Source organism: Chelonia mydas, chromosome 1, assembly GCF_015237465.2.
Source record: "Chelonia mydas isolate rCheMyd1 chromosome 1, rCheMyd1.pri.v2, whole genome shotgun sequence".
NCBI classification, from domain to species: Eukaryota; Metazoa; Chordata; order Testudines; family Cheloniidae; genus Chelonia; species Chelonia mydas.
The window spans coordinates 216,770,872-216,886,033 of record NC_057849.1 but is presented as its reverse complement, the minus strand read 5'-3'; the positions used below and the strand labels follow the sequence as shown (position 1 = coordinate 216,886,033).

General features: G+C 43.7%; 1 protein-coding gene across 2 annotated transcripts; it reads right to left on the bottom strand.

Annotated features, from left to right (window-relative positions):
* Positions 1-10,771: 10,771 nt before the first annotated feature.
* On the bottom strand, positions 10,772-114,046 carry PRMT8 (protein arginine methyltransferase 8). Of its 2 annotated transcripts, XM_007055634.3 has the most exons (10): positions 112,811-114,046; positions 58,726-58,911; positions 55,422-55,577; positions 46,457-46,520; positions 36,248-36,390; positions 35,739-35,826; positions 28,498-28,613; positions 19,575-19,725; positions 13,252-13,373; positions 10,772-12,080 (listed from the first exon to the last, which is right to left on the bottom strand). In XM_007055634.3, exons 1-10 carry the CDS (start codon positions 112,883-112,885, stop codon positions 11,997-11,999), a joined length of 1,185 nt encoding a protein of 394 aa, XP_007055696.1. In that variant the 5' UTR covers positions 112,886-114,046; the 3' UTR covers positions 10,772-11,996. The 2 variants fall into 2 exon arrangements, with proteins under 2 accessions (XP_007055696.1, XP_043382735.1); XM_043526800.1 differs by lacking the exon at positions 55,422-55,577.
* Positions 114,047-115,162: the final 1,116 nt, after the last annotated feature.

Below are 115,162 nucleotides of genomic sequence, written 5' to 3'. Positions count from 1 at the left end.
TGGGGATATATGTCTGATCATTTGGGATTAGAAAGAAGCTCCACATATGGTGAAATGGGTTTTCAATAACCTGGATGGGAGCCAAGGGCTGGAATGTCTAATGGGGACTGTGTTTGGCTTCTGGTTAACCAGTGTGCTGCTGCAGAAGCTATTTTGTTGCTGGTTTGGTTAATCTAATTATAGAGTAAACCACCGGCTCTGGGGATTGCCTGTCCTATTTCTTGCAGTCTGCCCTGAGATTGGCATTATCGGTGTGGTCTATCACAGGGACTCAGTCACAACCATAATTACAATATAACAAAACAATAATTACATAATGCAGGCTGTTGAAACTTCTCCTCTAGTGAGAGCTCATTGAAATCTTGGGTATGATCCCAATCCTCACTGGAGCCCCTTTGCACCATCTTAAAAGGCCAGAGTGGTATAAAAAGGCTCTAGAAAGGAAACCCGCAGCGGCTGCCATAATGTAGACAGATCTCCAGTGCTGTCTAAATTACAACAGGGGCTTCTCCAACCCCCAAGCTGCCCAGGATTGGGATGGTGCAATGATGGTTTGAAGCCACTATGACACCTTCCTCCCACCCTGGCTGCAAGCTTTGTGCTGTGCCTCTTTGGGGCACGACAAAGAATCTCACTCTTTCGTGTAGGCTACATTTGAAGAAATTGTGTTGTAATTAATATGTTATTAATGATCATTATATCTAATTGTAATGATCATGGAGGCATTAGTCCTGGCCTCGATTTCAGAATGAGTTGAGCTGCCAGAAGGGGCCTCCAGATCATCTAGTTTGACCTCTTCAATATCACAGGCCAACGCCACCACCCAGGACCCACACACTAAACCCAACAACCAAAATGAGGCTCAAGTAAATGAAACCCACAGGAGACTAGATTATTATGTGCCCCAGGAAGAGAGTCGGAGGGACTCCTGAGGCCCCTGCAATGGCAGGGAAATGATTAAGTGAGATATACCCAGATAATCCTGGCAAGTAACCTGCACCCACAAGCTGCAGAGGAAGTCGAAAAAACCCTAGGGTCACTGCCAATCTGACCTGGGGGAAAATACTTTCACAACCCCATGTAGGGGGATTAATGAGACCCTGAGCACGTGAGCAAGAACCAGCCAGCCTAGCCCCTGAGAGAGAGAATGCTTGGTGCCACTTCAGAGCCCCTGACTCAACCTGACCAGAGTCCCATCACCAGCCATGGCCATCCTTGATGCTTCAGAGGAAGGAAATAAGAAAAAAACCTCCCAGAATGCACTGGGTAGAAAAATCCCTTTCTGACACCGGCCAGTGGCCGTCTGAAACCTTGAAGGCTGAGCTTTAGGAAAGTATGATATAAACCAGAATTGAGCCCCAGGGCTGCTTAGTCCTGCCCCACACCATCACAAGCAATCCCATCATACAATTGCACTCATAAATTAGTCCAGCTGTCTCTTAAGTTGTTTGCCACTGTGATGTTGCACCCCCATAATGCTTTATGGAAATATGCTTATGAAAGTAAATATGACATAACTGGAATATGTTTTAAGCTAGATATGCCATGTAACATCTCTGCAAAGATTAGGATGAATATATCCAGTAGATCATATTTGTCTGCATGTATCATTTTTGTATTCGAAGTTATGAATACTGGCTATGTACTTGTTTAATATTAAGTAGCGTTAGTGAAGCAGTTGGTCAGCTTCCTGAGAAAAGACTATTCTCAGTAAGTGCCCAAACAAGAAACACTTAAGCTAACAATGAACTTGGAGATGCCAGTCCACATCTGAGCTTTCCTGGGAATGTGGCCTGGCAGGAAAGGAACTGAGTCATGCATGGACATGTGACTTGCCCATGTGACTCCAAAACTCCATCTTGGAGCTGGATTCTGGATAGGAGAGAGGAGACGGTCTCCACCCACAAGAGAAAGTCTATTTAAGCCCCTGGGAGACCCCTCCATTTTGTCTTCAGCTGGCTCAAGAGATAGCCTCTCCACCAAAGGATACCTGAAAGAAACTGGAACAAAGGACAGTTACCACAGGGGTGCGAGTGATTGCTGGACCCAGACTAGAAGGAGCCTAGTCTGTAAAAGAAGCTTATTAGAACATCTCTGAGGATGAGATTTCATCTGAAATCATTTTCTTACTGTATTACATTTAGACTTGCGTGTTTTGTTTTATTTTGCTTGGTAATTCACTTTATTCTGTCTGTTATTACTTGGAACCACTTAAATCCTGCTTTTTGTATTTAATAAAATCACTTTTTATTTATTAATTAACCCAGAGTATGTATTAATACCTTGGGGGGGGGGGGTCAAACAGCTATGCATATCTCTCTCAGTGTTATAGAGGGCGAACAATTTATGAGCTTTATGTATAAGCTTTATACAGGGTAAAATGGATTTATTTGGGATTTGGACCCCATTGGGAGCTGGGCATCTGAGTGTTGGAGACAGGAACACTTCTTAAGCTGTTTTCAGTTAAGCCAGCAGCTATATCGGGACGTTGTTCAGACCTGGGTCTGTGTTTGTGGCAGGCTAGCATGTTTGGCACAACCAGGCAGGGTTCTGAAGTCCCAAGCTGCCAGGAAAAACGGGCTCAGAAGTAGTCTCGGCACACCAGGTGGCATTTCCTAAGGAGGTTTCTGTGATCCAACCCGTCACAGCCACAACAACTCCTATTGGAAGGTTGTTCCAGAACTTCATCCCAGTGATGGGAAGAAACCTTCTTCTAATTTCTAGCCTGAATTTGTTCATGGCCAGTTTATATCCATTTGTTCTTGTGCCAAGATTGTCCTTTAGTTTAAATAGTTCTTCACCCTCCCTGGTATTTACCCCAATGTATTTATAGAGAGCAATCATATTCCCGCTCTATCATTTTTTGGGGGATACTAAGACAAGCTCTTCCAGTCTGCTCTCATAAGATAGCCCCTCCATTCCTCTAATCATCGTCACAGCTCTTCTCTGCACCTGTTCTAGTTTTAATTCATCTTTCTTGAACATGGGTGACTAGAACTGTACACAATACTCCAGGTGAGATTTTACAGGGCCTTGTACAATGGCATTAATACTTCTCTAGCTCTACTGGAAATGCCTTGCTTAAAAAAAATCCTAGGATTGCATTTGCCTTTTTCACAGCCACATCACACTGGTGGTTCATAGTCATGCTGTGATGGATCCACTCACCCAGGTCTCTCTCCTCCTCTGTCACTTCCAGCTGATAAGCCCCCAGCTTGTAGCAGAAATTCTCATTATTAGGCCTAAGTGCATGACCTTACACTTTGCACTATTGAATTTCATCCCATTTCTGTTACTTTAGTCATCAAGGGCATCCACACGTTCCTGTTTAATGTTCCGAATCCTCCTCTGTACTGATGATGTCTCCCATCTTTCTATCAGCAAATTTCATTAGCACACTCCTACTTTTTGTGGCTAGGTAATTAATCAAAACATTGAATAAGACTGATCCCAAGACCGATCCTTTAGGAACTCTGCTAGTAACCTCTCTTTAGTCCGATAATCCACCTTTCAGCACAACCCATTGCCTTCTCCCCTTTAGCCAGTTCCTTATCCATCTTACAATGCTTCCCATCCACCCTGAATAGTGGTCCAACCTCATTCTTCTTTATGCTCTTTTTATTTATATAACTAAAAAACCCTCTAAATATTTAGTTTAATTCCCTACATTTTCTAACCGCCATGATGAAGCTTTCTTTGCTGACCAACCCCTTTTTCCGTTTCCTATAGGCTCTCTGCTTACTCTTAATTACCTTTTTGACGTGATCATTCATCCAGCTGGGTCTGGAGCCTTTTCCTACAAGTTTTTTTCTCTTTCTTGGGATGCAAATGTCAGACAGATTTTGCATAGCTGATTTGAAGAAACTCCAAGCCTCCTCCACATTGTCTTGAGCTTGTCAGTACTGCTGACAACTTTAACAAATTCCCTTAATTTCCCAAAGTCTGCCATTTTGAAATAAACACAGTTAATCACCTGGTTTTGATTATCCTTCCATTTCATTTAAACTGAATCAACTCATGATCACTCGATCCAAGGTTATTTCCTCTGACCAGCTCTTCTATGATGTCCTCACCACTAACTAAACCCAAGACTAAAACTGCATCACCTCTTGTTGGTTCAATGATTTGACAAAGAAAACTGTCATCTATCACATCCAGGAATAAGTGGGCCCTATCATTATCGGAAGCTTTTATTCTCCAATTTATGTCCAGGAAGTTAGTCTCCCATTATGACCCAATTCCCAAAAGTATTTATCTCTCTTTTAATATTAAGGAGATCTCTAGCACATCCAGGTCCAACCTGGAGTTCTATAGCAGGCTCTTAATACAATCCCAACAGAACCTCTTTTACAATCCTTCCCCAAAGTGATTTTGACCCAAACAGATTCTATTTTGTGCATACTATCACTTCTTATTTCTTTACAGTTTATTGCTTCATTGATGTACAACACTACACCATCACCTTTACTTTTATTTCTATTTCGCTTAAAGAGCACATGCCCCTCTATACCTGTATTCCAGTCATGAGTGCTATTCCACCACGTTTCTATAATCCTTATAATATCTGGTTTTACACCAGTAGTTCCAATTCTTCCATTTTATTACCCAGATTCCTTGCATTCATGTACAAGCATTTCAGTTGTTTCCTTCAGACCTCAACCAGTTTTCTAGCTTGGGGTATTCCATTATCCCTTACTATATCTTCCTTTAGCTGAATTTCCTGAACCTGTGTATTGAAGCCAGGTGTGGAGATTTCACATGTCTCTCCCAACCTTCTCCGCTCATCTGCTAGTTTAAAGACCTTCTTATCAGTTGTGCCAACCTTTATCCCAGAAGGTTAATACCCCAGATAATCAAGTAGAGTAGGTCAGTCAAGAAGAGTGTTCTTTCCTTAAATGTCTCCCACTGGTCATTCATCCCAAATCCTTCCTCATAGCACCAATCCTTGAACCAACTATTAATTTTCATTATCTTGTTATGCCTTTGCCCAGCTTCTCTAGGAACTGGGAGTATTCTGTTGAAAATCATGTGAGCTTCCACTTCTTTAAGCATCTCACCTAGCTGAGTGTAGTCATCCTTGATCCATTCCAATGGGAATCCAGCAGGACTGTCATTCATCCCAACATACAGCAGAATCGGGGGATTTTTGCCCATTCCCATCAGGATCCTCTTCAGTCTCACATCCACATCTTGTGTCCTTGCTCCTACAAGATAGCAGACTCTGCTGTTTTCTGGATCTGGTCTGGTGACAGGCCTGTTGATTCTTCTGAGACTGGAGCCCCCAATCACCTAGACCTGTCTCTTCCTGATGTTGATATAAATCTGTTTTATGTTCTTTTTTGCAGTCCCATCCTCATTTTCCTTAGGCTCTGGTCCCTGGTTATCTCCATCATTTCTTCCTCTCTCCTGCAGGGACTGGCTTCTCTTCTTTTCTTCCTTGCCACCCCATCCTCTGCCTGTTTCTCCTTCTCATTCCCCAGTAGAATAAATCTATAACTCACTTCAATTTTACCACTACTTGCTGGTCTCTTCCTCTGCTTTGTCCTTGTGGTCACATTCTTCCATATCTGCTTCCTCTTCTGGCAGTCGTCCTTTCAACTTCTGTTAGTCATATTTTTCTGTTTATATTAGAAATTTTGAATATAAATTGGAATAACAATAATACTGACCTCATAGGACAGGCCAATTAATTGCTGTTTGTAGAGCACAATAAGACCTTTTAAGGAAGATGCCATATGCAAGACCCTGTCTTGCAAGGTGATGAGCACTACTTGAAAAGTACTAGTTGCCCTCAACTTTCTTTGTATTCTTTGTGAGTTGAGAATGCTCAGCACTTCATGGGAGGTTCTCGGCATTCTGAAGAATAGGGCCATAAATGCATGGTACTCTTAAAATGCCTTTTTGGGGAAAAGAGCACACCAGTATCCCAGATCAATTTAGTGGGATCCTGATCATCACCCTGGACATTTGCCATTACTGGATAAGAAAATCATTAAAGGCCTAATCCTGAGATGTTGGAGTGAATGGGAGTTTTCCCTTTGACTTAAGTGGGAGCAGTAGCAAGCCTTCATGTCATAGCAGCATTTGAATAGCAACACACATTTCACTGCTGCTAGCTGAAGAAGGTGGGCTGAAAGGGGAGCATACATCACTTTTTAAATTCCATTTCGAGCACTGGTTAATGGCATGGCTATGATTAAGTCTTCCCAGCTATTTCTGTTCCAATATGTTCTGCCAAATGACAATGTCACATATTCAATGAATGCAGAAATTTTTTTTATCAGTGGATTAAAATGTTATTAGCAACACCAACAACTTGAATCCTAGTCAATTTTTAAAAAAAAATGAATAATAAAATAGTTTCAGGTGCAATGTCTGCTTGTGAATTCTCCTGTCAATTTTTGTGGTTTTCCTATTTTAAAAAAAGGTTTTGCTTTCTCCTGTTGCTGTCTGAAAGACCCACCACAAACAGCAGGCGCAAATGACTATACACAAAAGCCAAAATCCTCAAAAGTATTTAGGTGCTTAACTCTCATTGAAATCAAAGGGAGTTAGGCCTCTAAACTCCTTTGAGGATCTGGGCCAAAGTGCTGGTCAAATGCACAAAGTAAACAATCTGAGCAAATATTTTCCTGGTCAATTGTAGTCAGTACAGTGGTTACTCGTGAAATAGTAAGTGCATCCCAATATGCATTGGGGAAACAGGGACAGATTCTGATCTCTTTCCAGTGTTTTCCCCAGGAATTGAAATTAGGGGTGGGGGGTGTTCAAATTTACAGGGGGCCGGGGGTGTCAGGGCCGATGAGGGGTGAGACCGTGAGGATGAAGGTGGGCTGTATGGCACCACAGTAAAAACTGAAAAATGTTTCATGACCATTTTATTAATTTTAAAATTATCACACAAATTAAAGTTGGCTACTCAAGCTTTCTATGAAGCACTACATCTACATCCTTCTTGGTTTCTTGTTATAATTTTGCATAACTCTGTTAATGAACTTCTTGAATGCAATGCATTCATCTTTGGTGGCTTCTCATGTGTCCAGTACTTCCATTCCTTCCACTGATATGCTCATTAGTTCATTCACATGATCAGGTAGAAGGCGACTTCTTTCAAAACACAAAATTCTATTCAATGATGAAAAAGAATGCTTAGCTGTAGCTGTTGTGACTGGGAGTAGCAAGAGATGAATTCCTACTTCTTTCAGCCCAGGAAACAGCATAAAGATCTGGTCGAGCCATTAGTGAGGATAAAAAAGAAGTTGAAGTCAAATCTTCATTCATTAGTCATATGATATTCCACTCTGTGTTCAAATTCTCTATTCTGTCCTGAGAACATGGCAGCCCCATTGCTGGTAGTGCCTCACTCCACTCAACTGTCAGTATTTTATAAGACAGGGATCTGTAAAAGCTACGTAGAGGTTGAGTAGAATCTAGAAGTCTCTGTTATAGATTTTTAAGAATCAAGTCTGTGTACTTTTTCAGTTGTCTTAACAAACACTTCTTGTCCCCTTCACTTAAGGATTCAATATAAATGCCTTCATTAGTCAACTTCTGGACTGAAGTCTTTGCTTCTTCCAGTACTTTTTCAATGGATAGCTCTCTGATTGATCCAAATGTAGCTTCTGGACAAGCTTTGCTGGACAAAGATCTACTACTGTTGTAGCAGATGCCTAGATGGCATTGTTTAATGACCCAATTGGTTTCAACAGTAGACTTACAAGAGAGAGAATGGCAATAGTCTTCTCTGAATGTAGTAGCAAAAATAATCCACCAGCCTCACTACTTAGATCCATCCCATCTTGGTAGATGCTTTCCAAAGCCAGTAATAATGGCTGGAGTAATTTTAAGACAACAGCCAAGGATCGCTCATGAGAAAGCCAGAGGGTTTTCCCAGGTTGAACTAATTTGAACTTCAATCCCAGTGTATCTTCTATGTTTTCCAAGATATTCAGTCTTTTTGGACTCTTGCTGAAAAAAGAATATAATGAAGACATTAAATTTCTAGCTTTTTAAAATGTCTTTTGAAGAGTCTGCAGCTCATACTAGTGCCAGTTGGCGTACATGGCCTCTGCAGTGTGTATAGGAGAGACTAGGGTTACACTTTTCTCTGACCAAAGCTTGTGCTTCACCATGTCTTCCAGAGAAGTTTGCAGATCCATCAAATGTACAAGCAGACATCTGTTTGGGGTCCAATTGACAAACATTTAACTCTTCTAAGATGTGGGTTGTCACAGATGCAGCCAATCTGTCTTCTATAACTTGAACATCTAGAAATGCATCTACTGGCCTACCGCTGACATCAAGATAATGTACACAATGACTTAATACTTGATGACCATTTGCATTGGTGCATTCATCAGCCATGTATGCAAATTCTTTTAATGTGGTGAGAGGGTTCTTCACTTTTTCAACTGTTGAGTCTTTCATGGTTGCAGCACATGCGTCTAGCCAGTCAGTTGAGTTTCTTGCAGAAAAACAGTGAGCATTTGCTGGTCTTGTTCGGAACAAGTATTCAACTTCAGGATGAACAAGTGAAAATGCACTTAACGTTGGCCTCCAGTTTGTAGTGTGTGGTATCTCTCGCCTAAATTGAAAGTATGATGCCACAGCCATGTTTGTTCACATGAACTGTGTTGTGTCTCCAGCATTCTTAATAGCCTCTTTAACACTCACCGGTGTTGTCCTTGGTCAGTGGAGACTCAGAGTTCAGAGGTGCTTTCACATGAGTTCACCTCCCAGGTGAGGGGCAAGAAGGCACCTTGCTCATTCCTCCAGCTGCTCACTGTTCACTCTGGCCACTGTTGTTCGTTGGGCCACCGTTCACTCCATCGCTCTGTTGCCAACGGCCCTGCGCCGTCACCTTCTGCTATCACCTGCCACTGTGACCTCTGCGAGTTGGCCTCTTGAGGTTTCACCCAGCTCTCAGTGATTTCAGCTGAGCTCTCAGTGGGGGAACCTCGCTGCTAGTGCAGACTGGGCCGTCTCTTCCACAGAAACACTGTCCCACAGCAGGTCTAAGCACGTAGACCTGATTATCAGTGATTTCAGCTGCAGTGATCACTTAATGCAACAAAAAATTATCTATGGAGCCTAATCAGCTCTGTCTTTAAACAGTGAAGAGGGGCAGGTCTATTAGTACTTGTGACTCAGGCAGACCATCAAGCAAAACACCCGTCCCCATCCTCTCTCTTGATGCCATCAATCAGCACAGGCTGAGTACAGTTCTACTGCCCTTTACTCCTACAATAAGAATAATAACATTTCTTTACCCCCCACATTCAAGTGATTTGTAACCCAACCCCAGCCAAAATCTATCACTCTGTTTGCTGGATACCTAGGTAGATTAGGTGTGAATGTAAATACAATCTGGTCCTGAAGCCTTTTCCCCCAGGCCCAAGCTCATCACTAGCTGTCAGGGAGAGCTCATTTAGACTTTGCTTACAAATCATAATTTGAAATTATTAGGTTGGCCAACATCACCAAAATGAATGCACTGACATGGTCATAAAAACAACAGCAGTATAAGGAAGCTAGTCTATGTTCATACCTTTCAAATCTATTATACTTTTTCAGATATACATATTTAATACACACTTTAAAAGCATATAAAAAGTGTATGATAAATGTTTCAATTTCAATTCAAATTTCCACACAATCACTAAATTGGCAACACTGCATGTAACTAGTTCACAAAACTGCGGGGGGGCTGGGGAGAGGAAATTCAGGGGGGGTGTAGGGAAATCCTTTTCTCTTTCCTCACCTTCAGAAGTACTTGACTCCAAGAATAGACCCACTTAGACAGGACTCTTTGAGGAGTAAGGTTCTGTATGCTGGTGGACTCAATAACCAACCTGGGGAAAATAATTGGCCATACCTATATCAGTTCATAGCCCTGGTCTCAGGGCTCTGTTTATTCTCCAACACAAAAAAAGGAAATATGGAGTGAAAAAGTGACAGTCCTGTTGCCAACCCCCTAATCTCTGGCAGTTTAGTAGTCAAGGCCTCCACCCAGGCTACAGGTGTTCACAGGGCCTCTCAGGCCCTCACAGTCCTGCTACAGTTACAGGAGATGTTCTCCCAGCTCTCTCCTGGTCCCAAGCTCCCTCATGGAGCTAAGACCTACATCTATATCTCCTAGCTAGGATTCATCAGACCTAATCACCTGATGCTGCCCAGCTGAGTCGGATGATATGGACTCCTCTGCAGAATCAGGCAGGCTGCTTCCCAAACCCCTTGGTCCTAAAAGGGGCAGACCACCCTGTTACAGTACTATTCAGGGTGAGTAAAAACATCAGCATCTGGCTCAAAGAAAACAGTAAAAATGGCTTTAAAGGAATCATAATTAACTACAGAGTGAACAATTTGTTTTACTGCCAAATTACAGTTTAATTTCATTCTACACAGATACCATGTACCATGATCCCAAGACCATAATCTTTAGACCATAAGAAAATGGAAGTACTGTACATCTCTCAGATGAAGTGAAAAACAATAGAAACATGTCTAAAAGGTTAAAAGCAGACAGTCGTTACATTGACAGAACAGGAACCTAAGAAAAGCTTACGGACAAGTTTACACCTTCAGCACTGTTAGCTTTTCACAACTTCTAGCCTGTTTCGTTTGCAGCTGATAAAGAAATTATCTCAGACAGAAAGCTAGTCAATTTTATCCAGTACATCACAAGAACATCTTTTTGTGCCTAATACCTTTGGTGGCTGGAAGACGTACAGATGAAGATGATGATGCAACAATTTAATAAATTACATGTGAGTAAATGCCCAATATTTATATATAGTAAAAAAAATGGATACATACATCTCAAGGAATATAAACAGTTAAAATATTAACTATAAGCTGAATATATTTAAAGTAAAATAATAAGTGGAAGGGGAAAAATAAGCTACAGACATCTTCATAATACCAGAAGCCACAGATTTTTTTAAATAAACATTACCCCATTTCAGCAAAGGCGATCACTGCACTTTTGAGACTAATATTTGCACTTTAAAGTGACCTGTCCAACACCAACACCAACCCCCTGTTTATTCAGAACTAAAATGATTTTGTATTAAGATGGTTACTGAGAGGTAAACGGAGATGTGACATGGCCAACAAAGCATGACTAATCTACCATTTTGAAAGGCTTCACACTCATCATATTCAAATACTGTATGCCAAATTTAAGAGGGTCTCATGCAAAATCCAGCTACAAGAATTCATCACAAAATGTTCCCAAATGATGAAAAGTTAAACTTGTTTTTTTAAATAACTGACAGATGTCCATCTGTGAACGGGACAGAAATCAACACTGAAAGTTAGAGATGTATGTTTTCCAACTGATTTTCTGTTACCTTCTAGCTCACACTAACAATCAATATGTAATATTCCCCGAAGCTAAGTGGAGGGCAGTGAATGACAGCTGGAGCATCTGCCTAGGTAGATTAATATCAGAGCTAGTACAACTAACTTTCTATTGTTGCTTAATGGGAAGAAAAAACTAATCACAAAAACAAATTCCTATTATGAAGCAATAGAATCCTTCTGATGTACAACATAGTTTTATATTTATAATATATTTATACTGACTATGATCTCAGTAATGCTATCATGACAATGTGTCTCAGTGGTCTTCTATTTTAAAGTAATTGTCCTAATTGCCTGTAGCATGCAAAGCTTGGAAGAACCAGAAATTCACAGTAAGTAGTACAATTTGATTATGCATCTTCTGCCATCCTAAAATTAACCAGAGTACTGAAGACTGTTTGCTTATTTTGCCTATATAATTGACAAAAGTTATGGTTCTGTATACTGTACATTCATAGCAGGATCCCATCTCCATGTGGCACCAATAGGAAGGATCAGGTTACCAACTTTCCACCAGAGTACACTTTCTAGGGTCTAATGTAATAGACCTGCAAACAATTGTTTCTAGCTTGAAGTGCAGTGGATCAAGATTTGGTGCAATTCTTCTCTCTGTCTCTCAAGAGATTCTTTTGCTAGCGCATTTTGTAGTCATTAGATACAGACGTTTCGCACAGCTGTCCTTTAAAATCCAAGTCTACTGTAAAATCCAGGTCACGCTGTAATGAAGATTTAGACATAACATGTAAGTAAGACTATAAGTAGTTTTGTGTGCAGATTTGATTATCTTTACTCAACCTAAGAAAGAATGCAGACTCAGAAAGACATGCACATAGTGTTCTTTTTACCAATGAAGTATGAGAATAAATGGCCCAACAGCATTCATTGGGTAACCTACAGCAGCGGAAGCTTTGTACATTCTTCTCAGAGGTTTCTTTACAGGCTTGTTGGAAATTTACCAAAATAGCTGTTCTGGAATAACTATTCTAGAACAGTTATAAACCCCTATGTGGGGACACTTATTCTGGAAAAGGAGTGGGTTTTTTTTTCCAATTTAGCTTAATCCACTTCCAAATGAAATTCCAATTTTCCATCAAAAAATAGTTTTAATGGAATATTTTTGGCCCGCCCTATCATGGACTAGCCCAACACCCACTGAAGTCAATGGGAGTTTTTCCAGTCCCTTTCCTCTGTTTTGGATTAGGCTATAAGGGTCACATTTTCAAAAGAGTTCAGCATCCACAATTGGGGCCAGATTTTCAAACCACGCTCCGCTCCCAGTTTAGCACCCAGCTGAGGTAGGAAATTACGAAAGCACTCAGCAGTCAGCAGCTGCCACTGAGAAAAATGGGACCTGCTGCCTGCTGAGATTATTTGAGAATTGGATAATTTAAGTTAGTCGCCTATATGCGAGCTGAGTGCATATGAGAATGTGTAACCCCTTACCTAGGGGCCCAACTGGGAGCGGCCCGATGTTCAGTTCTTGTGAAAATATGGCCCAACATGCATAACTGAAATAATTATGCCTGATCACCCACCGTTGAAAGCAATGGGAACTTTATCACTGATTTCAATGGCAGTAGAAACATGGCTTTCCTGCTTATGTCACAAAGTGAGAGCCATAAACCATACAGAATACACTGTACAGCTGACTTGACACTGCATTTGGAACCTTCCTTTTTTTCCTCCATGCTGATTTTTTTTTGCAATTTTAGCAGTGCAACATTAGCATTGTACAAACATAGTTATCTGCATCCGAATTCAGGTTATGAACCGACTACCTGCGACTGGTCATGAGTTCAGACCCTTTAACAGGCTCACTCTGTTTACTCTTGTGTATGGTCCAGCTAGCATTACAGCCACAAATCAGAACCAAGGAAGCCGACCTACCACATTTTTTGCATTTGGTTTCATGGATATAGTTCCATAGATTTCTTCGCCTCTTCTCACAGTTAGGTAGTCCTCTAAGTAGAAGACCGTTTGCTTCCAGTGGGTATATGGAGCATCAGGGGCTACAAAACAGATGTTGGCATTTATATGAATTCGGCATTTGTGTCTGTTCTATGAACAGAACATTATAGACTTTGAAATATTGGAAAAAAATCCCCTTCTCATGGCAGATTTCAACTCAGATACTATGACACTTGTATGGCTCCCACTTACCGTAGTGTAATTTCACTAACTTGGGTGGACTTACTCCGAATTTACATTGGATATACATTGGTGTTAGTTGGAAGTGAATCAGACCTCACTTATAGTGCCTTTTACTTAAAGCTCTCAGAGCACTTACAAGAAAGATAAGTATCATTATGCAATTTTCAAGGTGGGATAACTAAGGCACACAGAGGCTAAGGGCTTGTCTTCACTACCGCGCCACATCGGTGCAGCTGCAGTGCTGCAGGTTTGCCGTGACATTATCGGGGATACTGTTCCTGACGGCTTGTAGTCCATTACAGACCTAAAAGTTGCAATTCTTCAACAAAAAAATTTCAAAAACAGACTCCAATGAGAGACTGCTGAATTGGAATTAATTTGCAAACTGGACACAATTAACTTAGGCTTGAATAAAGACTGGGAGTGGATGGGTCATTACACAAAGTAAAACTATTTCCCCATGTTTATTCCCCTCCCCACCCCGTTCCTCACATATTTTTGTCAACTGCTGGAAATGGCCCACCTTGATTATCACTACAAAAGGGTGGTTCCCCTCTCCTTGCCCTCCCCCCCACACTGGTAATAGCTCACCTTGTTCACTCTTGTTACAGTCTGTATGGTAACACCCATTGTTTCATGTTCTCTGTGTATATAAAATCTCCCCATGGTATTTTCAACTGCACGCATCCGATGAAGTGAGCTGTAGCTCACGAAAGCTTATGCTCAAATTATTTGTTCGTCTCTAAGGTGCCACAAGTACTCCTTTTCTTTTTGTGAATATTCTCAGAGATTTAGAATTCTCTCCTGTTCCCAAAGCAGTTTACACTGAATGACTATATGCCGATATGTGATCCAAAGCTTATCTGTTACAGGGTGTCCTTTAAGATGATTCAATATCTCAACCATTTTGATTTCTTAATTTCACACACACATCCTTCTAATGTATTGATGGATCTTTTTTCTACCCATCAATTTATTGATGGATCTTCTTTCTACACTTCTTATTCCCCTTTGCTCCTTTGGCTAGCACTAAAGGCCGGACCTTGCAACCTGCCCCCTTTGAACTCCATTGGCTTTGAGGGACTGATGGACCTGGCCCTTACTCATTCCACTGTCCATATCTTCCCCCTGAAAACTTCAACAGAATGTGTTTGTCTTCCTTTCCCCTTTTGCATTTCCTGTATGGTTTTGAAATGTTATTTTCACATCTTTTGAGAAGCCCCTTGTGAACCTGCACTGGCTCCTTTTTATTTCTTGCATTCTTCTAGTTCAGGGAGTCTGCTGCACCTCTAGGCCCTGATCCAAAGTCCATTAAATTCAACAGATCTTATTAACTTCCTTGATATTGGGAGCAGACTTTCTCTTAGGCTTCTTCCATACTCATGGATTTGAATATTTCCTGCTATTGCATTTTACTCTCTGTAAAGGTAAAATTTTCAAAATTGCTTAAGCCCAGACCCTCAAATGTACTTAGGCACCTAACTCCCATTGATTTCACAAATCTGGACCTTCAGAGCCTAAGTCTCACTGAATTTCAAAACGTTTAGACTCCTAAGTCAGTTTTGAAAACGGGACTCGGGCTCCTAAGTCACTTGGGCACTTTTGAACATTTTACCCTAGATTTTTTGATTTCCCAAGTTTGCATTCATAACTCTGATATCCTTGTACCACACTACTTGATGATTTCCATGAACACATTCCTTACTAGGACAACTATCTGCGTTCTTGGGCAAGTCACTTAACAGAGTCTTAATTAATATTTCCTTTCTCTCACTCTGTTTCTCTTGTCTATTTACACTGTCCAATTTTGCAGCAGAGACTGTCTTTTACTCTCAATCACAATAGTACCTACAGACCCCAGTGAGGCTATGTCTACACTGCCCCACCATTCAGACTACAGGGGTGTGTTGCACTATAACTCCCCCTGCTGGACACTGCAGTTCCAACCAAACGATTCCTATTTTGCATTACTGTAGTCCTCTTTCAAGAGGACTATGTTAATGCGAACTAGGAACCTTTTAGTTCACACAAGTAGTGTCCACAGGGGAGTTTCAGCGATGCACTTTGGTGCGCATTCCTATTCACACCCTCATAGGCTGAACTGCAGGCCAGGGCACTGAGATGCCTTGAGATGTCTATATAACACCTAGCACACTGGGGCCCTGGTCTCAAGTTGTGGCCCCTAGGCACTAAAATAACCGATCCCATGAGTCTGTTGGTACCATTTTAAGACCCACCTTTCCTCCCAGCTCATTAGCCTCATGGCTAATAAAACAATCAAATCTAATGCGAAAAGCATTCTCACTTCCTCCATCATTACATCTATTTTAATCTCCCACTTCCATGGAACTAAAATACAATGTCCTGCTTCTTCCTATTAGCTCTCATGGGACCCACAGATCTCTCTCTCTTCTCACATACTACAATGTAAATCAGGAGTAACTGAAGTCAATGGAGCTACACTGGTGTGAGAGGAGAATCAGATCCAGAGAATAAATTACCAACCAAAGGATGGGAGCAAAGAGCATGGATGAACAGGAATGTATGTGAAAATCTACAATAAAAAAAGGCTGGCATATGGAGCTAAATGCCCTTTTCCTGCTCCTTACTTTTCTTACACAGATTATCTACAGATGCTGCCTCTCTGAAATACTGTGCTTGTAAATGTGTTTTATGCATTGTAATCAAGAGGTCTGATTCTGCTGTCACACTGGTTTTACCTAGTATAATTCTGTTGATTTCAATCCAATCACTCCTTATTTACCTCGGTATGAGAGGAGAAGGGCCAATGGGTCTGTGGAAGTGTGAAAGATGATCTTCCAAAGTAAATGAGTCATATAAACCATAGCAATATTTTTCACATATATTTTTAAAACAATAAAAATGTTTTTCAGACTTGTATGTGATACTGTATTTAAGGACCCCCCCCCCCTCAAAGCCATTCCACTGAAAGCTGAAAACAGCAGAAAATGCCACGGGGGGTATTTATAAAAAGAAAACAGAAAGAGAGAGAGAGAATTTTTTTCTCTGGTAAATGAGTCTTCGTGTTTCTTGGTGAGCCTGGGTCAATAACACCAGGCAGAGATGAGAGACACTTAAGAATTCAGGAGTCTTTTTGCATGTCTATCAGTTGGTTCATAGCAGCCAGCTTCTCTCTTTCTGCTAAGAAGAGTCAATTTAAATTGCTGTTTGCTGGAGACAGTGATATGTGTTCAGTGTGCTCTTCATAGTAAAAATGCAACAGTCTCTGACAAGCCAAATTGAGTTTCTTCCAGTATTATTATCATGCATTCACTGAGATCACATTAACATAATCAAACTAATGACATGATGAGAAAGATGCTGAGACCTGGTCTGCTCACAGATTTTGTACCAGTACAACAATTTTGCTTAGGGGTGCAATTTTTTTTTTTATTTAGCTAAAATGGTTGTACCACCACAACCCTGAGTGTGGTTCTAATTATACCAGTAAAAATGTGGCTTATATCAGGAGAGCTTATTCCCCTTCTCTTATGGGAATATGTCACTATATGCACCTTTATACTAGTATCTATACCGGGGTGGGCAAACTTTTTGGCCCGAGGGCCACATCTGGGAACAGAGATTGTATGGCGGGCCATGAGTGCTCACAGAATTGGGGTTGGGGTGCAGGAGGGGCTGAGGGCTCTGGTTGGGGGTGTGGGCTCTGGGGTGGGGCCAGAAATGAGGAGTTCAGGGTGCAGGAAGGAGCTCTGGGCTGGAGCGGGGGAATGGGGTGCAGGGTGTGTGTGTGAGGGCTCTAGCTGGGGGTGCGGGCTCTGGGGTGGGGTTGGGGATGAGGGGTTTGGGATGCAGGAGGGTGTTCCAGGCTGAGATCGAGGGGTTCGGAGGGAGGGAGGGGGATCAGGACTGGGGCAGGAGGTTGGGGCATGGGGAGAGATTGGGGCAGGGGTGCAGGCTCCGGGTGGCTCTTACCTCAAGCAGGACCATGCCACTGCTTCCAGGAGCCGCGTGGAGCCCCAGCTGGAGCACTGGAGCGGGACAAGCCCCAGACCCTGCTCCCCAGCGGGAGCTCGAGGGTCAGATTAAAATGGCTGGCAGGCCAGATCCGACCCGTGGCTGTAGTTTGCCCACCCCTAATGGGGGCTGACCGGCTTAACTATATTGTTATAATTAAAATGGTAGAAGTTATGTGTATAGCAGAGCTGGGTGGGAAATAATTCTCACTTAAAGGGAAACCTATCATGATTTTGAATAATTTTGCGTCCTAAATAGGGATGAAATGTAAATCTCTCTAAAGTTTTCACAAACAGACAATCCAAACTTTTTTTGGATTGGATCAAACAAATCAATTCATTTCCATAATTTAAAAACATTTCATTTTGATTTCAACTTTTTTGTTTTTATTTTTTACCTTTCTTTAGTATGAATTAACTACAACTTTGAAACAAAAAGTCATTCTGAAGAAAAAACAAACCTTATTGTTTACAAAATGTCAAAATGCAACATTTCAACAATTTTGAAATGTTTATTTATTTATTTTCAAAGGGTTTTTGAAGTGGGAGATTTCTCAAAACCATTTGTCAAAAACGACTTTCTACAAATCGGCCTTTTGTGATGAAAAATGTTTCATCAGAAAATTCGCAACCAGCTCTAGTGTGTAGACAAGTCCTAAGTTATGTAGTAACTCTTCCTCTGACAGCTTCCCACACTCATTAGACTAGTTGGATGCTGCCGCATGCATGAGTTTGGATCTAGATCCATGCCAAAGGATCTTAATTAATCTCTTCTCTGTTTGATTTGTCTCTGGTAAAATTTCTAAATGGAAACATCTTAGGGCCAAATAAAGTCTGACCCGGCACAGATGCGCTCTGGGGAAAGAGTGCAGGGACTTCCAATCATCCGTAATGTTCCTTAGAGAAGACTGACATAATTTGACCGTCTGTGCTCCCTGAGCTGAGGAGAGTGGTGTGTCTGAATAGATGGAAGCATGTAGTCATTGATGCGCAAATCTATCAGGCAAATATCAGCCTATTCACCCATTTTAAAAAAAAATGTATACTAATGATGTGCCAAATACCTAAATGAGGCTAATCAGCATAGCTCTATTGATGTCTGTGGTTCTCTGCCAATGTACACCAATTGAGGAGCTGGACCAGTGTCTCTAGTTAATGCAAATTTTTTCACACACACACACACACTCCATTATCATTGGGGCACATTTAAATTTGCACTAAGGCTCCTTTGCTCTGCTCTGGTTATAAGTTACATTTATATTAGGGATGTTGAAAAATTTATGTCAAAACTATTTTTTGACAGAAAATTGGGTGTTTGACGAAACAATTTTTCACAAGTCTCTGATTGTTTTTATTGTAATTCAAAAAAAATTAATAACGAAAAAGCAAAAAAAGTGTTCAGTTGAAAACTAAAATATTTTTATTTGGGTATTCCACTGAGGTGCCTCATGGAAGTCGTAGTTCAGTAGCTTCATGTGGCTATTCTCCACTATGGTTCAGGCTATGCAGCCAGACTTCATTATCCCATGATGCCACACCTGCTGTCACCAAGAGGTGAAATCCTGGTGCATCATGGGAGATGTAGTGAGACCTGACAATTCACACTATAGAGGAGAATGGGTGCATGAGGCACTCAAACTACAACTCCCATGAGACACCACACTGGCATTTCAGAATCGAATTCAGCTTTTCAACATAATATTTTGCTTTTTGATTTTTCACCAAAAAGTCAAAATTTCTGGTGGGATGGGCATTTTCTGACAAGATCTAAGTTACATCCACTTTAAGGCCTGCCACAGCTGCATAATGGTGTCTCAGTGCAAATGACAATCTGGCCCAATGATATTTTGGTATCCTGTCCTTTAAATACAGTCAGTCAATTATTTGATTTTTTTTTTAAAAAAAAAATTTATACTGGCTAGGGCAAGACCGTGAACTCCTTACTCACTTTGGCGAGCAGTTGTTCACAAGAATAGGGCTGTTCATCAATGTGAATAAAGGATTCACATTCTTGCCTTCAGGATTATCACACAATGGAGCTGTGGCAATAAGGAGATAGTGTACCTGTTGAAAATCCCATTTTCTTGTGGCACTTTGTAAATTCAATATTAAAATAGGTGACCAAGGCATGAATGTAATCGTTGCGCTGAATTTGGAGGCAGAACGCAGATGTAAAAGCCAGTTCTTCAGTCTTCACTGTATAAATATCCACTTCCTGCATTGAGGAAAAAGAGTAAGCCATTTACATAACAGAAGTCTGTATGTCTTGAGTTGTCTTGACTAGACTAGGTGAGAGGATCTGTTTAACATGTTGAGTGATGTATTTAAACATTTTATTTATTGCTCAGCAATGTAGGCTACAAGCGGCCCATTGCTCTGTAAGAAATCAATGGCATGTTTGAGAAGAATAGCATCCACGAAATCAGCAAATGACCCAGAAGGGGGATCTTACAACCAGGCAGCCAGCTAAATAACTCACTAGCTCAGCAGAGAACAATGGAGAGGCCAACCAGTGAAAGGGAATTTGCCCTGGGGGGGTTGCAGTAGTTAGAGAGAAACAAGGTAAGAAAATATGCTTTGAAATATGGAGAAAAAGTAGAAGAGGGAGCCTTCAGGGCCCAATTGCGAGACCCTTACTCTCTCGTGTAATTATTACTCAGCATGAGGAAGGGTGGCAGAATTGGACCCTTAATAACCAGCAGAGGACAGTTAATATTACTGTAGGAGTGGGCATAAGCCTTAGGGGTTGGACAGAAATCAGACTTTGGACTTAAAAAAAGGAGGCAGGGCCATGAAAGCTGGCAGCAGAGACAGCAAGAAAATTAAGCCATAACACATCTGTTTACCTGGGTCAGGCCTGAGAGGAGATGGAAGGAGTTTTCATCACTTGTAAGAACTGCACACAGATATATAGCTGAGTGAATAATGCAGAAAATATGCCATGAATATTCATTTGAATTTTTAAATTTATTTGCTTCGGCCATGTCTGGACACATTGTAATGAACAACCCAGCATTGGCAGGGTTGTGAGTAAGATGAGTTCATAGACTTTGCTACCTCTAATTTCTACTTGGCAACATGGTTAAATTTGTTGATGTCTAAGGCCTCTTCTGTGAATTTTGATTCGTAAGGGCATCTTTTTTCACTTTTGGATCCTCTTCACAGAAGGGAATATGCATTAGCTGTGTAGAGCCAAATAAACAGAACCTCCAAAGTAGGTGACATGGTCCCACTTCCCCCGATCATGCTTTCTGACCTTGTATCAAAGAATGGATTCCAAAATATTAGGCACAGGATTTTTTTAGACCACAGAAGAAAATTATCTAAGTATTAATATGGCTTGAATGTGGCATTCAACAACAAAGATGCAGTCTCCAAGACAGTGTGCTTATGTTGATGCTCAAATCAGATCTCACGCTTCAGGGCATAAGCTGATTGCCTCAGGAATCGGGATGAATTCTCCCCACGCATGTACAGCATTGCACAGTTGTTTGGGATGCTGTATTATGCATGTTCATTGTTTTCCTCAGAGGCATTAAATACTGGACACTGTGAGAGGCAGGATACAAGGCTTGGTATACAATTGGTTATATCTGATGGTATGGGATAGCCTATATTTCAAATGGTGCATTTAATTATATCCCTGTAAGTACATCTGCCTTCACTTCCTCTTTTGTTGGTGACCAGGTGCAACTATTTGGTAATGAGTCCAATACACCACTTCATATCAAAAGGAGGAAAATCAATTTCAACATTAAAATAAAGAAAAAGACAGAAACAGTTCATGCATTCTGAGACAAAGTTTGTTCTACGCTACGGAAGTCTGAAAAGGAAACATATGGGCTAGATTCTCTTCTCCATTACATCAGTGTAAACCTGGAGTAACTGGATTGACTGAAGCGGAATCACTCTGGATTTATATCAGTATAATGGAGATCAGAATCTTGCACATTTATACAGAATACAATTCTATATTTTGTCAAGAATGCTCAATAATATAGGAGAGGCATAGTAAGACAAACAGAGACAGACTCAGCTATTATTCAGAAATGGATTTCTTTGCATTGACCACACAATTCATAGGTTTTTCCAAGAGGATGAAAACATAGGGTAAGAGGGCCTGCATCTTTAACAACAGAGCTCTAGTTTTGGCTTAATATATTGGAGATATTGTTTAGGAACAGTTCAACCATATGAAGAATGTATTCTGCTTCCAAGGTCATGGAGTATCTGCCATGTGGAGGCATTGAATTATCTGTCACATGTTTATAAGTGGTATAAATGAAAACTGCCTGACTGCTTTAAAGTGCAGTACTTCTCTGAAAAGTTATTCTGCATAAAAGGCATTGCAGAGGTTCTGCGTTTATTGTCTCTTAATAATGCCTTTCCAAATATGATTAATCTGCAAGTAAAAATATCCCTGCAAACCCACCTGCGATGTCCTTCTCCCTTATTATTACAGGGTACTGATGGCTTTCACCCAAAAAGAAGTAGCAATTTTGGATGCATCAATTTTTGAGTGTCTGACTTGAGACAACTTTAAGGGTCTGATTTGCAGAGAGTGCTGAGCATCTGCTCTGTGTAAATCAGACCCTAAAAAGCGTCTCCAGGGGGGACCCAAAAACTTAGGCACCCAAAACAACTAATCACTTTTCAAAATCTTGGCCAAAGACTCTGCAAGCCAAATTGAGCCTTCAGTGACAGCTGCAGTTCCATTGTCTTCAGTGGATTTGCAGATGTAACTGACTGGAACTTAGCATAAATTTTTTGTTGTTGTTGTTGAAGAAAGACTAGAATCCAGCTCCCCCTCTCTGAGCTGCATTGGCTCTGCAGGGTGAAGCAGAATCAAAATCAACAAAAAAAATTATTTTGTCAGCAAAGTTAGTAAAAATGTCTCTGGAAATCTACAGGGAACAAAAATACTGGTAAGGGGGTGCCAATTTTACAGTCATTTTTTCAGAGCAGAACCATACTTTAATTTGCCATGCAGAGTAGGAGATTAAAAAAAAACTGGTATTGATTAATTTGTACAATTTTGTACTGACTCAATCCCTGTTCTTGACCTCCATTTCAGCTGCCACAAATTCCTATACTAGATGTGTGTCCTGCTTCTCAGCCAAAATCCCAGCTGGCTGAATGCTAATTTTGCATAAAATTAGATGGAAAAGTCATGCTCCTCCACACTTCTCTCCAAATTATTCAAAAATGGGGCATAATTGAGCACAAGGCTGGTCCAAGAGCCCTTAATTGTAATAAAGTGTTAAACTGAGAAACAGTAAGAGTGATAAACACAGCAGCTAACTACCTCGGATCAGATTGTGGCTGGAGGCCTGTGGAGAAGCACAGAGGGGAATAGGGGCATAAGGAACCTCCCCTGCTATGTGTCCCACTCAGTTCTTGTATGCAGGAGTGTGGAAGATTTGGTTTCTGCCACAAGTGGCACTAGTCACCTCAAGAGTGCGTGATGGGTGTGAGAGTAATTAGAGGGGAAGGAGCAGGAATCACCCTCCCAAACTTTCAGCTTGGAGAGCAGGGGACAGCAATGCCTCCCCCTCAGCCCCTGAGCTTTTGGCTGGCTGTGGAGCGGAGGCTGCAGCGCAGGAAAGAAGGAGAGTCTGAGGGTGCTTTGTACAGCTGTCTCAGTGCTCTGCAGGGGTGAAAGTAACTTAAAGGACTTACCGGTACTGGAGTCCTGAGCAGGGGCATGGCCTCCACCGGAAGAGGCAGGGCCTTTAAATCACCTCCGGAACTACCAGCTGCAGGGGCGGCTGGGAGCCCCGGGGCTCAGGGGTGATTTAAAGGGCCTGGGACTCCAACTGCCACTACCGCAGAGGAGCTCCAGGCCCTTTAAATTGCCGATGGAGCCCTGCCGCCGGGCTCCGGCAGCGCTTTAAAGGGCCCGGGGCTCCAGCTGCTGCGGGGAGCCCCGGGCCCTTTAAATCACCACAGGAGCCCCGCCGCTGGGGCTCTGGCAGCGGGGCTTGGACGGGGCTTTAAAGGGCCCAGTCTCCCCGCAGCAGCAGGAGCGCCAGGCCCTTTAAAGTGCCGTCCGAGCCCCGCTGCCGGAGTCCTTTAAATTGCCAGCCTGGGGAAGCCAGTCTGGTGTGGCACAGCGTACTGGCTCTTGCCAGTACGCCCTACCAGACCGTACCGGCTTACTTTCACCTGTGGTGCTCTGTCAACCCTGCCTCCATGCCGGCCTTCCAAATAGGCTCAATAACAGGAAGTGGCTGCAATTGTAGTCTCATGCCAGCAGGGCCCTCAGCAGTGTCATTCTGCTGGGCAGGCAAGAGCCTGCAGCTGTGGCTCCTTTCCTACCTGGGGTCCTCCCTTACCAGCTCTGCAGGAGAGACGAAGCCTGGCCAGGACAAGAGGGTGCAGCACTGGCTGATAGCAGTTTCTCCTTTCACTTCTACCTCCCCCTGCCAGACACACCCCCTTTAGTAGTACAGACAGGGGGAGTGCAGCTATGGGGGGAATTAGAGGAAAGGAAGATGGCAGGATTTTGGAAGAGGGAAAGAGAACAGGGCAGGAGGCAGTTTGGAGAAGAGAGAATGAAGTGTTTGGGGATGAGGGTGGAGAGTGAGGTGAGATTGAACGGGGGATTCATGGAGAGGAGAAACTGGAATCTGGGGGAGGAAGAGAGAGGTGGTGTGGAGGAAGAGGAAGGAGACTTGAGGAGTTTGGAGGAAGGAGAGGAGTCAGAGAAGATTTCACAAAGAGGGGTCTAGAGGGGAAGGAGGAGAAACTAGGGAGTGGAGGCGCAGCATGCTGTCTGAAGATGATTACAGGATGGAAGCCAGGCAAAGGTGGTACCACAGCAAGAGAAGTGGAAGACAGCCAAAGTAGGTGCTGTGGGTCTTGTTTTTATTTTTAAAAGGAGTGGGGAGAAAGGAACTTGTGTTGGGATCCTTCTCGAGTTGTCTCCTGGTGCTGAAGGGGAATGGTTCAGTCCCTCCCACAGACTCCTTGGGGCAAAATCACTCTTGCAGCGTGGGGATATGGGCAGAAGCGCATTTGGCACGTGGCCAAACTCCCTAGGCACTTAGAGGCATTGTGCTTCCTTCAGGCTCATTGCTTCCCAGAGCCCTCTCTGGGGATGTGTGACTCCATGCAGAAAGTATTATGCCCCTGCCCTCTGAAAATCAGGTCCCCCTTTTGGACAACCCAAAAATGGACACACCACAGATCATGAGACACTTGAAAACACAAGCCAGGTTTTTTGTTACCACTGTGTACTCTCATGGTTCGGTACCCCAGTGTGTGTTTTAGGCATTAGCCCCTGCATGAGGAAGACCTGCTGAAAAGGCTGTGTATGTAGACTACGGGTTCTCAACCAGATGTCATGACCCTCAAGAGGTTGTGAACAGGTCCTGGGGGTCATGACAACCTACCTTATCTTTATGAGTAGATGGGAGATAAGCCTCAAAACTGCTGTGGGGTCCCAAAACTTTTTTATGGAGTCAGCATATGGAGAGCCACCTTCTCAGTCTGCTTGCACCCATATTTGTTCAGCCAGCCTTTTACTACAGTTTCTTAAGGGTTTTTTTAAAATCTCATAGAATCATAGAATATTAGGGTTGGAAGAGTCCTCAGGATGTCATCTAGTCCAACCCCCTGCTCAACGCAGGACCAATCCCCAACTAATCAGACATCACACAGGAAACAGTTCGCTAAATATACCCCTATATAAAGCCCACCTTGACACCTCCTGTGTTCTCACTGAGCAGATTGTGAGTTCAACAACTACTTTAGGGCAAGAGTCTGAGACCTTTACTCACATTGAGTAGTACCTGACTTAGCTATTAGTTCCATTGATTCCAATGGCGCTATTATAGAATAAGGCACTCTTCAACGTAAGGGTGGAAAAATCAGGCCCTTAGATAGTCTAGCATAGCTCCTACTAAGCGTGTTATGCTTAGAGCCCTACCAAATTCACGGTCCATTTTGGTGATTTTCACAGTCATAGGATTTTTTAAATCATAAATGTCATAATTTCAGCTATTTAAATCTGAAATTTCACAGTGTTGTAATTGTAGGTTTCCTGACCCAAAAAGGAATGGGGGGAGGGGAGAGTAGCAAGGTTATTGTAGGGGAGGTTGAGGTACTGCTACCCTTATTTCTGCGCTGCTGCTGCCGACGGCGCTGTCTTCAGAGGTTGGCAGCTGGAGAGCAGTGACTGTTGGCTGGGAGCCCAGCTCTGAAGGCAGAGCCACCACCAGCAGAGGTAAGGATGGCACAGTATGGTATTGTCACCCTTACTTCTGTGTTGCTGCCTGCAGAGCTGGGCCCTCATCAGCCGCTGCCACGCTCCAGTCGCCCAGTTCTGAAGGCAGCAGTGCAGAAGTAAGGGTGGCAATACCGTGACCCAATTAAAATAACCTTGTGACCCCCCCCCCAACTCTCTTTTGGGTCAGGACCCACAATTTGAGAAACGCTGGTCTCCCTCCGTGAAATCTGTATAGTACAGAGTAAAAGCACACGAAAGACCAGATTTCATGGGGGAGGGGGGAAGACCAGATTTCATGGTCCATGATGTGTTTTTCATGGCCCTGAATTTGACAGGGCCCTAGTTATGCTGTAAAATTTCCTTGGGGGACTAAAGCTTGCCCTCAGGTTATTGACACTGTTTCCCCAGGTGGGGGCACTATTCATTGATTCTAAAATCTGCTAAACCCTGCTGAATGCATGATGCCTGCTGCTCAGAAGGCATGGTCCTCATGACAGATGCAAGTGGGTGGACTCTCTCAGAGGAAGGTGTTATATAAGGAAGAAACATTTGTAATGTTAGGTGAATGCAGAATTTATTGCACCTTATGTTTTGAAAATAAGCAGTTAAATTTAAGACCACTCCAGAAAAGTTCACAGAAGGGGAGTTCGCTTTCTTTCTAAGGGCTTGTCTTCACTGCAGTGTTGACTCTATGTATAACTTAAATGTTGCCCATAGCTCTACTCCTGTGCGCACACACAGATCTCTAGCTCAAACTAAGTGGTGCTTTAAACTCAAGCTAGCGGGCCTGTCTGGGGATGTGGGTTGAAGCCTGAGAGCTGCTGAAATCGAGTTAGTAATGCAGTGGGGACTCACCTACTCTGTGCTGCTAATCCAAACACTCTGGGCAGCTAACTGGAGAGGCATTAACTTGAGTGTAGAAAATTCTAGCTAACACTGGAGTGAAAAGCCTTAGGACAGTGGGTTTGTTGCTACTTCTTACTCCCCCTCTCCAGTACTAGCCTGCATAGCACAAACTTGAATAGGAGCAAATTTAAGACCAGCAACTCAGTCTGTCTTTCTATACCCTGTTGACTTCAATGAGTTTTTGCTAAAGGTTTTAGATTTGGGCCAACAAACATGCAGCTGTCACATGATACCAAGGAAATCAAGCTATTCAACCATATGTTCTTGCACTATGTATCCATCATTTGTTTAGTTCATTTAAAGTTCATTTTAGAGTTATATTCCATCTTAACTATCGTGTGTGCAGTAGCCTATTTAGCTAACTTTGTTTCCTGTGTGCTATGATTTTAAATAACTAAGGCCTGTGCTTTCTACAAAGCCAGCCAGCCATCTCATGTTCAGCTGAGTGCAGATACAGCAATGCACACGCTGTGCTCCTGCATACAGCTTTTACTTTTGTTCCTTCCTGTTTTCATAATCTGAAATATTATTCAGATTTAAGTAATCTGTTTGCTCTTTGTTTATAGAAATACCCAGTACGTTGCCTCTAGCCAGCCAGAGATACAGATAACAATAGGGAAAGTAGAATTGGTTCATGCAAACCATTGCTCATGCAAGTAGAATTTATTCATGCAAGTAGCCCTATTGAACTCCCTGGGACTATTCATGGGAATAAGGACTACAAGGATTAGCCCTAAAAAAGGGGAATTTGAGAACTTCTATGCCATGTGTTATACAGAAGTTCCAACTATATGATCACAGAGGTCCCTTCTAGCCTAAGGACATCTCTTCACTAGTAATGTTAAAGCTCTCCCAGCACTATAAAAAAAACCCACCTCCATGAGGGGAATAGCTACCTGCGCTGGGCACGCAGCGCTGGTGCACGGTCTACACTGCCACTTTACAGTGCTGAAACTTGCAGCGCTCAGGGGGTTATTTTTTTCACACCCCTGAGCGAGAAAGTTGCAGCGCTGTAAAGTGGTAGTGTAGAAAAGGCCTTAGAATCTATGAACTACCATGGATTCTCAACCTGGGGTTGTGACCAGTTGTCAGTGGGTTGTGACCACCCTGCCCTTCACATATTGCTAAATAGGAGCTGGGTCACAGCTATATCCAAGCTAGACGGGAGAAGAGTGCTGGGAGGTTCCAGTATGAAAAAGAGTGAGAACTTGGCTACAGAAATCATGTTGACAATTTAAGGCCAAATGCAGATCTCATACACTGGGGTAAAACTGGAGTTATTCCAGCAGAGTTAATATCATCTGGTGCCTTAATCTTTTCACTGTAACTTGAATCCATTTAACACCTCTCCCCAGTGGCTTTTCATCTCAAATTTGCAATATCTGTTCACAGGGAGGAAGAACAATTAAAATGCATATCTAAAGATATACAATGTCTCCATTTATCCAGTACTTGCACTGATTACCCCCTCCCCCCTAAAAAAAAGATTTATATTTAATTTGTGCGAGTTTGAAGGTATGTTTGGAGATCCATTTATAGCAGCAGCCAGATGAGCACAAAATCCCACTCTCAGGTGACATCTTCCAATTTGGGTAGTACCATATGTGACCAAGGTATTAGTATTCATGTTTAGCTGAGCTGATGACACCCGACATGAGCAACATGCTTATACTGAATATTATGAAAACTAAGATTATTTTCCCTCTTAGTTTTATCACATTCCATACTGATGGTATCTGCAGCTTGTTAGCAGCCCCAAAAGATAGTGTTAAAGAAAAAATAATGCATCTCCAAAGAATGCCACAGTAAGTGTTAAGCGTTCACATTTAAGTACATTTGGAATTACCAAACCTTTATTAAACACGCATTGGTCACCACTTGCTTTGGATCTACTATGTCGACCAGGGGCTCCTTCATGGCAACATCTCTAATACAGGTCATGTCGAAGCCATACACATTCTCCCACCCTGTCAATGCAAATGGATGTGTCAAAGGTGAGAAGTAATACAAAACAAATAAATAAATCTTTTTCACTTTGCATAGCTGCTTTTGTTCCAGAATCTTAAAGCATTTCACAACCGATTAGTTAACTTTCACAGCACCCCTGTTAAATAGGTAAGTGGCATTATCTCCATTTTGCAGATAAGGCACAGGAAGATCAAGGCAAACAATTTCAAATGTGGCCTCTTGTTTTGGGTTCCCCAATAATTAAGACACCCAAGAGTCCTTGTGGCACCTTAGAGACTAACAAATTTATTTGGGCATAAGCTTTTGTGGAATATAGCCCACTTCATCAGATGCATGGAGTGAAAAATATAGTAAGCTGGTATAAATATACAGCACATGAAAAGATGGGAGTTGCCTTACCAAGTTGTCTTACCACATCTTTTCATGTACTATATATTTTTACTGGTACAGACTAACATGGCTACCCCTCTGAAACCAAGATCAGTGGCACTTTTAAAGACTGAAGCATTTAAATGGGTTGCCCAAAATCACACAGCAAGTCAGCCAAATTGTTGTGAGTAGAACTCAATAATCCATTCCTGGATCCTTGTCCCTTGCTCTGACTTCTAGATAACATTTAATCTCGTAGGCCCTGATCCTGCAAAAACATGATCCTATCCTGTCAGTGGATTAGTCATGAGAGTAAAGTTATGCATATCTTTAAGTGTTTGGAGGATCAAGACCTTAATGCAAGTACATCATGACAGATTGCCTTCTAAAAAGCTTGCAAGCTGAGTTGAGCTCACTGGGTATTTGAACTGTTCTGATGACTGTACCAGTAAGTGCCTTTTATCTTGCTGAGTTTCCTTCTCTGAACAAATGATCCCCTAGGGGGAAAGTACACTGGCTCTGCTCTTATGGTTGACGTTTCTTTGTGAAAAAATACAAAGAACTGTTACATTTTTGGATTTGTTTTTTTAAACCAAACTCACATTATACCCTCCTGAACCAGATGAGTCAAATTCCATTAAACCACAATGCCCCATTAAAAGTCTAAACTGAAAGTTACAAAAGTCATGTGGGCTGCAGTATGTACTGGGTAGATGAATGGCTGGAAAAGTACTTTGAGCATTTAAAAATATTATTATGCATGAGAACAAGCAAAGTAAATTGGCAAACCATGGTAGGGAGCAGATTTGCAAAAGCTTCTCCTCTCAGAGCACAGCAGTTGAGTTCTTGGAATTCCCAGCAGGGTCAGAATTGGCAGCAATAGTAAAAGGTCAGTAAGTATGATTCTAAATTGCAACATATTTGGCAAAGATTCTTTGGTAATGGTTTCCTTTGATGGAGCTTGCCCACATTTTGGGAGGTGGGGGTGACCCTGCAAATCTTTTTTCTTTTTCCACCCTCTTGTTGTGATTTCTATCCTTACTCACCCAGTATTGGTGTGTTTCCTGAAAGCCCCAGCTCCTTGAGTCACGTTACTATAGGAGAATCTCAGCTTTCATTTTAAGTGCCAAGTTTATAGCCCTCATGGTTCCATAAAAAAAGCTGGAAAATATGAATCCTAAAGGATCACAGATCAGAAAGCAAATACTCCCATTCCCCCCAAAAATAATTATTTTTAAACCAATTTCATGATTTGGAGCGGGGGCGTGATTTCTGAGCACCTTCTGAAACACCCATCATTGCATTTCGCATGTGAGAAACTCTGGTTCCCATCCCAAGAAGAACAAAGTAATGGGGAGAAATAAAAGTAAAGTGAGATACTAGGGAGGAGTTAAAGGGGAGAGAATAGTGCAGTGGGAGAAGAGATTGGGACAGAAAGGAGTAAAGAAGACAGAGCAAAAAACTGGTAGTATAAATAAGGAAGAAAGGTGATATCAGAAAAGAAAAGTGTTTTGAAGGAAAATAGGCTTGCAGGGGTGGGGGAGGGCAAGAGAACCAGACACATTTAAAAGGGATGAAAAAACGTACAGACCCATAAATCAGGGGGAAACAAGGACACTGAATATGCCTGAAGAAAAGACATCAAGAAATAGAAGGGAAAGTAGAAAACAGGATGGAAAGAGAGGGTAAAAAAGTGGGAGAGTGCTTTTTTGGGTGACAGGAAGCAGGTTTTGTTATTTTACATGAAGTGTCCTTCATACAGCATTTTGTAACTATGATTTTATGGGATTTTGTCTGCTTCTGCAACCAAAAAAAAAAAATCTGAAAATATTCCTGGCTTTGGACAAAGAGGAGATGACAATTCACTTTGGATGTTATAGATCAGTAGTTCTCAACCAGGGGTATGCGTATGATGACCAGGTGTCCGGTTTTTGACCGGAACACCCAGTCGACAAGGGATCCTGGTGGCTCCAGTCAGCACCACTGACTGGGCTCTCGACTGTCCAGTTGGCAGCACTGCGTGGCGGGGCTGGCAGGCTCCCTGCTAGCCTCTGTGTCACGCGGCTCCTGGGAAGCAGCCGGCATGTCCGGCTCCTATGCTTAGGGGCGGCTGAGGGGGGGTCTGTTTACTGCCCTGCCCGCAGGCGCAGCTCCCATTAGCAGGGTCAGGGCAGGGGCCAAACTTGCGCGACTCATGAACGCTCAGCAGGTGGCTTTGAGGGGTCATGGCGCGTGCCTCTCCCACTGCTACCGGCCCACTTCTCCTCGCGCTTCTCCTGTGGCTGGGCTCGAGCTGCGGCGCGTGCCCTGTAGAGAACCATGATCAGTCACCCCATCGCCGGCACTTAGGAGTTCGAGGTATGTATCCCTGTCTCCGAGTGCTGGGAATGGGGCTGCTGGAGGGGAGGGGAGGAGAATGAAACAAACCCAGCGCCTGGCCCAGCCACCTTGGGGAATTGGGGAGAGGCCCGGCCCAGCACTGCCTCCGCCCCGGCAGCACCGCCCCCCACAGCCTGGGACAGTCCTCCTGAGTCCACCACTGGCCCCAGCAGCCCCAGACTCTGGGCAACTCCTCCCCACCAAGCCCTGCACCCCCTCCCCCTCACTGCATCCCTCCCTGTCCAAACCCGCCACACCCCATCCCCCCATCACTGCATCTCTCTCTGTCCCACCCCGCACCCCCCTCCCTGCATCTCTCCCCCATCCCATCCTGCCCTGCCCTCCACCCCTACCCATCCCATCCCTGTACCCCTTACAGTGCTCTCCCACCCATCTCTCCTCCTCCCAGAGCTGCCCACCATGTCCCTCACCCCCTACAGCCCTGCACCTCATTCACCTCCATACTCTGCTGCATTCCCATTATGTCCCTATACACCCCTATGACCCCCACAGCCTCATGTACCTGTAACCTTACGTCTCCCCTGCATCCCAAATTCACCTCCCATGCCCTGCCATACCCCTTCCTCTCTCCTTCACTGCTCACTCTCACCCCCACCCTACTCTCGTCCTTGGTCTCTTTCCCTTCCCATCCTCTCTCCTCCACCACCACCACCCCAGCATCTTTTCCCCTCCAGCCCACCCTCCTCCCTTCCCAGCTGAGTGATTTAGGCAGCCCCTGGAAGAGAGGAGTCCTCCCAGGCAACATCATAATCAGAGAGAGAAAATAAAAAGGCAATAAAACTAGACAGTAAAACTCAGCCAGCAGCCCGGGGCCCAGGCAGAGCAGAGCCTTTTCAGTGCCAGGCGACCAGCCTCCGGCCCCTTTGCGCTGGGGCTCAACCTTCATGCCAGGCACAGCAGCACTGCAGCCCCCTGGGCGAGGGGCCCGCAAGCATGGGAAGTCTCCTACAGTTAAGGTGACCAAGTGACAGTAGGAGGGGGGATGGAGTGAACTGGGGGCAGGGCCTCGGGAAGGGGCAGGGCTGGGGGCGGGGCAAGGGTGTTTGGTTTTCTGGAATTAGAAAGTTGGCAACCCTAGGTATGCATACCCCTGTGGGTACACAGAGGTCTTCTGGGGGGTACATCAACTCATCTAGCTATTTGCCTAATTGTACAACAGGCTACATAAAGAGCACTAGCAAAGTCAGTGCAAACTAAAATTTCATACAGACAATGACTTGTTCATACTGCTCTATATGCTATACACTGAAATGTAAGTACAATGTTTATATTCCAATTAATTTATTTTATAATTATATGGTAAAAATGAGAAAGTCAGCAATTTTTCAGTATTAGTGTGCTGTGACACTTTTGTATTTTTATGTCTGATTTTGTAAGCAAGTAGTTATTAAGTGAGGTGAAACTTGGGGTTTGCAAAACAAATCAGACTCCTGAAAGGGGTACAGTCGTCTGGAAAGACTGAGAGCCACTGCTATAGGTGACCCTTGTAATGGGCCCAATCCTGAATCCTATTTGTGGTGCTAATGACTCCCATGGAGCTCAGTGGGAGTTACTTGTATCCTTTGACGGAAGAACAAGGGCCCCCCCAAGACTGCACTTAAGTCAGAAAAATCAAGACACTTTTTTTTTGGGGGGGGGGGGGCAGAGGGGAATTGTCAAGTTGTTAGACTGGGATGAAGCCGATAAGGAGGAATTGTGTGTGTGCATCTGACTGGTGATTGAGCCCACTGGTTCTCTTCCAAGATCCTATATACCACATGGCCCTAATGAGTAGAGCTGGTTGGAAATTTTCCAGTGAAACTTCTTTTTGCCAGAAAAGGTCTTTGCAGCCAAAACAAAAATTTCTATGAAAATTTTTTAGTAAATGTTCATGCAGTTTTTTTAAAACCTTATTGAAAACTTTTGTTTTGGTGGGGGGGCAACTCACTCTTGCTTTTTTAATTTGCTACCCTGTTTTTTCAAGTAAAATTATGGTTTTCCCCATCAAAATGAAATGAAAAATTATGTTTAGAAACTTTTTTCATAAATACATTTTGGACAAATAAAATTCATTTTTCAAAAATGTGAAATATATATTTTTGACCAGCTGTACCAATAAGCTTTCACAGTTACAGTGGTGGCCACTTGTAAAGATTTCATGTTCCCTTGCAAACTGTTAACGTTATAGCTGTACTCACTATGCTGAGAATAGGGAAATATATTTGCTTTCCACAACAAACGCTCTGTATAACTTTTCATGAGTGATGTACCCAGATAGTTGGATGCTAATATCTAAACTGTATTGTTAAATCTATTCACCTCAGAATCATAGAATATCAGGGTTGGAAGGAACCTCAGGAGATCATCTAGTCCAACCCCCTGCTCAAAGCAGGACCAATCCCCAACTAAATCATCCCAGCCAGGGCTTTGTCAAGCCTGACCTTGAAAACCTCTAAGGAAGGAGATTCAACCACCTCCCTAGGTAACGCATTCCAGTGCTTCACAACCCTCCTAGTGAAAAAGTTTTTCCTAATATCCAACCTAAACCTCCCCCACTGCAACTTGAGACCATTACTCCTTGTTCTGTCATCTGGTACCACTGAGAACAGTCTAGATCCATCCTCTTTGGAACCCCCCTTCAGGTAGTTGAAAGCAGCTATCAAATCCCCCCTCATTCGTCTCTTCTGCAGACTAAATAATCCCAGTTCCCTCAGCCTCTCCTCATAAGTCACGTGCTCCAGCCCCCTACTCATTTTTGCTGCCCTCCGCTGGACTCTTTCCAATTTTTCCACATCCTTCTTGTAGTGTGGGGCCCAAAACTGGACACAATACTCCAGATGAGGCCTCACCAATGTCGAATAGAAGGGAATGATCATGTCACTCGATCTGCTGGCAATGCCCCTACTTATACAGCCCAAAATGCCGTTAGCCTTCTTGGCAACAAGGGCAGCTGAGTGAAATTAAGGGCCACCTTAATTTGGGTTATTGCTGATTATGCACTGTATGTATCTTTTGACTTTTAAAAACAAACTTTGTATTTATGGATAATCTAAGCACTATACCCAGATGTACAGACACTCTTTTCTTAACCTGTGTATTATATACTTTTTTAACATGAGCTTTAATAAAAATTTTAAATTTCACCTGAGTGTTGCCTCTAGACTACCACAACAAACTTCTAGGCAGTCAAATGTGTAGATTTTTATGGTAATTGCTCTAGATAGCACAATGGAGTGATGCAGTTTTTAACAAAATCCCAAACTCTAAAATCCAGAAAGTTCATATTTAGGGAAGATTACAGGTGGTTGGGGTTTTTTTGGAGGTGGGGGAACAATTCAACCTACAACGTTGCTATTCATGTTTTTCCCCTGCCTCTTAATACAGTGTTCGATACTAATGAATTTTTCTTTGTGTTCATCTGGATATTGTATTTGTGACCTAGTGCCCACACTCCGTTAACTTTCTCAGCAGCTTCTCTTATAGCAAGACTTTGCCAGAGGGGAGCTTGCAGCAGTGTGGCAGGATTGCTGCTCTCCTCGGGTGCAAATAAACACTGGATGATGTAAAACAAATACAGGATGAAGAATGACACCCCACCACCACCACCTTCCTACTGCAAAAAATAGATTGAAATTCAAGGAGTGAGAGCTATGGGCTTGATAGAATGTGACAATGAAATCAGGGAGTGTCGTTATATAAACAGAAGGAGCTTGTTTCTCATCTCACTGACACAAGTCTAATTCAAGAGCAATTTAATTTAGTTCAATTGGCCTGATTCTGATCTGACACCTGGTTTACACTGGTGTCATTCCATTGACTTCAGTGCAGTTTCTCTTGATCTATGTCACTTTAAGGGAGACCAGAATCAGGCTACAATAAAGATGTGCTTATACAAAATGCTAATATCAGCAGGGGCAGTATGTATTTTCACAGCCACGGAGGCTGATAAAACACCTAGCAAGCAATAGCTGTAACTTTTGGCCATATGCTCAACTGGTGTAAATCAGCCTAACTCCACTGAAGTCAACAGAGCTATGTTGATTTACACACCTGAAGATCCAGCCTATTAAAACGAACAGTCATTCTTAAAATGGCAGTGCATTTTCTCATTATTTCATGCAGTTTGCAAATAACACACCAAGTGTAAGAAAGCCACCTGAGGGTTTTGTTTTATCTAACCTCACACTAGTGTAAATCAGGAGTAACTCCAGTGAAGTCACACTGGTGTAAAATTAAGATAAAGTGAGAGGAGAATCATGTCCAATGTATCTATTTTAAACAGTCCAAAAGGCTACTCTATAACAATGTGAATGGGGAAATAAAAATATTTTCATGGAGTTGATTGCACAGGAGGAATGTATTAGACTTGTACTTACAGTGAATTTTGAAGTCCTTGTACTGTCTGTCTTCAATTGCTACCACGTACAAAGCAGCCCGGTCTGGAAACATAAGCCCTCCAGGTTTCTGTTGATGAATTGTGGGGAAATGGATCTCGTAATCTATTCACCTGACAAAGACATCACATTTTGAACTGCACATACAAAAACCAGACAAGCACCCCCCGCATGCCTTTATTGTTCTCCTTCAGATTTTCACATCGGCTTTTAATATCTCAGAGATTCTTGCACCCTGGGGCAATGTTGTTAGATAAATAGAGTCGATTGGAATTGTACCACCTGTCACTCAAAAGCAAAGCTTACCTTTAAAATTAAAGGTTTCCCCGTTTACTGAGCTCCCCATGCTAATCTTTCTAATAAAGCCTAAGAAAGGGCACTTGAACGTAACTGTGTCTTTTTGATGCTGGTGGTAGTAGGAGAGGAGGGCTTGCAACTGGAAAATAAATGACCAGACCTCCAGCAAGGAGTATGACATGCAGAGCACCTACCAGCCACTTGTCTCGTGCAAAGATGACTGTGTTTAGCATTGACTCATAGAAAAGACAGTAACCCATCCATTCACTGATGATGATGTCTACTTTATCCTCAGGCAGTTCAACTTCTTCCACTTTACCTTTAAATATTGTGATTACTGAAAAAAGAATCCAAAAGAAATATGTTTCACATAATAAAAGCCTGATTAAAAGTAACTCACTGGTGAATGTCATTCTACCCTTGCTTTTCATTTTGATTTAAATATATGGACCTGATTCTCCTCTCTCTGCAGTGCAGATCAGGAGTGACTCCACTCAAGTTCATGAAGTTACACGAATAAGAAATAAACCAGTATACGGGAGAAGTGGGTCAGGCCCATGCAGTATACAATAAACAGAGAATCATTAGGGTATGTCTACAGTGCACACTCCTTTCGTCAGCAATGTAGAGTGCATACACTACGTCCTGTGTCCTTCCCCACTCCCCTGCTAGCATGGGTATAATTACCAGTGCAGATGGTGTGAGGTGCTGCTTAGGCAAGTAGAGTAAAGACATGCCAGACCCTTAGTGTATGCATCCTACATGGGGCTTTCTACATGCCCAAGCAGTGCCTTTCCCCTTTTTTAGCTGTGTAGTGTCCAGCTGCCTCCCTGCTGCTGGAGCCTGCTTTCCCCCACCACAAGGAGCTGCTGAAGCCTTTCCCTGGACAGGGAGCTACACACCGTAGTGTGGATACAGCCTGCTTTTCACTATGACGTGTAGCCACACGTACGGGGTGCGGTGTAGATATACCCTTAGTAGCAATGTAAAGGGACGCTGTCAAGATAAACAACATATATTTCAAAAAACATTCCTTACCTGTTACAATATCTTCGATTACCAGCCCTTTGGAAGCTGGCATATGTCTACGTCTTCAGTAGTGGGATGTAAAGAATTCATCCAAAACCCTGAATACACCCAACCTCAGGCTGTGTTTGGTTTCTAGTACTATTTGGCAACTCATCAGCCCAAGTCCATCAACATTCATGGAGTTAGGAGCTGTCTGATCTCACATGGTTTTGCCATGTGTTTATCTTCGTTGACTTCAATGGAGTTACTCCTGATTTACATTGGTGCATGTAAATGAGATCTACATTGGGCATGTTGCAGTTTACACAGTTCTAGACCCATCCCCACTACCCTGCCCTCTCTCTCACAAGCACATTCCCTTGCCCCAACCTCAGTCTGTCCCTAGCTGCCTTTTTCCAGACCCATACCCAGCTCTGTCATAAGGGTTTCTGGAAGCACAAGATGTCTTCCACCCCCATCTTCCATCTTTGAAAATGCTAATATGTCCCTCACTGCCACTCCCAAATTCATCAAGGTCTTCAAGCTAGTAGGCAAGAAATGATTCAAACCTCCATCTCCACAAAGCAGCAGAAATGGGCAAACAATCCCACTCCTGGTATAGCAATTGTCACACTAAACTTGGGATTATAGACAAACACCTCAAACATCTTACTACAATAGCTAGAGAACTGTCTTGGATTCCATGCAGCTATGTGCTAGGGATTATGGGGCAACTCAGCTAGTATAAAAATGTTAGGAAATTCAAGCCATTTAATAAGATGTTTCCTCACTTCTCAGCCCCAGGATCCTAAGGGTTAAACTGGAAAATATTTCTATGAGACAATTCTAATTTACTTTTTGCTTTTTATGTTGTTTTTAATTTCTTTGCTTGTCACCTTACCTTGAACAGTGAAATTTTGACTTGTTAGTTTCACTTCCTGGTCCTCATAAACAAGAACAACCTGTTGCATTTGGGTTTATAATGTTGCAGGAGAATGTGTAAATTTCAATTAAAGTATTTTCATTGACAAATTTTTGTAATTTCAAATGAAATTTAGTCCATTTTATCCTGGGCTCATGTAATTTTGAGCTATTTTCACAAACATCTTTCTTTCTATGTGCTGATGCACCATTGTGCATAGGGCAAAGGATAGAGAGCAAGGACAATATTCAGCCTTACGTACAAAATAATGACTGAAGTTTTCACAGCAATTTTAGGAACTGGAAATTCTTCAGATCACATCTAACCTGATTTCTTTATGAATGGTGTATACTTTTCCAGAATTGGTTACTATCCCTCTATTTTGGACCCACTTTCTCTATCCTGGCCTCCATTTCCTTCTTTTACCTTCCCTAACAGATGTTTTTCAGATTTAAAGTTCAAGAAAACATAGGGGAAAAGACTCTTGTATTGAAGATTACTTAAAGTACAGCTGGAATTAATTGAGCTGATTCTACTTCTTTAACGACATCTTTTGTGTTGCATCTCTCATTTCTGTTCTTTATGCCTGCAGAAATTAGTTCAGGGAAGAAAAGGATCTTCTGGTTTTTTTACACAAATTATTTCTTATATCTAGCAACTTCCAGGAAGAACCTATTTGTGATTTCTGATGCCAACAAAAGAAATGATAAAAATCCATCTAGGTTTCAGTCACTGAAGTGTAATTTTATTTTTAAACACAGACTAGCAACCCCTTTTCATTCTGGCCTTGTCTACGCTATGGTGGACAACCATAGATAGTATAGGCAGGGGGTTAAGTTGAACAATTTACAGGGGAAAAAAGGTTCCACAAATGAGATGGGAATTAATCCTGACATCCTAATGACTCTCTAACTGAGACAACATATCTGATTTTTCTGTCATTCAAGCCGTGTTTCTGGAATAATAATGCTTTCAATTACATATTCAATCTGTGCAGCCATCCCTGAGATAAGTACATTTTGTAGCTTCAATTCTTTTTGTAGCATGCATTGTTCCTCTCTGTCTATCCTTATATCCACGACTGGTAGACATTATTAGCTCTTGCTTTCCTGGTAAGTTGAGAAGGGGTGTGAAGTATCAAGGAAGAAGATTTATTAATACATGCCATCTTCTTCATCATGGCTGGGCTCTCCACAGGCTGAAGAGTGAGTTGTTGAGTCCATTGAAAAAATGGAAAGCCCCAGGACAAAGAATTCTGTTTTCTTGAACTTTGATGTAATTTTTGGCTTATTTGTGTTCTTAATTCCCAACTCCAGGGGTCAGCACAAAGGGCTTTTTCCTAAGATTTTGATACCTTATTATTCCAATTAATGCTTCAGTTTTTAAAACAGGTTGTTCAAAGCATGGGATAGAATTCAGCAGCTGGGAGGCAGATTAAGCAGGGTAGATGGTCAGGAAAGTCTAGACGGAAGGGCAAGCCAGACCACAGAACAGAGGAAGGTGCTACAGAGCAGATGTCCAGAGAGAGAGGAGGAGGCAACTGGCAGTGAGTGAGGGCTTAGGTGAGTTTCAGGGAGTTGCAAGAGGTCAGGCAGCTAGGAAAGGGTTGGGTCTCATGACAGTGGGAAAGCAAAGGATCAGCAGGTCTTTATTGTATGATTATTTAATGTCCTATTTACATCTCCAGCAAGTGTTGTGCCATAATGTTCTTTTTAACAATTGCAGGTTTAACTTCTCTAACTACACAAGGTGGGAGCCTCCCTGCTTTGTTTATTTATGTCCACGGGAAACACTGCAAGTTACAAAACCTCTTTGTTTCTTAAGCCTTGTCTTCAGTGACGGAAAGGTTAAGGATGTTACCGCGAAAAGTTCTCAGCTTACTTAAAAACGCTGAGCTTTGTTAACTCTCTTTCCCCCACCAAAGAGAAATACAGACCAACGTGGATGAAAAAAGAAGATATGAAAAAGGAAAAGAGGGTACTCCCTCTTTTAGTGAGGTAGCAGGTAGGTAAGAAAATATACTGTAAATGGTAAAGCAGGGCCACTTGAATGGGACTTAGTTAGAATTGGTCAAAAATGTGCAAGCACAAGTTTTTTTCATCTCCAGATGAGCTTTTTAAAAAAAAACCAGCCCACGCATCCTGTTGACTTTTTATGATTCTTGCTTTTTGCAACATTTTTCATGTCATTTTAATTGAAATAATTGAAAAATCATCACACATTGTTGACATGATCATTAGAGTATTTTGTTTACTCAGAATCTATTCTTCAGTCAATGAAAAAATGTCTCATTCGTTTTGTTTTCTATAAACGATGGATTAACAAAATCCATGACAATTTTTTAAAAATTGCTCCATTTCAAACCCAGAAGAAAGAAAACAACGTCAGCATTTGACTGGCCCATTTGTGGTCAGGTTAGAAAGGCTTGATTGGGGTTGCAGTTCCGTTGTTAGACAAAGTTTTCTATCCCAGAAAAATGAGCAGGCAAAATGAAATCTTGGACCTGCTAAGGTATGTAGGTAAAATCTGGGTTGATATCCTGGCCCCATGGAAATGAACTGGAGTTTTGCCATTAACTTCAGTGGAGCCAGGATTTCACTCTTAACGATCAGTAGTTTGGACACCCATAAGGCTGGAATGGAAAATAAAGAAAAGAACAGACACAAAACAAACGCAAAGACAAGAAAAGCACCTTCTGAGTTCATCTTGGAGAATTATAATTCTCCATTCTTGGAAAATCACTAGCCTGTTCACAGCCCTCCTTTCAGACTTTTCCAATAGCTCTTAGTTCAACATCAAGGAAACTTGAACAAACTCAAAACTAATCAGAGGCCAGTTTTCAAAACAAAGTTCAGACAAGTTCCCAGCTTTCAACGGGTAGTTCTTAGCATGACTCTGGTTAAATGATTTAATTGTTAAGGCAACAATCCATAGTGCATAGCCTTTAAACCAATAAACTCTCTCTCTTGGAAGTAGGACCAGAGGTAATTGTTAAGGAGTAGGAGAGAGGAACTAGGAACATGCATCCTTAAGCTTAAATGACCAGATGAATCCATACCACCATCTCTTACAGACATACAGCCTGATTGTGATCTCACATCAGCTTTGCAGTGGTACAGTTCCTTTGGCTTCAGTGGATCTACTCCACATGTGCATTGTTGGGATTGCAGTAACTTTCAAAGTATTATTCCATCTTCACACTGAGGAGAATCCGGTCCATTTTCTTTAAAAATCCTGGACAGCTCACTCAGCAGAGAGAGGTAATTTTATCTCCACAGAACACAAACATAAAAGTCTGCACAAACACCTGCCCTGCTTTCCAAAATCATCTGCTTCTTGACAGACTCTTTCACAACACATTGGCACCTTACTCAGAATTTGCTAGCAGTTTTGGACTTGGCTGCCTTTCCTCAGCTATCTACAGTGGCTGTTTTGAAAAACATTCCTGTCAGGTGTTTTGTCAGCAGCACATTAGTTTCAAGGAGCTGAGAAGGTTATTAAGTTTGGAGTGGCTGAAGACCTAACTTGCAGACTGCAGGGAGGACACACAGTGAAGCTTGTTAAATTGCTGGCAAGTCACTGAAGGGGGGGCAAAATCACATCACCTGGATCAACAGAGAATAATAATATACCAGATCATCCCCTCCTACAGTAAAATTCTGTGAAGGGGGGAAGAAATTCCAGTCCGGGGATGAGGTAGGTCCATCTGAACAAAGACCCAGACCCTGTGTCTCCACACCAATGTGAATAAAGAGTAGTATCAGTGAGATCCATTAATTTACATTAGTGGAAAACCAATGAGTTCAAAATGAGGGCCAACATTTATAAACGGAGCTTGATTCTTCCGCTTACACTGAGCGGGGAAGAAGAGTGGGTTGTAGCAAGGAAAGCAATTAACAGAAGCATTTAAAATAAAGCAGAGCCCCTTCTTTATCTTACATTCTCTTCCCGTTACAACCCCTCCTCAACACATACAGACTCACACACTTATTCTACCCCTTTAGAGTTGTAGTGCAAAATGAATGCAAAATCAATGCAAGTGACACTGCTTTACCACTTGCAGAGTATTTTCTTACCTACCTTTACAACGTGCAACTTGCACCATGTAAGTCATACCTCATAGCAGCAAAAGTGCAAGGATCCTGTTTTGCTGCTACAAGGCATTTAAGGTTCAGTTATCTGAGTTTTAACATAAGGAATGTACGTGGATCATACCTAGTTAAGGGCACAGTTATATAGTCATTGAATGATTCTGACATCATGTATGCATGGTCCCTCCACTTTCATCTGTATGGTCCACTGCATTTGGCCCACAGACTTCCTTGGGAACACCACTCACATCAGCTCTGAATATGGCCCACTATTTGCAATTTATACTCATTTACTTTGGTAGCAAGTTTTCTGTCATTTTTTCCATAAGCACAGGCTGAACTCTAAATCTTATGAAATAATTAGGAAACTCTTGTTTGAAAAAGGATCAAACAACCCTTGACTCATGTTAAAAATGTTTCAAAAGGGTTTTGATTATGCAGAAATACATATTAGGTGTATATTCTATTTGCCTTCATTTAAGTTACATCCCACCTAAGCTTTCAATTTAATATACCTGCCTCCAAGTACACTGAGTTATACAAACCAGATTGGAACAACCTACGCATTCTTTCCCACTGCCGCTTCTAATTCAAAGGTGTACTCCTCTCTAAATACTCTCTCGCTTTCTTTTTTAACCAAGAATGGAAGTAGAGGGGGTGAGGTGAATCACCGAAGCTAATTGAATTCGCAGCACCACGTGGATTAAGTAACCCATTTGGTTTGAATAAACCTAACTTTACAGCAAAATCCAGCCTTGATCTGTTTATTTTGTTATCATAATAGCAGGTATGCATAAAGTAATGTAAGTGCTTCATTTTCTTCTGTGGAAGGACACAAGTAGGCTCTGATTCTCCTCTGACTTTCACAGATGAAAACCAGGAGTAACTTATTAAAGTCAATGGAATTGTACCATGATAATATTGGTGTAAATGAGAGCATATATTTTATTTACAGTAATGCTAGAGGTGATCTAGATGTGGTTGCATTATTTGTTACAAATAATTAGCTCCCTTTGTAATTAGCAAATTATTCACAAATGAGTCCTGACTTTCTCCAGAAATATTCATTATTTCTAAGTTTTCTTCCAAATAGTTTGGACAAATAATTTTTCAAACTATGGGTTGTTTGCAAACTGTTCCCTTTGCTACAATACACCCTTTGTGTTTTATGATAGTTACTGAAGTGAGATGGCACTGGGTCTGTTCCCTGACTGGACAATTGAAATGTTTGACAAAGGAGAATAAAAAATGTAGTGATTAGATATGAATGCACTTTCCAATATTAATTTTTAGACAAATCATTATCTGTGCTAAAATGTGTAAAACTTTTAGGATTCACAGAAACTTTCCTGAACACCTAGCACTAGTACAAGTACTTCTGCATACCAAATAATAGAAACCCATTAATCTTAGCAAACAGAACTCAATGTTTTTATTCACAAAAACAATCAGAAATCATGGTGGGTGGGAGATTACTGTTTGACCAGCATTAAGTTGAACTATGTGATATTAAAGCTGTGTTAGATGATTTGGAAAACTTGGCATTGGAAAACTAGATTCTGAAATATGAGTTTGCCTGAATTTTTTATGTGGATGCATCATTCTGGGTAACAATGGAGCCAACACAAGCTTAATGTCCCACTTAAACTCTATTTTAAAATTTAAATGAAGCACAGAGGTGAATTTCATTCTTCCATAATATGATTGCTACAACACTCAGGTACCCTACTTCTATCACATGTCAAAACAGTCCTGAAGATTCCTTTGGGGTGAATTTTAGCACTGTTGACAGCTGCCAGAATGACAGGCCTAGAAACTGAATTTTTTTATATATACATGTATGCATACACACACACACACAACCTGGGCCGCAAAACTTCGCTAATGTAAAACACTTTAAAAGGCACAGTGTGGGGGAAGTTTGCACTGCCACTAGCTGTGTTGTACCTAGTTTTTGGTAAACAGCTGCCAGTTCAGCTTCTTTCACTGGTTCTAGTCTAAACTAACTTTAAAGGATTTTTTTAAATTTAAAGCTTCTATGAGTTTTAGGAGAGGAGAACGGGATCCTTGGAGTCAGGGCTTGCTCTCATTTATACCAGTGTAATGTGGAGATATTCCATTAATTTCATTGGAGTGACTCCAGATTTACACTGGTGTAACCGAGAGCAGACTATGGCCTTTGGATTCTCTAGAGAATGGTGTGTCTTGATAAACAAAGAGGGTTTTATTTTGGGTTTTACACTGGTGTGAACTAATTGATGTCAGTGGTGTTACTCCTATGATTTCCACCTATGTTAGTGACAGCACGATTAGGCTAAAATTGTTCATTATGGAGGATCATAGATTCAGAGAGGTTACGGATGGATCTATCTGAAAAAAAGGTAATTTGCTCAGTCGTTGAACCCCATAGAGAAGGCTTGTAGGAGTCCTGTTTCATTATCAGATTTCTGTACATAACACTAGAAGTAGCTCTGAATCAATATCCCAGACCTCAGAGCTGAACACCTCCCAAGCATCAAGTGTGTTTGAAATTGGAACTAAGTTCTAGATTAGAATTTTTCAAATAGCCCCCATCTTTATATAAGAACATAAGAACGGCCATACTGGGTCAGACCAAAAGTCCATCTAGCCCAATATCCTGTCTTCCAACAGTAGCCAATGCTAGGTGCCCCAGAGGGAATGAACAGAACAGGTAATCCTCAAGTGATCCATCCCCTCTTGCCCATTCCCAGCTTCTGGCAAACAGAGGCTAGGGACACCATCCCTGCCCATCCTCCATGAACCTATCCTCCATGAACTTACCTAATTCTTTTTTGAACCCTGTTATAATCTTGGCCTTCACAACATCCTCTGGCAAGGAGGTCCACAGGTTGACTGTGCATTGTGTGAAAAAATACTTCCTTTTGTTTGTTTTAAACCTGCTGCCTATTAATTTCTGCCTATTAATTTCATTTGGTGACCCCTCTAATAAGTTGAACAACCTCTCCCCCCAGCCCCCCCGAATCTAAACACCTGTGAACACGTTGAAATCTGTATCCAAATTTTTGCACCTTGAGTCTTCATGCTTGAGAAGAAACTGGATTCAGCTACTGGACACAGACAGACCTTGTGGTTCTTCTCTCTAGTTCTGTAGCTCCCAGACTGTCCAGTTTAGTTTCACCACTCACAGCTCCCTAAATGTCAGTATAGATTAAGCAGTCATGGACGGTATAGCCGACTACATGGCAGAAACCACTGCAGCTGCTTTTAACATTTAAAAAATAGCCTTGCAAATCTTTCTCTGGCAAAACTATAGTTCAAGTCAATGAGAGTTTTACTGGAGAGAAGACCGGTTGGCAGAGAAGAGAGTGTACTGCCAACAGGGTAAGTCTTCACTGGAGAGTTAGCCTGGGATCTAACATGGGTGTTTACCCTAACCCCCTGTCGTCCACACAGAACCTCTTACTCATGCTTGAGAGTGCTTTAAACCGAGGTTAGCATATGCTGCTGGGCTTGAGCCCAGCATGGGCTTGAGCTTGTGTTTCTCCTCAGCCCAGGCTGGCAACCCATCTACTTTGCAGTGAGGACACAGGCTAATCAAATCCTCCATTGCATTCCCACAATTCCACCTCGGCCATGTTTTCTTGCTCTCGACCTCCTCACTTCTTCTGCACTGGAAGTCACCTACACTAGCTCGCCATTTAAACCCCAAGTTGCCTGTTACAGTTCTGCTGTGCTTCCCCAGATTTGAATAGACATGCCATGTGAGAAATCGTCCCCCCAGAGTGCTGTGCGTTGGCACCAGCGCAGCTTAGCACGGGGCTGAGAGCCACAGAATGTCCTGCCAAAAGTCTACCCCAGCACAGGAGCACTTAGTACAGCACCGGTGTGGATTCAGCTACATGGGTCTGGCACACGGTAGGGGTCTGCACTAGGGAACCTTCTACCAGGGCTAGCCTAGCCATGGCTCACTCTGTAATGAAGACATACCTTCCATGAGAGGCCCCTTGATTCTTGAACTTGTCCCCAACCCCAGTTTGAAAAAGCCTCTGTAAAGGTCACCTATTTGCTGTGGATTGAGGGAATCGCTGAAGGTAGCATCTGGGGTTTATTTTGCTACATTGAATTACCAGCTAGTTAGGTTCATTTACTTTCATTGCATATAAGCACTCATGTGCTCCTGGGTGATTATACCAGCGTGGATAGTGATTCTCAGTAATTGTCCAGGTGCCTAGAGCTGTAAATAGGTATCTTTTGTTTTCTATTTATATCGAAATACATCAATCATCAGCTGTATGTACCAAACCATCAATTACATGTAAACTACACAACAGAAATCAATCAGAGTGTGCAGGCCCCAGTCTGCCACCATTTTTCACAGAAACTATTCTTAGATGTCTTACTGTTGTCCAAGTGGTTCGCCTTGATAATTTTTTCCGAGTAGTCAGATATACTGGAGCATTCAATCTAAAGAAGAACAGGACAAAGGAGAGCTTTGTGTTAAAGACTTCAGACATACTGAACAGAAATAAAATCTATTGAACACAGCAGAATCTGTACAAAACATGCAACCATAGACAGCAGATAAATCAAAGCTTTATCTGGAGTCCCACCATGGAGAGGGTGATATCTTAGCATGAAAAGTGTGAAGTGTGTGTATTATATGTGAAACTTTCTCTAAACCCATGTGAAAATATGAAAGAAAGAGGTCATATGTAATAGACTGCATAGCACACATAATAATACCTGAATTTACCCCAATTACTTCAGAATCTGTTGGAAAATCTTTACTTTCCTCCACCAGCACCACCACCCCAAAAAAGCCAATCATTAAAGAACTCAAAAGGATGAATAGCGTGTTGCAAAATTTCCAAACGCAGTTGAAAAAATATGCTTCCAAACTGTTCAAGTTGTGTCTACATCCAAACCATTTCAGTACTTGTCTGTTTGGAAAAGCAATTATTCATCAGTTCCATGACTTACCTACTTTGACAACAATATGTTCCTTTGAAAGGGAATTCCAAAATTCACATATATGAAATTACTGATATATTTTATGTACTTTTAAAACAACCTTCAGAATTCGTATGCCTCCAGGACCATCTTCTAGCGCTCTTTTGTGTCCTATATCAAATGCTGTGCTGCTTCCCATATCTCTTTTGGAGACTCACAGTCAGATTCTGCTCTCACATGGGTTTTACATCCATGTGACTCTACTGGGCCCGATTATCCTCTCATTAACATCTGTGTATTTCAGCATAAAACTGGAGACTCAGAGTCATTGACTTCAGCAGAGTTACTTCTGTAATGTAAAGGAGGTCTAAACTAGTCCTTCAGTTATTCCTTCCTGGCTTAAAAATGTACAGACTACATCTTCGATAGCACCTGATCTATTCTGGACACACCTGAAGAAATGTGGGGCATAAGTGGCTTTCCATCTTTTTTTCTATTCTCCATAGTGGCTTTCCGTCATCTCTCAACTCCATTTCCCAATCCTGGCAGCCAGGAGCCAGTTAGGCCCTTGGCACGAGTTACCACAACCACAGAGGTGGTTCCACTTATCTAGGATCAGTGGAGCACAGCACACTTTGGTCACATCCCCTGCAGCCCACCAATATGCCCCTACGCTGTAGCAGTGGAGGCTGGCTTTAAACTATCCCAGCATGCACCTATGCAAAGGGAATGCCCAGCTGTCCCCTTGTGCTACCTGATCAGCACAAAGAAGTTGGAAGTAGGAATTGGTTTTTACAAATCACACTGTCTTCCTTCCATATTGGAATGATGCTGAATCAGATCTAGGAGGCCAAGTAGAGCAGGTATTTAAAAAAAAAAAAAAAAAAAGTCTGGCAGATGTGAGTAGATGGAGTGCCTTATTTAGTAGCTGCTCTCTATCCTAACCTGGAAAATGTACTACAATTCTCAAATTCTGTCAACAAATGTTCACATGTTGATATTCTGGCAATAAATGTCCTTCCGTATTTATGAAAATATCATGACCCACCTACACCCTCCGTCAACTCTGTGATGTGTCTGGGACAAATCCTGAACTCTGCTTTGTACTGAAACCTTCATTTTTGGATTAGGACATCCATTTTATGCTAGGGGCTGAATTCATGCCTAACCTTGCCCAAGGCAAGATGCCTGTGATGAATTCTAGACAGCCACTCTGCCCAGGAAAGTTGCTTGTTCCCTAGTTGAATGGTTATAACTGAGAAGCAATCACGGCACTATCTAGGACAGTGGTTCTCAAACTTTTTTGATTGGGCCCCCCTTCTTTGTCTCTGTAGTTGTTTATGGCCTCCCCCCTCCCCCACAAGTACATATACCACCACCCAGCTCTGAAGGCAGCACTGTGCCAGCAGCAGCGGAGAAGTGGGGCAGGCAATGTGAAAACTGCTATTTGTCAAGATCACTTTTCACAATAGACTCAGTGCCCCATTGCCACCCTTACTTTTGTGCTGCTGCTGCTATCCTGGGGCTGACAGCTGGAGCCCCACCATCTCCTGGTGAGCAATTGAGTGTGAGCGGGTGGGGAGGAGAGCCTGGGAGGCAGGTCTCTGTCTGTCCCATTTATCCCCGCCTCCCCGGTGTGCATGGCCCTTCTGCACGGCCCCCAGCCATCTGGGGCTGACAGCCAGAGCTCTTCAAAAACCCAAACAAAACCACACACACACAAAAGCACATAGCTCGCACATTCCCATGCCCCATAGTTTGAACGCCGTTGATTTAGGACCATCAAATTTAATTGTCTCTCAACTGCCGACCAATCCCATGGAACAATGGTCTCTCTGCACGGGATGTTCCTTGTTTTCCTGTCCCAGTGTCCCCATAGGAGTGAAACTAAAAGCCAGATTGCCCACAGGTAGGTGGAACTCTGGGGGACCATGTGTAAGCAACTGGGGGGCGTGGGAGATCTGTGGCACTGGTTTCAGGGATCAGGGAGGCTGGACTGCGGAGTCCCATGTCCCAGGGAAGGACTAAGACAAGAGGTCTGTGCATGAAAATGTGCCGTACAGACTCAGAGCTAAAAATAGCCACTAGAGTACCCAGGCTCAGGGGGCTTTGAAGCACATGGGACAAAGGGGCTGGATCCACTTACAACAGACTGGTGACCATCAAGAGGGGGACTGGGCCAAGTTGTAACCCAGATCATCACTTTTTTTGAAGTCCTAAACACTTTAGCTTGCAAAATTTGTAAGTGCTACAAGAGAGAGACTTTTTCCTGCAGAGTTTATACAGGCTTCAGCTTGCTCCTGTAGAGCGGATAAGTTCTGCAACAGAAAGGCTGAAGCCTTTCTCCTGCAGAGTTCAAAACTCTGCTGACACTTCCAGCCCCAGCACATTTATCTGAAACTGTTGATTATCTAATTGAATTGATTATTTAAATAAATTTTAATGGCCCTTATTACTAGCAGATAATCAGCTAAGAAATAGAACAGTATAAAAATGAGAGAGTAAACTAATTAACCAAAATGCTATATTTGGAATAATAGATTCCTTTGGGTTGGAAAGAACCTTGAACTAGGTCACCTAATCCATCCTCCGGCATTATTATGGCAGTATTAAATTAATTATCCATTACCATCTCTCTAGGCAGCTTTATCTACTGACTGAGCTATTCTGAGAGTTATAATAATTTTCCAGATATTTTACTTAATTTTCACATGCTGCAACTTCAAGGGACACTGCCAACTTAAAATTCACATTTGTGGTAGAAAAAGTATACCTGCTTTTAGAATTAGCACCTAAGACAACTGTAACTGAAAGAGACCAATTTGTTTAGTGTGTCTATTTGAGAGCACTTTTTGATTATGGTTGGTTTCACGGCTTCCTCTGTATCATGAGTCATTGAGTCAGTTTCGCCTTCATTTATGTGGGTGTTTCACCCATAAAAAGGAAAAAGAAACATTTTCTGAAATAGGAACTTGCATCTATAAAAGCACAAAAATGTACAGAGGGACTCCAGGGTAGGTATTGTACTTGAAATGAGTTTTAATTTTTTTTTTAAACAGACTAGATTTCAAGTTGAAGATGTCCTTATTTTTTCCTCACTGAACTAATAGGAATTACTGATCCTTGTCTTCTTTTAAATTCTCCTTTCTCATATTTATAGATAGATAACTTTCACCTCCATCATATTTTCAACAGACTGCACATGCTCAGTTCTCTCCAGTTTTCTTCATAAGTCTTACTTTAAGTCTTTTAATGGGCATGAAATGAGGGGTTAAGAGTCATGGCTTCTGTCCCCAGCTTGGCCATTAACTCTGCCTGACCCTACACATGTCATTTAACCTCTCCATGCCTCAGTTCCTTCACCTGGAAAATGGGGATCATGACAGTCACCCATGTTTGTAAAAGTGCTTTAATATCTGTAGAAAACTGTATGTTTTTTCCCTCTGAAGTCTCCTAATTTGTGTCTCTTTTTTAAAATATGGCACTCAGAACTGCAGTAAACTGATCAATCCCTAAGCATTGCTGGGCAGTGCACAATAATAACCTTGCTGGATTTATGCCATTCTTATTATTACAACCCAAGATAAACATATGCCTTTTTTGTAGTAGCATCAGATTGTTGACAAGAATTCAATTTATATCCCACTGGAGTTGCTTTAACTGCAGGACTGCTGCCTAGCCAATGTCCCTCCATTTAAAATGTGTGCAATTAATTATTTCTTCCTCCATGAACCACTTTACATTTGCCTTTATTGAATTGCCTTGATGGATTTTTCAATCCATGTCACCAGCACACTTATGATGATTATTGTTATATTATATAGTGGTGGCACCTAAACATTTTCCAATTCCCGTAGCTAACTTGGCAATGTTACCACAATATTTGGAGTAAATACTGAGGCACAAGTGGAAAGTTTTAAAGTGCAACCACTATACCCATCAAACTATTTTGGATTCTGTCCAAACTTTGTGTCACCTGCTAGTGTGATTAGTGCAATCTTCTCTTTATCCTCCAAGTTGTAAATCGAAACATTGAGTAGTGCTGTACCTTGAACAAACCCCTTGGGAAACCACATGCAATATATCCTCCAGATTTGACATTGAAGCATCAGTAATGCTCTGTGTAATCCTCATTTGCTCTAATTTCCCTATGGGAATGTCATATGGCCTCATATGTCTAAAATGCCCCACTAGAGATACTATGTCCAGTGAATTTCTTTTAACCACTAAAGGCTGAATTATGGTTGGCCCTTATGAAATTGCATGGGGTAGGATGGAGGGATTGCATGGAGCCTCCCCTTTTTGTGTAGCCCATGTAAGGGCCAATCACAATTGCACTTTGTGCACTCGAGAAAACGAAGACTGCTCCCTGCCAGCACCCCTGTGTGCATAAACCACCCCAAAAGGAAGAGCTGGTAGAGTCATGGCCTTACCTCCATCTTTTGCCCTTCGTCCTGCAGCAGGACAGGCATGTAGAAGGGAATAATGAAGGGCTGTAACAGGCACACCTCAGAGAGCCTAGGGAAGAATTCTACCTCCTTGAGGTGGAATGTCTTCTCTAGCTTCGTTGAGGCATGCCTTCCCTTCCTGTGGGTAGTTTGCACAGTCCAGCCCTGCCACAGTAATCTTAGCAAGGAAAGGGCCCCAATTTCACCACCCTTACTTACATTTCTCTATGTCTTATGTTTTAGTTAGACTTCTAGTTCCTTATATTTATTCATGATACCTCTTGAATTGGTTACAGAGACACCTATATGTTTAGAGGTTGCTCCCAGCCTTTCTAACCAGAGCTGTGCTGAGGACAGAAGTTCCTTTTCATGAAGAATTTTGAGATTTTTGAAATTTAAGCTTCATTTCAGCTAGGAATAAAAATCAAAAGATTCAAAATTCTTCACACAGTAAAATTCTGGAAAAAAAATTGTTTTGGGTCAATTAAAACATTTTGATTCAATTTCAACTTTTAAAAAATGGTATCATTTTGTAATATATAAGACAAAATAAAAAAGTCTAAACAAAAAGTAATTCAAAACAAAAAATTGAAACGTTTCATTCCAGAAATGTCTAAACAGAGCACTTTGACATTGTTGGAACTTTTTTCACCAGTTTTCTTCCAAAACAAAATTCCAGACAAATCAACCCAATTTTCTAAGTATTTTGATTAGACATAATTTCAACTTCCAATGGAATATGGTCCCATTTAAGTTTCTCCAACCAACCTTAATTCTAACTCCATCTGTCTCTTCCCAGCTCTGCCTTTGATTTACTTCTCAAATGTGAATTTGATTCCCTAAGCCTTTCTTCTTTTTACTATGGATTCCCCTGATACACTGACGGTTGATATGCATAGCCAGGTTTTCGCCCCTCACTGTGTCCTTACCACTTCCTTTTTAAAGAGTTCCTCTCTTGCTAGCCTAAAACAGAGGGACTATGTGGTTCGCTTGATGTTACAGTGGAGTCTGTGTGATCCTTCCTGCCCCCACTTGACAAGGAATAGGTATCAATGGTTCCTGAACTGTACACACTTGCTTTCAAATACCCTGGCAAGAAAACCAACAATTCTAACTGCTCCATTGCTCCCAAGAAACTGATATCTGGCTCATTTGTCCAAGAAGAGAGGTAGCATCTACCCTGGTGCTAAAGAGCTAGAAGCATTCATTATGGTAACTTGCTGTTGCTCTATAATGTTTTCTGTATCATGTGTTTATCTCCTAATTTAATACCCAATTAAACTAATGTCAGGCATATGTCTTCATGTCCTAATGGGTCAATTCATAATTGCCTTTGCTCCCTGGTTTGGCTAAAAACACCATAGAATGCAGACAGATTTGCTGCAGAAGATGGTTCACATTTTGCACACCTACAATACTGGAGCTGGTCTCAGGTTTCAAGGGCTAAGCAAGAACTTCAGTAGCTCATCACTACCCCACCCCAACTAGGAACAGGCCACACTCCTGCTCCCTTCTCTATGTTCTTATACCAAGTCACCCAGTAAGCTCTTGTTCCACCTCTGTGACCTGCTTCCCTGGTCACACTGAGCCTCCTTCACTTGTTTGAAACTCATGGATGCTACTAGAAGGTGACTGAGGAAGAAGGCAGTGAGAAAGGAATACATTCAAGACCTTGAACTGGGAGACAAGAGGAGAACTAGACAAGTGAACTGGGACTTGGATGAGAGGGGAAGAGGATGAGAGAACAATTAGAAATAAGAGAGTGTTGTTAGTGACTCTCTGGCTGGTAGGTTAGGTGTGTACCGTGGTTGACATTAAAAAGTCAGTATTAACCTATAATTCCCACATGGGCTATCTGAGGCACCACAGTTATTTCCTATTTTACATCTACAAAAAAACTGGGACAGCTCAGGTAGCCCTGTGTGACAGCTCTTTGGAAATGTTGGCTTTTTAACATGCACTGAGGCCCAGGGTGTTTGAGGCTCTTCACCATCACATAGGCAGCATAGAGTTCAGTTCTGTTCTGAAAAGTGGCCATAAAAACAGCATTGCATGGCGCTCCATCTTTATTGTCACTGAAGCTTCAAGTCAAAAGTGCTCAGTTTACAGGAAAAAATATGTGCTTTCTAACTGCCCGCCCTGCATATTCTGTCTAGGCTCTAAAGCGAACATTTCCAATAGTGGCTTCGGATTTGGCTGTATCCATTTTGCACTGCCCAACCTGACACACCTGGTGCCTCAGATTAGGCACCCAGAAATTGTGGCATCCAAAATCAAGGGCCACTTTTGAAAATTTGGGCGTAAGAGTCAAGCCAAGTTCTTTGCATTTCATGCTTCATCAGTAAGGCTACGTTTTAGTCACAGGTATTTTTAGTAAACGTCATGGACAGGTCACGGCCCGTGATCTGTCCATGACTTTCACTATATACCCCTGACTAATACTTGGGATGGGGCGGCTCGGGGGGATCTCAAGGGGGCTCCATGGGTGCTGGGAGGGGGTGGCCCGAGGGGCACAGTGGGTACTTGGGGGTAGCCTGGGGGGGGTGCATGGTCTGGGGGGGTGTCGTAGGTGCTGGCGGGGGGGGGGGGCGCTGTGGGTGCTTTTGGGGGGGAGGTTGGCAGGGCTAGGGCAGGTTCCCTACCCAGCTCCTGGGAAGCAGTGACCTCCAGCTCCTACCTCCATGTGGTGCCTCCGCTCCTCCCCAGTCCCCAGTTCTGCAGCTCCCATTGGCTGAGAACCGCGGCCAATGGGAGCTGCGGGGGCGGAGGCAGCACATGGAGCTCGGAGCTGAGGGCGGGGAGTTCCTGTCGCCCTTCTGGGGAGCGCCCCTCCCAGGTAAGCACCACCCCACACCCCGACGCCCAGCCCTGAGCCCCCCCACACACACCCAGGCTCCTGCTGCTGGAGGTTAGGGGGGCCCGAGACGGCCCCAACAGCAGCCAGTGTGATTGGCCCAGGGGCTGCCTGAGCGGCTGAGGCGGCTCCCTGGCCAGGTGCACAGGCCGCGGCAGAAGTCACAGAGGTCATAGACAGCCGTGGCATCCGTGACCTCCATGACAAACACGGAGCCTTATTCATCAGTAATAGTACAGATCCTTCAATTAGGCCCTCAATTACATCTAGCTGGGCAACCCTTTTGTCTTCAGTGCACAGCTGTAACTGAATGGAACTTAGATGGAGGAATAAAAGAAGGAATAAAATCCAGCTCGCTCTCTCTGAGCTGTTTTGGCTCTGCAGGGCAAACAGGAGTGAAAAGCAATAAAAACTTATATCAATCACTTTCAAGTCACCAGTAATAACTCTGAATACACAAAGGGAGCAGACCTATTGAGTAAGAAGATGCAACTTCTACATAATCACTTCTCAGAGTAGAACTGCACTTTAGTGTTCCGTCCATAAAGTACTTTTAAAGTAATCATTCCCTGCCTTTTCTGAGGAGTGGAGTAATGGATACGAAAAGGCTACCGATGCTTTCTGTTTCAGCTCCTCTGGTTGTTATGCACAGGGAGGCTAGATTGGAGGAATTTGTTTCTGGTGCTTTGAAGGTCCCGAGAACATAAGAAAAATCAGAAAAAGCAGCACACTCCCTATCAACTTTTCCAAGAGGAGCAAATGCCTTTAATGTTTGCAGGAAAAAGAGACCGCACTTTTTTTTTTTTTTTTTTTTACTAGGATCAGTGCAGGTCACACACACAACAATCACAAGGAAAGACGAAACAGCTAAAAGAGGGATCCCTTCGCTCTTTTGAAAGGATGTCTTTGGCCAGATCCTTAGCTGGTGCAAATGGACACAGCTCCACTGAATCAATGGAGCGGCACCCATTTATGCCAGTTGAGGATCTGGCCCACAATGTAAGGCTGTAGGTCAAAACAAGACATGGAAACACATGAAAAAAATAAAAGAAAGCCTACGTCTCCCGCTCTGTCCTTCTCCAAAATAAAGTTGTTAGGAAAAATTCTTCTTACCCCGTACACCTTCTTGGCTCCTGCCTTGGCAGCAAACATTGAGAGGATTCCTGTGCCACTTCCAACATCCAATACAATCTTATCCTTAAAAACATGTTTATTGTGATACATGGAGTTTCTATATGTTAATGTGCGCACCTCATCCTTTAACATTTCCTGTGTTGAAAGAAGGCATCACATGTTTACTCATGGTGTAGGATTCATTGTGTCATTAAAATTTAACATATTCACCAGCTGAAGAGTTTTTTAAGGTTGTTTGGGACACAACCAGGATTCATTACAAATCAAGACAACTTTAAAATGCAAACCATGAAGAAGTGAAATAGTAAGACGCAGCATCGTCTTATTCGTCTACTCTTATTTCCCTCAAATATTATTTTACTGTTAAAAATGGCGACCAGAAATTATAGTCAATCCACAGTACTGCTGCGGGCATAGGCAAAAACGGTGCAAACCCCCTCACTCTCCTCCCCCTTGGGCTTTCTGCTGAGACTGCCACAAAGAATGAACACTGCAGTGGTTGTGGCAGTCTTTATAATACAGACACCTCCACAAGGAACTGGACTTAGACCAACTCCAATAGGTTTCACATAGGTCACCAGACAGACTGTAGAAGGTAACGACTGTCACTACTCGCCTGGATATGAATTGGTGAACTAATAATACATAAACAGTGTGTTTCCCCAATAGGTGGGGTAGTTATTATTCCTCTTTTACAAGTTGGGGGGTCGGGACTGGAGCACAGAGAGACTGAGGACTAAATTTTCTGTTGTCCAATAATTACGGGAGCCCATCTTGAGATTCCTAGGTGTCTTTACTTTGGCACCCAAAAACGGAGGCACTCAAATTGAGTAGACACTTGTGAACGTGTCAGCTCAACAGACTTGCCCAAAGTTTCACAGCTAATAGTTTCAGACCTAGGAATAGCACCAAGTCTCCTGACTCACATTTTACTCTCCTTTCTCTGCATCTCACAACCTCACTACTAGAAGGATCTTAGTCCAGTTTCTAGTGGGTATCTGTGCAGGATCTAGAGGTTAACTCTCGATCAATCCCTTCAGGCATTCAGTTTCTTCTCCTGAAGTTGCCACTGATAGGGGCCAATTTCTTTCTCGCACCAATTTTACATAGATGTAACTCTATTCACATCAGTAGAGTTAATCCTCATTTGCACTAGTGTGAGAAAAATCAAACACATTGGGGAAATATTTTCAAAAACACTTAAGCGATTTAGGCACCTAAATTCCATTTTAAAAAGTGGCTGAAGCACTAAGGAGCCACTCAGGTGCTTGTGAAAATGTTATCTATTATGTCTAAAAGGCAATAACTTTGATTACTCCTGTGGTCCTCACTGAATAATTTTAGGCAGTAGGATGAATGCATGTTGAATGCCAAGGTATATGAAAGCCCCAATGCCTAGCAGATGGAAGCAGCACTAGTGCATAAGATTACTATACATTGGTTGCTTGTCCGTCTGGGTGGGTTACTTTCAAAGGGACTGGTTATATCCATAACTGTTGACATGTAAGAGGATGTTTTCTCATGGAATATGGCTTGATATAAAATACCGAAAAGGGTAGAGGAGGGAGTCTGATTCCACTTAGCATGAAGTAGGAGCTGCTGTGATGGTATTAAGCCGGGTCCAATCCCCATGGTGTTTTGTTTCTCACTACTGATCTGACACATTATGGTACCATTTAATGTTTCCTGAGCATGTGCTTTTAGGGCCTGATTTTCAAAGACAAAATATCGTTTATGAATGCAAAGTTTGACCAAAGGGATGAGAGTTTCAAAGCTGCCTAGGGGATTTGCAAGCCCAACTGTCATTAATTGGAATGGGAATACAATGTCTAAATCCGTTTGGTGGCTTTGAAAATCTCAGCCTAAGTATGGATTTAGCAGCTTAGCTTTAGGTACCCAGATTTGAAAAATGTTCCTGTAACTCTTTATAGACACAGAGGACGTTTCATCCTTTGCTCCAAGGTCCTTGCAAGCCAAGGCCGAGATCATGTCCTCCACATTTCTGCATGCAAAGAATGCTATTAAACTACCCAATAACTGTCAGAAGGAGCGGGGCAGTTGCACTGAAGTGGTAGCAACCTTCTCCCTCCCTTCCTATGGATTTCAAAGGGGAGGGGGATTGTTCGGCAGGAAGGGGCAGCTGTCTCAGCGACCCTATACCAAACTTGCTCAATTTATTTACAAACATAACAATATTTTTCTTACTACTACTCCTGAAACTCACCCTGGGATCTGAGCGACAAGCTGGGCTCTTTCTGTCTTGTGCATCACCACTAGTATTAAAATTTCTGCTTTTCTAATATAACCCTTAGGTACAATTCCATTGTTCTCACAGCATGTTATGCCTTCTTCAATACCCTTTTGGTCTCCTTCTCCCACAGCTCTCTCTTCCATACTGCCCCTTGTGTGTTGAGTGCCCTTCCAAAATCTATTTGTCAAGCTTCCATCCTGACCTCATTCAAATCACTATTAAAAGCTGCAGCATCTCCTGCAAAATGCCTAAAACCCTCTGAAAATGGCACAGAAAAAGACGTATCTAACAACAGGAAAATTCCAAATAGCACCAAGACCCAATAGCCAATCAAAATACACAAGTTGTGGAAAAAACTCCCCCACTATGAAAAATCCCAACAAAACACAAACCAAAATAAAGGAAACAAATCCTAGTTAGTCACAGATGAAAGGATGCCACAGACTTTGAGGATGTCACTGTAATTACTGAATGGGCATTAAAGATTCCATGATGTGTCTTCTGAATGACAGATTGCTCTGGAGTCCTTACCAAATTTGCCCTTAGATAAATGCTTGCATCTCCCATTGAAATCAATAGGAGCTTGGCATGCATGTCTGAAGGGAGAATATGGCCCACTGTGTATTGTATGCAGAATCTGTTTTTAAATAGCAAAGAAAGAACTATCTTACTAAATTGGTATGTCCTTTCCATGGGGGTGGACCCATTCTGCAACCCTTACAGTCATGCTAAGTATCACTTACTTAAAGGTGAAAGTCCCCACTGTGCAGAGAGACCGCACAAGTTCCATGCACCACTGACGGCCTCTGTTGAGGATCTAAATGATACACAGGCTTTGAGGTGGCCCTCTGCCCAGGCGTGGAGTTCATCATTAGCATTTAATTAGAGGAACCATTGCCATGAGTAAAGATTGCAGAATCAGGTCCTTGGCAAATTGGTGCATCCAGTAGGGGAGGGGGAGGGGAAATCAACCATGAAATCACTGAAAACGTGTTGCCCTTCCATATTTTTACCAAGAAAACAAAGCCTTACCTCGTGGATTCCAAAGTGGGCATAGGAATCAAAATAGTAATCCCTGGATGTCATTTCTTCTGGATTCAAGAGTTTTGCCATCTTGCCTCGGCCTGGGCAGCTCGGTTGCAAAGGTACATGAATGACCGATTGAACAGGCTTCGGAATGACGATAGGCTGAGGAGGCTGGGAAGGGCCACTACAGATCTAGAAAGACGTGAAATATTATTGCAACAGTCATTAGTCACAGAACATTCCTCTGCATGGTCATTGTTGTCTCTGTCTTACCAGGGATATTATTATTATTACAGTTAGTTAGCTACAACGCAGGGATGGCATGGTCTAATGAATGGAATTTAGGGATGGGAGCCAAGAATGGCTGCTTTTTAATCCTCTTTAATTTACTTGCTGTGTGAACCTTGGAAAAGTTCCTTGCCTGATTCTCCATTGACCTGAACCTTGTGTCGTCATTTACAACAATGCAAAGAGGGTGAAAAGTGGGTGTAAAATGCTAGCACTGCTGTGAGTGGAGAACTTCGGTGCATTCTTATGTTCACCAACTTTGCACTTATGTCAATGACTATACAAAGTGCAAGTCAATGGAGATTTGGGTCTTCTCTTTTAGCTTTTTCCTCTGTAAGACTGTGGCAATAATCTTTACCATCCTACCTCATAATATGTGAATTATAGTAAACAAAAAGGGTCCCTGTGTGGAAGAGCTCGCAGTCAAAGGACCATCCTACAAGATACTGAACACCTCCTGCAAGGAATGGAGAGTTCTCATGTCATGTGAAAGTCCCTCAACGTTCAAAGAAACAGCTGCCATGGGGCTGAGCAGGATATGTTACCCCTAACTTTTACTCTGATGCTGATAGTGTGCTCAGCATGGATATAGGATTCATGTATCTCCACTCCCCCACAATTTTCTGTGTAATTGCACCCCTTTCAGCACAAATTTCAATAGAGACCTGAGGGCACACATCACCTCACAGGATCAGATTTGATAGCTTCAATGAGTAGAAAGGATGTATTAATACAATACCAGAACACAGAACGTTGCATTAACATTATATCTGGAAAAAGTCATGGAGGATGTGGGTTCTTAAATATATCTCCATCTTTAATTCTAGCACGAAGCAAAATTCTGAACAGTGAGAAAAATTAGAAGAGGCATCAAAATCTCAGAGGAATGTGAAAGTTGCCCTACCATTTACGGATCATCACCATTAATTTATTTGTACAGAAAGCCAGGGAAATTCCTCCACCTAAAATATTCCATCCTTATCCTACTTGTTCTCAGGTTTTAAATTCACTAATTCCCCAGCCATGACTTCATTTGGTGCAACCTCCGCTAGAGATTTTTTTCTGAGGTTTGAATTATCATTTGCAGTTTAGTGTTGCAAGAAATCAATCACTTGTACTGTCTCCGAATAGCACCAATTAGCCTAGTTTAACTTACTTTGATAAAAAAAAAAATGACTTTAACCTTTCTTTCCTTGCTCATGTTAATTTTAAACATGTCTTCTTTTGATGGTTTCTTTGGTCCATCTGTGTAAAATGAATAGTAATAACTTACATTCCTGCAATGCCTTTCATCCTGAAGGATCTAAAAATACTTTCATCATAGAAACTGGAGATGGAAAAGACCTAGTTCACACAGTCCATCTCCCAGCCACTGCAGGATTGTTCCCTATTATTGGTTTGTTTTAATAGTCCCAAGCAATGGGGCTTCTGCCACTTCTCTATTCCACATCTCGTTTCATTAAGACTTTTTCATAATAGTTATCCACATTTTTCTCCTTGTAATTTCGTCCCATTACTCCTAGTTATACCACCATGTAATATCCTAAACAATTCCTTTCCCTCCTTGGTGTTGCACCTATCAAATGTTTGCAGACTGTAATCCCTCTACCCTGTTTGCTTCCTAAATCAAGTTCTCTAGCACCAAGGTCATTTTGTAGCTATTCTTTGCACTTTGTCACTGTCTTTGAGGTAGTGAGATGCTCAGTGCAATATTCTATGGACAGTTGCACAAGAGCCATACATGGTACAGGAGAGAGAATCTATCCCCCTTTTGTTCAATGATGCCATGCCTTTTGTATGTGAAATCTAAAGGGACACTGGCCTTTTTTATGGTCGTAGTGTAAATTCATGTCTAATTTGCTGTCAACTAGAGATGCTTATCTATAAGGAGCCAATATGGTCTTTTGGTTAATGCACTTATAGCTCTCAGGGGATCTAGATTCAATTCCTGAGTTTATCTCCAACATTCCATGTGAGCTGGGGCAGATCATTTAGGGTTTGTCTATATTAGGATAAGAGATCAAGGTTTACTAACCACAAACGTTTTCCATAATGTAGACACAGAAAGGAGGGAACCTCAACGTTCCCAGTTGGAGGGAGCTGGTGTTACACCAACTGGTTCCTCTCTTTACAAAGGAAATGACAGAGCACTGCCATTCTCTGCAATCTCTCACAGAGCAGTCACTATATTTTTCCTTTAGATGCTGCAGCTGGTTTTTGGCAAAGGCCTATACATCCAGACAGTGCCAGGTTAATAACTGTTATCATGCTATTGAGACTGCATTATTTCTGAAAATTTGCAACTTTGTATTACTAGTACACCTGAGACCTTCCAAAGGAAAATGATATAAATAATGAAGCACCTGGAATAAGCGCTGTAATCAGTTCTGTAGATGATATTGTAGTACATAGCTATGGGTTGGAGAAGAAAAATAGTCTTGTTACTAGAACTCAGGAGACATGTGTTCTGTTCCCAGGTCTGCCATAGACATCAAGTGTGATCTTACTCAAGTCAGCTAATTTCTCTGTGCCTCAATTACCCATCTGTCAAATGGAGATAGTAATAATTCCCTACCACAGAGGATGTTGTGAAAACAAATTCATTGATGTATGTGAGGCACTCAGGTACAATGACAATGAACACCATACGAAAGCCAGTGAATACTGCCAGAACACTGGAAAACAAGGAAGAGGAATATGTTGAAAGAATGTCTATTGTCCGGGAAACAATAAAGTCTGCAAGTCTGAACCTCAGCGAAGAGAAGTGCTTGCTGAACCAGAAACAGCTAGACTTCTTTGGACGTGTTATAAATGCTCCAGATGAAAGCCAAGCTCCAGAGTAAAACCATTGAGAAAAGGCAGCTTCCTGAATCTATTCCAGAACTGGAAAGAAGCCTAGGCTTGATTAACTAGCTTGGCAGATGTATACCTAACCTGTCAGAAACAATACATCCTTTGAATAACTCCTGAGAAGGGCAAGCACCTGAATTAGAGCAAGCACCAGAGCAGACATTCTACGGAGTCTACCAGCTCCTATCTGAAGCCCCAGTACTAACTTCCCATGTTACCAGTAAGCCCAAACATTCTAGATATGGATGCCACTGATTATGAATTAAGGGGGTAATACTGCAAGATCTTAATAGTCTACTGAAACCAGTCGCATACTGCTCCAGAACACTGATTAATTCAGAGACCTATCGACATCCAAAACAATATGATAAAAAGCTACCCTGTGAGACATCCATCAATGTGCTCAGCAATTCTGCCCACCTGCAGAGGACACTGCTGTTTGGAGACACTTGAAGATGACCTACAACCAGGCTTTCCAGTGTTTGGGGTGTAAGTTTAAAGGAAAGGGTGACACAAGTTGGTCCTGTCACTTCTTTGGCACATTACTAAAGAAAACACTAGGTGAGATATATTGAACCTAATACACATGCTCAAGGTCATACCGATCTCCAGATTTGGGGTTGGCAAGGAATTTCCCCCCAGCTCAGATTGGCAGTGACCTTTGGGGTTTATTTTTCCTTCCCTCTGCAGCACTGGGTGTGGATGTCCTGGTAGGATCATCTGGGTATATCTCACCTAATCAATTCCTTACAATTGCAAAGGCCTTGAGCATTGGGTCACCTTGGTCTCCCCTGTTCTCTCTGTCTGTGGCACACAACAGTTTAATTTCCTGAGGATTGAAATGCTTTAGTCTAACTAAAATCTTTGGGATCACTATAGAGGTGTCCTGGGATAAACAAACCCTACGTGGGACAATATGGGGTTAATGAGGTAATGTTGGCTTAGGTGGCTCTGCTCCTTTGTACCTCTGAGAAATGTTAGTCTTGGGGAGAGGAGCTTCAGAGGAAGAGTCCCTTCTAGTTGATGACAGACCAGTAAGGAGAGCAGGCCCTCAGTGCTCAGCTCCTGAAGAGAGGGCTGACCAAAGGCAGGAGCTCCCCACTCAAAAGTATGCTTTCCTTCATGGGCCCTTCCTGAGGAAAGGGATGGCCGGATACTGACACACCTTGAGAGGGAAACATTCCCCACTTTTACCTGTGAACTCAGTTTATTTATGTTAAGTCTCCTTGTTCTTGTTAGTTGACTACCCCGGAAGGGGCAAGACTGTAAAGTGACCTGGCTGGAGGGCCAAGTCACAGGAAGAGGCAGATATCTGCAGGCCCAGAGCGTTGGTTGACAGGTAGTACACAATGAGAAGAGAGCTGCTATGCCATGCCTGCCCATAAGGAGGTGCTAGCAGTGAGTCAACCCTTTCACAGGGGAAACTGGGTGAAACTTAATGGCCTGTAATATGCAGGAGGTCAGACTACATGATCTACATGACCTACTCATAAACAAACTAGGGAAATACAACCTAGATAGAGCTACTATAAGGTAGCATAACCAGTTGGAAACACATTCCCAGAGAGTAGTTATCAGTGGTTCACAGTCAAACTTGAAATGTATATCAAGTGGGGTCCTGCAAGGATCAGTTCCGGGTCAAGTTCTGTTCAATATTTTCATCAGTGATTTAGATAATGGCATAGAGAGTACACTTATAAAGTTTGCAGACGATACCAAGCTGCAAGGGGTTGCAAGTGCTTTTTGGGATAGGATTAAAATTCAAAATGATCTGGACAAACTGGAGATATGATCTGAAGTAAATAGGATGAAATTCAATAATGACAAATGCAAAGTACTCCACTTAGGAAGGAACAATCAGTTGCACACATACAAAATGGGAAATTACTGCCTAGGAAGGAGTACTGCAGAAAGGGATCTGGGAGGTCATAGTGGATCACAAGATAAATATGAGTCAACAGTGTAACGCTGTTACAAAAAAAACCCCATCATTCTGGGATGTATTAGCAGGGTGTTGTAAACAAGACATGAGAAGTAATTCTTCCACTCTACACTGCACTGATTAGGCCTCAGCTGGAGTACTGTGTCCAGTTCTGGGTGCCACATTTCAGGAAAGATGTGGACAAATTGGAGAAAGTCCAGAGAAGAGCAACAAAAATTATTAAAGATCTAGAAAACGTTACCTATGAGGGAAGATTGAAAAAATAGGGTTTGTTTAGTCTAGAGAAGAGAAGACATGATAAGAGTTTTCAAGTACATAAAAGGTTGTTACAAGAAGGAGGAGAAAAACTGTTCTCGTTAACCGAGGACAAGAAGCAATGGGCTTAAATTGCAGCAAGAGAGGTTTAGGCTGGACATTAGGAAAAACTTCCTGTCAGGGTGGTTAAGCACTGGAATAAATTGCCCAGGGAAGTGGTGGAATCTTCGTAATTGGAGATTTTTAAGAGCAGGTTAGACAAACACCTGTCAGGGATGGTCCAGATAATACTTAGTCCTGCCATGAGTGCAGGGGACTGGACTAGGTGACCTCTTGAGGTCCCTTCCAGTCCTATGATTCTATAATTCTGTCTGTGGTCTCCTCTGGCCTTAAACTCTATGAAACTAACATGTCCTTTTCCTTCAGTGGTCTCCAGAAGCATGGAGCCTTATGCCTGCACAGAGTCCCTTTGAAGCCATCAGGATTCCTCATGGGCCTATGGCTCCATGTTAGATCTTGTTGCATGAGTGGGGCCTTACTGAGTATACAAAGGACTTTGGCTGAGATTTTCAAAGCCACCTGTAGCATGTGGATGTCCAATTCACATTAATTTTCATTTATTAATTTGAATGAGACTTGGGCATTCAAATACCTGAGGCAGCTTTGAAAATCTCAGCTTTTTCATGCATCACCATCTGACTCTGCAGCGAGGCAAGAAAGAGTTGGGGGATGGGAAACATGCAAAACTCTTTTAATTACTTTCCATTTTTACGAGACTGAAGAAAATTGAGGTGTGTCAAGAAAAAGAAAATTAATTTTCAAGGTTACGCAAGTCCTGCTCTTCCTTGACATTACCATGGAGATAGGGTCTTGGATACTAAGATTCAAATCTTGAACAGAAGACTGATAAAACCGATGCTCAAACTGCAATTTTCTTCCCTGTCAAGCTCTGTGTTATTTATGAATACAAGTAATATATTTCCGTGGGTACTAAGCAGGCTAGAGATATTTTATATTCAAAAAATCCTACACCATCATTAAGAGAGAATCAAACTGTGAATGGAGTTAGAGTTTGATTTGTAAAAATTCAGACCATTCAAAATTCTGTGTCAAATATTTCTGTGGGTTCTGAATTTCAATGAGCCAGATTCTCTCCAGTGTCAGGACCACTGGAACAAAGCAGCCCCAGAAGGATCTCCCCAGGGTGGGGATTATCTCTTGGCTTAGCACACAGTCACCACAGCAGATCCTGCAATGCAGCTCTCCCTGCAGTGGGGAAAGGGGTCGTGACTAGGGGTGGATGGCAAAGCTGGGGGCTCCCATGATGGCCTCTTGGGACCTCATTAGCAGATGGCACAAGTTATGGCAACCTTTAGCTTCTCTGATTTATGTACTGTGAGGACCAGACTGGTCCTAGGTTTAGGGGAGTGCAAACCCCTCCTGAGTTTTGTTGAGTGCTCCTTGGCTTGAGCAGAGTACCTCAGCCATTGTCTATACACATGGAATTTTTGTGTCAGGGATTTATTTCAGTATTTGAAGTGCTCAGGTACTACAGTAATGTGTGGTATGAAAATCTAGATAGGTTATAGATATGGAATCTAATCTAGACAGACAGACAACATTCCTTGGATATGATTATTTAAATGTACCACCTATTAGACAAAGTTTGTTTGTTTTTTCAAAAAACAGGGCCTTGAAAATCTTGACCCAAGTGTTTCTTGTCTTCTGTCTGTTGGATTCTTCTTATTGTGTTTAATTTGTAGCCTTGGTTTTTGTGTTCTCAAAACTAGGACTTAAGGGCCTAACCCTCAGCTATAAATCCGTTAATTCTTCCAGTTTACACCAGTTGGAGTTCTGGCCCCATAAGTTTATGTAAGTTTTGTGAAAAATGCAGATCTACCCAATATAAGGCTGTCATAAATATAAAGGGAAGGGTAAACACCTTTAAATCCCTCCTGGCCAGAGGAAAAACCCTTTCACCTGTAAAGGGTTAAGAAGATAACGATAACCTCGCTGGCACCTGACCAAAATGACCAATGGGGAGACAAGATACTTTCAAAGCTGGGGTGGGGGAGGAAACAAAGGGTTCTCTCTATCTGTGTGTTGCTTTTGCTGGGACCAGAGCAGGAATGCAGGTCAGAACTCCTGTAAAGGGCTAATAAGCAATCTAGTTAGATATGCATTAGATTCTGTTTTGTTTTAATGGCTAATAAAATAAGTTGTGCTGAATGGAATGTATATTCCTGGTTTTGTGTCTTTTTGTAACTTACGGTTTTGAATCTAGAGGGATTCTCTATGTTTTGAATCTGATTACCCTGTAAGGTATTTACCATCCTGATTTTACAGAGGTGATTCTTTTACTTTTTCTTCAATTAAAATTCTTTTTTTAAGAACCTGATTGCTTTTTCATTGTTCTTAAGATCCAAGGGTTTGGGTCTGTGTTCACCTATGCAAATTGATGAGGATTTTTATCAAGCCTTCCCCAGGAAAGGGGGTGTAGGGCTTGGGAGGATTTTGTGGGGAAAGATGTTTCCAAGCAGGCTATTTCCCTGTTATATATTTATTAGATGCTTGGTGGTGGCAGCAATAAAGTCTAGGGGCAAAAGGTAAAATAGTTTGTACCTTGGGGAAGTTTTAACCTAAGCTGGTAAAAATAAGCTTAGGGGTTTTTTCATGCAGGTCCCCACATCTGTACCCTAGAGTTCAGAGTTGGGAAGGAACCTTGACAAAGGCAATGCTAACAATTTCTCAGGAGTCAGACCGACCCAGTAGAATAGTTGGGGTACACAGCTGTGAATTACAGGTGCTTGGATGTAGCTTACTATTTTGCCGGACGCTTAAGTCACACATTTACCTGACTTTTCCAGCTTGAATGCCAAACTGCCTGGAGAGTATGTTTGCACAACATCAGATGAATTTATTATGGACAAAGATCCGCAATTTGTCAAAAAGCAGTCATGTCCTTTATGAACAACTGTAACTTTGACTACATTGTAACCATTTCACATTATCTCCAAGCTAATGGTAAGCCTGAGAGAGCTATGCAAACTGTGAAGCAGGGTCTGAAACAAGAGGATCAATTTTTAGCTTTCCTCAGTTATAGAATATAAATGCCACCAAGTATGGCCCAGGCCCAGCACAGCTGAATCTGGGAGGACAGCTGGACACACCAATTCCACCCTATGTGGCAAGATCCCAGACAAACCAAAGAAAAAGATGCATATAAATTTCAATTTGATAAGAGCATGGCTGACATACTGGGATTTAAGGGGGGACTAAAATTAGACTTTGAGAAGGTATGGGCAGTGCCTACTATTGTGCAAGATTTGTAGGTCCTACACTGTCAAGACATGCACATTCCACCTTTACTACACAGGAACTAGAGACATGATTAGTGTACAAACTGCTTTGCAAAACTGTCCAGATCATCAGGAACAAACAAGGATTGATTCTTCCTCAAGTCTTATGATCAATACCTCCAGAAGAAGAGTGATCAGGAAACCTGAGCATTGTGGAGACCACAGGTCAGATGATGTCCACTGTCCAGCCCCTAAACATTTGCACAAGGGATGGAGAGGATATAAAGAGCCTCTCCCTGGAAATTAAACTTTCATTATTATTATGAAAGCATTCGGATGCACATCTTAGAAGTGAACAGGGAGTGATTCTAAGGCTATGTATGAAATAACCAGTAGGAGGTGACAGCAAATGAGATGATGTAACATTATAGGTATGCAGCAATTCCCCAAAAGGGACCATATTGTTGGTATCCACCCTACACATACCCACATCAAATACCATTTGAAAGCTTATTTTATGTACGTTTAAAAGAGGTATGATGTGGAGCTGTCAAGTGGTGCTGTAAGCTTCTCAGCAATGTGAAACAATGGTACCCAAAATGAGAGTGTCATGTTTTTGCACAGTTCCAGAAACACTGCAACATGAGTAAAAGTAAGAACTGTAGGTATAAGTTAATTTCACCACCTTAATGTGGTCAAAGCTACCAAGCAACAATGTATTAAAAAATCTGTATTGGTTTTGTGTGGGCAAGTATTTTTTTCTTCCAGAAATGATGGAGCTATTTAGCACATGGCAAAAATGGCCAATTTTAACATTTTGTAAGACACTAACATGAGCTGTTTCATATTGCATATTCTTAATTGTCAAATATCTCACGAGTGATTATACTAGTTTTCTATCATTTTAATTGAAATTTGCTGACCACATCAGTCTCACACTGAAGGTTGTGCACTAGATTGCGTGTCCATAGTTTGTACTGCATAGTGGGTAGATACTCCTAATGTAACGTTTCCCCATTTGTAAGTTTTCGTACATGCAATGTAGCATCTAGTCTGCCTGGTAGAAGGTTTTAATTTGTAATTGTGTAACCATGCAGTCCTAGCCTTTGAAATATTTTAGGAAACTAGCTTTTTAATTCAGTCACACTTATGCACGGGTCCGTATTTAGTGTTAGAGATAACACTATTATGACTATGCAAAAGCTATGAGAGAAAGATGTGGCCTAACAAGAAGTAGTGAAGACAGTTCACAAACAAGTCCTTGCCTCTGCATTCTAGAGAGCTGAAGAGCATGTTACAGCTCTTACCAGCCATGTCATCAACAATACGACAAAGCCATTTGATCCTGAATCACATCATGAGATGCTTATCAACATATCTATTGGACTGCATGAAACATCATATGTACAAGAGTCACTACTGAAAATAGTGAAGAACGAATGGAGAGATTTGTGAAACAGGCACTTGATACTGATGGGACATGTAGCTTCTTCAGTCCAATCAAGAAATCTGGCACCAGAACATTTGCTGACATGGCCAAGAAGACCAAATTTAGGTCTGACAAGGGAGAGACAATCAGAAGCTTTAAGTCCAGAAATTGTTTTCTGCAGTGCCTGGTCCTTAGCAAAATGCAGAGATTGTGTTTCAATGGCGACTATTCTTAGTCACCCAATAGGACAGTGCCTATGCCCTTCTTCCATGCTGATGGAACAATGAGAAGAAGGGACAAAGCTGAATTAAGGCATCAGCAAGAAGCTCAAACTGAAAGAATCCATGAGCTAAGGCCATGCAACAAAGAAATCACAGTGTGCGTCAGAGATGCCATGACTGTTATACAAATGATGACTGGAGATAAATTCTACACTTTCAGTGACTTGGCTGCTAAGCACTTGAGGCAGGTACTAAAAGGATTTGACAAAGCTAATTCTATAATCCAAGTCTTTGACAGATATGACAACAGTAACTCTATGAAAACTGCAGAAGGATCACAACTGACAGGGTCTAAGGTTGGATGCAAGAAATACCAGGTGATTGGTGGACCCCTGTGTCTCCAAGGGAAAAAGTTTCTAAATGTGGCATCCAACAAGCAGCCATTTGTAAAATTCCTCTGTTAATTATGTGGTTTGCAGTATACCTGAGACTGTAGGAGCACACCCAACACAAACGCTCTTTTTTGCTGGAGGCTCTTCCAGTGGTGAAGTAGCAAAGTCCATCACCAATAGACTTTTAATCATTTTTGTTGTTCTCCTCTGGACTTTCTCCAACTTGTCCACATCTTTCATGAAATGTGGTGCCCAGAAGCTTATCTTGGAAAAGAGGGGCCTACCTCCTGGGCCCAGACAGACTGAACAGACTTTTTCTATTACCTTTATGCCACAGTCTGCAAAACCTTGACAATAGAGTGGGTGGTAGGAAGTGGCCCAGGGATGGCAGCCTTAAGGTGCTCCTGAGTGCCAGACCTTCAGTAACCTGCCCTGGGCTAGAGGCTGGTGGAGTGGGAGGGCCTGGGATCCCCGATCAGCCCTCCTCCTTACTAAGAAGGGACTCACCCCCTAACCACTATACGATGCTTCCAACAAGCCCCAACCATCACAGGTAGGTTGAATTCAACCCAATAGTCAAAAAAAAATTCTTGTATTCATGCAGTTCTAGCTTTGACTTCTATCCTCCCTGCAGCACAAGACAGACATTGTGCTCAGAAAGTGGATTAATCAGAAACTGATGCCAATCTGTTGGATTTGAAGCCCTGTGAACCTCATTGGGGATGAGCTTGGCCTGACTGTGCGGAGTATGTAATGGGCTAGTTAAGGTCCCAGTCCTGCTCCCATTGAGTTCATATGGTGTTTTGCCATTGTTCTGTTCAGCAGAAGCAGGCTCTCTGATTATGTTGCCCTTTAGTGGACTGCCAGCTAACAATTTATTCTTAAACTCAAGTACAGAGGCCTGAGTTGTAGGAGTCTGTAATCCTGAAATTAATCTCTGACAACCACACTCTCTCTCTCTCTCTCTGTGTACACACACACACACACACACACACTATGCAGCATATGGATTTGTTACTTTCTGATGATCACATGATGCAGGAGTCTGAATACAGAGGGAAGGAGAATGAAATAAATGCATGTTATAAAAGTTGTGAAGGAGTCCAGTTACATTTGTGTAGTGCTGGATACTATGATGCTTTGTTTCAATTGTCCAGTTTGCTCACGAATGGATGCTGTAGATATGTGTCAATCAGCGTACCTGGGTTTTCCTGATTTGGGAACACCACCCATCCCTCTGAGTAGCATGTAGCCTCCTGCCTATAAAAGAGTGAGTGGGAGGGTGGGAGGTGGTTAACAGGTTCTGTACAGGCACAGTCATGGTAACAAACCAGAGAGCTGTAAATAAACTTGGCTTGCTTAAAAGTGGACACCAGAGCTGGGGATATTTTGTAGATGGGAGCTAGCTGCCTGGTTGCTTGACAGCCTTGCAATGAGCACATGGTTTCCAGTGCTGGAATACTCACCCTAAAGCAGGACTGGCATTTTCACTGTACAAAAGCACAAAGGAGAACCCATGCATAGGCGCCGACTCCGTGGGTGCTCCGGGGCTGGAGCACCCATGGGGAAAAATTAGTGGGTGCTCTGCACCCACAGGCTGCCCCCCACCCTGCCTCCATCTCCTCCCTTGAGCACGCCACGTCCCCGCTTCTCCGCCTACCTCCCAGCGCTTGCCGCCACAAAACAGTTGTTTTGCAGCGTAACAAGCTCCAGGAGGGAGGGGGGAGGAGCGGGAACACGGTGCACTCAGGGGAAGAGGTGGGGCCAGGGCAGGGATTTGGGGAAAGAGTTGGAATAGGGGCAAGGAGGGGGTGAAGTTGGGGCAGGGACTTTGGGGAAGGGGTTGAAATGGGGAGGTGGCAGGGCAGGGGTGGAGTCGGGGCGGTGCAGAGGGGGGTCGAGCACCCACCGGCGCCAGTAGAAGTTGGCACCTATGAACCCATGTTGTCTTTTTTTTTCCTGGAGAAATGCACTGGGGCTAGAGGTGAATGGTTAGGAATGCCAACTTTTTAATCGCAGAAAACCAAACACCCTTGCCCTGCCCCGAGGCCCCACCCTCCGCTCACTCCATTCCCCCCACCCTCGTTCACTCACTGATTTTCACCAGGCTGGGGCAGGGGGTTGGGGTGTGGGAAGGGATGCAGGCTCCAGCTGGGGGTGCAGGATCTGCGGTGGGTCTGGAGATAAGAGGTTTGGGGTGCAGGAGGTGACTCCAGGCTGGGGCCGAGGGGTTCGGAGTGGGGGAGGGGGCTCCAGGCTGGGGTAGAGGGTTGGGGTGTGGAAGGGGGTATGGGCTCTGGGCTGGGGGTGCAGGCTCCTGAGTGGGGTCTGAAATTAGGAGTTCAGGATGTGGGAGGGGGCTCTGGGATGGGGCAAGAGGTTGGGATGCAGGAGGAGGCGTGCAGTCTCCAAGAGGGAGTTTGGGTGCAGAAGGGGGCTCAGGGCAGGGGGTTGGGGTACGGGAGGAGGTATGGGGTGCAGGCTCTGAGCGGTGCTTACCTCAGGCACTCCCAGAAGCAGCCAGTATGTCCCTGCGGCCCCTAGACTCAGGGGTGGCCAGGTGGCTTTGTGTGCTGCACCTGTGAACAGGCACCACCCCCACAGCTCCCATTGGCTGGGAACCGTGGCCAATGGGAGCTGCGGAGCTGGGGCTCAGAGCAGAGGCAGCACGTGGAGCCCCCATGGCCGTCCCTCCACCTAGGAGCAGGAGGTGCTGGCCGCTTCTGGGAACCTGCCAGCCCTGCTGCACCAGCAGCACTGTCAACCAGACTTTTAACAGTCCGGTCAGCAGTGCTGACTGGAGCCACTAGGGTTCTTTTCGACCGGGTGTTCCGGTAAAAACCTGGACACCTGGCAACCCTATGTATGGCAACTGAAGTGAACTACTGTCTGCTTTTGTTAAAAAGAGAGGCCCAGGGAGCACTCTCCATATTTATCCTAAGAAGCTATTAACATTAATTGCACAGTTACCGCCACCCCCCACACATTTTCTGCAAGGTGGCAGAGGCTGCGACAGGTTGTGCCTCCTGGTCTCAGACAGGGTTATGGTGATGTGCAACATGTCCTAGCCCCCTCTTCCATCCTAGCGGTGCTGTCCCCTTCTTAAGGCTGCTCTAACAGCAACCCTGCTGCAAAAACAACCACACACACAAAACAGAAACCTCCCACCTTTCGAGTTTCTCCTTCAGACGAAGGTGGGCAAGAGTTTGGTGTGATTCCCATTCTTTTTAATTAATTTGTGAGAAACTGAGAGATTACAGTGATGAGGGTCATATAAGTACCTAGATAAATTGATCAATCATCCAGGGAACAACTTCCTTTCTCCTTTGTTCCCTTCCCCAAAATGTGAGGGGGCTACAGTGAACCACCAGGCAAGCCATGCTGTGTGCATTTTACATGAATAAACTTCCCCCCCTGAAACATCTGGTGCTAAGGGGTTTTGACAAGGCCAGAAATCCCAGAATGGCCAGTGTCGTGGCATTTCATCCAGATCAGGTAGTACAGAAGTAATCAAGGCAAAAATGTTAGGGGGCAAATGGCCTGGACCTCTGACAGGGTATTAGAGTTCATCTTGGTTTGAGAGGAGAGGTTACAGTTAGGTTGGGGTATTTTATTTATATATTTTTGCCTGTCCTTAGAACGTGAGAAAGAAGGAAAGACAATAGCCCAGTTTTCCTCGTGAATCTAGGCTACAGCCTCTGGGAAATAACGAGCATTTCCAAGTTTAACATCGTTTTAGTTCACATTTGCGTTTCAGAGACCAGCATAAGGGGAGGAATGTCTCTGCTTTATTAAAATGCATCAGGTGTTCCTGCTGATTTTTCAAATGTTGGTCACGGTCTCAGGGAGTCTAAAAATAAACCATATCAATTGCTTTCCCAGGCATTCGCTGCAGAGTCACCTCTAAATCTGGTACAGACCATTGTTAGTGTTAAATGTATATTACTTGCACTGATATTGACTTTTTAATGTCCCATCTGGCCTGATTCCTGCTGATCTTTCAAGGGCAAGTGCTCGTATACCACCCAGCAATTACACCATGTTATCCCATACTGTACAGGGACCAAACCCACCCCACTGCTCCAAGCTCATGTAGCCAGGCATGGCACAGGGCTTGTGGAGGTATAATACTCTCAGACAAGGGTGGTGTTTTGAACCGTGGGAATTAATCTTCCCTCCTTCAGCCCATGGAGCATAGAATCATAGAACTGGAAGGGACCTCAAGAGGTCATCTACTCCAGTCCCCGGCACTCAGGGCAGGACTAATTATCTAGACCATTCCTGACAGGTGTTTGTCTAACCTGCTCTTAAAATCTCCAATGATAGAGATTCCACAACCTCCTTAGGCAATTTATTCCAGTGCTTAGCCACCCTGACAGTTAGGAAGTTTTTCCTAATGTCGAATGTAAACATCCCTTGCTGCAGTTTAAGCTCGTTGCTTCTCGTCCTATCCTCAGAGGTTAAGAAAAACAAGGAGGAGGGAGAAAAATTGTACCAAACTTCTACATACTTGAAAACAGCTATGTCCCCTCTCAGTCTTCTCTTTTCCAGACTAAACAAACCCAATTTTTTCCAATCTTCCCTCATAAATCATGGTTTCTAGACCTTTAATCAATTTTGTTGCTCTTCTCTGGACTTTCTCTGATTTGTCCACATCTTTCCTGAAATGTGGCTCCCAGAACTGGACACAATACTCCAGTTGAGGCCTAATCAAAGTGGAGTAGAGCAGAAGAATTACTTCTCATGTCTTGCTTACAACACTCCTGCTAACACATCCCAGAATGATGTTCGCTTTTTTTGCAACAGCATTACACTGTTGACTCATATTTAGCCTATGGTCCACTATGACCACCAGATCCCTTTCTGCAGTACTCCTTCCTAGGCAGTCATTTCCCATTTTGTATGTCTGCAACTGATTGTTCCTTCCTAAATGGAGTACTTTGCATTGGTCCTTATTGAATTTCATCCTATTTACTTCAGACCATTTCTCTAGTTTGTCCAGATCATTTTGAATTTTAATCCTATCCTCCAAAGTGCTTGCAAGCCCTCCTAGCTTGGTATCACCAACAAACTTTATAAGTGTACTCTGTATGCCATTATCTAAATCATTGATGAAGATATTGAACAGAACTGGACCCAGAAGTGATCCATGCGGGACCCCACTTGATATACATTTCAAGTTTGACTGTGAACCACTGATAACTACTCTCTGGGAATGGTATTCCAACCAGTTTTGCACCTACCTTATAGTAGCTCCATCTAGGTTGAATTTCCCTAGTTTGTTTATGAGAAGGATCAAGTCAGTATCAAAGCTTTACTAAAGTCAAGATATACCATGTCTTCCGCTTCCCCCCTATCCATAAGGCTTGTTACCCTGTCAAAGGAAGCTACCAGGTTGATTTGAAATGATTTGTTTTTTACAAATCCATGCTGTTACTTATCACCTTATTATCTTCTAGATGTTTGCAAATTAATTGCTTAATTATTTGCTCCATTATCTTTCCGGGTACAGAAGTTAAGCTGACTGGTCTGTAATTTCCTGGGTTGTCCTTATTTCCCTTTTTATAGATGGGCACTATATTTGCCCTTTTCCAGTCTTCTGGAATCTCTCCCATCTTCCATGACTTCTCAAAGATAATCACTAATGGCTCAGATATCTCCTCAGTCAGCTCCTTGAGTATTCTAGGGTGCATTTGATCAGGCCCTGGTGAACTGAAGACATCTAACTTATCTAAGTAATTTTTAAGTTGTTCTTTTCCTATTTTAGCCTCTTCTGATCCTACCTCATTTTCACCGGCATTCACTAAATTGGACGTCCAATCACCACCAACCTTCTTGGTGAAAATAGAAACAAAGAAGTCATTAAGCACCTCTGCCAATTCCACACTTTCTGTTATTATTTCCCCCCCCCCCCCCCCGCATTGAGTAATGGGCCTACCCTGTCCTTGGTCTTCCTCTTGCTTCTAATGTATCTGTAGAATGTTTTCTTGTCACCCTTTGTGTTTCTGGCTAGTTTGATCTCATTTTATGCCTTGGCCTTTCTAATTTTGCCCCTACATACTTCTGTTATTTGTTTATATTCATCCTTTGTAATTTGACCTAGTTTCCACTTTTTGTAGGACTCTTTTTTGATTTTTAGATCATTGGAGATCTGCTGGTTAAATCAGGATGGTCTCAGCAAAGCTGTAACACCAGCAAAGCTAGTTTTCAGTGGCTGCTGCAGGAATCCATTTCCATTGCTTTACTCCTGCTTTGCTGGGGGCACTTGTTAGAAGTTGATCCACCAGCCCCCAGCCCCACTCCTGCCTGCCCCTTTGAGCCCCGCAGCATGCGGGACTCGGGGGAAGCCCTGAAGAACTCGATTCTGCGGTATGGACCTCTTTGTTTCAGGGCAGCAGCACAGCAATGCTTTCACAGCGCTCAGACACCTTAATGGCGAATACGGAGGGAGCTGGATTTGGCCCTAAGGCCTTTAGACCAGTTTATTGCAGCCACTGGTATGGCTATTAATCCTGACACTTCATGTGCTTTGTGACTGATGCCCTCAGTTGCCCCCTTTCTCTTGGGGCTGGATTGGCACCTAGCAGTCACCTTGGGTAGGAAGGGATGTTTAATTGTACTTCCGCAGGAGCAGAACAGGGACCAAATTATGCATCCGATGAAGTGAGCTGTAGCTCACGAAAGCTTATGCTCAAATAAATTGGTTAGTCTCTAAGGTGCCACAAGTACTCCTTTTCTTTTTGCGAATACAGACTAACACGGCTGTTACTCTGAAACCTGATTCAGAGTCATGATCCAGTCCCTGCTTCCCCTTCCTCCAGGAGGAAGTAGTTATCTCCAGCTGTCTTCCTGATGCCTCGTACTTCTGCGCCAGTTCAGCAAGTTGGAGGGAGGAGCCAATCCTCTGACCCTTCTGCTTCTGCCTGACCACTTCCCATCCATGGGCCCAGGACAGCCCCTCATTGGCTGCTCTGCCCACCACAATGCAGGTAGCCTGCAGAGGAGAGTAAAAAGTACACCCTCCACTCCTCTGGGCAGGCATGTAGGCTGGCTTACTATTGGACCTGTGTGCCAACTCTTGGTGCCCTGCTGCTGTCCCCTTGCCATTCAATGGAGTGTTCTCTAATGTATAAAGGGAGCTTGGGCTGCCCCAAACCCATTTCACAATTGACAGAGCAGCCCAGGCTCCACCAAGGGTTAAGCTTATATACACAGGTAGTTAGCAGGAAATTACTCGTACCAACAAGGTCTTGCCGCAGTAAGTTACCTGCAAAGTTTGGGAGCCCTCTGAACTAGAGACTGCTGAAGTCTTTTGTCATTTTGGGCTATAGCTGCATGAATAACCCAGATAATTCAAAAAGAACAGGAGTACTTGTGGCACCTTAGAGACTAACAAATTTATTAGAGCATAAGCTTTCGTGGGCTACAGCTCACTTCATCGGATGCATAGAATGGAACATATAGTAAGAAGAGAGAGAGAGAGAGAGATATACATATGGCAACTTCCACCTTCTCTGTATGTATGTATATATATATATCTTCTTACTATATGTTCCATTCTATGCATTCAATGAAGTGGGCTATAGCCCACGAAAGCTTATGCTCTAATAAATGTGTTAGTCTCTAAGGTGCCACAAGTCCTCCTGTTCTTTTTGCGGATACAGACTAACACGGCTGATACTCTGAAACCAGAAAATTCAGTGCTCAGGGCTTCAGGCACATGACTCTCATTTAAGCTAACAGGTCACCATTGTGTGTAAGGCTTGGGAAGCCACTTTGGTAGGGAATTCAGCTCTTTCTGAAGGAAATTAGAATTAAGGATGAGGTCATCCCAGAATCATAACACAAAGATAAAAAGCTTTCTAGTTGTATTAGCATTTGTTTTCACGTTGGAATACACAACAAGCCAGAGATGACAAGTTGCTGTTCTATGGAGTCTAGCAAGTACAGATATTAATGGGACTGACACTTTTTATTCCCCTTCAGGTGAAGGGAGACTTTCACTTGTGAAATTTCCTTCCAGCGCCTCACCTCACCCAGCACAGATGGCTGCAGAAGTGGCAGCAGAGGTCATCAGCATCTCTACTAACACCACAGTTGAACACTGTGAGGAACAATGCTGAACTGTGCTACATAAAAGGTTATGAGGCTATATATGAAAAACAAACTCAGGGAAATATAACAGAGGAATTGAAATATTAATTTAGATCCGGTTTAATAGCTTTCTTATTCATTACTGTTATCGCTGATGATGATGATGATGATGTCCTGAGGTGCCGGCTAAGATCAAGGCCCCACTGTGCTAGGTACTGTACAAACATATAGTAAGAGATAAGCCCTGTTCTGAAAAGCTTACCCTCGAAATAGATGAGACAGAGAAAGGGTGGGAAGGGAAACACTAAGGGCTTGCCTCTTATTTATGCTAAGGCCACTTTACCTGACAGGATTAAGGTGCCTTAAATTGGCAATAAAGCATATTTACATTTACTTTAAGGCCCCTTTGCACTACCAGAGCGATGTAAAGTGGCCTTAGTGTAAATGAAAATCAGGTTCTAATATTTAAAGTAACTACTTACTAATTATTAGTAAAAGATAAGCAGAGTAGTCTGGCAGTACACGTTGTTTTCTTACATAAGCAGTAAGGGTCTGATCCAGTGCGAAACAAAGTCAGTGGAAGTCTTTCCATTCACTTTAATAGCAGATAGATCAAACTCTTAAAGAGAAGGCATCACATGCAGAAGATAAAAGAATATAGCAGAGCTGAGACAGTGAAGGATGGGTAAATACACATACTATACTCGTATTTATTTTTAACTAGTTCATCCCACTTCATTACGATTTATACCTTACGGGTCTATTGCAAACACTAGCTGTTCTTACAAATTTAAAAATACAAAAGAAAAATCACTAAGGCCTGATTCAGCAAAGCATTTGAGCATGTGTTTTCGTGTTAAACCTGCTTACACATTCCTTGACTTCAGTGGGATTTAAGCATGTGCTTAACATAAGTGCTTTGCAGAGTGGGAGCCTGTATCATCTAGGCTGTGGCAGACCAGGCAATGGTGGTAAGTAGTGGGAAATGAATTCCAGAGCTGAGGAGCTCTTCCTTCATATTATTCATTGCTTAATCCAATACAGGCAACAATGTCATTCCATTTCTCTTAATACTTTTATTCTTGTCAATCACCTTTCTATTTTTTTCCATTTTCAAATGAATTTTGCTGCTTATGAAAGATGTCAGCCTGACAGCCCAGGAGGATAAAGTCCTCAGTTTATCCATTGAACTGGTATAGCACAAGCAGTACCATCCCACCCCACCAGAGTACCTCAATCCTGACCTGAAGGAGAACTCCTTGGAGAGAGAGGAGAAGTCAGACTCACATTCACTCCTTGGCTTATGCTCAGACAACAAAGGTACCAATTTGGTATCAGCTGTCTTGATGGCAAGCATAATATCAAGGGCCCAGTTCTATGACCCTCACTCAAGGGTAGTGTTTACTTATTCCAATAGTCTCATTTATTTTAATGTTATTACTGAATGAGCAAGGAAAATATGCTTGAGTGAGGGATGCAGAGCTGGGGTTTCATTATATTTCTTATAAGAACTAAAAGTTATTAGGCCATAGAAGAAATATATTGCTAAACCCAGACTAGACATTGTCACAGGTCTGGTCGGGTGCCCCCTTCCAGGCACCCACCAGGCTGCTGTGAAGGGAATCTTAGTCTGGAGTGTTTTAAGCCTCTGGAGGCTGAATGAAGTCCAGCCACTGACCCAATCTTGGGGTCCCTAGGCACACTCTCAGGGTACAGAATTAATATTCTGAGAGTTGGAACCTGCCGACCAGCTGCCCAGCTTCTGAGCACAATGATGACATTCAGACTTTCCCATTGCTTAAACACACCCACTCCCGGAACTCCACCCTAGCAGTGTGATTCTTCAGGTTTACCTTTTCACTCTCTCTGGAGGCACACAGTAGTTATGAAGCATTTAATAAAGACACTTTGCACAAGTCTAACACATTATTGACCCCTTTTCACTTAATCATCTAAAGCACAAACGTATACAGATCATATGGAATCTAACCAACATGCTAAATGCAATGCTCCTCACTAGCTCACCTTTCTCTTAGGAGTTTCTGGGGGCCATCTGTACCCAGGAAAGCAGTCAGGGTTTCCCTGCCTCATGCAGACTTTTACATGCTGGGTGGCTTCTCCTTCATGGAGTCTCCTTCCCCAGTTTCTTGCTCTCTCCTGCCCAATGCTTCCTCTTCCTGTCTGGCCCCTTCTGTTCCTGTGTGTTTCCTTATTTAAACTTCTGCCTGGCCACTTGGCCTCTTTTGTTCTGTTCCTGGTAAATTTCCACGGCTCATAGCTTCCACCCCCAACACCCAGAAAGATAAAACTGGTTTTCCAAGGACGCAGCTATTCTTTAGGTAAGCGGGGGAATAGTCCCGCTATTTTGGGGAACTTTCCTGGCTTCTGCACTACCCGGTGAAGTGGGCTAGCGAAAGGATCTGAGTCCTTGCTCCCACTTCCTTTACCCAGTGGCCTCCCTGCCCTTGAGGACTCCCCTTCCACTCTCCTGCCTGGCAGAGTCCTCGTAACCCCAACAAGGCTGGGCCCAGGATTCCTGGAGGGCTCGACCCCCAACCCTGCTGTGGTCACCTAGGACAGGGGCTAGGGTGTCCCCACTCCGGGGTACTCTCTCTGCACTGGGCACTTCTCTGACCCACTGACCATTACATACAATTTAAAGCAAATGCAAGTTATTTAATCAACAATTAATTTTAAAAAGAATAAGGAAAAATGGGAAAGGTGAAAGGAAACACATCACCCCGCTCTGTGGCAGGGAACATCACAAACAGTGTCTCTGGAATGTCAGGGCAGTTCACAGGCTGTTCGTTGTAAGTCCCAGGCCTTCTTCTCAGGCCCTGGCTGTGCTGCAGGGATGCTGTGGGTTGGACACTTGCTCTGGTGGTGGCCACACGCTCTCAGGCTCTAAGTGGTAGGACCCTTCTTCCCAGTGTCGCCCCCTCCCTGTCGGGGTTACGATCCAAGCCTGGCCTGCAGAGCCCCTTGGCTGAGGCGTCTCCCTCTGCTGGGCCCGCTGCCCAGGGTCCCCCTCGCACTCCCCAGCTGCTCACTGCACCCAGCTCCGGACTGCTCCAGGCCCAGCTCCACCACTCTGTCTCTGCTGCTCTGCCTCCAGCTCCTTGGGCTGCTTCTTTGGCCCCTCTGCCTCTGCCTCCTGCAGCTCTGCTCCCAGGACAGGTCTGCTCTACAGGCTGCTTCTGTGACTCTGCTCCCAGCACTGACCTGCTTCCTGGGCTGCTTTTCTGGCCCCGCTGGCTCTATGGTTGCTGCAGCTCTGCTCCCAGGGCAACTCTGCTCTCTCTGGGCTGTGCCTCTGGCTTTGGGGCTGCAGATCGCTCCCAGGACAGGGTCTGCTCTCTCTAGATCTGGCACAGCTCTGCTCCCCAACTCAGCTTGCACCCCTACTTTCTCCTTAGCTCAGCCCCACTCTGTCTGACCCAAGCAATTCCAGCTCACACGGAGGACAGGACATCTCTGGCCTCCTGACTCCCTGATTAGCCTGCCCACCCTGTCATTCAGGCTGACCTGGAGCATTGGCCTCTCCCCATTGTTCCTGGGGATTGTCAGTCTCAGGGTCCTGATTCCCCTTCGACCCTTCCCCTTTGAGTACTGGAAGCTAGCAACTAAAACACCCCCACTGAATGTTAGTAAGGGGGCAAGAGTCCCCTTACATTTAGATTTCAGAGTGGTAGCTGCGTTAGTCTGTATCAGCAAAAACAACAAGGAGTCCTTGTGGCATCTTAGAGACTAACAAATTTATTTGGGCATAAGCTTTCATGGGCTACAAAAGCTTATGCCCAAATAAATTTGTTAGTCTCTAAGATGTCACAAGGACTTCTCGTTGTTTCTACTCTTTAGAGTGACTGTTGTTGGTCAAAGCATGGTTGTTTAAAGTTAACAACCTTCCCATGGTATCAGTTCTAGGAAGAGGTGACACAACCATACTAGCCAATGGAGGACAGACATACCGAGAAGTATTCATGATACAGCAGATTTTTCATAACAACATTGTTAGTCTATAGGGCTGTTTGTTAGCCTGAGACAGAATTTTGGGTTTGATTTTTGATACGCTTATATCCTTACTAATATGTGTAAACAAAGACACTGTGTGTTGCATTTCCCACACCCTGATGGGGCTTTTAGTACAATGAGAAAAGATAAGGGTTAGAGCTAAAGTGTTACTGGGTATGGTGGGAGTATAATATACGAGTGCACATTTGAAGACTGCCTCGACTCCTGTCTCAAGGCAAGGTCAAGCAAGCAGGCGGGGGTGGCAAGATGGGATGGGGGGAAGGTATAAGAAACACTAAAAGGCTAACGAAATGCCTATCCCTGTTCGTACCACAACCTCACTCCTTACCCCTCCCATGGGATACAAAAGAGGTGGTATGAAGCCCCCAGACTCACAACCCCCCAAAACGGAACATGACCATAAATTGTAAGGGGTGGGACCGGGGATGTGCAATACAGGTATATTTGGGCCTGCTAAAAAGGAGGTGGGAATGGGAACACTTGGAAAAAGGCTCTGTGGTGTCAGAGCTTTGGATATGCTTGCTTGAAACTATCCCCAATAAACATCACATTGCCTGCACTTTGGACTTCCAGTCTTCTGCTTTCTGTCTGCATGACAAGAACCAGCGGAAGGGGTGAAGGGAAAGCCCCTAACAAACATTTCATAGTAACTCCATAATATCCGCCAGAATTGATAAGCTGTACAGAAAGATTCCCAGATTGTCACAGACACATTTTGTCTCCTTAAGGTCCAGAGTAAGAGCCCTACAGCAGAGCACATTGTCTCTTAGTACTGTGTAAATCCAGCACTTCTAAGAACAAAGGAATTCTGATATGAAAATCACATTGGGGCGACCCTAACTAATGATCACTATGTACAGATCCATAAAACAGCGAGGTTCCCAAACCAGATGTACAGAAGTCTCCATCTAAGGAGAACTCAATGAGTTTATATTAAGGCGGGCCAGCCAGGCTGTAACTGTCTGCCCACAAGCAGTTAAACACTTTACCTGCAAGCAAGAGCTATTCAGACAAATAAAACAATTCTTTCTTGCATTTGAAAACTACAAAGAAAATATTTTCAGTTTGTTCCTACACTGCTCCCTGGAGGAAATGGCAACCAGTGCCCTAGGGATTTCTGGCTAGGTTGAGCTATGGGATGTAAGTTTTTCCAGAGGAGGTTGCTTCGTCTGCTGAGCTGTTGTGATGCCTCTGAGAGTACTGAGCTCTCCATGTCTTGTACATTTGCCCCCATCTGTGATCGGTCTATTTGTGAAAGGGGAGCCCGACAATCTGCTTCATTTTTAATGTGATTTGTGGATACAATCTTCCAGGCACTTAGCAAGGCTTTTATGCATTGACCCCTGAAAGTCATTTTGCATCTGATACCCCAGCCACACTCTTCCCATGCCATTGAGATTCAGACATCTCAGAATGATAGCTGTAGGAGCTAGGACGTATTTATTCCCTGTAGGCCTGTATCTAGCTTTACGACTGGGAGGGAAACTCTCCACTATCTCAATTACCTATCATACTTCCCAGAAATGCTTTCATTTTGTTTCAAATTTAGATTCTGATGTAGATTACCCACACTCGAAGAGACTGAGGAAAGCATGGATTTCCCCACTCTGATTTTTCAACCTATTCAGGCCAGATGAGAATGGGAAAGAGAGGAGAGTGGAGGATTGACAGTTCTTGAGCTGTGGCCTAGGAGGAACTCAGCATACTGATTTATACAGTTCACTGAAGCTTCAGAAATTTCAGATCACAGACACTGACTACAAGCCCCACACTTGTCAATTTAGTCTGAAGAAAAAATAATCAGCTCCCATATTCAGAGCAAAGGCACTGAGACTGAAGACACCTGCCCTGTCCCTATAGGACTGTGGCTCTCCAAGTCAAAACATATTACTTATTCATGCAGAGACTGCATGTAGTCTAGTGGTTAGAGCAAGAGTCAGGACTCCTGTGTTTTAATTTTGGCTCACTGTATGTCCTTGAGGAAGTCACCCAGACAGTGCTGTTCAGTTTATTCATAACTGATCTGGAAAAGGGGTAAACAGTGAGGTGGCAAAGTTTGCAGATGATACAAAATTACTCAAGATAGTTAAGTCCAAAGCGATTGCGAAAAATTACAAAGGGATCTCACAAAACTGGGTGTATGGGCAAGAAAATGGCAGATGACATTCAGTATTGATAAATGTAAAGTTATGCATCTTTGAAAACATAATCCCAACTATACATACAAAATGAAGGGGTCTAAATTAGCTGTTACCACTCCAGAAAGAGATCTTGGAGTTACTGTGGCTAGTTCTCTGAAAACATCCACTCAATGTGCAGCATCAGTCAAAAAAGATAACAGAATGTTAGGAACCATTAGGAAAGAGAGATAATAAAACAGAAAATATCATAATGCCATTATATAAATCCATGGTACACCCACACTGCATGGATACTGCATGCAGTTCTGGTCACGCCATCCCAGAAAAGATATATTAGAATTGGAAAAGGTACAGAATCATAGAAGATTAGGGCTGGAAGAGACCTCAAGAGGTCATCTACAGAGAAGGGTGACTAAAATAATTAGTGGGCTGGAACAGCTTCCATATGAGGAGAGATTAAAAAGACTGGGATTTTTCAGTTTGGTAAAGAGACAACTAAGAGGAGATACGATAGAGGTTTATAAAATCATGAATAGTGTGGAGAAAGTGAATAAGGAGGTGTTATTTACCCCTTCACATAACAGAAGAACGAGGGTCACATGATGAAATTAATAGACAGCCTATTTAAGACAAACAAAAGGAAGTACTTCTTCACCCAAAGTACCTGTGGAACTCATTGCCAGGGGATGTTATGAAGATCAAAACTATAACTGGGTTCAAAAAAGAGTGAGAAGTTCATGGAGGATAGGCCAAGATGGTCAAGGAAGAAACCCAAGCACTGGGTGTCCCTAAGCCTCTGACTGCCAGAAGCGGGGACTGTATGACAGGGGATGGATCATTCGATAATTTCCCTGTTCTGTTCATTCCCTCTGAAGCAGGGGAGGACAAACATTTTGGCCCAAGGGCCACATCTAGGTATGGAAATTGTATGGCAGGCCATGAATGCTCACAAAATTGGGGTTGGGGTACAGGAGGGGGTGAGAGCTCTAGCTGAGGGTGTGGGCTCCCGTGTGGGGCCAGAAATGAGTTCAGGGTGCAGGAGGGGGCTCCAGGCTGGGGCAGAAGTTTGGGGTGCAGGGGCGGGAGTGAAGTCTCTGACTGGAGGTGTGGGCTCTGGAGTTGGGCTGGGGATAAGGGGTTTGGGGTGTAGGAGGGAGCTCCAGGCTGGGGCCGAGGGGTTCAGAGGGTGGGAGAAGGATCAGGGCTGGGGCATGGGGTTGGGGCATGGGAGGGGTTCAGGGGTGCAGGCTCCAGGAGGCGCTTACCTCAAGCAGCTCCTGGAAGCAGCAGCATGTCCCCTCTCTGGCTCCTACGCAGAGGCATGGCCAGATGGCTCTGCGTGCTACCCTGTCCACAGGTGGCACCCTTGCAGCTGCCATTGGCCACAGTTCCTGGCCAATGGGAGCTGTGGGGGTGGCACTTGGGGCAGGGACAGTGTGCAAAGCCCCCTGGCTGCCCCTACATGTAGGAGCCGGAGCGGGGACATGCTGCTGCTTCCAGGAGCTGTGCGGAGCTGCAGTACACACGCGCAGAGCTGCCCCCGAACTCACTTCCTGGCTGGAGCGCAGGAGCAGGTCAAGCACCAGACCTCGCTCCCCAGCGGGAGCTCGAGGGCTGGATTAAATTGGCTGGCAGGCCAGATGTGGCCTGCGGGCCATAGTTTGCCCACTCCTGCTCTGAAGCGTCTGGCGTTGGGCACTGTTGGAAGACAGGATACTGAGCTAGATGGACCATTGGTCTGACCCAATATGGCCGTTCTTATGTTCATCTATCAGTGTGGGTCTACAAGCCCTGTAAACTCTCTGTGCTTCAACTTGTCCATCTGTACTGGCTAGAACAATACCTGCATCATGGGGTGCTACCAAATTTAATTCATTAAAGTTTGCAAAAGGCCAGAGTGTAACAGACCCCTCTGGAGAGAGTGAGGAGGAGGGATCATGTGTAAGGAGCTCCCCCATCTTGTGCCCATTTGAGGGTCGGTTACAGTTACAGTCCCTTAAGCTGAGGGAAGGAGAGGGACTTCTGTGGCTCAAAAGGGGCAGGACAGTGGCTGGCCATACCAGGAGGACAGTGCAGCCTGTGTAGTCCCCTGGATACTGGGAGGTTTGAGAAGAAATTATCCCTCCTTGAGGGACAATCCCTCCCTGAGTTCCTCATGGGGCAATGCAGCTCCACACCGCTCCCTGCTTGGGCCAGTGCCCAAAACGCAGTTTGGTCCCAGATGTTTTAAGATCCTCAGATAAATAATTGCAAATATTACAGCATGAACCTCTAGTCCTGTTGAGGGTCATCTGTTGCTATTTACCACTGTACTGTCTCCACCGCGAGCTTCGTTGCCTTCACTTTCTTGCTCTTCTTCTTCTTCTAGACAGGACTGGCTGTTTTGCCTCAGAAAGCATTTTCCTTGATGCTGACTCATTAGGCAACATATGTTACTGCATGCTGACAGAGTGTACACTTGGCTGGGGCTGACTGGGAACTCCTGGCCTGATTTATGGAGGCAATGTAGAACTCTATGTCCACGGTGAAAACAGCAATCTGTGACTGTCCTGATGGGACAGCAGTGTGTTTTATTGCATCTTTCCGCTGAAGTTAAATGGGGAATAACCAAACAGCCACTGAAGAAGCAATTACTATGCCATAAACCAAGGTAAGTCATGAAATATGTGCTATTCTGAGATCATGCACTTAGGCACATGAAGTTAACTGCAGCTGAGAAGCTACCTCTTGATGCACCTTTGATCATCAGCGTGAGAGAGACCACAGATGGCTTGTGGGACGGCTGAAGATTTAAGGTGCCTGGTTCTTGTTTTATCAGAACTGGTTCACCTGAGTCCTGCTTCTAATAAGAAACTAAAGCATCAAGCATATACTACAAGAGGGGGATGATCATTTGAATCAGTTGCTGCAGCAGAAAGATAGTTAAAATGATTATGCTGATGAACGGGCTCAGGAGGCTGTCTTGTAGCTTTCAGCCACACCACTGTGTAGGAGGTGGCGAAGGAGCTGCAGCAAGCAACCCAGATGAAACAAAGGGAGGCAGTGGCCTCAGGGAAGGAACAATGCCTCCTGCAGCTCCCAAGCAGGGGGAGTAAGTCTGCTGCTACGGCCTTTCAGGGTCCTGCATACCTTCAATTACACCCCCAGTCATCTCTGTTTGTCATTGTGGGATATGTGAGTCCATAGTCCTGATTCCTCCCACTTGTTTGTAGTGGCATGGGTCCTGCATAGCCCACTCTCAAGCACTGATCCCTCTAAGCTGTGCGCATGTGCGCGCGCGCACGGATCCTAAACCCCACGCACACGGTGAAACACCGCCCGCACAAAAATTTGCACAGAAGCTCAACAATTTGCACAGAAGAAATTTTTTGCACACACAGCCTGTCAAAAATTAGAGGGAACATCGCTCTCAAGACTGCACAGACGGCAACTTTGGCTATGTCTACACAGGAATAAAAAACCCGCGGCTAGCCTAAGTCAGCTGACTCAGGCTTGCAAGGTTTGGGCTCCAGGGTGGTGAAATTGCTGTGTAGGCATTTGTGCTCAGGCTGGAGCCCCGGCTGTGGGACCCAGACTGAGCCCAAACATCTACACAGCATCTTTTAGCCCTGCAACCTGCACCCCAGTCAGCTGATCCAGAACAGCCGTGGCCGTGCCATGGGACTGTTACCCTGTTAGATGTACCCTTTGGAGGACTGTACTGTGGGTAGCTCGGTGTAGTTCCTTGTACCCTTCCCCTCCCTTGTGCGCTCATACAAAGGCCACCCAAAATAGTGCCCCAGAATTGCTACAAAGTCCAAACAGAACCTAGAAAAGATGTCGGCCCAAAAAAGAAGTACAAACCTAGAAGAAAAAAAGTTAATGTAAGCAAGTGAACAGAAAAGGCATTTGTGGCAGAAAAATCTGTGTAACTGGGCTTTTAATCAAATAAATTTAGCGTTGATGCCTGTGTAGCTAGATGGCTGGCTTGAAGACTGAAATTCTCTATTTCAGTGTTTCCAACTCTCATGATTTTATTGTGAATCTCATGATTTGGGGATTTTTCTCTTACCTGATTCCAGGTGCTGAGGCTTTACCTGAAAATCTCAGCTTTTATATTTTTAAGTAAGTTTTTAAGCCTTCATAGTCGAGGAGAAAAGCTTGAAAACATGACTAATAAAAAGTCTCCAGTATTAGATGGCCAACAGAAAGAAGCCAACATACATTATTTTTGAAATCTCATGAGATTTTGTTTTGTTTTTTATGATGGATGTTGGCAGTCCTCCTCTTTAATCACAGAATGAATGCAGCATGGTTAGCAGCAGTGTAACCTTTCTGAACACACTGCCCCACCAGTGTGCAAAGAGAGAGGGGACTTCCATCTCTCTTGCCCATTCAGCCTTTGGCTGCTTCTAAATATTGCCAGCATAAGTGCCAAGAAATGTCCAGTGGTGGTGATGGTTTTCAATATGTCCACCAGGAACTCGACTAAGATCATCAACTCGTTGCATGGGGGCTACCAAACAGCAATCTCTACTGACATGGGCTGGGCTGGAAAATGTACTAACCAGTCGCATGAGCCATTAGCTCATCTATGAAATTGTGTTTGATAGAAACTATATAGAAAAAAATAGAATGAATAATAAGTTCTCCCTTTAACCTGCTGTTGGCTGTATCACTGAGTTTTAATCTGCCAAATTTTATATCACAGAATCATAAATAGCAGGTTCCCAAGGGGATCGTTTGTGTCACCCCAATGCTATTCATGTCTCATTCCCACTAATATACTACCTAACTTGTTCCCAGATCTCTGCATAGTGTTCAAAGCTATAGTAAATTAACACAGAAAACTGGCGGGGGGGGGGGGGGGGAATAAAGATGTTATTGTGACTGAGGGTTGTTTTTTTTGGAAAATGATGGGTCCTCCTGGGATCTTGTCTCTACAAACATTTCTCCTGTTCTGAGAATGATTGGCAGCTGAGGGGAGCAGAGGGGAAACATTAGTTAGCACTTTCTGAACTGATTGTATATTTAGAATTAACTGGGAAGAAGTGAGAAGAGGAGCTCTCTCTTAGGAACAAGATTCTGAAACAAAGAGTAGAAGAAACACTCCTAAATCTGGAATCTTATTGCATCCAACAAAACTGTGTTAAAAGAACATTAAGGTGGCAAACTCAAGTGCTCAAAGGTTAGGAAATGCTCATGCAACCTTAATTTGGCTCCCTTGTGCATATGCATTATGATACATTCTTTAGTTACATGATCACATACAATTATTTCCACACCACCTCTGCCTCATTCAGTGAGTAGGTAGCTATTCAATATTTCTTTTTATCCTCCACATTCTTTGTGTGGTCCCAGACCTTATTTAATGCCCTGTATCCAACACCCGCACTGAACACATCATTATTATTATGTATTAAAAGCAACTGAAAACAGGGTCTTATAATGGGAAATATCAGACAACTTTAATTATAGGCAGCACTACCAGCGTTGCCTATAACAAATGCTGGAGGAAAGGGGAACCAGATCTGGGCTCCTAAGAGAAGAATAAATCAGCCCGCTTCCCCAGCCTTTAGAGTCCCAGAGAAAAATCTTCATTAGGCTGAAACTATGGCTGTGGAGAGGTGTCACACTGCGGAAAAGGCCTTAAAAGAATGACACTCATAAGGCACACTGGAAAATATGAAAATGCAGAGTTAGTCACTCAAGCCTGGCAACAGCACAAATAGATTGAAACGCAAGCCACACTGTCAGAGCATTCAGTAGAAACCTTAAAAGTAGCAGAGAGAGGGTTCTCCAGACTGGAAGGAACTGCCGATGGGTTAATGTCACTCCAGCCTGCCTTTACTATCAAACAGATTTTCCACAGGGTTTTGAGTCAGGGAATAAGTTTTGCAAAACTACCATGGATGCCAAATGCTGTGGTCTGGTAACATTAATGCAGCAACCACAGAAGTGATCTGAGACTGAATACCTCCTTGTAAGGATTTCAGAGTAGCAGCCATGTTAGTCTGTATCCGCAAAAAGAACAGGAGTACTTGTGGCACCTTAGAGACTAACAAATTTATTTGAGCATAAGCTTTCGTGAGCTACATGCATGCATCCGATGAAGTGAGCTGTAGCTCATGAAAGCTTATGCTCAGATCATAGAATCATAGAATATCAGGGTTGGAAAGGACCTCAGGAGGTCATCTAGTCCAACCCCCTGCTCAAAGCAGGACCAATCCCCAACTAAATCATCCCAGCCAGGGCTTTGTCAAGCCTGATCTTAAAAAGCCTGACCCTCTAGTCGACGTTGGTGAGGCCTCATCTGGAGTACTGTGTCCAGTTTTGGGCCCCACACTACAAGAAGGATGTGGAAAAATTGGAAAACATCCAGTGGAGGACAACAAAAATGATGAGAGGACTGGAACATATGACTTATGAGGAGAGGCTGAGGGAACTGGGATTGTTTAGTCTGCGGAAGAGAAGAATGAGGGGGGATTTGATTGCTGCTTTCCACTACCTGAAAGGGGGTTCCAAAGAGGATGGATCTAGACTGTTCTCAGTGGTAGCAGATGACAGAACAAGGAGTAATGGTCTCAAGTTGCAGTGGGGGACGTTTAGGTTGGATATTAGGAAAAACTTTTTCACTAGGAGGGTGGTAAAACACTGGAATGTGTTACCTAGGAGATTCCACCTTCATCACAGAACCTCACCATGGAGCGAACTAGAGAAATATGGAAGAGCAAATCTTCTTTAAAAAAGGGAAGAAGGAGGATCCTGGGAACTACAGGCCAGTCAGACTCACCTCAGTCCCTGGAAAAATCATGGAGCAGGTCCTCAAGGAATCAATTCTGAAGCACTTAGACGAGAGGAAAGTGATCAGGAACAGTCATCATGGATTCACCAAGGGAAAGTCATGCCTGACTAATCTAATTGCCTTCTATGATGAGATAACTGGTTCTGTAGATGAAGGGAAAGCAGTGGACTTGTTGTTCCTTGACTTTAGCAAAGCTTTTGACACAGTCTCCCACAGTATTCTTGCCAGCAAGTTAAAGAAGTATGGGCTGGATGGATGCACTACAAGGTGGGTAGAAAGGTGGCTAGATTGTCGGGCTCAACGGGTAGTGATCAATGGCTCCATGTCTAGTTGGCAGCCGGTATCTAGCGGAGTGCCCCAAGGGTCAGTCCTGGGGCCGGTTTTGTTCAATATCTTCATTAACGATCTGGAGGATGGTGTGGATTGCACCCTCAGCAAGTTTGCAGATGACACTAAACTGGGAGGAGAGGTAGATATGCTGGAGGGTAGGGATAGGATACAGAGGGACCTAGACAAAGTGGAGGATTGGGCCAAAAGAAATCTGATGAGGTTCAACAAGGACAAGTGCAGAGTCTTGCACTTAGGACGGAAGAATCCAATGCACGGCTACAGACTAGGGACCGAATGGCTAGGCAGCAGTTCTGCAGAGAAGGACCTAGGGGTGACAGTGGACGAGAAGCTGGATATGAGTCAACAGTGTGCCCTTGTTGCCAAGAAGGCCAATGGCATTTTGGGGTGTATAAGTAGGGGCATTGCCAGCAGATCGAGGGAAGTGATCATTCCCCTCTATTCGACATTGGTGAGGCCTCGTCTGGAGTACTGTGTCCAGTTTTGGGCCCCACACTACAAGAAGGATGTGGAAAAATTGGAAAACGTCCAGCGGAGGACAACAAAAATGATTAGGGGACTGGAACACATGACTTATGAGGAGAGGCTGAGGGAACTGGAATTGTTTAGTCTGCGGAAGAGAAGAATGAGGGGGGATTTGATAGCTGCTTTCAAATACCTGAAAGGTGGATCCAAAGAGGATGGATCTAGACTATTCTCAGTGATAGCAGATGACAGAACAAGTTGCAGTGGGGGAGATTTAGGTTGGATATTAGGAAAAACTTTTTCACTAGGAGGGTGGTGAAACACTGGAATGCGTTACCTAGGGAGGTGGTGGAATCCCCTTCCTTAGAAGTTTTTAAGGTCAGGCTTGACAAAGCCCTAACTGGGATGATTTAGTTGGGGATTGGTCCTGCTCTGGGCAGGGGGTTGGACTAGAGGACCTCCAGAGGTCCCTTCCAACTCTGATATTCTGTGATTCTACGATTCTATAAGTTACTGAAGAGATAGCAGATACCATACCATTGTGATCTCCCAGAGGACCAGTTCCAAAACACAAAGGTCCTGGAACGGTTTGTTTACAAACATAGACATGAGGTTATTTAGTACAGCCATAAAAAGGGACTGCCATGTTCTTCAGACAATAGAAGGCATCAGAAAACTATCAAATGGATCTTGCATTTTTTCCAAATTAGACTTGGATAAACTATTGTCAGCTTGAACAGGATCCCAAGTCAAAATGTTCAACATTTATTTCAGTGCTTAAAGATCTCAGCCATTGCCAGAGGCTTTAAAAATTGATTTTTTTCTAGCCATTGAAGTGTTTGAGAAAAGGACAGTCAGCATCTAATCAGACTTGGATTGGACTTTGTCATTTTAGGGGTGACACTGGTTTTCAGCAGAACAATTATGAAGCACAGAAGGAATGTATCTGATCATTTTGCTGCCAACAATCTGACTTTCAACCCAGCTGAATGCGAATCCCACAAGGAATATATACATAGGGTTTCTTTGGACATTTTTCTCTTCACAGCATGGCATTCAAAATGATCCAAAGAAGGCTCATGCCATGAAAGAAGCAGCTGTATCATAAATTGCAAGTTCATAAAAAAGTTTTCTTGGCACGATTCGCCTAACTTACCAGAGTTTTCATATGCAAGTGTTCAGTAAAGGAAATTAACAATAAGAAAAATCCTACTACATTAGAAAGGTTAGAACCATGTCAATTTGACTCCATCAAGGATTTTCTCAGTAAAGATGCTGTTATGTCATAGTTTATTCTTAACTTGGCATCTGAATTAATAGTGCAGGCAAATCCAGCAGGGTCCAGAAGCCAAACTGAGTCAAATACCAAGAGCCATAAATCTGTGCATGTGACCACTAGCAGACAGCTCAAGAAATTAACTCTTTTGAGTCAATTATTCCAGATTTACATCAGTGAAACTGTCAGAAATAGTTGGCCCTTTGTATTTTTTTCAGTCCTTTGAGGGGCTCAACATAATCAAGTCCTGCTCAAGTGGGCCAAATTCTGCTCTGTTACACTGGTGTAAATCCAGAATAATTCCATTTGCCATCTGAGTTGCCCCAGATGTATACTGGTGTCACTCAGAGCAAAATTTGGCCCGTTGAGACTTGAGGGCATGCAGAACTCCACAGGATTGAAACCTTGGGGAGCCATGGGGGCTATGTTCATGTGTGGCAGATATTCCTAAAGTGATTGGATCTCTTCTATATCAGACAGAGAACTTATAGTTCAACATTTTACATTCTGAGCGTCATTTAAAAACTGGTATTTGATTTACTTACCCAAATACTTTTGGAGGTAAAATCAGTGTCTTGGCTACACTCTGGCCTTTCTCAAGATGTGTGATAGCAAGGAAAAAGAAATAGATAAAAATATGGGATTCACATACAATAATCCTCCTCTCAGACCAACATGGTCATACTCTGCATTGGTATTCTGCTCCTCCTATATATGCATAGCTCCTTTTGACTGTGTATGTATCTCTTTAAATTTAAGGGAGATGTTCTGAGTCTGCTTTTTGCTTAATGTACCTTTAAAAACGTGGAGCCTGATTCCGCATTGCCCTGCACCTTGTGTAGTCGTTTACACCTGTGCAAAGTGAGTGTAAAATGCTACGATTCTGACCCATTGACTTTAATTCGAGAGGCAGGTGCTCAGTGCTTCTGAAACTCAGGCCCCTGGTGGCCTCTGGCCTATTGCTAGCATTCAGTTTTTTGCATCACCAAAACCCCTCTGGTAATTGGCAGTGTCAGTCCCAGCAGAGAGGCCCTAAATATCATCTGTACAGCACAGAACATACACTACATGCTTTACAGAACGTGATGAATATTCATGCGCGTTACCATGAAACACATTACAAGACAATATATTGCTAATGACTCAATAAACAAAAGCACCGAGAGAGCTAGTCTCATCTTTATACAAAAGCTGCTGTGTGTGCCCAATAGCAATTAAAAATTATATCGCTATGCTCAACCCATTTGAAAATGATCACCATAAGTAGATAGCTGTTGCATATTTATCTGTCCTTGTAAAATCAAACTGACCATGGATTTATGTAAGGATATAATTCTGGCTTCCACGAAAGAAGGACCCAGTAGGTGTTGATCATATAGAAGGGAAGAACTGATAGTTTAAAGTTGCATTGAGATTTCCATGTAAAGCATTGAGATTTCCAGTTAAAATCCCTCTGTTTTATATTTTAATTATTTAATTTAGTGTCCACGTTAGGCACAATAACTCTTCAAGGAACAACTGACTTTTTTACATAATTTTTAAAATAAATAATGAAGGGTAAAATTTTCAAAAACACCTCAATGAGACTTAGGCTTCTAAGTCACTTGAGGCCAGATCTTCAAAGGTATTTAGGTGTCTAACGGTGCAGATAGGCACCTAGTGGGATTTTCAAAAGCATTTAAACAGGTTAAGCACCTAATTCCTACTGAAATCAGTGGCAATTAGGCACCTACCTGCCTAGCTGGCTCTGAAAATCCCATTAGGTACTTAACTGTCCCCAAGGTCAGAGTTAAGGTTGTGCAGTTTAAATTTCAGTTCTGTGACGGTGAAGGTGATAGCACTATTGAACTGAAATTCCATGTGTTAAAGAAGACGATAGTGTGTTGGTGTGATTGAATATCATGCTGGCAGTGCGCTATAGGTTAAAGACTAGAATTGTGTTGGGTGTGACAGTTGTCTTAATATATTATTTCCTTGCTCTCTAGTGATCATTTATGAGAAAAATACACATTAGTAACCTCAATTTTAAGTTAGCAAAGTTTTTTTGTAGTGGTAATATACAGTTTATGAAAAGCTTTTTACTGCCACATAAATAGTCTGTTTTCTGATTGTTAGGGTAATAATGCATTAAATTCTGTAGCTGCCTAATCCTCATCTGATTATAAATAGGGGATATGTCTTCTCCAACCCTATGCTCATGAAACCCTAGGTGGATTTAACTTCATTAAGTAGACTTATAGCTGGTCGCTAAACAATCTTGTTTTGTTTTACCACATCCAAAAAACTTTATATGCAAAGAGAAGTGACATGCCAGACATTAAGAGTTAAAGATACATTGTTGTTTTTATGTTAAGTAGAAATCCCATTGAAAGAGACAGAGCTCAGCAACCCACAGCTTCAGGCCTAAGGAGTATATTCCATTCTCAACCTGTATACATAACTCCTATTAATTTCACTTTAATGCCTGTTCCAAAGCCCAATGAACTCAATGAAAAGACTGCAGCTGATTTCAATAGGGTTTGGATCAGGCTCAGACAGGTAGATTCACAAGGGACTTAGGTGCCTAACTGCCACTTTAGGTTCCTAAATCCCAGATTTAGATGCCATTCGTATTTACAAAACCCCCACTCAGCTGCTGCCTAACCCTGTAGGCACCTAAATTCACTCAGCAGCGCCTATCTTTTTGCACTAGACATTCCTTAGGCATCTCTGGGCATACACGCTGCTGCCTCACTTTTGTTGTCCAAACACCTAATGCAGGAACCAGGGGAAGATAGGCATCCCTCTGCCTTTCTCACTTGCAGGGGCCTGATCCTCTAGGCATGTGTGCAGCATGCCTACCTCCACCCAGAACATCTGGGGAATGGGGGAGGACTTCCCTCATAACTTTCAAACCAGTGATTATGCTGGGTATGTGGAAGATCCCCAGTTCAAGTACCCCCTCACCTCCACCTGAGGGGGAGAAAGGATTTGAACAAGGATCTGCCACCTTTCAGGTGCATTCCCTAGCCTCTGGGCTATGGGATACTCTGACAAGGGGTTCCCTCAGTCTCTCCAGTTGAAGCTGTTCCACTGTGTATAAATCATTAGAGTCATGGGAGCAGGGGGACTGGCTCCTGGGTCTCCCACCTCACAGATGAGTGCCCTAACCACAAGGCTATGGAGTTATTCTCACTCTCTTTCTGGCCCAGTTAATATTTATATATTTATTTCTCCAAAGTTGAACAGCTTCAACAGGAGAGACTGAGGAAGACCTACATCAGACCACCCTATAGCCCATTGGCTAGGCCAATCACCTCAGTGGTGGCAGATTCCCTGTTCAAACCTCTTTGCATCAGGCTGGGACAGGGAAGACTTGAACCAGTGGTCTCCCATACCGCAGGTGAGTACCCTACCCACTGAGTAGTTTTGAGGTGGTGACTACAGCTACTGCTTGCAAGATGAAGAAATGCCTGAAGAGTGTTCACTGCTGAGAATCCTGAGCAGAGGTAGATGCTTCCCTTTAGCCTGGACTTAGGTGCTGAACTCCCTGAGAGGGCAGGATTAGGACACACCCCTCTCCTTCACATCTCCCATTGGCTAGCTTAGTTGAGGAGCCATTTAGCCATTTAGGGGTATAGGAAGCTTGAGCACCTAACTCAGGTTCTGTGAATCCCAGTGGTTTTCTAGAGGTCTAAAAGTTAGGCGTTGCAACGCTGAGCATCGCAATGTCTAAATCCCTGTGTGAATCTAGCTTTTTAATGCTTTAGGCCCTGATTCAGCAAGGGGCTCAGCCATGAATCTACATGGGAGCACACGTGTAGTTCCATATATGCCAATGGAACTCCTGGTGCGTAAAATTAGACTCATGCTTAATATCTTGCTGAACTGGGGCCTAATTCTAATTAACTGATCATGCTGATTAGGTCTTACGCACATGAATAGTCCCACTGAGTTAAGTGGGATTTCTTGCCTAAATACTACCCAGTGAGAACAGAGATTAAAGAATGGGGCCCTCACACATCTCCAATACTAAATATTGTGTGGCATGATCCAAAGCTCATTGAAGTCAATGGAAGTCTTTCCATTGACTCCAGTAGGGTTTGGATTAGGCCCATGAAAAATGTTACCTATGATACAAACTTTATTGTATACCCTAATCAGTTGTTGCTAACAATGCTAACATAAACAAGAGTACAACACAATCTGTAGCTTCACATTAATACATAAGCCAGCTCTTGATAGTTCTGAAATGTCTTTCCACAGGTTTGATTGTTAAATGCAAAAGGGATGCAAGAGGCCATATCACTAAAACTTTTATACACCCATGAAATCGTGTACCATAACCTTTAGAGCCTGCTGAAAAACCCATAATTTGACAAGTACCAATTTAATATGACATTTGCATCCTTAAGTAGACTCATAGGGATAGCACGTTTAATTTAACAGGGTGATTTTGAACTCACTTGGACCACTGTAAATCACAAATAATTCCGTTGAAATTGATGGATTTACACCAGGGTACAAACAGTGTGTGATCAGACTGTCTCCCTTTATTACTCAGTTACATTATCTGGAAACAGATCTTCCAAACAACAAATATTAAACTGGTTATATTTGTCTGCCACTATACGTGGCAGCAACTTCAAGAAATATTTTATGAGCACTTAGGACCGTTATTGGCCTAGTGCTGAGGAAAGGAATAGAGAGCTGGCAGGTAGAGAGATAACATGAAGGATGTACAGAGATATTTTTCCAATGAAATAATTGCCTAGAGGCTCTCTAAATGTATGTCTCTTGTAAAAGAAAAGAATCCCCAAAGAATACAATTCCACCCTCACAGAAACAATTGACAGCACTCTCATAGCCTAAAACCATTCTTTAACTATTTCTAACTATTTTAACCTCCTATTACATTCAGGCACTCAAAAAAAAAAAAAAAAAAAAACAGGGGAGGGGGTCTTTAAAAACCAGAAAAAAATGGAATGTAAGCTATGAAAAAGTAGAAATGCAAGAAATAATTTTGAGAGTTATCCTACTTCTATTACACAGGCTAACCTTTTCTAAACCAATGCTCACAAAAACACTGCACTAGTGTCACACTTGCTCTGCCCCCAATGCTTGAAGGAAGAATAACATGCAGGATGGTAGATAAGGAAGATAGATACATGTAAGAAAGACAGATCAGGCCATATATAAGGCGTTCACATTGCAATCCATCTTAGTGCAAATGCAGGGCTCAGTTGGACCACTGAGAGACCCCTAATGTTGGAGGCCATGTGATACATACTCTCTATGCTACAGAGAACAAAGCTGATCAAAAAATTGGGATACTTTTCTGCAGAACATTTCAATACTTCACCAGAAATTCAAATACTGAAAAATGTTGACCTAAAATTGGAAAAATTCAGCCAAAAATTTTTAAAAATCTGTTTGAAAATGCTGCTGCAGCACTGCATGGGAGTTGTAGTTCATGTGTCTCATGCTCCCATTTTCCTCTATACACAGGGCTCTTTGGTCAGACTACATCTCCCATGATGCACCATAATCTTGCCTTTTGGAGAGTCTTACTACACTATATTTGAACCCATGTCTACGAGTGCAGAGGATTCGTAGTTTTCCCAACAGGTGCCGCTAAAAAACAGTCCATTTTTCCCTGTGATTGTTTTGCTCTTCTCCAGCTGAGATCTGTCCTTAACTCACTCAGCTGTTCTTAAGTCTCGTATTAATGAGAACACTGTGTGGTTTAATATTCCATATAGGCTGCAACATTTAATCAAGAAATAAATTGAATGGAATAACAGCCTTAATTTTCCATATCCTTGCTTTGGACAACGAGTTAATCCTGCCAGCTGCTGAAATGCAGAGCCAGAGCTCAGGACTCAGATTTTGCTAAATGACAGGACGGAAAAGCTTCCATGGGGCGAGAGAAAAATATACACAGTGCTCAGCAAGGTGAGCTAAGATCAATCCTGAACTGAAACTGAAATGAGCACGGCTGGAAAAGACAGGAGAGCAGAAATAAACCCTGGTTAGGAGACAGGTGCTTAATCCAGCACATGCAAATAGTGTCCCTAGAAGCCATTTTAAGGATTTTCTCATATGACTGTTGTCAATGAGGAGAAGTGGCTACCTGAATGCAATTAGGAGAAATTGAGAGCAGGAGAAGCTCTGAGGGCCAGACGCTGACAGAAGAGAATATTCAAAGGTGTTGTTGACTGCCTCGTGACATCTACTGTGTTCTTGCCAGCCTATCAGCCTGCACCACCTCCACTCCACAGCTTACTTTGCCTTACTGGATCATGAGTAACAAAGCTCCATGGTCAACACACAATATTGATTCAAATGAAACTTATCAAGCTTAGATTTGGTTAAACGTTGGCAAAATGGTGCTGGAACTGGCTAAAGGTTAGTTTAATGGAGATTTCAAGGGAATGCTAAACAAAATTCGCCTGAACTAACTGAAACAAAATGTTTTGTGCTTTTCTGAATGTGATGTTCTTATTTCATCTCAGGTTGGTTGGGATGGATCACATGACTAGTCATATGGATGGTGTGCTTTCTAGTTCCATGATTGGGCAATCCTGCAGTGTGTGATTAAAGGCTAGCAGAAGTCATTTTCACTCTGGTTTGCAAACAGAGAGATTGTGTTTTCCATGAGTCTCTAGGAGCTGTTGTAAAGATCTAGTTTATTTACAAGCAGTATAAAGGGAGTATTGACCCAATCCCCTGGAAGTCTAATCCATCACCCAGGCCTTTGGGTCTCTGATTCCGGACATTTCTGTCAGGAAATTGAAGGGGAGAATATTTCCTTTGCTGCTGTTGCTGCTGCAGGTGCGAATTGATGACAATGAATAGCCTTAGCAGCAAGTTGCTATGAACACATCTCCCCATTCTCTTGTTTTCTACTTCACTCCGTCCATTTCAATTCCCAACCCCACTAAAGACTTTGTAAGGTGGCCCCTCCCCTACTGTAGACTTACAGAACAAATTTTGTTTGACTAAATGAATTTTGTTTCAAGATACAATGGTTTTTTACTTAAGGGAAACTTCACCTTCAACGTGCTTAACTTCAGCAACATCAAGATAAACCCAGAATTACTAATAAGAAAAGGAGGACTTGTGGCACCTTAGAGACTAACAAATTTATTTGAGCATAAGCTTTCATGGCATCTGATGAAGTGAGCTGTAGCTCACAAAAGCTTATGCTCAAATAAATTTGTTAGTCTGTAAGGTGCCACAAGTCCTCCTTTTCTTTTTGCGAATACAGACTAACACGGCTGCTACTCTGAAACCTGCCAGAATTACTAAGTGCTGAAAATGGTAGAAATGAAAAGGATGAAGCATGCACGATATTCTGTGCCCAGTGAAATGTGCTTCTTCTTCCCGTCTGCTCGCCAGCCACACCAATGGCTCGGTGCTGCTCTCACACAACCTTGCCTGTAGTGAGGAAGAGTGGCCTCGCTCTGGTACAGAGGAGATTAAGTCACCCCGTTGGGCGCAGCTAACTCCACCCTACACTGCCCCCTTGACAGGAAGTACAGGGGTGGGACAGGAAATATAAAAACTACATCCTGCAGCTCAGTTGGGGCTGGACCAGGGAAGGAAGCGAATGTCCCTCCGAGGGAGCTGAGCCACCAGCAGAGCGCACAACCAGCAGTGGGCAGAAAAGGCAAACCACTGCCCTGAGAGGTGGACAATACTGCAGGGGGAGTGAAAGAAGGACTGTGAGACTGGGAACCAGGCCCCAGTGGCGATGGAGCATCCCCACCAAGAGCCAGTAGGAAGTAGCCCAGGGTAACAAGACTTTGGTCCTGTTGTGCTGCCAGGAGGCGATGCAGTGACCCCACGTTACCCTGCTGACCCTGTGTTGGGACCACCCATCATGTCAAGTTCCCTGGACTGAGACTCAGTGGAGCAGCGTGGGCCCAGTTCCCCTTACCCCCCAGGGCTGGATGCTCACTGTCCTTTAGGCCAGAAAGACAGAGATACTGTTTATTTGCTCGGCCCACAACCAAGCGCTCCAACCATTGATTGTGGCCTGCTCAGCCCTCATCCTAGAACGCCTGAGCCACTGACTATTGTTGTTTGCTTGGCCAGGAGGCCGGAGCTATAAACTGTTTCAGCGCTCAGCCCATTCAGGAGTCCTGAGTCCCACACGGCATTGCTTAATCTGCCCTTGCCTGGGAGGTCTGAACTTTAGCCTGTTGAATTGCACAGCTCTCAACCCGGAGTCCAGAGCCATAGATGCTAGTTGTTTACTCCAGCTAGGAGGCCTAAGAGAGAGACTGTCGAATGGCTCAGCCCCCACCTACAAGGGCAGAGCCGTAGCTGGCTTGATTGTTGAATCCTCACCCAGGAGGTTGATCAAGAGACCGGAGCTGTAGGCTGCCTGTTGATGTGTTGAACCCTCACCCAGGAGGTCTGAACTGTCATTTGCGCAGCCACCAAGCAGGCCGCCCAACAACTTCATCCAGCAGATATACCAATTCCCCGACACCACCAGCGGGGGTGCTCTGAGCCTGAGACACGGTAGGCTTACACTCCCGCTCTGTAAGATCAAGTTTTCAGTCCACGAAGGCAGAATTATCTAATGGCTCTAGCAAGGAATTAACATATTGTTGGGCAATGAGTTCAAATCCCAGATGAATCACTAGGTGGCCTGCTCAGCCCTCATCCTAGAACGGTGGAACTATCCTCTCCAAATACATGTTACTCTGAATAACACAGGCAGGAAGTTAAGTTCACAGGGTGTCTACACTGCAAGTGAAGGGGTGATTACAGTAGGCATACCTACAATGTTTGGGAAGGCATACCGATGCAAGCTTTCATCTAGCTAGCATGGATAATCATAGTACTGATGACATGGTGGCACAGACTAATTGCTCATGTAAAATGCTGCCAGGGACTTAGGTTGCTAGCCTATGACACCACATCTTCACTATATTGTTACCTGTGCTAGCTGGATTAAATCTAGCACAAGTATGCCTACTTGTACTACAATCACACTTACACTTGCAGTGTGGACATACCCACGGGGCTCAACCCTCAGAAGTGCTGCCTGTGAAGTCAATTAGAGTTGGTGGTACTTAATATTTCACAGGATTGGAACCCTAGAGAAGAGACTAGACCCCGATGTGACTGAAGGTCAAATGTGATGTCTCCTTTTGCATCAGTTGGCTGAGCTGTACAATTAGGCAAGAAGCTCAATCTGATTGTCGGGGGGAGGGAAAAGAAGTGGCTTCTCGGATGTGGCCTGATCTTTGCTGTGTAAATAAATGAACAGGAAGTGTTTCACCCAAAACATCAGTTTAACATAGATTTCTGTGTTTACTATTCATTTTTTTTATAAACCCTATTTATTAAAATATTCATCCTCCATAAACACTATAAGAAAAATCATCAAAGCATGCAGGAGAAAAAACAGCATGCCAGATACTCAGCTTGTGTCAGCTGGCAGAGCTCCATGGACTTCAATGGACTATGCTGATTTACATCAGCTGCTGTATGCAGCTAGACAGAAATTCTGTTTCAATAGAGAAAATGTACTCTAGTCCCTGTCTCCGCATACTCCCCCAGAGACTTAATAAAGAGCTTGAATGAGGGAGAAAAAGGGCAAGATACTACATCATGGGCCTGATTCCGATCTCCATTTACACCAGAGTAACATCAGTGGCTTCAGTGGAGTTACTCCTGATATAGCACTGTAAGTTAGGTCAGAGTCAAGAACAATAGGTGTATCTCATACCTCAGATCTTACATGATCTATATACAGCCCCCATCCGTAAATAGTGTCTGACAGCCTCACCATCTTTAATGTATATAGTATCTTTAATCTGTATATAGTAACTGAGAGCCTCACCATCTTTATAATGCTCCTGTTAGGGTAGAGCTGGGGTATTATCTACATGCACCGATGGGGAACTGAGGCACAGAGAGACTCAAGGTAGATCTACACTTTGAGATGGGGGTGTGATCCCCAGCTCAGGGAGGCATACCCACACTAGCTAGCTCTGATCAAGCTATTACGCTAAAAATAGAGAGGCTAACCAGCCTGAGTACATGCCTAGCATCTCAAATGGGTACATACTCAGGTCGGCTAGCCCCTTGTGCTGCCACGGCTATCCTTTATATTTAGCGCACTAGCTCCCATTGTCCTAGCATGTCTCCTTGAGTTGGGAATCACATCCCCAGCTTGAAGTGTATACGTACCCTCATTTACTTGCCCATGGTCACACAGGAAGTCTGTGGCAAAGCAGGAAACTAAATGTGGGTTCCCAATTCCGAGGCCAACACCTTAACCTTAACACTTACTTCTCTATTTATTGTGCCCAGGTCTAAGATTTCAGCTAAGAACTTTTTCTCTCCATAATTTCCTTGCATATGTTTTGTTACTGGAATCTTCACTTCTGACTGGAAAGCCAAGACAATCAGATTTATTTATGATGCTGTAACGTTTCACTCTCAGAATACAAGGAGAAATTATTTTCCATCACTGCACTTAACAGAGTTTTCAAAAAAGCAGTCTTGGCAGTGATTGTCTGAATCCTCCTCCTTTCCAATTCTGATGTCTAGCTCTCCAAATTGTTAATCCAATGAAACCAAAATAATCCATCTTCCATTCCAATTTTTCAAAGCAAGACTCAATTTTTGTGTTTGCAGACAAAAGGGACAACATTTTCGCTGCCTTTTAAAATTATGTCTTTATTTTATTAGATTGTCTGAGGCGAAAGGCATCTCCAGGACCACAAGGTTCAATACACTCTCCATCATAAAGCCCATATAATTTCCTATTACATTATAGGAGCTAAATTGTGTCCAGCGTTTGCAGATGCTCAAGGGTGGGGAAAAGGCTCAAGGGACTTTCCACTCATTTGTGCCTCTGTGTAGCAGCAGAACACAGTCATATTCTCAGTGCTCAGGACACACAAAATCTCCATGAAGACAGTACTCACAAGTGACATTAGCTGGCCGTAGAGGATTGCCCACTGCGTGCTTTCTAAGGGTGGGCAACTGCTGAACTGCAGGTGGCATTGTACCTCTGTGAGGGCACCGCTGTAGCAGGCCAGTACAGCTAATGGCTGAGGAGTCACATCTGGCTCTAGGAGTAGTTCCCTTGCTCCTTAATATGGACGTGTTTTTATGTTATTGTATTTAGGGAATATTCCCAGAGAGGAAAGAAAAATGGGTTAGGAAACCCCAAGTTATCACAGAACTTAAAATCCATCTGACCCTTCCCTTCAGTCCCCAAAATACAGGCTTGACTGTAAACCAGGTGCTGTTGCTGAGCATCCAGCATGGCCAGTGAAGTCAATAGGAGTTGCAGGTATTTAGCTCCTATCTGGCTCATTCACTTAGGCTTCCAACTCCCAGAAACAGCCTATGAGTCTTCTGAATAACAGCCAGCTTCTCTGCCCATAGGCTTTAGATTAAACACTTCTGGCACCACGCTCAGGAGCCGCGCACAAAGAACGCTACGCAGCTTCTCCACGCATAAACAGCCAGGCAGAAGCAAGTGCTGGCACAGCTCAGGGGAACCAAGCCTAGATCAAAGTCAAGCGTGCTGCTGAAGCTGGTGGGCAGCGTACTAACCAGCAGAATGCTCTGAAATCGGAGCCCAAAGCAACTGACTTTGCCATTCACCGGCCACTACTATTTTTATCGGTGATCTAAAAATAGTTTACAAGTAAAAGAGGTTAGTGTAATGTCATGACTAGAATGTGCCCTGTCCCTTGTCCCCTCCTGGTACCTTTGGGAACAAAAGTCTGCTACCCTCCTAGCACAAATCACCACAAGCAGGGCAAGGAGGGCTGGGCGGAAGGGAGGCAAAAGTACTAATTCCATTCTCCACTCTGACCCAGCCACCCAAGCGGCAGCAGATTGGTCCATCCTAAAGGGGACAAGTTATCCCCCATCTGCCTACTGAACCATCTAGTGCCAGTCACTGTCAGAGACAGGACACTGAACTAGGTGGACCAAAGCTCAGATCCAGGATGGCAATTCCCATGTTCCTGTGTAGAGTACACACTCTCCATGCACTCCTCCATGCACACTCCTGGAGCTCTCTTGGGTTAGTGTAGAACAACAACAGCCCCAAAGCAAGCACAATCCGTCCCTTAATGACCCCAGGACAAACAGCACATTCTACACTACAAAACAGCATATAGAATCATAGAATATCAGGGTTGGAAGGGACCTCAGGAGGTCATCTAGTCCAACCCCCTGCTCAAAGCAGGACCAATCCCCAACTAAATCATCCCAGCCAGGGCTTTGTCAAGCCGGGCCTTGACAATTTGAGTAATTAGACCGGACATCAACAAATGTGCTATAGTGAATGACCCTATACTGGCAAGGAAACAGACCAGAGGATCCAGTAGGTCTTGTCTATCTCTAAGTTCTATGATTCTTATTAAATATAAACATTCCTGGATCTTATTTTATATTATTAATGCACACCCCAAAATACCTTCATTATAATGAGTCAGGATAACAATGTAGGAGATACCCTAATTCTGGGAATGTCCTGACTTTTTAGTGTTTGATTTCACAATCCTGAACGTTGTATTAATTCTGAGAAGGGATAGAGAGCATTTAATTACACTGGGCATAATCCTCACCTGAGCCAAATGTATGTCCTGCACAACTGGAGTGGGGAGGGGAACGTGGTTCTCAGCCAGAGTTCCATTCCCCCAATCCTGGACTGGCTAAAAACCAAAACAGCCCCCACTATAAATTAGAGCAGCTGAAGGGGTAGTCTAAGTTATACTGGCTGCAGAGGCAAGGCACCAGCTGAGGATAAGATGGAATGGGATGCGCTCTGCTTTGCTCCCTAATCAAGCTCTACACTACGTGAGCATTCCCCTGTGTCAGTGGGAATTCTCAGGTGCCCCTTTAGGATAACTTTCTGGCTGCTTTTCACTGTCTCAGCAGCACAAAGCAGCTGGAGTAGAGCTAGCTGGGACTTCTCTGGAAAAAAATATGGGGTTTTTATCAGAAAATGCTGATTTGTTGAAATCAAAAGTAGTTGCAGGGCAGGGTCAATTTCCACGACTCTCCCAAGTCAAAACCTGTTTTAACCTAAGTTTCAAAATTATCGAAACACTTGACCCAAGCTGAAATGGTTTTTGGTGTATCGGTTCACAAACATTTTCACAATTTTGACTTTTAGTCCTGATTTGGGATGAGAAAAATCTTCAAAATCTCAAAATCCCACAGGATGGGAACACTGTTTCCCAGACAGCTCTGACTGGAGCATGGGCTAAGGATCTGGTCCATACAACTCAGATACGCTGTTTATCATCACAGCTGGCATTGCAACTGTCTGCTCTCCAGTGTTACAAGATTTTGGGACACGTGACCGCTCAGTACAGTTGAAAGACATGTCACAAGCTGTTTTCTCAGTGGTGACATGCTACAACCCGGCTGGCACCGTGCCTCAGAATGAGTCAGAGTCCATCATCACTTCCACTACCCTCCCGTCCCATCTCTCTTGGTGTAAGCAACTTCCATTCGGCGGTATTCTTTCATGCATGGAGTTCTGAAGTCATGTACTGAAACAAATAACATTATGCTTATCTAGTGTTTTTCATCAGTAGGTCTCAGAGCACTTTACAATGGATGTCAATATCATTATCCCATTTTACAGATGAGGAAACTGAGACAATGATTTGTCCAAGGTCAACCAGCTGGCCAGCCGCAGAGTCAGGAATAGAATCTGCGTCTTTTCAGTCCCAAACCAATGATCTAGCCACTAGGCCATGCTGCCTCTCTCAATATCAAAAATCTTCTTAATAGGTTTTTAGTTTGTGTTGAGTTTTACTTTAATTACTCATTGAAAGGCAAATCCCATGCCACAGGAGTGCCTGGGAAATGAAATTCTACTCATGAGCCACAAAGTAATTGTGGAGACTCAGGGCTGCAAGTAGCCCTCGCAGTTTTCCCACTCATCCATCCATAGTGGGGTGGCTGGTGGATTTGTGTGGTTGCAGATCCACTGAGCTTCTCATTAACACAGACCACCTTAATGTCTTCATCCACCGTGGCAGAGAAGGAGCTTTCACAGATCTGGGCTCTGCAGTATTCAGAGTTCACATCCATATTTAAGGACTACTGGCATCCTGCATACCAGGGGGTACAGCAGAATCACATGATTTTCATTGTGTCTGTGGCCCTCTGTACCCATGGAAGAGAACCAGGACTTTCTGTAAGTATAGAGGGAGGTTGATGTAAATGGTGGATTCTCTGTAACTTGAAGTCTTTAAACTATGATTTGAGGCCTTCAGTAACTCAGCCAGAGGTTAGGGGTCTATTACAGGAGTGGGTGGGTGAGGTTCTGTGGCCTGCAATGTGCAGGAGCTCAGACTAGATAATCACGATGGTCCCTTCTGATGTTAAAGTCTATGAGTTGAGGCACTAGACTGGGACTCAAGAGATCTAGATTCATTTCTTGGCTCTTCCACACACATCCTGTGTGACCTTTAGCAGATCACTTAATCTATCTGTTCCCCATCCGTAAAATGGGGATATTAGTACATCCTTTCTCCCATCCTTTATTTAATCTCTTTAGATTTTGAGGTCTTCAGGGCGCAGGCTGCCATGCTGTGTGCTTGTAACGCAATTAGCACAATAGGAGCCCGGTTTCAGCTGGAGCATCTAGGTTCTATCGTAATAAAAATAGGGCTATTACAGGGACTGCAAAATGCAGTAAAGTGGGGGGCATAGATTTCTCACCCTGCCTGACCCTCCTCTTCCCCTCTCAGACACCTCATCACCACCAGCAACCTGACCCTCCTCTCCTCAGCCCATAAACCCCTACACCCGCCCCATCCAAATTTGAGTGAGTGGTGTTGCAATCTGGCACACAGGGTTGCACCACCACACACTTCTGATCCAGCCAAGAAGTGGTTGGGCCCTGGCCCATGTACTCCTGCCTCCAAATCCACAGCCTATGGACTATGACATCAGTCAGAGATGTAAATGGTACATGTGGATGAGTATAATCATTGGATGGTTTATGACAGGGGACTTAGACTTCAGCTATGTATATAACCCCTATCACTATAGCAGTCAGGTTATAAAGTCCTTGTATCACTCATGCCTTCATGCCTTTTTTTCACACTACTCCCTGCACCTGGAACAGCCACTGACAAGGGTCAGGAACGGATTTTGTTCCTGCCAGTGTACGCTGGGAGATTTTTTTTTTTTAATTTCCTTCCTCTGAAGTATCAAAGTTGGTCACAAATGGAGATAGACAGGGTGGGCCAGGGGCTCTGAGGTGACTTTGAGTATTCTCTCTCTCGGGTACTTGGCTGGCTGGCTCTTGCTCATATACTCAGGGTCTAACTGATTGCCATATGTGGGTTAGGAAGGAATGTTCCCCCAAGTCAAATAGGCAGTGACGCTGGGGTTTTTTAGTCTTCCTCTGCAGCACGTAGGTGGGGGTCACTTGCCAGGATTATCTCTGTACATCTCACTTAATTATTTCCCTGACATTCCAGAAGCCTCAGGCACTGGTGCACCTCACTCTCTCCTAGTCTCTGCCTGTGGCACACAATTGTCAAGTTTCCTGACAATTGTAATACTTTGGTCTTGTTTCAGTTGTTCAGTTTAGTGTGCAGGTGCTGGGTGGTACTGGGGGCCTGTGATGCATAGCAGGTCAGTTTAGATAATGTGGTGGTCCCTTCTGGCCTTACACTCTATAAGACTATGTATCAAGCACACACCCTCTCCTCCTGAAATCTCATGTCTTTAGACTTGTTTTCCATTGCTAAACTCAGCTCTAGAACTGACATCTCCTTCCTCCATACCCATTCACATTAAAAGAATAGACCAAGCAATCCATGCAAGTGCAACAATAGGGATTTTTGGGACACTTTGCATAAATGCTCTTCCAAAAGCAATTTCCCCTTTCCCTTTATTTTCTATCTTTCTGTCTTCCATTATTGCTATAGGGCCCATTTCTGAACCCATTACTCACATAAGCAGCCCCACTGATGTAAATGGGACTGGTCATGTGAATAAGGATTTATAAGATCAGTCCCATAATTGAGGCACTGATCCCAAAGCCCTATTCACATGAATAGCCCTACACTGAAGTCAGTGGGATGGTTCCTGAGAATAAAGCTCTGCAGTATTGGCTTTTGGACTGTACACTCGTCAGGCAGAGACCTGAGCCAAATCTTGCAAGCCAGCCATGAGAGGAGCTTCCATTGACTTCACTGTGAATACTATGCACAGAGGGCTTTTGGTTTCAGCCCCCTGTCTTTTATTTTTCTGTAAAGCACCATGCGCACCCAGGGTGCTGTATAAATAAAGAAATATAAAAGGCCCTGCAAATGAATTTCTTTGTAGAAATGTTGGCAAATAGAGCTCTAATGGACTTCTCATACATAAATACAGGGCTTGATACAATGCCCATTGAAGTCAATGGTGGGGCTCTCCTTCACTTCACTGGACATTGAATCAGGCCCATAGGACTATATCCACAAAGGGGACTTACACTCAGCATTGCAATGAGTAACTTCAGCTGCCCTGGTGCCCAGCAGAAGCCTCAGCCCAAGGTTAGGCACTCTGGCTCCCCACATACTGCATGGGGAGAATTAGGCTCCTAAGAATGTGATTCAGAGAAGCCAGCACGGTGAGCAGGGGGCCACCTAAGCTAGCCAGAAGTGAAATGTTGAGGAGAAGGGTGTGGCCAAGCCTTGGCCCTCAAATGGAGTTAGGTGCCTACATTTGGACTGGAGGAAGATGCCGATCTCCACCTGGTCTTCACAGCCGTGAAGCCGTTAAGTACCCAAGCCAGCTCAGTTCTTTCTCAAAAAAAAAAGAAAAAACTCAGGAGGAGGTGATGACCTTATACCCTGTAGTCCAGTGGTCAGAGCTGGGACTTGGCCCCAGCCCTCCTACCTCCAAGTGATTTCCCTACTCCCTGGGCTATGGCATATTCTGATGTAGGGCTCTCTCAATTTCTCGTGTTGAAGTTGTTTCACTGAATATAAAATAAACAAACATTTATTGGAGCTGGAACCTGGGTCTCCCAGGTGGGTGCCCTAACCACTGGGGTATAGAGTCATCCTCAGTCTCTCATCCTGACCCAATGAATATTGCATTCTTTATACAAAGTGGAACAACTTCTACTAGTGGGGGGCACCACCTGCTCCTCCAGTATTGTTTTGTGCAGGGCCCAATGCAGTAGGCGTGCTCTTAAGTGGCCTCTAAAAATCCCTTCTAGATCAGGCCCCACAGACAAGATAGGTGCGGGATTTTGAGGATCCCACCAGGGCTTAGGTGCTGAGAGGCCAAGCAGCATCAGGATTTAGACAGATTTGTGCATGCCCACACACAGAAATTTAGGCACTATGTTGACTTTGCCAGGGCAACGTTGGCATCTAAAGAATGTAAGTGTCTACAGGGTTAGTCAGCAGCTGAGCAGGGGAGTTGAGGATCTAAATTTTTGTGTTAGATGCCTAAAGTGGCATTTTGGCACCTACATCCCTTTGCCGGTCTAGCCCATAGTGCATATAAATCAGTGTTAACACTGTAAATGTCTAGAAATTGATAAAATATGGGCCTAATCCTGTAAATCCCCTACTGGCATGAATAGTCCTCCTTTACTCACAAGTAGTCCCATTTATTTCACTGGGGTTTCTCGCATGAGCAGGGGTTTCTGGGACTGGGTCTATATTTCTTTTATTTTTTTTTAAACTCAGTACGGTATAAGAAAAGTGCTTGACATACAGTATTTGTAGCCAGGATGATCTTAGATAATGCTGTTACATGTGCGGTGAATTTCTGTAATCCACTGTCCTTTATCACAAAATGGTAATGCTAAATGTATGTAATTGTCTTATTAAGAGCTTCAAATCGATATGAGTAAGATCCAGGTGATTTTAGAATAATTTGGCAGTGATGTTTTGGCTATTTGTTAACTGTTTTAACTGCTCATCTGTCTGAGTGTCTCACTTTTTTTATATACTGCCTGTCACCCTAGTACCTTAGTGCTTTAGAAAATTAAGAGTATGGGCCAGATCACCAGCTGATGTAAATCAGTGTCACTCCATTGACTTCAGGTGGAGTCAGTTGATACCAATTGAGGATACTACATAACTTCATTATGATAAGAACACAAACCAAGGGCCCTATCTTACATTCTTTCTGCTTCCAAAACAGCCTGGCTTCAGGATGAGCTTGGTGAGGGAGGCTCAGGGAATGCAGGTTTGAGCCCCAACTCGGCATCTTATGGTTTTACTGAATAAGGATGTTTGATAGTTAACTAGTTTCAAAAATACACCAATATTTAATCTGTTGCATTTCTAATTATGTGGGGCTCTAGCTCTCTCTCTCCTTTTTAAAAATTAAGAAACGTTAACAGCTGAAAATTAATAAGCTAATAAACGAGACAATATTTTACCAGATGTTATCAATGCATCCTTGCTGGCTTCATGCATAGACATATACAATAGAAAATGTCTATCTGCAATAGTCCAGTCTATAATTTTGCTCTCGTTTCACAAATCTTGCATTTGCATAGATTATAAGGAGCAAAAAACCTAGCCCGTAACCAGGATACACTTCCTTTCCGAGTGCATTTTTTTAAGAAAGCCATCCCTGCAGATGCATAATGCAGTGGGTGCAGCGTTGCACAAGACAGCAGGAGAGGGGATAGACCCTCCCCCCAAATGCATCGATATCAAGTTTAGATGGAAGAGAGAAAGTTAATGCGTTCAGCTCATATGTCCCTCCCGCCCCCATTTAAGGACAATGAAGGGTTCTGAAAGTAAGCAGCTGGGCTTATCTCCTCTGCCTCCAGTACTGGGCAGGAATCTGGGACCTCTGGTACAGTACGTGCCATCCGTACTAGGACAGTTTACAGATGTGCTGCCTGACTCCTTGCTATTTATAGCAGCCTCTTCTACCACAGTACTCGAGGGGGTTGTAACGCAGGAGCAGGCATGCTCCTTTGATTTATTGCTGGAATTATATTCGTTTAAGACAACTCCGCTCTTCTCATAGCAGGGCGAGCGAAGCACGTCCCTGGACCTTTACCACACACACCCGTTTGCAGAGATTAGTGTCCCTACCACGCAGACACTGTTAGGATTCACTGCAAGGGAGACGGAGGGGGTTGGGGGCTAATCCCTTTTAAATAGCGGTAAAAGAGGGGAAACAGACAGAAGCTCGCGCTCGTGCCTTACCTCTGCAGGGATATTAAGAGAATGGAGGTCAGCCGTGTGTGTGTGTGAGAGAGAGAGAGGCTGAAGCGGAATAGGAGTGTGAGTTGGTTACCATGCAGTACCATGCTGGATACACATTTCTCGGCGCTGCATATCGAGTAACCATACGTGAAATATTCAGCAAGAGCACTGGGCATAGCCTATTAATAGAAGCCGAGCGTTTGGCGCTCGCTCGCTCTCCCGCAGGCAGGCAGCCGGAGGATTTGGTTCTGCCTCTTTTCCCCCGGGGAGCAAGAGACTCGCCACAGCCCCTGGAAAGCCTCCGCCAGGTCACGGCGAGCTCAGTGAGTATCAGGTGCTACTGACCCCATTACCGCTCAGACGCGTCTCCAGAGGAAAGCAGTGCAAGGCCGGGGGAGGCTGGTAAAGGACACGGAGCTAACGCGAAAATATTCTCTCTCTCTCTGCAGCACCCTGGACAGCTCCTAGGGGCGCCTCACCACGCCATGCGAGAGCCTTCTCCCCCAGCTTGCAGGCGGAGCCGGGGGCTCTGCTTGCCCTTGGCAGCCGCGCTCGGAGCTCTCCCAGGTGCTGCAGAGACCCGGCTCCCTAACTCCCTGGCCGGTCTGCGAAGAGCTGCCCGGGGTGCTGCAGAGCTCTGCCTCCTCCTCCTCCCCCCCCCCAACCAAACCCCTCGGAGCTCGCGGAGCTGTCCCGAGGCGGCGCCCCTCCTCCCCTCCCCAGCCCCCTGCGCACCCGGCTGCCCAGCGCTTGCGGCAACGGAGCGCACCGAGCGCCGGCCTGAGGAGCGTTTGCTCCGTCCAGGAACGGCCCGAGAGCCCAGCGCTTCCTTCGCCCGAGCCGCAAAGCACTGGGAGCTGCTTCGGATCAAAGCCTGGCGCCGGAGGGCAGGGCCAACTGGGGCGGAAAGTTCTTGACCTGTAGGGCTGGACGCGCCGCTAGAGAGGAAGCCAGCCAGAGCAGGGGCCATGCAAAGACGCAGCCGCCACCGTGGCAGGAGCAAGCAGAAGGCGCGGGGAAAGTTTTGCACTCGCCGCTGCTCGCGGGGGGTGTGTCCGGGGATGGGGGTCCGGGGGACAGGTCCCTGTGCCTCGCTTCCTTACCTCGGTGTTCTCAGTAGCATTCTCCGCCATTTTCCTCCTTAGGAGCAGGCAGCGGGAGGAGTGTTTCATTCCCATAAGAGCCAGCCAAGGGGTTGGGGCTTGGGGCTGTGTGCTTTTTTTTTTTTTTTTTTTTAAGATCTCCAAAAACTGGCACACGCACAAAAAGGCAACAAATTAATTTGCTTTGTCCTTTCTGCTGCCTCCACTGGCACCAATTTTCCTTTGAGACTTCCAAGTTCTTCTTCCCTTTCCCCCTCTTTTCCGCCTCCACCAAGCTCTTGAGATGAGTTAGGAGGCAACCCCCTCTTCAGCTTACACTACAGGCTGCCGGGCTGCGCGTCCTGCTCCCTCGGAGAAAGCGATCGGGCTAAAAAGGCAAGAAGCACCAACTAAACTGAACTTGGGCGTGCAGTGACCAGCGGGGCATCTTTGTGTCCTGTGGCTAATCTTCCAGAGGCAGAGGGAGCCAGAGACAAAGCAGCGGGGCCAGGAAACCATAGCCCCTTCCTTTCTTCTTTGGGCTCCTCTCTCTCTCTCTCTCTCTAAGTCTCCACTCCAGAAAACTTGCTTTTAAGGAAGGAGCCCACACTGCTCACGCTGGTGAAGCATTTGCTAGCTTCTTTCCGTGGCTATCTTCAAAAGGAAGCAGCATCCCCTTCCTGTTCTTGGGCTGGGCTCCTGCCCTACTCTGCGAGTTGATCTCCTGTACCTTTCTTGGGAGGCACAATTATATCAGTCCCCCCCCACACACACACTCACACACACACAACTTTCTTCCTTCCTTCGCCCCCACCCCTTCGGATCAGCCCCACTTTTCTTTCCAAAGCCTCGCTGCCCTTGAGAAGGATTTTATGGGTCAGTCCATTAACTCCTTCTGCTCCGGCTTCTTTTCTCTTTGGCTTTGGAGGAAGCCTGTTTCGCTCTGGTTTTGTGCGTGTGCCTTCTTCCTCCCAGCTGCTGTTTCCTGACTTACATCTAACCTGAGCCTGCCTCCCAAACAGACTCCGGGTGCAGAAAGATCGCCCTGGTCTGAGCACAGCTGCTCCGCAAAGCCAGAACAAGCGTTTTTGTTTGTCAAGCCCTTCCCTGTGTCCATCCTCCTCCCTGGGAACTGTCGCTAAGTGCCCCCCTTCCCGCACGTTTCCTTGGTTCTCCCTCTCCCACCACCTTTTAGATTCATGTGGTCTTACAGCGGAGCTAGATTTGCCTGGCTCGTTTTGGTGGCTCTAGGGGCGGGAGGGGGTGTATGTTGCACAATGCATTCCTGGGTCTTCACTTTAGTCCAGTGTTGATCTCCAACCCGCTGTGATCGTGTTGATCTCGTTGGGGGAGTGGGGTGAGAAAATAAAGCTAGAGGGGTTTATTTCACGTTGGATTTAAGTACCTGACCAACTTCACTACCATTCGTTGTCCTAACTCATGTCTACCCGTCAGGCCAACATACGTCCAAAGAGGCTTAAACATTGCTTTGGGTGCCTTTTTTAGTACACACATTCATACCCTCCCCCCACCTACCCCCACTCCCCTGCTCTTTATCCTTCTCTCATTTTGACAGATATTTTTTTGCGCAGCCTCTTTTATAATCTCCTGTAACAAAAGAGTGCAAGAAGAGTTTATCCTTAGCTGACCTCTGCAATGCTGCCAACACATCAGATGCTGTGCGAGCAACAGGAGCCCATGCGCGCACAGGAGGCAGGGATATTCCTGGGGGAGGTGTTAGTGACTTATGGAGAGTGGTTGCGCTGCCTTCTCTCCACAGGAATGGGGCTAAACGGGCAGGGCAACGGAAACAAGTAGAGGGAAAAGGTGGGAACATTTTTTATATGCTCCCTTACACAGAGATGCAGCTACTCCCCCCTTAAGCGGAGATGGAAGCCATGTGATAAATTTCAGGGACGTGATCAATGTATACATACATACCAAGGAACTGGAGATTCTAGCCATGTGATCAATTGCAAGGAGATGTGACACATAAACATAGACCACATAGGTGGCCATGATGCTATGAGTTTAAATTACAGAGTAATGTATTAGACTCATACCAGGTAACTGGAGGTGATACCCCTGTGAAAAATTGCAGAGCCATTTGATAAATCATCCATTTGTCTTATACCTTTGGCTGCCCACTAACCCCCCCCCCCCCATATTATCCTAACATGCCAAACCTCTTAGTAGTTTCAAACAGCTGCCATTTTTTTTAAATGATCCTTTCAGAAAAATGTTTCCTTCTCCTCCCAAATGTGGAATTTAAACCCTGCCCCAAATCACACTGCAAGATTCAGTACGGTACCAATAAGAGGTTGAAGCAGCCTGGCAGAGCTAGAAATGGGGCATTCTCTTTTTCCAGTGGGA

Coding starts and splice junctions, on each gene's coding strand:
- PRMT8 (XM_007055634.3), bottom strand. CDS start 112,885: ATGGGAATGAAACACTCCTCCCGCTGCCTGCTCCTAAGGAGGAAAATG. Junction 46,521..55,421: donor GAGCCAAGAAGGTGTACGGG/GTAAGAAGAATT, acceptor GTTCTTCTTTAG/ATTGAATGCTCCAGTATATC. Junction 28,614..35,738: donor CAAGGACTTCAAAATTCACT/GTAAGTACAAGT, acceptor TTGCATTGACAG/GGTGGGAGAATGTGTATGGC.